At 30.1% G+C, this 128,780-nt stretch overlaps 2 protein-coding genes and 9 long non-coding RNA genes across 14 annotated transcripts in view; 7 read left to right on the forward strand and 4 right to left on the reverse strand.

Moving 5' to 3' along the window:
- Window positions 1-36,596: 36,596 nt before the first annotated feature.
- Window positions 36,597-38,822, reverse strand: LOC130674783 (protein hairy-like). The gene is made up of 3 exons (XM_057480198.1): window positions 38,382-38,822; window positions 38,184-38,279; window positions 36,597-38,069 (listed from the first exon to the last, which is right to left on the reverse strand). Exons 1-3 carry the CDS (start codon window positions 38,526-38,528, stop codon window positions 37,215-37,217), a joined length of 1,098 nt encoding a protein of 365 aa, XP_057336181.1. The 5' UTR covers window positions 38,529-38,822; the 3' UTR covers window positions 36,597-37,214.
- Window positions 38,823-43,117: 4,295 nt separating this feature from the next.
- Window positions 43,118-48,187, forward strand: LOC130674829 (neprilysin-2-like). The gene is made up of 7 exons (XM_057480252.1): window positions 43,118-43,307; window positions 43,393-43,446; window positions 45,360-45,584; window positions 45,655-45,875; window positions 45,939-46,836; window positions 46,904-47,124; window positions 47,209-48,187. Exons 1-7 carry the CDS (start codon window positions 43,199-43,201, stop codon window positions 47,542-47,544), a joined length of 2,064 nt encoding a protein of 687 aa, XP_057336235.1. The 5' UTR covers window positions 43,118-43,198; the 3' UTR covers window positions 47,545-48,187.
- Window positions 48,188-52,929: 4,742 nt separating this feature from the next.
- LOC130674453 (uncharacterized) lies at window positions 52,930-56,753 on the forward strand. The gene is made up of 3 exons (XR_008991052.1): window positions 52,930-53,038; window positions 56,319-56,410; window positions 56,488-56,753. It is a non-coding gene; the product is annotated as an uncharacterized LOC130674453 (long non-coding RNA).
- Window positions 56,754-62,681: 5,928 nt separating this feature from the next.
- Window positions 62,682-63,593, forward strand: LOC130674561 (uncharacterized). The gene is made up of 3 exons (XR_008991071.1): window positions 62,682-62,841; window positions 62,943-63,084; window positions 63,269-63,593. It is a non-coding gene; the product is annotated as an uncharacterized LOC130674561 (long non-coding RNA).
- A 1,268-nt stretch (window positions 63,594-64,861) lies between these two features.
- On the reverse strand, window positions 64,862-65,923 carry LOC130674725 (uncharacterized). 2 transcript variants are annotated; one of them, XR_008991108.1, is made up of 3 exons: window positions 65,795-65,923; window positions 65,455-65,592; window positions 64,862-65,195 (listed from the first exon to the last, which is right to left on the reverse strand). It is a non-coding gene; the product is annotated as an uncharacterized LOC130674725 (long non-coding RNA). The 2 variants fall into 2 exon arrangements; XR_008991109.1 differs by having other exon boundaries at window positions 65,791-65,872.
- Window positions 65,924-70,357: 4,434 nt separating this feature from the next.
- On the reverse strand, window positions 70,358-73,536 carry LOC130674390 (uncharacterized). The gene is made up of 3 exons (XR_008991036.1): window positions 73,418-73,536; window positions 72,317-72,423; window positions 70,358-70,887 (listed from the first exon to the last, which is right to left on the reverse strand). It is a non-coding gene; the product is annotated as an uncharacterized LOC130674390 (long non-coding RNA).
- Window positions 73,537-76,520: 2,984 nt separating this feature from the next.
- LOC130674667 (uncharacterized) lies at window positions 76,521-77,441 on the forward strand. The gene is made up of 3 exons (XR_008991096.1): window positions 76,521-76,653; window positions 76,736-76,878; window positions 77,144-77,441. It is a non-coding gene; the product is annotated as an uncharacterized LOC130674667 (long non-coding RNA).
- Window positions 77,442-79,389: 1,948 nt separating this feature from the next.
- On the reverse strand, window positions 79,390-80,404 carry LOC130674581 (uncharacterized). The gene is made up of 3 exons (XR_008991075.1): window positions 80,269-80,404; window positions 80,025-80,164; window positions 79,390-79,726 (listed from the first exon to the last, which is right to left on the reverse strand). It is a non-coding gene; the product is annotated as an uncharacterized LOC130674581 (long non-coding RNA).
- Window positions 80,405-80,426: 22 nt separating this feature from the next.
- On the forward strand, window positions 80,427-92,282 carry LOC130674582 (uncharacterized). The gene is made up of 3 exons (XR_008991076.1): window positions 80,427-80,459; window positions 91,954-92,079; window positions 92,165-92,282. It is a non-coding gene; the product is annotated as an uncharacterized LOC130674582 (long non-coding RNA).
- A 32,962-nt stretch (window positions 92,283-125,244) lies between these two features.
- LOC130674663 (uncharacterized) lies at window positions 125,245-127,138 on the forward strand. 3 transcript variants are annotated; one of them, XR_008991094.1, is made up of 3 exons: window positions 125,245-125,259; window positions 126,644-126,820; window positions 126,886-127,138. It is a non-coding gene; the product is annotated as an uncharacterized LOC130674663 (long non-coding RNA). The 3 variants fall into 3 exon arrangements; XR_008991095.1 differs by lacking the exon at window positions 125,245-125,259 and adding an exon at window positions 126,277-126,291; XR_008991093.1 differs by lacking the exon at window positions 125,245-125,259 and having other exon boundaries at window positions 126,543-126,820.
- A 1,125-nt stretch (window positions 127,139-128,263) lies between these two features.
- The window catches only part of LOC130674392 (uncharacterized), a 3,211-nt gene continuing 2,694 nt past the window's right edge, over window positions 128,264-128,780 (forward strand). Inside the window, exon 1 of the long non-coding RNA XR_008991037.1 lies at window positions 128,264-128,426. This is a non-coding gene — a long non-coding RNA (uncharacterized LOC130674392). The remainder of the gene's footprint in view (window positions 128,427-128,780) is intronic.

Consider the following 128,780-nt stretch of genomic DNA (forward strand, 5'->3'; position numbering starts at 1 on the left):
CGCTGACCTACGCATGTGATCGCGTGAGTGTAAATAGTATATTCGTTATGATACCAAACAATAACTGATGAAGAAATAAAAAATCCGTGATGTTATGATTGACGTACTCTTCATATAAATATATTATTGTTCTGTACTTCTATTTTTTTTTATTTTGAAAGTTTTTTATTAAAATTTTTAAAAATAGCACCATAATTATTAATTATATTTATATCTAGTAAAATATTTAATTATTTGCTAGTTAAAGTTACTAGTGAAATTGTGAAATTCATAAATTAAGAAGTGAATAACAGTTTCACTTGTAGAAATTATGAAAATATCGGTAGTTCAGTAGTGAAAATCACTAATTTGCTAGTGAAAATTTTAGTACTAAATTTATTATTGAGAATTCACTAATTTGTTATTTAAATACACTGATTATGAAGTGAATACTGCTTCACTAACGTAATTAATGAAATTTCCACTAATTCATGTTTAGAGAGTAGTTCTATACAAGATTTCATGTATTGTCACATATATATTTATATCTGTAATATATATTTTTTAATATATCTTTACCATACATGATATTTTCATGTCGGTGTTCAAACGGGCCTCGGTTAGAAAAAATTCGAACCCATTAACTCGGGGGTGGGGGGTCTTAAAAGTCTTGATATTTCTACAGAAATAATTGAATACAGGCAGTCATTTCATTGAGAACTTGAATTATTTCTGATAGGATTAAAATCTGTTTTCATTTAAATTCATCAGTAGCATAAATATGTCTGTAGTATACCAAGTTATTTATTTAAATAAATAAATGGCTTCATTCTAAGAAGCAGTCTGATAAATTGCCCGTTACGTGGATTAGTTTCTTTATATTATTATTATTATTATTATGTATTATACTGCATTAGCCATCGTATTCATTGATACTGTACGTATGCAGTCAAAGCTTTCATTCATTAAAAAAAACTCCCCTTTATTTATATTTTAATACGTTTTTAATTTTTTATCCGATTTTATGATCACCAGACGACATTGTGATGTCATTTATCACCGTGTTTTATTTTTGTCGTCTACTAAGACTGCATTAATAAACGCTACTGGATCAGATCGGGATCTACGGCTGATAAAAAATATATAAGGCATTAAAAATATTTATTATCTATTTTTTTTTAATAAACATTTTTTTTTTTTCTTCAAGACTTGAATTTAAAAACCGGTCGGTAAATTTGTATTAACGAAAGACCGATGTGTCGATATTGGCTGTCCTTTTTTTAAGATGAAAGAGCTCGTTTTTGTGCTTGGGACCTTTGTCGGTATCTGATACAAAGAAATATTAGCGGCCATTACTTGTTTACAATTTAAAGCACAGCCATCAGGAACAATTGACAAAGAGACACTTTTAAAAGTTTTCAGAGCTCGAACGGTTTCGTTACGTTCTGTTCAAACCATAGAAATATCACTACACTGAAAATTAATTCAACGAGTAGTTTTAAGTCCGAGTGAATCCTGATGACGTTTGCTTGTTGTATAATTTAACCATTTACTAACCGGTTGTACTTGCATTTATATTTACCATTTTGTGTCTTTTTTTTTTTTTTTTTTTTAAATTTTTTTTATTATTTCTACAATTATTTTTAAGTGTTTGGAGTAAAATTGATTTTAACTTCAGTTATTTTAAAGTTAACAAGATAAATAATTGCATGTTAAATTCCTTGGGTAAATATACATATATATTTTTATATATTTTGTTTCGTCTTAATGTACTAATAAAATTTCAATGGCATATTATTTTTCTACAGCCAATTGCGCTCCGTTAAAATTATTGTACATGATTTTTTGAAAAGTCATTTGAATGCATTGAGTTTCTGGTTTTTTTACACAGAAAATATTTCTGTCTAGAAAAGAAAAAATTTAGAAAAAAAAATTGGAATTTTGATTATTATTTGAATTTTCGAATTTTTTCAGCGGCCGCAATTTTCAGATGAGGCTCGAAAAAAAAAAAAGGGTTTTTTCGGGTCATGCTAATATATATAATATATATGTATACAGGATGTTCTAGAAAAAGTGTAACAGAAGTATATCATTGTAGAAAAAAATATCTAGAATTGAGTTCCTGAGGCATTTCTGCAAAATCGCTGTAGAATTCAAATTATGACAAAAAATTGACCCATGAAAAAATTTGTAATTGGCGCCAGGGTCAAAGACTAGGGGGTCTAAGTCGATGAATTGACGTAGGGAATTTGGTTTATTTTTCTTAAGTAAAATAACACGCGCCGCAGGATGATCAAAGTTCACTTTTCGATACAATCGCGTTTTTTGGAAATATCTCATGAAATATGCAGATTAAAGGAAAAAATCATAAGAACAATTTTGTAGGAAATTAAATTTTTGACAAAAAAGGTCTTATTCATTTTTTTTATAAAATGTGTATTTATGAAGATATTTTGAAAAAACTTTTTTTAGATCTTATGAATTGAGCGTTTTAAGAATTACAAATTTACAAATTTTGAAAATAACATTTTTCGAAGTATGTAGAAACTACAACAAGCATTAAAGATTGATATGTTACGAGTTACGAAGTTGTCTATATTTAAGAAAAAACGTTATTTTGACATTCGTTATCCTTAAAATGCTCAATTGATGATCTAAAAAAGTTTTTTCAAAATATCTTCATAAATACACATTTTATAAAAAAAATGAATAAGACCTTTTTTGTCAAGAATTTAATTTTCTACAAAATTGTTCCTATAATTTTTTCCTTTAATCCGCATATTTCATGAGATATTTAAAAAAAACATTTGTAATCCTTAAATTGCTTAATTGATAAGATCTAAAAAAGTTTTTTCAAAATATCTTCATAAATACACATTATATAAAAAAAATGAACATGACCTTTTTTGTCAAAAATTTAATTTCCTACAAAATTGTTCCTAAAAGTTTTTCCTTTAATCTGCATATTTTATGAGATATTTCCAAAAAACGCGATTGCATCGAAAAATGATCTTTGATCGTCCAGCGGCACGTATTCTTTTTACTTAAAAAAAAAAAATACAAAATTCCCCAGGTGTTTTTTCACTAAAAAGAAGCTTTTTATAAAGCGTCTGAGAAAATTCAATTTTTAATGACCACTCTATTATATATTTGTATGAATAAAAAATCAGAATTAATTAAAATATTTTCCAACCTCCAGACAAGGCCGTTAATTAAATAATGCTATTTATTAATTAATTAAAAATATAAATAAAAATCCATAGACTAGCTTGGACTGAAAAAGAACAAGGTAGACTAATTGACAGGTCGATTGGCTTAATTAAGTTAGCGCGGTGGTCGCTACGGGGCGACATAGATTCCGATCCTCTATTCCCTTACAAGAAAAATTAACGATCTGTTTCATTTATTTATTATTTTTTTTTTTCCCCCCCCCCATCTTCTCCCCATCCAATTTATTCGTCAGATCCCCGGTTACAATAAAAAAGCCACTCAATAAATAATTTCGGAAAATTATCTGCTGACAAACTCCCAGTATCCAAACCATGGAAATTTTTTCATACATATATATGTCAGTAATAAAAGGTGATATTATATATATTTCAGTGTGTGGGTGTTCAGTGGCCGCCCATGTCGATTGGCGTGCGGTCTGCCTCAAGTAACAATTTAATTACAATCCCTCGATTACTATATTCAACACACACACACACACACACACTTGCACACATGCGCTTTAAAATTATGATGTGTATATTTATTTATTTATAACAAAAGTGTCTTGCTGAAATGTATACGTACATATATATAGCAGCCACCCACGGTAAATTAATTTTGCTACGGTATTAAAATTCGGACGGTGAGCAATTTATACGGAATGGCGTTTCGTACCCGGCAGCGTTGCACAGTAGTCGTATAGGTACCACTGCAAGGGTGGGATTGCAATTAAGAGTTGGTAACAGCAATTTAAATGAATCCTTGGGCTAAAAGAATAATAGATAAAAAACAACAGTATTTTGTTCTATTTAGTTTTTTTTCGGCGATGGGAATGTCCCGAGGCGTACCCGGGAACGCGTTGCGTGTTTAGTGGGAACAATAAAGTCATTAGAATTGTACAAGAGAACATTTGGGAAACATCTATATTGTCGGGCAGGCTCGGAATAAAATTAGAGTATTTATGAATTCCATAGGCGAGATAAACTCTCTAAATATGAATTAGTGATTTTTCACTAATTTTAAGTGAATATTCACTAATTGTCGATGCTACAATCGTACCACGCAGAATTAGTGAATATTCACTAAATGAATATGTGAATATTGGAATTCACTGATTTGATAAGTGAATATGAGAATCCACTAAATTGAAAAGTGAATATGGGAATCCACTGATTTCATCGGTCAAAAAAAATATTATATTGCGAAAAAAAATACACGGAAAGAAAATTATGGCAGCGGTTCCCATAATTTTGTGAAATTTTTTCCTATACCATAATAGGAATTACGACCATAAATTATGGGAGCGGTTCCTATAATTATAGGAATGTTTCCCATAATTATAGGAATAGTTCCAATAATTATGGGAATGATACCCATAACACTATAGGAATGGTTCCTATAATTATAGGAATGGTTCCAATAATTTATAGGAATACTTTCTATAATATTATGGGAATCATTCCTATAATTTATAGGCATGGTTCCTATAATTTATAGGAACCATTCCCATAAATTATAGGAACCATTCCAATAATATTATGGGAATGGTTCCTATAATAGTATGGGAACTATTCCCATAATATTATGGGAATGATTCCCATAATGCAATTGGAATGATTCCTATACCATTATGGGAATCATTCCCATAATATTATGGGAATGGTTCCCATATTATCATGAAAAAATTAATTTAAAGAAGTGCGGTAATCACTTCTACAATACACAGAAATATTATTAAACATAAAAACAAAAATTCAAACATTGAAAAAAAAAATCGTATTTGGCAAAAAAACATTAAAATTTTTAACAAGAATTTTTTGTCAGCACAAAACATTCAAGAAAATTCAAATTTTGGGAAATTTCTACACTATTGTGCAAAAAAAAATTTAATGATATTATAGGGATGGTTCCCATAACATTATGGGAATAGTTCCCATAATATTATAGGAATAGTTCCTATACCAATATGGGAACCATTCCCATAATAGTATGGGAATGACTCCCATAATAGTATGGGAATGGTTCTCATAATGGTATAGGAACCATTCCCATATCATTATGGGAACCATTTTCATAATGGTATGGGAACTATTCTCATACTATTATGGGGATGGTTCCCATAATATATGGGAACCATCCCTATAGTAGTATAGGTACTATTCCCATACCATTATGGGAACCATTCCCATAATGCATAGGAAAACTTCCCATAATTTTCTTTCCGTGTATAAGACACTTGTAATTAGATCCGAAATGTGATTAATGTATTAGAATCATTACTTAGAGGAAGTATACATGATTTTGATTGATGAAAAAATCCCGGTGCATGCTGGGCTCGAACCTGCATCCTTCCGATTCAAAGTCTTTGATACTATCCACTGCGCTGACCTACGCATGTGATCGCGTGAGTGTAAATAGTATATTCGTTATGATACCAAACAATAACTGATGAAGAAATATAAAATCCGTGATGTTATGATTGTCGTACTCTTCATATAAATATATTATTGTTCTGTACTTCTATTTTTTTTTATTTTGAAAGTTTTTTATTAAAATTTTTAAAAATAGCACCATAATTATTAATTATATTTATATCTAGTAAAATATTTAATTATTTGCTAGTTAAAGTTACTAGTGAAATTGCGAAATTCATAAATTAAGAAGTGATAACAGTTTCACTTGTAGAAATTATGAAAATATCGCTAGTTCAGTAGTGAAAATCACTAATTTGCTAGTGAAAATTATAGTACTAAATTTATTAGTGAGAATTCACTACTTTGTTATTTAAATTCACTGATTATGAAGTAAATCCTGCTTCACTGACGTAATTAATAAAATTTCCACTAATTCATGTTTAGAGAGAATATTCAAATTGAGCCTCGGGAACCGGGCGCTTTCTGACAACGGGAGTAGCAGTTTCTTTTATTGGGGATTGAGACTGAGACGGCTTAGGTGTAATCTAGGAAAGTAAGAGGATATCTGCTTGGGTTTAAATCTGCGCTTTGGATGTAGAGAAATCGGGTTTATCCTTTTCTATGAGTAACGCGAGGACTTGGGAGTCTTAGAGGATCCGGAGCTGGGTTGGATATTGTGCTGCGTGATTTCGTTACCAACTTCTTAGAGCTTGAGGGAACGTCTTTTGCCAGAGAGAGAGTGCAGAGATCGTATCGCCAGAAAATTAAGATAATGCTTGAAATATCGTTTAGTTTGGAATGCCGGTATTCTGAAGAGAGTATTGTGTCTACTCGCTCGGGTAAATATTTATCCTTCGTTATGGGTCTTGAACGATTTCGTTAATTCGTTACAGATTTAAGGCAAATCCTATTTTTTACCAAGCAGATGTTTGGGTGACGCATATTTTTGAGGGATAATTGATTTTTTTTAATTGTTTGCTGCTTTGTGGATTTTTTCTTTGGGTTCATTGGAGGCTACACTGAACGTGTGTTATGTGGAATTCAATATTCAGATGAGAAATAATTTTTGTTTATGAAAAAACACGAAAATTCATTTTTTGAGTTTTCGTGACTTTTACGAAATTTTTCGAACTTTTTATTAATTATGCCATCAAAAAATGTAATTGTAACTCTACTTTTACTGCTTTCAAAGAATAATTTTAAAAATGACACTTTTTCGAACATGAAAAAAGTAAAAAACTAGAAAAAATTCCTAATTTTCAATGATTTCCAATTTTTCCTATTTTTCGGAATTTTCATCAGTTATGTCATCAGAAAATGTAATTGTAACTCTACATTTACTGCTTTCAAAGAAAAATTTTAGAGATGACACTTTTTCGAACATGAAAAAGGTGAAAAACTCGAAAAAATTCCTAATTTTCAATGATTTCCGATTTTTTCAAACTTTTCGGACTTTCCATCAGTTATGTTATGGAAAAATGTAATTGCAACTCTTCATTTACTGTTTTGATAAGAAAATATTTGAAATGACACTTTTTCGAACATGAAAAAGGTAAAAAACTCGAAAAAATTCCTAATTTCAATGATTTCGGATTTTTTCAAATTTTTCGGACTTTTCATCAATTATGTTATCGGAAAATGTAATTGTAACTCTACATTTACTGTTTTCTTAGAAAAATCTTAGAAATTACACTTTTCCGAACATGAAAAAGGTAAAAAACTCAAAAGAATTCCTAATTTTCAATGATTTCCGATTATTTCCCATTTTTCGGACTTTCCATCAATTATATCATCGGAAAATGTAATTGCAACTCTACATTTACTGTTTTGGTAGAAAAATCTTTGAAATAACGATTTTCCGAACATGAAAAAGGTAAAAAACTAGAAAAAATTCCTAATTTTCAATGATTTCGGATTTTTTCCAATTTTTTGGACTTTTTATCAGTTATGTCATCAGAAAATATAATTGCAACTCTACATTTACTGTTTTCATAGAAAAATCTTTGAAATACCAATTTTCCGAACATGAAAAAGGTAAAAAACTGGAAAAAAATTCCAAATTTTCGATGATTTCAGATGTTTTCTACTTTTTCGGCGCGAAAATGAATTTTTTCAAATTCTCGTATTTTTTAATGGCAAAAAAATTTTATAATGATCAATAGTTAGCTTTCAAAGTAAGCCGGCCATAAAAACAGTAGCAATTATAAACTTACTGAGCTAAAAAAAAATTTTTAATAATATTTTTAATAACTCATCATAAAAAATGCCCGATTAATAACTCTTGCACGTAATTTCCTTATGAAAAGCCCCTGTAACTAAAATAACGTCAACGAAATTAAGTAAACCATTAATTCGTCCAACATCAGGAGCCGACAAATTTTTTTCCGTCTCCATAAAACACATTTCTTAATGACTACCTCCTGCAACCACTTAAATGACCCGACAATTCGGTTTTAACACAAAATTAAGTAATTACTTTTTGTACATATGCATCGTCACCCTCCTAAAAAAACATAAAAAATTTATTTTTTTCATTTTTCGATGACTTTTAATCAACAGCACATCCCCAGCATCACGCGACTACTCACAAATATGTAACCTATAGATAGGCGCCTATATGAACATGTGTGAGTGTTAGCATATGAACATGTGTGCTTGCAACTCGTTAGTAATTATCTTTTCTCCGTAGCTCTGTAGCTGTTCGCAGATGATACGCCGATAAAGGACTTCATACTCAAACCGGTATATTATTTTTTCTGCCACCGATTTCGCACTAATTTCTCAATTTCCGCATTGTTAAGTAATGTTTAGTTTTTTTTTACTAGAGTTATAGATTGTAATTCTAGTTAATATATACATTCATATATTTACTGCTACCAGAGACATGAAAAATCCATTTAGTCAATTTTTTACGCTTCCTTCCGGATACCTGGCGCCCATTCTGGTCACTAAATAGCAGATTTTTTACGATAAGCCGAGACTGGGGTTAAATAGAATACTTTTAAAATTTATTTTATCTATCCGTCTAGTTTACGGATACAAGCTCAGGCGCCATACAAAGTACGGGGCAAGATGGTCATAGAAATTTTTCAAAAAAAGTGAAATTAATTTCCGTAAAAATTTTTTTTCGGCTGTTATGAATTTTTTGGTTAAAATTATAGTGTATGGGGTAAAATGAGACAGATAAAAAAATATGAAAATTAATTAGTCACTTAATTCGGTCGTATCTGGAATTTTTTTACGATGGCGCCCAATGACTTTCGGAAAGTGAAAAAAAAATTTATTTACTATTCTAGAATTTTTTTAGCGAAAACTGGAATCATTATACGAATGGAAGCTTTGATAATAAATTTTAATGACACAAATATATGCATATATATATATATATATATTGTTTATTTATTTATTTAAATAAAAACAAGGAGAGAATAAAATATGAGTTAAGAAGATGATTGTCGAGTTTAGTACGTCATGCGGATTTACAAAAGTGTCTTGAAACACTTGCCGATGTGTGCTGCGGCGTCTTATTTCCATTAAATGACAACTAAAACTCGACGGACTAGGTTTTACGATGATTTAAATGTAAACTAAAAAATTTCTAAACATTTAAATAATTACCGGGATAATAAACAACTGGACTTTTAATACCCAATTTATTTTTCGCTAAACTTGTTTCGTATTATAATACTAGGGAAAGTATTACTTATACTTAAATCCCGAATTTCTGGGATTTAAGCCGTGAGCGCAATTTTTAAAAACAGCTTTCGGTACTTTTCCCGCGATCGAGGCCGTAAAAATATGGATCTCAATTAAAAGGGTTATTTACATATTCAATGCGATGCATTAAGTATCATAATGTAGTTATTTGATTGCATATTACTGTTATAATTAAATATACTTTTTATAATAGTTTATCTCTTGTTAAATTACTGCAATTAGCGTTGGATTTTTTTTTAAACAGACTTTTGAATAATAAAATATTATTTTTAGCTTAGGAAATTTTATTTAAATTTATATAGTAATTATTATTTGGTATTGAAGTAGGGGTAAAATGGGCCAGCCTAGAAAAAAATTTTGGCGGGAAAAATGGGTCTAGTTTAAAATTTTAAAAACTATACTTCTTTTTGGGTGGAAAAATCGGAATTTTTTTTTCGAATCTGCTCCGAAAATTTTTGAAAAAAATTTGGAAATGTGATTTTTTCAACATTTGAATTTTTTCATCAATCCGCCAGTAATAGAAAAATTTTAAAATAAAACTAATTTTTATTTTTTGGATTAAAAATTAATTGAAACCGTACTTGCATAATTACCTTGCTCTCTAAACATGAATTAGTGGAAATTTCATTGATTACGTTAGTGAAGCAGTATTCACTTCATAATCAGTGTATTTAAATAACAAATTAGTGAATTCTCGCTAATAAATTTAGTACTATAATTTTCACTAGCAAATTAGTGATTTTCACTACTGAACTACCGATATTTTCATAATTTCTACAAGTGAAACTGTTATTCACTTCTTAATTTATGAATTTCACAATTTCACTAGTAACTTTAACTAGCAAATAATTAAATATTTTTTTAGATATACCCGTGTAAAAAAAATTCGTTCCGAAAAGGTTCCAAAAAAGTTCTGCATGTGGAACTTCTAAACATGAGACAGATTAGAACTTCGAATGGAACTTTTTTGGAACGTTAGTAATTTTGATGGTAAAAAAAAGTTTTTATGAGGAAATTTAGAGTCAAAAACGGACGTTCTTGGAACTTTTTTTGAATTTTATACAGACATTCCAAAGTAGTTCCAGAATCACCACCTTTGACTTTTTTATGGCCTAAAAAAGGCATTCCAAAACATTCCAAAATCACTACTTGTGCATCTTTTGGAGACTAAAGACGTTCCAAAAACATGCTAAAATAGTTCAAAAATCACTACTTTTGAATTTTTTATACAACAAAAATTAACATCCATAAAAAATTTCAACAAAAATTCCAAGAACGTCCTTTTTTGACTCTAAATTTGCTCATAAAAACTTTTTTTTTACCATCAAAATTACTAACGTTCCAAAAAAGTTCCATTCGAAGTTCTAATCTGTCTCAAGTTTAGAAGTTCCACATGCGGAACTTTTTTGGAATCTTTTTGGAACGAATTTTTTTTACACGGGTAAATATAATTAATAATTATGGTGCTATTTTTAAAAATTTTAATAAAAAACTTTCAAAATAAAAAAAAATAGAAGTACAGAACAATAATATATTTTAATTAATAATGACCACAAATAAATTTTTGACCCAAATTACAAACTAGTCCTCGTAGATAACAATTTCAAAAACAAAAATTTTTTACACATCTCCAAGCATTGAATACCAGCAGTAAAATCCTTTCACCTCCAAATATGCAGATATTTGTAAGTATTTAAGTAAAAAAAAAAAAAAAGCCAATAAATAAAAAGTTACAACTTTTGCAAAGAATTTACCACCCAAGTAGAAGTATCTCAAAGTAATCAAAAATTAATTAGCATTTAATTTAAACTATCCAGCTAATTACTCCGTCAATTTCCCCAGCAATTTATTAATACACTAATAAAATAAATAAACTCAATAAAAATATCTCTCGATTCTGAAACCCGGGGTCTCAACACGGACATCAAAGTCGTAACAAACAAATTAAAGATATTACATTTCTTAGAGTACCATCAAGATCAAAGCAGCCTTGCTCTCCCTCTCACTTATAAAGTTAATTTATCAACTCGTAGAATTTCCTTTATCGCTCTCGTTACAAATAATAAAATACAAAAATTTATAATCGATGGATTTGCGTATTTGTCCTCTCGTAATCCGGTTTTTGTGCAAGACCGCCCAAGTCGATGACACTCAAAATTTATATATAATATATATAAGACTAGCATTATATTAATACTGAATACTATCACAAGAATTTTATCTCGAGCAGTCTTAACTCTCAACTCCGTGGCCAAATGAACTTTTTAATCACTAATTGCATCCGCTCTGCTTAAGAATAACCATCTGTTATTTTTTATTCTTATTCTTTGCCCATATCAACCTGCGTACAATTTCAGTACGAGATATGCAATCGAAGATACCAAAAGTCGAGATCACATTCTCGATTTCTCTTAAGGACCAGACTGGAGACGAATATCCTGTCGACGAAAACTTGCCGTCAACTAAAAATCCCTGGCATGTATGACTAGTATTCCTACTCATTTTGGGACTTATTTAGTCCCAAGCATTTTTCCACTCGAGTCTGTGTGTGTCTGTGTCACTGTCTCGGTCTGGGTCTAGGTCTGGGTTCGGGTCTGGACCTGGGAGGCGCATAGTAGAGGAGACTGTAGACTTTAGATTGTAGATCAACAAGTATCGGGACTAAGTAAACATATCCTACAAGTCACAATCTTCATGGAGGTCTGATAGCTATCGTCTGTTTAACTTTTTGTCTATGGAAGTTTTTTAAATTAATGATGGACTGGAAAATGGAAAACAGTCGGTCTAATAGTTGGATAATGAGTCGGAATGCTGATTTATTTTTTTTTAATATTTCGACCAAACCATTTATTGAGTTGAATTATTACTTTTTAATTATAGCTCCCAGTTTGTTTATTTATTTATTTATTTTTTTTTTTTAATTAATTAATTAGATGGATGGATTTTTTGGATGCTGAGTTTTTGACCTTTCGAATTTTTTAAATGATTAATTGATGCGGGAGAAAATTAAGAAAGAGCAATTTGGGTAAAACGGAACATCAATTTTTGTAAAAAAAATTTTTACAATCGAAATTTTGAATTTTTCTGTTTTTACTTCAATGAATCAAAAATCAAAATAATTATTGCAAATAATTTTGATTTCAAATTATTTTAAATAAAATTTTTTGCTGTGAAATTTTAATCTACTGGGACTAGTTTGTAATTGGGGTCAAAAATTTATTTTTGGTCATTATTAATTTAAATACAAGGAGACCAAAATTTTGAATTTTTTTTATTTTAGCTCAATGACTCAAAAATCAAAATAATTTTGACCTCAAATTATTTTGAATAAAATTTTTTGTCAATTTTTTGCTGTGAAATTTTTATCTACGGGGACTAGTTTGTAATTAGGGTCAAAAATTAATTTTTGGTCATTATGAATTGAAATGCAAGGAGACGAAAATTTCAAATTAATTTCTTTTGACTTCAATGACTCAAAAATCAGAATAATTTTGATCTCAAATCACCGAATGAAATTTTTTTGTTAATTTTTGAAATTTTTATCCACCGGGACTAGTTCGTCATTAGGGTCAAAAAATTATTTTTGGTCATTATCAATTTAAATGCAAAAAGTCAAAAATTTCAAATTTTCTGGTTTTTACTTCAATGCCTGAAAACTCAAAATAATTATCCAAATTAATTTTAGCCCCAAATTACTCTAAAAAAAATGTATTCGGCTCCAAAATGAGAAACTGGAGACTTTACCTTCGAATTATTTATATTTATATATATAATTAAATAATAAAACGTAAAATAACTTGTATTGCTTCCAATAGCTCGCAATTATTTTTATTAGAACTTAAAAAAATTTCTGTGCCAACAATTTGAAAGAGCAACTTCAATTACTTCAGTACATATAAGTAAAGGCCTTCAATTTAACAATTATTATCGACAATAACAATCTCGTCGGCTCTGGTGTCTATTAATTAAACCCGCGTAAATATATTTAAGATCAAGCCAAAAGAAATGAGAGCAAAACCAGGCAGAAATTCGTCAGAAAAATATACTATTCCAGCAAAAGAAAAAAGTAATTTAGCTCGTTTAGCATCCTTGATACGTAATTGGATACTTAAACCCAAAGCTATCTGCATGTGGATTTTTTCCGGATAGTGGGCAACAAAAAAGCCGACCCAGAGGAAAGATTGCGGAAGAGGCGGCGCAAGTAGACAAAAAATCCAGGCTTGCGAAATGTTCAGTTCTGGAGCATGTGTTTGAAACTGGGACAAAGCGATCCTCAGTTTAGAACAGTGGCAACCACGTGTGGTCTATTTCGATATAGAAAAAATTGAAGCTGACACTTGCCCAGGGCTTTTAAAACCCGAGCCGACAAAGCCGCCATTAGCGATTCAAGTCCATGGAAAATTTGTCTGTTCTCTCTAAAACTAAATTAGTGAAAAACCACTAATTACTTGTGAATATTCACTAATCTAAATTGTCCAAAGTATACGACTATGAATTAGTGACTATTGACTTTTTGAATTAGTAAAAAAAACAACATATAGAATTAGTGAAAATTTCACTGATTGAATTAGTCAAAAATGTACTAATTCACTTGTTAACGAGGATTTATTTGGAAAAATATTGTATCGTTGCTAATAATATTGTATCAAAATATTATTATTATTATGATTATTATTTGTGATTGATTATAAAATTTTTTTAGCAACTTGATCGACTAAATTAACAATTAAAATTACTTTCATATGGTAACTATTTATATCATAATTATAACTCATAACCTGAATCTATTGTCAATGATGGTTTTGATTCAGGTTCGGTAAAAAAAGTTGGAGTAAAAATATAAAGCTATTAAAAAATAACAAGATGTATTATTTAGCAACTAAATTAGGTTTTATCTAATTAACTTACTTTAATTAATACTGTTCAGTTGTATTTAAAAATTATCGTAATTAATTTTGCCCTGAATTTGATAATTCAATGATAGAATAAAAAGTCCTTAAGCGAAGCGCCACTAGTAATCATTGTAGAATCCAGGGAATCACTAATGAATTAGTGAATCTAATTCAAAATCACTAATTTTGTAGTGAATTTTAAGATCACTATTTCAATTAGTGAAATTTTCACTTATTTAGTTTTAGAGAGTTCCGAGTCTCAAAATCCCGCGTTGAATTAGAGCATGAGAATCCGGCTTAGAATTATGTATGCTGCGTAATTAGCCTCACTTAATTAGTAAATTACGATAATTTGAGGTAAACACAGGTAATAAAGTGGACAATGCGTAGGGCTGGGTTCAAGAGTTCCAGCTGATGATTCGCCACGGGTTTATGGTCGGGGCTTAGACTCTCGTACAATGCGAGTCATCGAAAAGTTGGTGGCTGGAAGCGTGCCATCTTGGGAGGTCGCGAGATACTTTAACAGTGAAGAGATGTCTGGCCATCCTAAATATGTTATTAGTTTGGTCGTATAACTGCTTCATTTTGAGTGGATTGCCTGAAGGCGATCATCTGCCTTCTTCAGCTAAGACTTGAGCTCGTACGTTTTTAGTGGAGGCTGTCTTCCCTCCCTCTTTTGTTGTTTCGTATTTTTTTTATATTTATAATTTTATCTTTTACTTTTTAATGATTTTATTTGAGTAGACTTTTCGCATAGAGCGAACGTGAATCTGCCGGAATCTGGCCCTCCCAGGAGATTCTACTGGGAGGCCTAGGATTTGTTTCAATGTTTAATCGTCATCTTCGGCTAATCAATGGCTCTGTACCCTGCAATTTTGTTGGGGAATCGCCGCATCACGACATTCGATGTCAATAAAAGGGTGGCTTCGGCTTCTGACGCAGCCCCTGGTGCTTCTGCATCCAACGTCTCAATTTCACCTCCGCGGGTCTTCTTATTCTGATACACATATGATGATGACTCCATACATTTACGCAAATCGACATTTCGTGGTTTTTTAACTCCATGTAATGCATTTCGTCATGCATCATGCTCGGGTTTACATCTGAGCCCCACATGTAAATTGAGTCATAAAAACACCCGGGTAATAACTGACTTCTGCATCCAGGCTTCGAAAACACGGATAAAGTCAGTGAAAAAAATTTTTTTATCTTCAAATACCAGAGGGACGTCATTCCGAATGGATCCCACCATCTTCAGAGACTGCTCTCTAAACATGAATTAGTGGAAATTTTATTAATTACGTCAGTGAAGTAGTATTCACTTCATAATCAGTGTATTTAAATAACAAATTAGTGAATTCTAACTAATAAATTTAGTACTATAATTTTCACTAGCAAATTAGTGATTTTCACTACTGAACTAGCGATATTTTCATAATTTCTACAAGTAAAACTGTTATTCACTTCTTAATTTATGAATTTCACAATTTCACTAGTAACTTTAACTAGCAAATAATTAAATATTTTACTAGATATAAATATAATTAATAATTATGGTGCTATTTTTAAAAATTTTAATAAAAAACTTTCAAAATAAAAAAAAATAGAAGTACAGAACAATAATATATTTATATGAAGAGTACGTCAATCATAACATCACGGATTTTTTATTTTTTCATCAGTTATTGTTTGGTATCATAACGAATATACTATTTACACTCACGCGATCACATGCGTAGGTCAGCGCAGTGGATAGTATCAAAGACTTTGAATTGGAAGGATGCAGGTTCGAGCCCAGCAGTCACCGGGATTTTTTCATCAATCAAAATCATGTATACTTCCTCTAAGTAATGATTCTAATACATTAGTCACATTTCGGATCTTATTACAAGTGTCTTATATTTTTTTTCGCAATATAATATTTTTTTTCACCGATGAAATCAGTGGATTCCCATATTCACTTTTCAATTTAGTGGATTCTCATATTCACTTATCAAATCAGTGAATTCCAATATTCACATATTCATTTAGTGAATACTCACTAATTCTGCGTGGTACGATTGTAGCATTGACAATTAGTGAATATTCACTTAAAATTAGTGAAAAATCACTAATTCATATTTAGAGAGTGCGACCCTGAGCAAAATGTCATTTCCAGCCGTTCTTTTACTGCCGCTTCCGAAAAATTTTTAAGGGCAAAATCTCGAAAAATTGGAAATTGCTTTTTACTAAAAGTTTTTGTTAATTAAGACGCAATATTGAATATTAGTAAAGTCATGCATGCGTAACAATTGGCAGGTGCAGCCGCACAAGAAGATAATTAATGACTTTAGTGTACATTACATTGACTCAGTTTAAAAAAAAATGACAACTCCCCTCATTTTTCTTTATGTCTTTGGTTTTCGGTCTTGATTCAAACTTTTTTTTGCTCGTTGTTTTTGAGATGAGGTGGGTAATTAGGTACGGTGTTTCATTAGCATAATAACTCTTTTACGGTTCGAAAATACATGAGTGGTAATCTGGTTGCATCTACCTGGGAGCTTTGCGCTGAGGAGATCTCAAAAAACTTCTTCCCCTGGCTCTGGTTCGACGAGGGTCCGAGGAACGAAGCAAGGGAAGGGGGGTGGTTGCAAAAGGCTGCTGAAAAAGTTAAGAAACTCAAGTGAACTGGGAACTGTTTTGAAAATAACGCTGACGGCAAAGGGGAGGTGTCGAATAAATTGAGGTCGCGTGGGGCGGACGTTTTGTTGATTCCGAGACCACACTGATATTCTACTTGATGCGCTAGTTTTTTTTTTTCACAAGGATTATTGCCTTTTTATTATTTTATTTTAAATACTGGAGGATGCAAATTTAAAAACTTCAGGAAATATATAGTTAATTTGTTATTATTGTGGGCGGGTTACTCCTTTTTAAAGTGGTTATGTTTAAATGTATGTATTTATAAAGATTTTTTTTAATGACGATTTCAAGATATGAGTTTTGATGGTCATTTTAATTTTATGCTGAAGAAGGGTTCATTAAAATATTTTTTATTTGAATATACTTCGAAGCTGTTTGTTTGACAGTCCAAGAAAAATTTTATGTAAAATTTAAAAAAAAATCCTGACGTCATTTCATATGAAAGAATGGAAAAAATTTTCAAAAATTCGGGAAGTTATTGGTTTCGGTCCGATTTGCAAAGACCGAATTTTTATCAGATTTTAAGTTTTGAGGCTGGCCCGCAGGGTCAACCGATAGACCAATTTTTTTTTTGGAAACTCAGAAAAAATTTGGTTTTCATTCTATGGAAATTTTTATGAATTTTGTGAAAAAATGTATGATATAGAAATTTTCCAAAAATTTCACTTCCATAATTTTAATTAGTACACGGAAAGAATTTTTTGATAAAAATTACTCTGTAATTTCGAGTAATCCTGGGCCGTTGCAAAAAATTGGTATTTTTTGTTTTAAATTTAATATTTTTTGTTTAAATATTAACGTTGCTAGACCATGTTTTACTCTACTACTGAGTAATTTTTTAAAAGTCTTATATTTAATCGATTATTGTGAATATCTCATCTTAATCTATTCATTTTTACTCCATGCGATTAATTTTTACTCCCCAATATACCATTCTTTTAAACCCATTAACTTTTTGATGAAAAACTGCTTATAACTCAAATAAATTTTCTTATCTATGGAAGTAATTTTTACTCTAAACTGCAGAGTAATATTTCAGTAGTCTCCGTTAATCTTCGGTTAATATCGGCTTCAATTAAATGTCTTTTATTTTGCTCGCGACAACTTACATGTTACGCACACAAACGTAGGCTTGGAAAAAAAGACGATCTCTGTATCTCTCTATAACTTAATATTTATTTTAAAATTAAAAAAAAATTTGTATCTTTTCTTTTTCAACACAATAAGAGTAATTTTTTTTTTATTCTTTTTCAAAATATTTATTTTAAGTCATATTCTAAAGCAATTAGATGATTTTTAGATTTTTTATGAAAATTTCAGCCTATTAATTGTAATTTTTATTGTAATTCAATATAAATTTTATAAATTGAATCATCAACTTTTTATCATAACCTACGAGTAAAAATTGAATTAGAGATAATTTATTTAGACAGCCGCTAGGTGTAATTTTCACTCGTAATTGTGAGTAAAAATTAATCTGATTGATTTTTCTCACTGAAAGAGTAAAATTTCGTAATTCGAAAGTAAAAAGTCGTAATGGCCCAAGATTACTCGATTTTGAGTAATTTTTCGAATAAATAACATGGCAATATTCATACGATAATTCTTTCCGTGTAGATATATAAAAACTTATCAAGAAGTAAGAAGTCTCAAAAATTATTATAGTGAAGATTTCGTATACGGAAACTTATAAAAATTTATTCGAAACATCCGAAAAATATAAATAACCCAACTTTGTTGTAAAAGTTCTTGAAATAATTTTTTTCTGACAGCTTTCTATAAAAAATTTCATGAAGACATTAAGACGCATCAACAGTTTTTTTTAAGAGTTAAAAAAACACATGATCACAAACGTTAGTTTATTTAAAATAAATTATCATTACAGCCTATAAAAAACAAAAAAAAAACCGGGAAAAGTACACCCGGATGCAACACATGGTCCATAAAAGCTGAATCTTACATCTTCAGAGTAAATGTTATATCCAAAGTTTAACGTTTTCCTCATTTCCAATTCTAGCTCGAGATATATATTTATATATAAAACATAATTTACTCAGCTTTTTTCTATCTACATATTTATGTTTTTCTAAATGACACTATCTCCCGGACGGGTCCCAAGACCCGAGCCAGTCTCACATAAAGAATGACACATTACTTTTTGGTATAAAGATAGAGATCTCAGGGTGGGCGTTAACTTGACTTTAAAATTAAACAAAAGGGGCTGGTCAGCTTCGAAACACACGGCATTAGAACCTACATGTCAATCACATCGGAGACACAAGTCAAGTCACTATTTCCAACAGTCGGACTAAAACTGAACCAACTGTCCTGTCCTAAAACATAAATTACTTAAATTTTGACCAAATGACCAATCCCGTACGAAAACAACTTAAACTAATTAACTAATTGTTGGCTATTCAATAATTGCCTAAATCACGTTGGACGTCATGCTGTTTAATAGGCTCCAGACTTTAGACTCCAGACTCGAGACCCAGACCCCGACCCATATTGAGATTGAAATTCAGACCCACTGTAGAATTTCCCCTTCATCTTGATTCCCTCTGCAGGTATCATTTTCATTCACCTGTCTATTGTCATAATCGATGTCCTTGAAGAGACGCCGGGATCTAGATGCACTGTATGTGCCCTCCATTAAAGAAAGTATTGGTGCCTATACTTATTAGAATAAAGAATCTGATGAAATCATCTGGGATCTGGGACAGGCATTGAGTGTCAATCAGAGAAAGTGATTGTAAATAAAAGGAAATCCTCGTTTTTGTTATGAAGAACCCTACCTCGGTTCACCTAATAGTGATCTATTATTATGCATACTCTTGTTATATATTATGCTATGGATTATAAAACCAATTTCCGTCCGTTAAATTTTTTATCGGGATTAAAACACCTTCAGGGCCACGCATCATGTTTACAATATAGTGAGTTGAGCGGATGCTCAGTAAGTGTCTGTTCCAAGTACAAATGCAAATAAAAGTTGTCCTTAAGCCTAATCGATTTAGTTTTTTCAACAATAACTTGTCGATACACTGAGCGGGTTCCAGTTTCAAACCAAGGCCACGGTCATGATCGATCGTTCCATGTAATGGAGGTTCATTTGATGCATGTCGTTGATTAAATTAACGTGTGCACCTGAAACCAATCGGTACTTTTCGTGGTTGGATTAAAAATAGTAGACTAAAAAAAGGAATCTGGCAGGTGTAAATGGGTCTGCGGTTTCGGATGGAAAAATATTGGTATAGATCATGATAAGGAATTTTTTATTGGCTCTATAATATTCTCACCTTTAAGTTGTTTTGGCTGGGTGGATAGTTGGTTGGTTGGTTTATTAAAGCTAAGGATAGTGGTGGCAATAGGCCAATCTAACAAAAGGTATAATCATACTCGCGTGAAACCGCTGACTATGTGCTATGAAATAAGCTAGACGAAATAGCGTCTGAAAAATTTAAATTGCTGGAGATTACCTTTCCAGTCTCGCAGCAAAAGTATACTAAAGTTATTTTTATTTAAAACTTCAATAGTACCCTGTTATTTTTTTTTTGCCTCTAGAAATGTAATTGGTTCTAAATAATACATTGATTTCTTATTTTTTAAATTTTCGCTTAAACTTTTAGTTCATAGATGACATCACATTTTCAATAATTAGTTAAACTAAATTTATTATAAAGTCTATGCTATAAAATGTAACATTTTTCTAATAAGGACCTAAATTGGAATTTGTTTGGCATTCCATGTTTCAATTTTCCTTATGAGGACAAAAAAGGGTTCGAAATAAGCTTTGCATGATTTTGGAAAACTATATTCAGCTCAAATTGGTTTTTCGCCCTGTATCATTAGAATTCCTCATTGAATGACAGCAAAAATCACTATTTTTCCCAGTATTAATTTTTTTCTACCTCAAAAATGTGCCTGAGCCAGAACATGCCACTAAATTTCCTAATAACAACCGAAATTTGAATTTTTCGCCTTCCATGTTTCAGTTTTCCTAATGAGGACAAAAAAAGGTTCGAAATAGGCTTTGCATGATTTTGGAAAACTATATTCAGCTAAAATTGGTTTTTTGGCATGTCTCATTAGAATTCCTCGTTGAATGACAGCAAAAATGAGCATTAATTTTTTTCTGCCTCAAAAATGTGCCTAAGCTAGATTATGTCACTAAATTTTCTAATAACAACCTAAATTGGAATTTTTTTCATTCCATGTTTCAGTTTTCTTTATAAGGACAAAACAGGGTTCGAAATAGGCTTTGCATGATTTTGGAAAACTATATTCAGCTCAAATTTTTTTCACTATATCTCATTAGAATTCCTTGTTGAATGACAGGAAAAATGAGTACCAATTTTTTTCTGCCTCAAAAATGTGCCTAGGCCAGACTATGCCAATAAATTTCTTAACAACAACCAAAATTGGAATTTTTTTTCATTCCATGCTTCAGTTTTTCTTATGACGACAAAACAGGGTTCGAAATAGACTTTGCATGATTTTGGAAAACTATATTCAGCTCAAATTTTGTTATCGCTATGTCTCATTAGAATTCCTCTTTGAATAACAGGAAATATAAGTATTCTTGCCAGTATTTATTTTCTTCCGCTAGTGTCGTAGGTTTCGGGTCTTCTCCAATAAAACCGCGTACTATATCGTGACGTTGTATTAGTACAGCATTTGCGTATATATTTTTCATGTTGCGTAGGCGCTTAGAAAATGGGTAATGTAATGTAATATAATGTCGTCGGTTGTCGTGGTTTTATTTAGGCCAGGCCAGACGTCGCGCCACAGAATTTAGCATTGCATGAAATAAAAACACGGTATTATATTGAAATCTACATTTCATGTACATCTACATCAACATCTAGCGTACAAAGATCACATAGCTGACAATGAGTGTGAGTGTACGTGTACGTCCGAGAAGGAGGGAAGTGGGAACGGACGAAGGAGCGAGTAAGAAGAAACGAAGAATCAGTGAGTAGAGCTCTAGAGTCCCACGTGTCGGCTCGTGCCTCCTCGTGGCTGACGCGCGTCTCTTGCATCCACTACCTTATTTATTTATTTTTTTTAGCTACTTGTTTCTCAAGTGAATTAATCTGTTACTATTTCAGCTTTATTATTATTTCGCTCGGTCAATTTAAATACTTTTTCATCGTTATTTTTACAATATTCATACGATGGATTTATTTATTTATTAAATTATAAGTGTGCTCGAGTGAACAATGGAGTTTAAATAAATATTTAAATATCGCCTCAGACGATTCGCTTTATATTATAACTTGCAGTTATATCCCTCGCTTATAACGTCATAAACAAGGCGTTGCTCTGCTAACAAATACTTACTGATTTATTATCCAGCCTATTCAATACTGATTGTTAATATGAAATCATTATTTATCATTATATTCTTGCCTATAAGAATTTACTTTATCATTATTATCAATAAGATATACATATATAGAGACGAGAGAATAATTGGTTGTTAAGTTAAAGTTTAATTATTATGATAATAAATAAAATAATGACGTCATAAAATCGTTATCTGAATGACGCGGGTGGAAAAATTTTATCTGATTTTAGTCCAACGAAACTGTACTTGGACTAATTAGTCTGTATTCGAATTAGTTGATCTGTTTTTTGAAATTTTATAAAAATTTTGATTCGGATGAAAACAAAGAAGGCAAAATATTATGAGAAAAAAGTGTGATTTTGATCTAGAGGCGGCCAAAATCAGGCTAAAAATTATTGAAAGAAATGATTTTTGATAAAACTGTTTAAAAAAAAATTCAAATTTGAATCATTCGTAATAGGCGATTTTAAAAAGAATGATTATCGATAGAGATGCCAATAAGAATAAATCGAGTAAAAATTTAAATAGTCATTATTCTGTTTTGGATGAGTATAAAACAATGGAAATCGGCATGGGTCAATGGTGGCTGGTCGTTCATCTGTCATTGCCATTTGTGGAAAAGCCACGCAATTATCTGTCGGCAAATCTGAGCGCGGCAGCTGCGTTTGTGTACTCCAAATTTGGTGGTGACGCCACATAAAACCCAGAGCGAGTGAAAGAACGAGCGAGAAGGAACGAGTGAGCTATAGCTGAAAGGAAAGGCTGAATAAAGCTGAAGTAAAACAAAACAAAATAAAGTTAAGGCTCAAAGACAAAAACAAAGAATACATAAAAGACACACTGAGTTTATAAAACACGATGCATTTTTCAAAATGCGTGTGGTTCTCTCACGGGTGACAGAAATACGTCTCTCATTTATATTTATATATATAAATGTATATACATATACATTATACATTCAATATCTACAAACCGTTTGGAGTTAACATTTAAGGAATTTGATGTCTTAATTGGCCGGCTCGTTTACTTTAAACGAGCAATCAACGAAAAATATAAAATCTTTTTTCCCTTCTCTCTCTGGACTTGTTTGAGCCCTATCGCGTACCCAAGCAATTTTGATCATGTTTCCCCAGATATTATCACTTCTGCTGGTGTAATTTTGTAATTAATAATCACGTGTACTTAAACACGAGAAATAATGTGCGTAAGTGCATGTAACCATTTGAGAATCCAGATACTCTCTAAAACTAAATAAGTGAAAATTTCACTAATTGAAATAGTGATCTTAAAATTCACTACAAAATTAGTGATTTTGAATTAGATTCACTAATTCATTAGTGATTTCCTGGATTCTACAATGATTACTAGTGGCGCTTCGCTTAAGGACTTTTTATTCTATCATTGAATTATCAAATTCAGGGCAAAATTAATTACGATAATTTTTAAATACAACTGAACAGTATTAATTAAAGTAAGTTAATTAGATAAAACCTAATTTAGTTGCTAAATAATACATCTTGTTATTTTTTAATAGCTTTATATTTTTACTCCAACTTTTTTTACCGAACCTTAATCAAAACCATCATTGACAATAGATTCAGGTTATGAGTTATAATTATGATATAAATATTTACCATATGAAAGTAATTTTAATTGTTAATTTAGTCGATCAAGTTGCTAAAAAAATTTTATAATCAATCACAAATAATAATCATAATAATAATAATATTTTGATACAATATTATTAGCAACGAAACAATATTTTTCCAAATAAATCCTCGTCAACAAGTGAATTAGTACATTTTTGACTAATTCAATCAGTGAAATTTTCACTAATTCTATATTTTGTTTTTTTTACTAATTCAAAAAGTTAATAGTCACTAATTCATAGTCGTATACTTTGGACAATTTAGATTAGTGAATATTCACAAGTAATTAGTGGTTTTTCACTAATTTAGTTTTAGAGAGTAGGATTTCGTGCAGATGCAAGTGAATGACCTGGTAATAATCTGGGCACCCGCATTATTAATAAAACTAATTGTTAGTACGAGCGTAAACTGACGATAAAAATGATAAATTAGAAATCCATTGGGACTGGGATTAAGACTGGGACTGCAAAGGTTTATTTGGTTTAATTTGTTGGATGAAGATCGAGTGGTGGAGCGAGTTGTGAATGCGTGTGCGGGTGTTCGGCGATCGAGAACGTGGGAGAGTGCGTGGGATATATAGGGGATATGTTTGAGTGTTTCTGGTCGTTATGGAGATAGCAGTTGGAAACGAAAATGTCTGAGAGCTCTTTCTAGTGATTGCAGTCTTGATAGAGTCACTCTTACTCTGTAATCCAAGAGTCCGTTTGGAGAGTCCGAGATGATGGGACGAAACAAAATTAAAAGAAAGGGCTATTTTTAATAGAACTTTAGACTCCAAGCGCTCAGTAAAACCGGTATTTTTTCGATGAATCATTGTGTCATTGGACTTTGGGTCACATTGGATTTGATGCAGGTTTGATCTAGGGTCTAGCTAAAAGGAACCTTTTAGTCGAAATAAATCATGCCTTCACCTTTTTAGTTAACGACCAACACATCAATTCTAATTACTTGAATTTATTCCTTTCATGACCGACCCAATTCGATAAAAAATAAAATTATTATTGAGACGCCTCAATTAGTGGGATCTTGTGAAAACGAACCGCGAGACTAAAACAGAACTGTCATTGCCATTTTCGATGTCACTAATAGAGCTGAAGATAAAAATGGTCATGAACGAATTGACGATCGTTTAACACCTCCATGGAGTAATTTAAAGAACATACAATCACATCCTACGAGTATTTGCAGAGATTGCAACGCAAACCAAATGCAGATCCATGAAATAAAACAGCAAACACGTTTTGATTATCATTTAAACAAACTAAGGTGTAAAAGTGGTTTATTAAATTACAAGATCCGAGAATTAAGCATTTACTTATGTGGCACTTAATCATCCCACCATGGTTGATCTGAACGACAGAAAAGACAGCCGTCTAAATAAGTGAGTCGTGTGGGTTCGCCCTCTTGAGCGATCGCAGACGTGACGCTTGTTAACGTATTTGGTGATATGTGTCTTGGCAGCCAGCATGCGTGTGGGTACAAGTGTGTGCTTTGTGGGTTTACAGCTAAACACACAAGCGTTGGCTGCTGAAAAAATTAGCTAATGTAAGTCTGTATACACTGCGATGCTAAAAAATGAGGTTAACATTTTTTACAACTTAAGTTATGAGCCAAATGTGCTCGGTTGCGTAACTACCGTCATTATACGCGTAGACTTTATGAGACAGAATGTGCAAAACACCTGTTTACATGTCTAATGATTCATAGACTCAAGACTGATGACTTCAGTCAGTGTTTCTGTTAACAATTATGCCGACCTATTAATGGGTTTCTGGTAATGGGGATTTTTTGGCGAATTTGTTTATTTTAGTCTAGGCGAGTGCGTTTAGTGGAACGCACCCGAGTCGAAAAATAATTCCGGTTTTAGACCTCAAATGAAAGATTTTGAGGTTTGCCTCAGTTTGTCCTCACCATTTAAAATTCATATAAATCTGAGATGAGGTAAGTCTCATTTTGTGCGACTTTTGTACCATTTAGGCGTAAATGAGGTTAGCCTCATGTATATATTTCTTATCGATGAGACCAATATGAGGTTTATCTCACGTAGGGGAGGGTGGGGCAGAGCGGCCCCCCTAAGCCAATTATTATTTTTTGTGGCTTTCAACCATAAGATCACTTTACTTTTGTCCTATTTCGAACAAATTTATGGACATTTTGCCAAAATTCTGAAAAAAAAATTTTTTTTTTTGTGGGGCAGAGCGGCCCCCCTCCAAAAAGTGATAAAAAATTTTTTTTTTTCGTTTTTTTTTTTTTTAAATTGTTTTCATCATTAAGAATGTATTTCTTTCTCTTGACAACTATTTTTGGTTTTAAATTACTCGAAAAAAATTTTTTAAAGTGTAATAAATCGTTCACTCGCGATTACCTTAATTACTAATTGTTATTTAATAAAAAAAAAATCAATTCTATAGTTTTACGTTACTTCAAAAATTTATCAACTAAAAAAAAAAATTTTATTTTTATAAATTTTTAGTGACCAAATTTGCCTCTTACATAGAGAAACGGCCGAAAAATATGAAAAAAAAATTTTTTTGGAACTTTCGGCTGGTCCATTTTGCCCCAGGTGTTATGCGTAGGGCTAGAAATGTGGAATTATAATCATTTTTTTTTAATTTGACGATAAAAATATGAAAAAATCACTTTTTCAAAATTTCGGGCTTGTCCATTTTGCCCCAAATGTCATGCGTAGGGATAAAAATGCGCAAACATATCGGATTTATAGTAATTAGTCGAAAAAAAAAAAATTTTTTTTTTTGATCAAAATTTCAAGGGGGCCGCTCTGCCCCACCCTCCCCTATATATTTCTGATGGGTGAGACCCAGATGAGGTTAACTTCACGTATATATTTCTAATGGTTGAGACTGAGGTTTGTCTTCAGTATATTTTTTTCTTAAGATTTAAATAAATTAATTCATTTTTAAATTACTCATCATTTATTTGAACTGAAGTAGATGTACATTGTAAATATTAATATATATTTTAACCATTAATTATTATTATATTTGATAAAAGATATACTTTTCTAAATTACAATAGCTATTTATTATGCGTCGAAAATAAGTGAATGATAGCAGTATCAAAAATAATAAACTAATCTTTTTGATATATCTTTTATTTTGTTCGCAATCATGCGAATTTGAATGCGGGTTAGAAAGAGTTTTGGTTATTCAGCTGAAAAAGGCGAGCAGCTGTTACTTGCTGGTGCGATTGATATGGATTAAATGTAGCAAAGTATCAACAAATGGATATCGAATTGGATTTTGTTGTCGGACTTTGATGACTGGTCCCACCGTGATGCCGTATAAAGGCTCCTAGCTGATCAAACCCGACGTGGAACAAAAATGCAGCTCTCATCGGCACATTCCTTACATAAAAGCTGGATTTTTTGCGACCATATTCAGGCTGTAGTGGAGTGGCGAGCAGACCAGACCAGAGATCGTCATCTTAAATCCGCGGCAATCGGCAAATGCAATCTAAATTTTAAGGCATTTGAAATCGGCTGGGCTAAGCTTGTTTTTTAATGGCAAAACATGTTTGGTAAGAAAAACCAAAAAAAGACCGCGATGACGACCAGTCCTTATAGGTACTTGGACACTTGCTAACCCACGGCACGGCCACGCGTTCTCTTGTTCTTGTAATAAGAAAGAAGGGGAACCCAACGTTTTACCAACCAAGTCATCATCAATTCGTACAGTTTTATTACCCACCGAAATGGAAATACTGAAAATCCTTCATCAAAGTCTCGAGTTCTTAAGAATATCAAAGGTATCAAATTATGAATATGTCAAATTAGCGCCCAATTTAATAAGAGACCAAAAAATTTCCGAGAACTGAAGCCGAGGGTGTCAAAAAAGACAGCAATGATTGACACTAAATGTTATGAAACATCTCCGATCATATCGGGCCTTAAAAATCCGTCAGATATTAAACATCAAACGGATTAACGCCGTTGGAACCGAAAGACATCATTGTCAAGTACGGCGTTATTTATTGACGGCGATTGCATACTAATGTAATTGATCCTTGTCAAAGTATCGATGATGATTACAAGGAGCTTCGTTGCCGTGGAATAATCGCGATGTATTTCATGGTGGCAAAGAGGAGTTAAGTCGTAACATACGCTTTAAATATTGTAAAATACCCATCCTCCGAAAGATAAGGAGCCCGCCCTTGCCGCGGATGCTTATAAATAAGACAACTTGAGAAAAATGATGACCGAAAATGCTCCTACGCGGTGGCATCCCAGTTTTTAAGTGATCGGTGTTGCAACAGCGTGCGGACAATATATGATGATTACAGACATGATGCCCGGGGACTTAAATCGCCGAGTGTCACCTCCTGTAATTTAGCGGGATCCCATCATCATAATCATGACAACAGTCCGCGACAGGTTGCGAGCGTTAATGGACGCCAGCAGTGAATCTCAAATTCATTTTCGATTTTTGAATGCGCCTGGGAGATGGTAGCAGTGCGGTCTCAAAATATTTTCAACGGCAATTTAGCCGCGCTAATCAATCCCTAAATGCTTATACACTCTTCTTTATACCTGGCTCATGCGTGGGCTAGATCTGAATATATTGAAGGTTAAATTTAGTCAAAGACTTGCCATTAGCGTATGTAAATATCAGGATTGCTTTGAGAGAACTGGGCAGCCTTCACGATGAGATGAAAATCAATTACTTGAAACCGAGGGCCCAGATCCTCTTCATTCAACATTCTCATGCATAACAATGAGCTATTTAGACTCGCTCTTCGTCGATCATACGCCAGTGATTAGGACTTAATTATCCTTCGCGTATATTTTTTTTCCAAAAATACATTCGGACGCTACCTGCCCAATTATCTACTCTCTAAATATGAATTAGTGATTTTTCACTAATTTTAAGTGAATATTCACTAATTGTCAATGCTACAATCGTACCACGCAGAATTAGTGAATATTCACGAAATGAATATGTGAATATTGGAATTCACTGATTTGATAAGTGAATATTCACTAATTGTCAATGCTACAATCGTACCACGCAGAATTAGTGAATATTCACTAAATGAATATGTGAATATTGGAATTCACTGATTTGATAAGTGAATATTCACTAATTGTCAATGCTACAATCGTACCACGCAGAATTAGTGAATATTCACTAAATGAATATGTGAATATTGGAATTCACTGATTTGATAAGTGAATATTCACTAATTGTCAATGCTACAATCGTACCACGCAAAATTAGTGAATATTCACTAAATGAATATGTGAATATTGGAATTCACTGATTTGATAAGTGAATATTCACTAATTGTCAATGCTACAATCGTACCACGCAGAATTAGTGAATATTCACGAAATGAATATGTGAATATTGGAATTCACTGATTTGATAAGTGAATATTCACTAATTGTCAATGCTACAATCGTACCACGCAAAATTAGTGAATATTCACTAAATGAATATGTGAATATTGGAATTCACTGATTTGATAAGTGAATATTCACTAATTGTCAATGCTACAATCGTACCACGCAGAATTAGTGAATATTCACGAAATGAATATGTGAATATTGGAATTCACTGATTTGATAAGTGAATATTCACTAATTGTCAATGCTACAATCGTACCACGCAGAATTAGTGAATATTCACTAAATGAATATGTGAATATTGGAATTCACTGATTTGATAAGTGAATATGAGAATCCACTAAATTGAAAAGTGAATATGGGAATCCACTGATTTCATCGGTGAAAAAAAAATATTATATTGCGAAAAAAAATATAAGACACTTGTAATTAGATCCGAAATGTGATTAATGTATTAGAATCATTACTTAGAGGAAGTATACATGATTTTGATTGATGAAAAAATCCCGGCGACTGCTGGGCTCGAACCTGCATCCTTCCGATTCAAAGTCTTTGATACTATCCACTGTGCTGACCTACGCATGTGATCGCGTGAGTGTAAATAGTATATTCGTTATGATACCAAACAATAACTGATGAAGAAATAAAAAATCCGTGATGTTATGATTGACGTACTCTTCACATAAATATATTATTGTTCTGTACTTCTATTTTTTTTTATTTTGAAAGTTTTTTATTAAAATTTTTAAAAATAGCACCATAATTATTAATTATATTTATATCTAGTAAAATATTTAATTATTTGCTAGTTAAAGTTACTAGTGAAATTGTGAAATTCATAAATTAAGAAGTGAATAACAGTTTCACTTGTAGAAATTATGAAAATATCGCTAGTTCAGTAGTGAAAATTATAGTACTAAATTTATTAGTGAGAATTAACTAATTTGTTATTTAAATACACTGATTATGAAGTGAATACTGCTTCACTGACGTAATTATCGAAATTTCCACTAATTCATGTTTAGAGAGTACAGACCAATAGCGGGCACTTTGCTCAGCTCGAAATTTTATTTATTTTTCCAACTCCAAGACACCTGGGCTCAACGTGATTGGATCCCTGCCAGCTCACATATTTTACCATGCGATATTGTCACAAATGCTGCCAGCAATGTCGGCAATCGAAATACGGGGTCAGACGGAAATTATACATTCTACCCAAGGTTTACGACCCGTCAACATATTTTTAGCTTTATTTATATTCTATGTTATGCTATTTGGTCGGTTATCGCGACCCCTTGTGATGAATCTTCGGCGACCCCTGCTGATAGCGGATGAAAAGAGTTCGCGATCTCGTCGGCTGTGTGGAAATCACAGACGGAAAATTACAACCGTTGTTTATCATATTGAGTTTACTTAGACTCAACTTAGTAAATGCTGATATCGTATTGTGAAATGTCTCTCCAATGCGGATAAACGGAGACAGCGAGTAAATTATCAATTCCGTGGCATAATGAATTTAAATAGTTGGGTCAAGTGAGTTCGTGAGAAGGCATTGCATAATATTCCGTTTGTAATAATAATAATAATAATAATAATAATAATGCTAACAAACAACAGAAGCTGCTTGTGAGTACGAGTCTGGTTGATGGGTGACACGTGTCGTGGTTTTGAAATGTCGCTTTGGCTTTACTTTGACTTTGGCTTAATAAAATAAGACCATCAGATAAGACGTCACTGTAACTGAATAACTAACGTGTTTCATAATGTTTCTGTTGGATGGAATTTTATTTGTCAAACTCTTTGTTCTGAAGCCACGACGGGAATATATATTTATTCAAATTAACATATTGTATCGGATGTTGTGCTGTTGAATTAAAAAGCTTATGAATGAATGGTTATCTAGCGGGTTATGACGTCGCTAAACGGTTAAAACATAAATTGCGGTATCAGTTGCAAACTCGTTATCAATAGTTGTTTGTCGCTAAACGGGTTTTTCAGCTTTAATACATGTAGCTTTTATATTTATGGGTTTTTTATTATTTTGTTTTAATAGTTCACTCAGACTCAGTATTTACATTAGGGGAGATAACAACCGTGTCCAAGGCCAAAGTTTTTGAATTTTTTAAACTGATGAACCGAATCCGAAATACGTATTCGAGCCGTTTTCAAACTATTGGTCTAGAAGCTTCGGTTTTATATTTGTCAGCATTTTTAAAATGGGATTTTTGCAAATGCATGATGATTTTTCTCAGGATTGGAAAAGTCTCCATGGATTTTCATGGATTTCGCCATTTTGATCTCCAATCCATGCAGCAAACATGGATTCGAACTCAAATCCATAGAATTTTATGACTTGTTTCGTAAATTTTCATGGATTTCGTCATTTTGATCCCCGTATGAAAAAACAATATATGGTTAAAATATATAAAATCATATATGTTTGCAACAAAAAAATATATGATATATTATATTGTGTATTATAAAAAATCGTATAGAGATTTTGGTCGATTTAATATAAAATTATATACAGTAGTAAATATATGTATTCCATATATGTCTTATATGTTTTCATATTAAGCTATATATACATTTACATTTACCTTATAATATATTGTATTGATATATTTCCTTTTATATTAAAAAAATATAAAATTTTTATATGAAATGAAATATATGGTAGCATATAATTTATATTATATGTGGCACCATACATTTTCTTTGTTATATTTAAGCATATATTTAATTCGGTGTATGTATATGTATATGGGTATATATTCGCATCAAATTAACTAATTTTGAAAATTTTAACTGCAATTTAAAGAGTAAATTAAAATTTAGATCTAATTTTATTGGAGTTGGTCATACGAATAAGAAACTTTTTTTTTCCATACACAATATAAATATGTGTTTTTATATATGATCAGAATATTTTTTTCGTATATGATAGAAATATATATTTTTATGTATGATAAAAATATAGTTTTCGTATATGACAAGAATATATATTTTCATATATGATAAAAATATATTTTTCGTATATGATTGACATATATGTTTTATATATGCTAAACATATACGGACTCGTATATGATGAATATTATATTTTTTAATATAAAAAAAAATATATCAGAAAATATAGTTAAATTAGCCACATATATTTTCTGATATTTATCATATATTTTTACATATATTTTGACCATATCTGTTATTTTCATACGGGTATGAAAATATAGTTTCCATATATGATAAGAATATATATTTTCATATATGACAAAAATTATATTTTTTAATATAAAAAAAAATATATCAGAACACATAGTTAAATTAGCCACATATATTTTCTGATATTTATCATATATTTTTACATATATTTTGACCATACATGTTATTTTCATACAGGTATGAAAATATAGTTTCCATATATGACAAGAATATATATTTTCATATATGACAAAAATATATTTTTTGTATATGATTGACATATATATTTTATATATGCTAAACATATACGAACTCATATATGATGAATATTATATTTTTTAATATGAAAAAAAATATATCAGAACACATAGTTAAATTGGCCCCATATATTTTCTGATATTTATCATATATTTTTACATATATTTTGACCATATATGTTATTTTCATACAGGTATGAAAATATAGTTTCCATATATGACAAGAATATATATTTTCATATATGACAAAAATATATTTTTTGTATATGATTGACATATATATTTTATATATGCTAAACATATACGAACTCATATATGATGAATATTATATTTTTTAATATGAAAAAAAATATATCAGAACACATAGTTAAATTGGCCCCATATATTTTCTGATATTTATCATATATTTTTACATATATTTTGACCATATATGTTATTTTCATACAGGTATGAAAATATAGTTTCCATATATGACAAGAATATATATTTTCATATATGACAAAAATATATTTTTTGTATATGATTGACATATATATTTTATATATGCTAAACATATACGGACTCGTTTATGATGAATATTATATTTTTTAATATAAAAAAAAAATATATCGGAAAATTTAGTTAAATTGGCCACATATATTTTCTAATATTTATCATATATTTTTACATATATATTATTTTCATACAGGTCCTCAATTCATGCCGCCATTACTCGAATCGAAATCTTGTTGAAATCCAAGATTTCATGACTTCCATGGATTCTTTTAATGAAACTTAACCCTACATAACATAAGAACTAAGAAAAGAATTTCATCAGGCAGGGGAAATAACTCGATAGCTCCTATGTCTTATCAGATACCACCGGGTTCATCGCTCTGTAAATCTTGAGACATAATTAACAAGTGTTTCTAATCAAACATTTGCCTTCTTCAGAACCTTAATCACCAGCAAATACGCTTATCATTAGTATCTTATTATCTTAATTAATATTGATAATGCAAATCCGTCTGACTCGGGACTTAGACCAGAGTCTACGCTAATTTTAAAAAATAGTTAAAACATTAAGTATAAATACTGTTCCCTCTCTATTGAGACCTAGCATTGAGCATTGTATCGAGCGTACTCGGGAAACCGGACGCACCGTGACACGAGTAGGCACGTGTTAAGCCATACGACAGGGACCGCAACGGCGTGGCAGTCCACGGTTAAGCACTACTACTGCTGCTGCTACGAGTGAGAGAGACCCCCCACTATCATTGCAACCGAGTCGCGGCGCGTGTCAACCTTGCCTTGTCCTTGAAACCACGCGACCGCGACTCTATATAATACATACGTAGATATTACTAATGTAGTATAATAATAATAGTAACAATAAATGAATAAGCGTGGCCAGGATGTAGCTTTTGCGAAATGTCCCGTCATAAATGCCTTTGTCGTGATTGTTTTTCCTCCGGATCTTTATTGTTTATAAATTTTAAACGAAAACAGTTCAAAGTTTATGGAACATTCTAGCAGACGGGTGGAAACTCAAAAAAATATTCAACACGCAAATGACGATTTGTTATCAGTTGCAACACGTTATCTATTTTATCCGGGTGTTTATTTCAAAGTTCGAGTGTAGATTCCAAGCTCCAATTAACTGCTAGTGTGTTTTGTAATTTTATTTGAGAGCTAATGAGTTATCAGAGATTAATTTCGTTATCTGGCTGATTAAGTGGCCTTGGAATTTTTTTTCTTACACGTGGGACCATTTGATTAAAAGGTTTTGGTAGTTTTTGTTGGGCGAAGTGCGGTGTACCTTAATTGCGAAGGGTCTGGGGTTGGGATGAGCGCTGGTAGGTGGCAGCAAGTGGCTGATGCCCAAAACTCGGCGGGAGACTGGTCATTGTGGTGTCTGACGGACCCCTGGGTCTCGAGGCCCCTGTTTCAAGCCAGTGGGGGCCAGACCGGTTTAGGGGCTTGGGAACTTGGTCCATTTGTCGCAGGGTGGCGGCACTTTACCGAAAATCTTATAAGCGAATATATTTTAACTTAAATCTTAGAGAGTGTCGTTACGAGGATGATGTCTGGCTTTGAGACTTTGGATTTTCTGAGTCTGTAGATACGTTATCTCAGTTTGTAAATATGGACAGCAGTTGATTTTTTTATGAAAACTACAGGTTTTTAAATTTTCATATTTTTTGGGCTTCGTATTTCAGACATGAAAAATATTTCACCTGAGGTCTAAATTATATACTTTAGATATTTTAACATATGAGTATTCATTAAAAAAAATTTTCTGATAGAAAACAATCCGGATCTGCGGAGTTCGAAATTTTGCAATCTGAGACCCAGATCTAATAATTTTGTTATTTAGATCTGCGCGAACTCACCCGCATAAAAGTCCATATATGAAAAAAATCTATAGAACATATGTGACATTTATTTTTTCTCCACGTAATTTCATATTTGCATATACGATTATATATATTGACGTGTCCGTCGATATTTGTTAAGAAAATACCTGCATATTTTTTTTACGCATCTGGACGTATATATGTCATACTTATTTACATGTATTTACGTGCGGGAAAGCTGCAGAAGGCATAGTATTAAGCTGTACACTGAGAGAAAAAATAACTTTTAGAAGTCATGGATTTGTTTCTTGTTCAAAATTATGCTATTGGAAATTTTTAACTTGATATATTGTCAGTACAAAAATTTGAGGATTTCATTGAAAATCTTCTTGTTAATCGAAGAAAATTCGCTCAGATCAAAATATGCGGGTCTGTTTTTTTTTTCAAAATTGTGTAAATAACTTTCGATTTTTTTCTGTCAGTAAAATGAGTATTCTAACCGGATATGAAATTAATGATCTTATAATTTTTTGTGATTTACTACTCAAAAAAAATTTGCTTCTACAAATGTTAATTTTTTTTTCAGTCTAAATTTTAAAATTTAATTTTCAAAAATTCAATTTTAATTTTATTAGATCGAGTCAAATTTCGTATGTACCTGAAGATCAGAACGTTTGTCGCGAACGAAAATAAGAAAAAATATATGAAAAGTAATAAATCTACTGGATCTAGATTTCGGAAATGTTTCGCACGTCACCCAAAATTACAGGCCACCCCTAACTACCTTTGAAGTCGCCTTTAGACACAAATTTCATTAATTATTTTCATTTTCGTTGCGTGAAAAATGTTCCGATCTTCAGGTACATAATTTCGTCACGTAATAAAATTAATATATTTCTATAAATAAATATACAAAAAAAAAAAATTTCTTATCGAAAGAAACATTTTTCAGTTGAAGAAAAAAATTTTCTTACGACTGAAAAAAATTTCTTGTTGCAAGAATTTTTTTTTCGCTTCAAAAAATTTTTTTTTGCTCTAAGAAATTTTTTCTCGCCCCAAGAAAATTTTTATTTTCAATTTATAATGTAAAAATTTTTTTTAGACGAGTAAAAATTTTTTTGCACCAAGAAATCCTTTTTTTTGCACAGAAAATAAAGATTTCTTACTGCGAGAAATTTTGATTTGTCCCAAAAAATTTTTACTTGCCTCAAGAAATTTTTCGAATTTTGAATTGAAAACTTGAAATTTCTTGGAGCGAGAATAAATTTTTTTAGAGCAAGAAAAAATTTTCTGAAACAAGAAATTTTTTCTTGTCTGAAGAAAAATTTTGTTTTCAATTTATGACACAAAAAATTTTTTTCGCCAAGAAATCCTTTTTTTCTGTATATATATATATATATTTTTTTTGTAATTTTAAAATTCACTTACCTTCTGCTCAGCTCCATTTCAACCCACAGTAAATAAACCAACTTAATTATAATCTTAAAACTAATTATTGTAAATGAAGGTGTCAAAAATAAATTAAAAAAATGTCAATTTTTTTTAATAAAGAGATCAATATTTATTTGATCCTAGTGTAATAAGCGTGATTTTTTCTATTTGTCAATAGAAATTATTAATAATTAATATTCAATAATATCAATAATAATAATAATAAATCATAATAATAATAGTCAATAATAAACATCAATCTTTGCACTCATAAATTATAAATACACTCTGTCTCTGGTTTTATATCACGTTCATACAATAAATCTCCCGTACATTAAGCAAAAATATACAACTTAAACATAATGAATAGACGTAATAAAAAAAATGCTCATATATTCATATACATAAATATATTTTCTGGCGTGGTTTTTAACTTACAACAAAATTGGAAGACCTGTGATTCTTGTTGCGTAAGGCACTTAAAATAATAAACTAATAGTAGTAATAATATACATATTTATTTACAATAAAGCGGCTAATTTCAAAAAAACAATTTTCATAATTATTTATCATGACCATCGAGTCGTTATTTACAAGTCCAAGGCACTGCTCATAAGGCACAGCCTCATTGGCTCACAAAAAATAAATTTGTGCCTCTGACAAAACACTATCTTACAATATAATCACTTTTCTCAACTAAAACTAATTAATTACGCGCGAAAAATTTTTTTTTTCTACCACGGCCTCCAGGGTTTGCCTTCGATTTCCGGGACAACGCTTTTGCGCATCACCAGAGCCAGAGGTTTTTGTAAGGGCGGACTGTAGACACGGGGATCAAACTCGGGATCACTTGTGTACCCGTTCGCGGGTGAGGTCGCGACATCGCGGTGACTCGTAGAAGAGGTCGCGAAGGTGGTGGTCGTCTGTTCCCGGAAAGCTGCTGGCGGTGGAGCCTCGAAGGCTACGGGACTGGCAGCGGAGGTAGAAGTTGAGCTGGTTGACGAAGTTGATGAAGAAGCGGATGCTGTACTGGCCGTTCTTTGGGGGATGGGTATCAGAGTCGGCAGCGGCGATGAAGGGGCTGGTGAAGACACTGGGGAAACTGGGGTTGCTTTTGCATTCGCAGGAAGCACTAGCGCGATGTCACCGTTCGGTAATCGCGTTGGAACCAACTGCAACCCCGTGCCGTTTGCGTTCGTGAAGAAGATCCCGTTGGACTGCTGGACTTGGATTCGCGGGGACGAAACATCCACTTGGGGAAGAATATGGACTTGGAGTTGCGTCGTAGGCGCGGGCTGGACCGGCTGAGTTTGTCCCGTGACTCCGGTGGATCCATTTGTTGAGGTTGCGTTTTCTACTGGTCCTAGGCAGGATGCCAAGTGGGACATCAGGCGACGTTTAACGGAGGCATCCAGTCCGGGAAATCTGCCAACTTCACCAGCACACTCGGTAAATCCAGCGCGAAATTTATTTAGCACACTTGGATCTGTCGCTGCTGCTAGAGCTACCTGTTGACGCTGCAGTGTCTCTAGATGTTTTACTGTCATCTCCAGGATGTCCGCTTTTTCTAACTTTGAATGTCTAGCCGGCTGTAATCATAAAAATTGAAAAATTTGTTAGATTTCATATAAAATTTCAATACCGCGAAAGTTGCGATTTTTAAATTTTCAAATTTACGCGCCAATTTTTAAAAAAATACTTACGTCTTTTTTCATCGCATCCAATATCAAAGTCTTGAGATCATTAAGACAATTGTTGATCCTCGCTCGTCTTCTTTTTTCCATGATCGGTTTGTTGCTCTGTAATCATAAATAAAAATAAAATTAAGAATTTAAATTCCAGGGGATGAAAAATTTTTTAAAATTTTTTCCGATGAAAGTGATGGATAAATAGACACTAACCCGTCGATTTTCACCAGTTCGTCTTGTGGTGGTGGTCGTAATTTGCGCAGGTGGTTGACCAGCCTCCTGGGGCACGTGTGCAGCCGGGGGAGTTGCTCCCACAGTGACACCACCCGCTGGCATTGTGGCGCCCACTCCAGTAACCATTTTAATAAATATCCTTATTTAATATTTAATCACAATTAACATTAATAATCACAACACAGCACGTAATCCAAGTGAACATCCACAATTACATCCACAAAAATACAAATTATCGTTCGACTTAATTAAAAAAAGTGCTCGGAAATTTAAGCTATCAAGTAGCGTCGAGATTCGACCTCTCGGTAAGAGCGCCCAAGATCGACTGGCTCACTGATTTTCGGCTCTCTAGCGCCAAGGTTTGAGTAGCAAGTGGTGCCCGAGTCTCGGAATGCTCACCGGGATGGAGAAGGAGAAAAATATTTAAGAGGGGATGAATAGCGCGTGACGCTTGATCTCCACGTACTTAATGCCAAGAAAAGTACCTATAGCCACTACACTATTCCCCCTCCCTTCCCCCTTCCCTTCCCCTGCTCAATAGACTAAAATTCCGACACTCGTACGGCACTCGCATGCCCTCGAGCCCTCCCACTACTTCTTACCCCCCCTTCTAGATCCTCGAACCCTTTATCGTTACGGCCCCCACTCCTGCCTACTCACACTCGGAACTTAGACCAAGATAACCGCGGATGGGATGTCGATCCTACACTCGGATGCAATACAAGACCCCCGTCGCGTTTTACTGCGGCTCGATTGCGTGTCAACTATTAATTCAACTCGTACTTTTAATGTCTTAAATATAATTCCATATGGAAATTATTATTATTATATTGTTTAATAATTTATGTAACACGTAATATATATATGTATATTTATTTATTAATGACAGGTAATTTATAAATTTTATAAATAATTGTGAGCATAAAAAATACATTTTTTCATTACATGTCACTTTTTTTTTCTATGGGAGGGGGTAATTGTAGACGGCAGGTAAAGAGAGAGATTTGGAGGTATAAGAGGCTTAGGATGAGGCTGAAAGGGAAACAAACACAATTGAAGAGAGTACACGAGCAGGTAGTGAGATAGAGAGAGACACTAGAGTCGCGCCGTCGAGATTCGATGGAGGGGGGATCGAATTGAGGCGCGCGACAGAGCCCTCGCTATTGGTGCGTCCGGTACTCCCACTATTGAACCGCATAAGTTAAGAGCGTGCCGCCGCGCGCGATGCACTCGACCGAGATGTCTATTGAGTAGGGGGTAAGTCATGCGACTCATCGCTTCTCTAACGTCTGGAGCTCTCTGGAAATTATACTACGTGCATATGTATGACATAAGAATGTGGGAATTTACGGTAGAGAAATCTTGATAGCGTGGGATGTATCCTGTACTCATGTTTAACAGAAATGAGGAAGGACATGTGACACTAATTTTTTTTTAATTATAAATAATTACTGTAATTTTTTTTATTTATTTATATATTTTTTCCGAGATGTTTTTAGTCGGAGTGGGGGTAAAATTTGATTTATCGTAATAGAAATAGAAATTTCGTATTTTTTTGAGATAAGAAGTCGGTTTGGGGGCGAACGGGTTAAGGACTGAGACCGCCATCTGTAGGACGAGGAATGAAACTTTTTTTCTACATATGATAACGTAATTCGCTGCTGGCTGTTGGCTATGTAACGAATTTTTAGTAGAATAATTTATTGACAAATAATATGGAGACAAGAATATTTTTTTTATCTTATCTATGAATAGGGGAAATTTGTCGTAATTTATTTAGTAGTTGATAAAAATTTGGAATTTTTTAATTTTTACCTCATTATTAAAATATACACAGAAAAAAAATTTCTTACGAATTTTTTTTCGCGCACCAAGAAAATTTTCTTTTCAATGCATAGTATGAAATATTTCTTAGGGCAAATGAAAATTGGGGGGTGGGCAGCATGAAAAAAATTTATAAAAAAAATATATGTTAAAATATATTTTTCATATAAAAAAAATACATAAAAAATATATAAATATATATAGAATATGTATAAAAAATATATTTTAAATAGCTAACTTTTGGCTGATTTTCGTACATATTTTAAATATATGACAAATATATCTCAGAGTACATAAAAAATATAATTATGGAAATATAAAAAACATATATAAAAAATATATTTTTTATCTAAATTTTATATATTTTTTTCCTAGGTTGTTAGTTAAGATAAAAATACATTTTTTATATATATAAAATATATTGCGAATATATTTTTTTAATGTTTTTATACATGTATTTTTTATATGTTCTAAGATATATTTTTAATATACTTAAAATATATAAAATATATACGAAAATCGGCCAAAAGTTATCTATCTAAAATATATTTTTTATCCATATTTTATATATATTTATATATTTTTTTAATATCAAAAATACATTTTTTTTATATTTCAACATATATTTTTTTGATAAATTTTTTTCGTGGAGGACACACTTGAATAATTATAATTATGATTTGACAGACAATAAAGTGTTAGTCTGACAGACAAAATTATCAGAATGATAATAAAACAGAATTTAAGTTTGAAGCTCTAACTTATGCTTGGTGCTGAAAGGTTTTGGCTCAACTGAAAAACAGAAAAGTATTAGTTATAACCCAGTACTCTAGGTACTCGGTACGCTTCCACTTATTACATATTTTAAGGGTCAAGGAGTAGTGGGAAGGGTCATTGTCATTGTCAGGTATACGAAAATATGACAGTACGATGTATTTTTCTAAATAAAACTAAATATTGTTCCAACAAAATGCAATCAACATTTACCTCCGAAAATAATGACTGGTTGAAAAATCCGATTCACTTCAATAGGATTTGATCGGAATTTTCCTATTGGAATGAATCGGAAATTTTTGAAAAATATATTATTTTTCGATTGAAACCTATTGGATCACATTTAAAATTTTTATCGGAATGAATCGGTTCCAATCGGAAAATAATAACGAAATAAAAATATTATTTTCCGATTGAAACCGATTCATTCCGATTAAACTCAATCGGATCCTAATCGGACTCAATCGGAATTCTTAACCAGGGACATTTTTACATAAAAAAAAGATTTCTTGACGCAAGAAATTTTTAATCGCCCCGAGAAAATATTTTTTGCATCAAGACATCTTTTATTTCTGTGTAATTTCTAGGATAATTTTTTTTTTTTATAATTGGAATGGATAAAAATTATATTTATGGTAATTGTAAATAAATAATTGCATGGAAAGTTTGTATTTTTTTACATAATATTACGTAGCTTCAAAATAAGCGAGCTGATAAAAATTTTTTGAACAATTAACTTAAATTTATTGCTACTACGTTTCCATTTAAATAAAAATTTATGTTATGTAGTCCAAATAATTACCGATTCCTGGCAATTATACTGAATACGATGTATTTATTTGCACAACAACTTAATTGCCAAGTATTTAAACATTTATCTAATGTACGTAAGCAAACTAAAGGCAAGCGGCTAATTTTTCAAGCTGTCACTGATATCATGTTATTTATTTCTACAAAAATTAAGTCGACTTTAATTTTTGTATTTTTCCACATGCGTTTGAATATTTTTTCAGCAATAAAAAAATTATGAAAAATAATTGCGACAATTGTCCTCCAATAAAACATTTAACAGTCAAATATTATAAATTATAGGGGAAGGAGGGGCAAAAGGGGGTAGGGTAGGCATAACGGGGTACCCCCAAAATTTGATAAAAAAAAATTTTATATTTTAAATGGTTTTTAAACATTCAAAAATCACTTCTGTATACTCTCTAAAACTAAATTAGTGAAAAACCACTAATTACTTGTGAATATTCACTAATCTAAATTGTCCAAAGTATACGACTATGAATTAGTGACTATTCACTTTTTGAATTAGTAAAAAAAATAACATATAAAATTAGTGAAAATTTCACTGATTGAATTAGTCAAAAATGTACTAATTCACTTGTTAACGAGGATTTATTTGGAAAAATATTGTATCGTTGCTAATAATATTGTATCAAAATATTATTATTATTATGATTATTATTTGTGATTGATTATAAAATTTTTTTAGCAACTTGATCGACTAAATTAACAATTAAAATTACTTTCATATGGTAAATATTTATATCATAATTATAACTCATAACCTGAATCTATTGTCAATGAAGGTTTTGATTAAGGTTCGGTAAAAAAAGTTGGAGTAAAAATATAAAGCTATTAAAAAATAACAAGATGTATTATTTAGCAACTAAGTTAGGTTTTATCTAATTAACTTACTTTAATTAATACTGTTCAGTTGTATTTAAAAATTATCGTAATTAATTTTGCCCTGAATTTGATAATTCAATGATAGAATAAAAAGTCCTTAAGCGAGGCGCCACTAGTAATCATTGTAGAATCCGGGGAATCACTAATGAATTAGTGAATCTAATTCAAAATCACTAATTTTGTAGTGAATTTTAAGATCACTATTTCAATTAGTGAAATTTTCACTTATTTAGTTTCAGAGAGTATATGTATGTTTTTTATTTTTTTATTTTAAAAGCATAGCTTTGTACCATGGGTTAAAAAGTACCGATTTTTTGCTTGCAAATGAAGCGAATAAAAATAATGATAAGAATGACATTGACCTTTACCCTCTCGATTACATCTGTATTTATTTTTCCCAAGATAAGATTCCTCAATAGCTCTTAAAATAGTTAAGACGTTCAATACTCGTCAGTAGAAACTGTTCATAAATAATCTAGCTGTGACAAAAAATCTATTTTGCAATGAGGATATGGCAGATGTCGTTAGTAAGAGGGTTGTTTCTAATTACAGGCATTGGATTTGTTTGTCTTATTGTTCCAATTAAAGCCTCAAGTATTGACTCTTCAAAGAGTAAGTTATTTTAGCTCTTAACTTGATAATAAATAGAACATATTGATTGCACATGACCTCTACATATGTATTTTTCATGACGCAGTTGCTACGAACCAATGTACAACGCACGAGTGTAGTATGAAACGTATAAAATGGGGTAAGTTGTATTTATTGACCCGGGTCGGAAAATTTGATCTGTTTTGAAACTTTAAATCTTTACATCAAAAACAGCTTGAACTTTTAAAGGCAGGTCAACGAGTTCAAATACAGACAAATTTGTCCAAACAGTCTAATAAGACTAAGATCATACTCTCTTAAATTTGAAATAGTAAAAATAGTGACTATTCACTGTTTACTAGTGAAAAGTATGTCACTAATTCAAATAGTTGTATACTTTTAACTGGTAATTAGTGACTATTTACTGCCAAATAATTTTGGTCACGTGATTTTCACTAATTCATTTTTAGAGAGGACTGTTATCTATTCGTGGTGGTGACAGACCTAATAAACTTTGAAAATTGAACTTTACCAATTTGAACTTTCGCAATTTGAACTTCGGTAAGTTTGAACTTTCTCTCTAAACATGAATTAGTGGAAATTTCATTAATTACGTTAGTGAAGCAGTATTCACTTCATAATCAGTGTATTTAAATAACAAATTAGTGAATTCTCACTAATAAATTTAGTACTATAATTTTCACTAGCAAATTAGTGATTTTCACTACTGAACTAGCGATATTTTCATAATTTCTACAAGTGAAACTGTTATTCACTTCTTAATTTATGAATTCCACAATTTCACTAGTAACTTTAACTAGCAAATAATTAAATATTTTACTAGATATTAATATAATTAATAATTATGGTGCTATTTTAAAAAATTTTAATAAAAAACTTTCAAAATAAAAAAAAATAGAAGTACAGAACAATAATATATTTATATGAAGAGTACGTCAATCATAACATCACGGATTTTTTATTTCTTCATCAGTTATTGTTTGGTATCATAACGAATATACTATTTACACTCACGCGATCACATGCGTAGGTCAGCGCAGTGGATAGCATCAAAGACTTTGAATCGGAAGGATGCAGGTTCGAGCCCAGCAGTCACCGGGATTTTTTCATCAATAAAAATCATGTATACTTCCTCTAAGTAATGATTCTAATACATTAATCACATTTCGGATCTAATTACAAGTGTCTTATATTTTTTTCGCAATATAATATTTTTTTTCACCGATGAAATCAGTGAATTCCCATATTCACTTTTCAATTTAGTGGATTCTCATATTCACTTATTAAATCAGTGAATTCCAATATTCACATATTCATTTAGTGAATATTCACTACTTCTGCGTGGTACGATTGTCGCATTGACAATTAGTGAATATTCATTTGAAATTAGTGAAAAATCACTAATTCATATTTAGAGAGTTGGTAAATTTGAACTTTTATGTTTTTGATGTTAATGATGATTATGATGATGATGAAAAATAAATTATTTTTGATGATAGAAATACTAAATTATTTAAAGTTCAAATTTACAAAAGTTCAAATTGTCAAAGTTCAAATTTTCAAGTTCAAAGTGTAAAAGTTCAAATTTTCGAAGTTTATTAGGTATGGAATAAATCGTGGTCATGTGGTATAACAAAATAATGTTTTTTATCAACCACCTTGTAGAACAGTATCTTATGAGAAATCATTTCTACTATCGGTTATTAAATTATGGAATCAATCACCAACGGAAATATTAGCTGCTTTAAATAACTATGCTGAGTTTAGATCATCGTATTATACAGTAGGACCTCATTATAAGACTATTAGTTTCTCTCTATATATGGGGTGTAAATTATAAATTACGTATTTTGATCTCTCTTTTATATATCTTTTTCGTTGAGTCGATGAATGAACTTACATATAATGATTATTGATATTATACTATACTAGAATTTCACGTATCTTTTATGTATTATGGCCTTTAGGGAGCCGGGTATACATATTTGATTGCATTAAATTATTTATCACATAATGATATTTGGTTTTTTTTTCTTTGATTGCGCATGGCAGCTGCAGAAATTACTAAACATCGTGATATGAATATTAATCCCTGTGAAAATTTTCACCGATTTGTCTGTGGTAACTACGAAAAAATTGATCGCCCAAATGACGAATTTGAGGATGATATTATGAAAAAACTTCATGCAGACAATTTGATTGGAGATGAAAGCTTAGCAAGTGAATTCAAACCCTACAAACTTGTTCAAGATTTGCACAAAACATGCATGGATCAAAGTTAGTACATTTTATTAGTTAGGTATATTAATCTGAGACATCAATTTATGATAAAATGTAAAATTGATAGATGCCGTTGGACAACAGACCCTGGATCTAATGAAAAATATTATGAAAAGTCTGGGAAATTGGCCTGTTTTGGAGGCTGACAAATGGAACGAATCTGGTTTTAATTGGATTGATTTTACGGGCGAAGCTAAAAAATTTGGTTACAATTTGAATTATTTCTTGGACTGGCAGCCAGAATCTAAATCCGTTGGTCCAAATAAAACCCTGATATATCTCCTCGAAGTATGTTCCGATACTCAGGCTGTGTAACTAGATAATTTGTAACTGATTTTTCTATTTCATCAGATAGCTCCAGTTCACGTTGACGTTTCCACTGACGAACTACCAGCCTACAAAAAATATATGAAAGAAGTGGCACAACTTCTTGGCGCGAGCAGTGATTCTGTCCAGGAATTGGATCAAGTCATTGATTTTGAAGTAAAACTTAAAGAAATAGCTGAGAAAGTAAATCCAGATGAAACTAAAGAGTTGAGTGTCGAAAAGCTACAAGACTTAGAGCCGAGTATAAATTGGGAACAATTTATATCGAAAACTCTGATGCCTTTCGTGGATGCCGATGAAAAGCCAGTTCTGTCGGTTTGGAATCCGACCGCCCTAACGGAACTTTTAAGCCTCATGGAAAAGACTCCGAAACGCGTGCAAGCCAACTACGCGATGTGGAGAATAGTCCAATACTCGATTCCCTATTTGACTGCCGAGTTTCGGGATAAATATCTCCGGTTCCTGGAATTAACAGGCGCCGTTGATGTTCCACGACAAGTGATTTGTGACGAAATGGTTAAAACGTACTTCGAAAACGCCATCACTAATTACTACTTGGACCAGTTCAAGGACAGCCAGGAGGCTGTTAGAAATGTCGTCTTTTATATTAAAAGTGCGATGGTCAACATGATCAGACGATCCAAGACACTGAATGATGATGAAAAAGACGAAGGCGTCAGAGAAATTTTCGGGATGCCCGTCACTATCGGTCCGTCAGAAACGCTGTCTGTTCCTGAAGAATTGAATAAATTCTATGCAGATGATTACGTTGTGATGAACAATTTCCTGCAAACGATTTTGAATATGAATATATTCACGATGGTGAAGCGATTTAGTAATAAAATATACACGGAAATGTTTCAGTATGATGCGAACCAACATGGAGATCAAGGAATGCCAGAAAATTATGCTAATCATTTATGTGAGACTTAACGCTGAATTATTTGTATACAAGCGAAGATAATGTTTTAAAAGACCAAATTTTTCAGACATACCCGCGAAAATGCTGGCGAGCCCATTGTTCGACAATAAGCGACCGATGTACATGAACTTCGGGGCAAGTGGTTCGAACATGGCCTCCGAAATGTACCAGACAGTAGCACACATTGGTAGAAAGTGGGCTGAGGATGGCACAGAATTACCCAATGAACAAGTCGAATGCTTTAGTCATTTAATGGACAATGTAACAGACCCCCTCATCAGAGATTCGGTAACTATTCCATTGTTTTAAAATACTAAGACTCTTTCTTTTATCTGAATTACGTGATTACTTGGTACTTTTAAAACCCTTTAGAGAATTGGTCGTCTTGCAGAAAGCATAATTGCCCAATACATCGGACTTCGTGTTTCTTACGCCGCGTACAAGGATTTCGCAGATCAATCCGGTCTAGAAATGAATTTGCCCGAATTGTCTTACACTTCTGGACAATTATTCTGGATTTCATACATGGAATCTCTTTGTTCCGCGAATGATGATCAAGACCAACCACAGACTGCTGATAGTAACAATTTTACATTTCTTGAAAATTTGATAATGAAAATTCTTTCAAATGTACCAGAAATTTCGGCTGATTTCCAGTGTCCCGTTGGGTCAAACATCAACCCTGAAGATAAATGTACCTGGTGGTAAATTATATTCTTTACGAGCAAAAGTTTACTATTGTTGAATATTTTCTTGTACGATCAAAAAAATAATGAAATACATTTCTGTTCATTACACTGTAACACAACCTGATTACACAGAAGAAAAAATTTCAGAGGGCTAGGAAATTTACCTTCTTTTTAAATAATCCTTTCATATAAATTGTGGCGCTGTGATGCCTATGTTGACATCGGGACAGCACTGTAGTCAATGTAAGGAATTTTTTTATGTAATATAGGGAGGGTGGGGCAGAGCGGCCTCCCTGAAATTTTGATCAAAAAAAAAAAATTTTTTGTTTTTCGACTAATTACTATAAATCCGATATGTTTGCGCATTTTTACCCCTACGCATGACATTTAGGGCAAAATGGACAAGCCCAAAATTTTGAAAAAGTGATTTTTTCATATTTCTATCGTCTAATTAAAAATAAATTATTATAATTACACATTTCTAGCCCTACGCATAACACCTGGGGCAAAATGGACCAGCCGAAACTTCCGCCAAATTATTTTTTCATATTTTTCGGCCGTTTCTCTGTGTAAGAGGTAAATTTGGTCACTAAAAATTAATAAAAATTAAATTTTTTGTTTAGTTGATAAGTTTTTGAAATAAAGTAAAACTATAGAATTGATTTTTTTTTTTATTAAATAACAATTAGTTATTAAGGTAATCGAGAGTAAACGATTTATTACACTTTAAAACATTTTTTTCGAGTAATATAAAACCAAAAATAGTTGTCAAGAGAAAGAAATACATTTTTAATAATGAAAACAATTTAAAAAAAAAAAAAAACGAAAAAAACAATTTTTTTATTACTTTTTGGAGGGAGGCCGCTCTGCCCCACAAAAAAAAAATTTTTTTTCAGAATTTCGGCGAAATGTCCATAAATTTGTTCGAAATAGGACAAAAGCAAAGTGATCTTATGGTTGAAAGCCACAAAAAGTAATAATTGGCTTAGGGGGGCCGCTTTGCCCCACCCTCCCCTAAGAGAAATGCCTATAAAGTAGAGGTATTTTTCTTATTTTTACATGTGAAATGTTCCTTTTTTAGATTTTAATTATGCAAGGAGAGAAATTTTAAGTAAATATTTTTATGCAGCATAGTACTAATTACACTACCCTATAGTTTGTGTCACGCCGCTCTTATGTGACTGCTTATACAAACTATAGAGTAATGTAATTATTACTATGCTCCATAGGCATATTTGCTTGACATTTATCTCCGTGGCAACACAGGAATTTCCCCTTTGTAAACATAGTGTTTTTCCTCGGTACAGCTAAAATTATGAAATATACTTATTTTATTACACTGATAATAAAGCCCGATTAAATATAAGATCAATTGCAAAATCTAGTGAGATTAAAGCCTCAATATCATTCAACATTTGTCACCCTCAGACCTATAGGTCAATGTCGATTATAAGTATTTTATCGACTGTTATGCGCAAAATCAGTAATCAACCGCGTGAGTAAAAATATCGAGCCTAATTAAAATGGCAACGTTTATTGGTTTAAAACTTATGAAAAAATAAGAACTCCAGTGGTATATAAGGTTCGATTACTGGCAAATGATCAAAATTGCCTGCAACTGCGTTATTGAAACTACGATTGCTCCGTAAGTATATTATTAATATCTATATATTGAGTAACTTGGAACAGCCACCATGAAGACAATTCATAAAAAAAATATATGTTAAAGTATAAAAAAAATATATTAGTAATATATTTTAAATCTATGAAAAATATAATTATGAAAATATAAAAAAATTATGTGAAAAATCTATTTTTAATTCAACCAACAATCTAGGTAACGAAAATATAAAAAGTATATATAAAAAATATATTTTTTATATAATTTTTTTATATTTTCGTTACCTAGATTGTTGGTTGAATTAAAAATATATTTATTATATAATTTTTTTATATTTTTATAATTAGATTTTTATAGATTTAAAATATATTTCTACTATATTTTTTTTTTTTTATTTTTATACATGTATTTTTTATATGTTCTAAGATATTTTTTTAATATATTAAAAATATACCCGGGTCAAAAATAAAACTTGATTTAGGCTCACTTCGCCTTATTTTCTTTTGAAGTTATCGATTTGCCGACGATTTTTTGATAAGATGTCGACTTTTTTGACTTAAATTTAAGTTTTTTCAACTTTTTTCATCTTAGTTTCAACTTATTCGTCTTTACTTTGAGCACGATAGTCATTCACATTACTTTTGACTTGCTAAACCAAGTCGAAAAAAAAGTCATTTATTCGCCTTACTTTCGCCTTAATATATGAAAATTATTTCACTTTAGTTCTGACTTTTTCGACTTATAATTTAAGTCGAATAAGTCTACATCAAGTCAATTTCGACTTGATTTAGACTTTTTCGCCTTACATTTTAAGTCGAATAAGTCTAAACCAAGTGAATTTCGACTTGATTTAAACTTTTTCGTCTTAAATCGTGACTAAGTAAGCCAGTTAAGTCTAAACCAAGGCGAAAACTCGATATATTTCAAGCCTCCATAAAAAAAGTCGAGTTTGCCTTGTAAAAAACGGTTCCAAATTTCGACTTGGTAAACCAAGTCTGAATCAAGTTTTATTTTTGACCCGGGTATAAAATTTATACGAAAATTGGCCAAAAGTTAGCTATTTAAAATATATTTTTTATACATATTTTATATATTTTTTATGTATTTTTAATATATTTCTTATATATGAAAAATATATTTTTTTTATATTTTAACATATATTTTTTTTATAAAATTTTTTCATGGGGAAGATCACTTTTGCAGAACATACTTTTAAATTGTTGAATAATATGAAATATCAATTAAGACAGTAAATATTATACTTTTATTACACAAAATTAAAATTTAAGGAAATTTTGATCTGTTTCAAATAAAATAACAATTTTAAGTTATTTTTATTAAATTTGACTTGACTTGTTTTCAATAATTTTCAGTCTGATTTTGTTCGCTTCTAGATCAGAATCACACTTTTTGACCAAAATATTTTGTCGTCTTTATTTTTATCCAAACCAAAATCAAATTTTTTCTATTTATTATTTTTAATCTGTTTTTGATCGTCTTTAGATAAAAAACGGCTCAAAATTTTTGTAAATTTGAAAACAGATTGAATAGTTAATAGACAGACCGAATGCAGACTAGTTAGACTAAAATGAGATCAAATTTTTTGACCCGGGCATACTTTTGACAGTTTCTTTTAACAGCCACTGAGTATATGAGTGAATTCAGATTTAAATGAAATCCGTAATTACTTCAAATTCACTGCCGATTTTTTAGTTTTTCGAAAAATTTCTAATAATGACATAAATACAGAATTGCAGCATAATTAAAAATGTCGAAGATCTTGATGATCATTTTATTGATTGGGCTGATCAGTGCTGGGATCGATGCTTGTATACAGCGTAGTCTATATGTACGTATAAATATATATACATATGTATGTTGTTTCTTTAGAATAGGTCATAAAAACTGTATTAAGTTGTATTTTAAAATTTTCTAGTGTCACCCATCAGCCGGTTTGGTTTGCTGTGGGTGGGACAAATGCTCAGGACAAACTATATTCCATTCAGGAGTATGCGAAGATATTGGGATCTCTTACAGCGGCTAAAATTATTCCTACATCAAATAAAAACCTTAAAAAATTATTTCGGTTTTAAAATCTGTCTTATTATTAGCGAATGTTAGCTTCAATTTAAATTTTGTCATTGAAATATTCTGTTAACTAATTCAATGTCTGTCTAATAAAATTATTCAAAAAAATTTTTAATGCTTATTTGAGTATTTATGTTTTATTGAACGACTACTATAAGAAAGCTGTATATTAGGCTGATTCAAAAAAATGGACTATTTTTTTTTTTGATATCACCTGTGAAATATATTCAGAGAGGCAAGAAAAAACGCCTGTAAAAATCACAGCTCTTAATATTAATATTTAGAGGTCGCGCATCGCAAATTTCTATTTCCTATTTAAATAACATAGGAAAAATTATTTTTCAATTTCATAATTTTATATCTTAAGAACTAATGGACAAATTTCAATCACTGAAGCATATTTTTGTAGGAAATTTAACGCTCTACAAAAAAGGTTTCTCATCATTTTCTGATAAATCCATCTGTTTCAAAGTTATCAGAGCTCGAAGTAAAGTTAGAGATCGTTTTACTTTTCCGGTGAAACAATCAGACTTATCACAAAATTTTGTGGGGTCTTTTTTGTTGACAATTTTATTTTCTACAAATTATTATCAGTAAAATTTTTTCAAATTCTGCATTGTTTTCTAGTTATTTTCATTTCAATGTCGAGCTCTTGAAATCGATCGGAACCACTTTTTTCAGAGCTTGAAATTAAAATGAAAATAACTAGAAAACAATGCGGAACTTGAAAAAACTTTACTGACAATAATTTGTAGAGAATAAAATTGGCAACATAAAAAACTTTATGACATTTTGTGATAAGTCTGATAGTTTCACCGGAAAAGTAAAACGATCTCTAACTTTACTTCGAGCTCTGATAACTTTGAAACAGATGGATTTATCGAAAAATAATAGGAGACCTTTTTTGTAGATCGTTAAATTTCCTACAAAAATATGCTTCAGTAATTGAAATTTGTCCATTAGTTCTTAAGATATAAATTATGAAATTGAAAAATAATTTTTCCTATGTTATTTAAATAGGAAATAGAAATTTGCGATGCGCGACCTATAAATATTAATATTAAGAGCTCTGATTTTTACAGGCGTTTTTTCTTGTCTCTCTGAATATATTTCACAGGGGATATCAAAAAAAAAAAAAAGTCCATTTTTTTGAATCAGCCTACTGCATATTGTTAAAAATTTATGTTGAGTAAGTAATAATAGTATATTTTACACCTCGGGCAGTAAAGTAAGAAATGTCTCAGATCTCATGTAATTGTTGGCCGAGGCGAAGCCGAGGTCAACAAACATGTGATCTGAGGCTTTCTTATTTACTGCCCAAGGTGTAAATACTATTTTTCGCCTCGACGGAGGCGGAAAGCGGAAACTTCGTTTCGCACAGCGGGAGAAAAGTTGACGCTTTTCGCCCGGAGGGGCGAAAATATATTAAGTTATTTCTATTAGTAAGTGGTTTGATCATAGCTTATTTCGAAATGTATTTTACAATAACACACATTGGCAGGAAGGAAGCTAAGGTCAAGTATAAAATTTCAAACGATAATCTTATAACGTGTAGCCATCGAACACCGGAAAAATAAATAAAACTTATCGTAGATAATTGTTTTCGTTTTGTTATATAACAAGGGCACCAATGCGCACTACACTGGTAATACTTTCCAATGCGGATGTCATAATTTATTGGTTTAAAACTGATAAAAAAAAATATGAAAAAACGCGAAACGAAGGTGGTATATAAAAGGTCCGTTTACTGACGAATGGTCAAAATCGTCTTCAACTGCATTATTATTCAATCTACGATTGCTCTGTGAGTATTCTTAATCACTATATATTAGATAACCTGCAATAAATAATTTTTGCAGTACATATTTTCAAATTGTTAAAGAATATGAAATATAAATAAAGACGATAAATATTATATTTTTTTTACATAAAATTAAACATTAAAAGCAAAATACTGAATGAAAAATTCAGGTGATATATTTTAGTAAAGAAATATATATGAAAATTGAACAATTATAATTTTTCAAATTTTAATTGTTGCATTAGAATGTTTACTCCAGCAATGGATAGTAAATATTAAAAAATGTTGGAAAATCCAAAAGTGCACACCTCAATCGCTCATTTTATTTTTAATCACTACTTTTATTATATAATATTAATGTATTTTTTTTTATTATGAACTTTTATTCAACTTACAAATCATCAATTTGTTTTTTTTATTTCTTATTTTCAGTTTAATATTTTTTTACTAACATTTTTTTTTAAATATCCCGCTTTTTGTCTTAAATATCGCTTTTTTTCAAACATCTTGATACGCTAGTGCTACCACCAGTAGTTGATAGAGAGAAACAATGAAAAAAATAATAACAACAGTAAAAAAATAGCAGCTAAATTTTTCACGAATAATCAGTTTTATGTCGTTAATTAATTACAATTAAACTAAAAGGATTCAGATAGTAATTTTTATAAGGGTTCTTGTGATAAAAAATACAAAGACAATAAAAAAAAATCGGTATGTCAGTTGACCCTGCGGGCCAGCCTCAAAACTTCCCGCTGTTTTCGAGCTCATCGAAAATACTTTTGTATGCTGTTGTTTTCGAAAAAAACCATTTTTCACCATTTTTTCTCCAACGATATCTCTCAAACTAATAAACCGATTGAGACTATTGAGGTGGCAATCGACGCGTTTTATCAAATTCTAAAGCTGATCAAATTTTGAATTCGATTTCTCGAGTCGTTTTTGAGATATTTCAGAAAAAATAAAAAATTTTTTTTTTTTAATTCTTTCGACAACGGTTTCTCTTGAACGAATGAACCGATTTTGATGGTTGGGGTGGCATTCGACGCGGCTTATAAAGCTCTAGAGCCTAGTCCATTTTGGAATCGATCCATCGAGCACATTAAAAGTTATCCGAAAAAAACACTTTTAAAAAAATTTTATTTTTGGAATATCTCTGAACGAGCCGTACCGATCAAGCTCAATTTTCTTACAGCTTCAAGATATTGACAAGCCGCGTCGAATGACACCTTAAAGTTCAAAATCGGTTCATCCGTTGAAAAGATACAGGTATTTACATACGTACATACACTCGGACATCATCGTGAAATTAGTCAGAATAGCTTCCTAGGACCTCAAAACGTCGACATCCGATGAAAATTCGATTTTCGTAAATCGGACCGAAACCAATAACTTCCCGAATTTTTGAAAATTTACAATTTTCTCAGCGGGAAGTTAAAAAGTTAGGCCGATTAATGGTGTCTATCGAAAGTTATCGTGTTTACGAAGTTTCATACGTAACAATTGACAGCACTAGTTTCTTGAGTTAAAATAATTTATTTTAAACGAATAAAATGATGAATCGACTTAATATTGGGTTTAAATTGTTTCTTAATAAATTCTCTATATGCTAGTATACAATTTTACTTATTTTGGTGAAATAAAAATAGTGTAGAAAGATTTTTATATGAGTAAAATAGTCGAATAAAAAAACCCGTTCATAAAGCACATCTGCGCTTTCGCGCTTGAGGTGTGCAATATCTATCATGGAAACAAAAAACATTTATATATATATTTAGTAGACTGATTCAAAAAAATCGACTAATTTTTTTTTTCTTCATTATATCGAAAATATTTTTGGAAATGACGAAAAAAAAATACTGTAAAAGTTTGAGCTCTTAATATTAATATTAACTGCTGCCGCATCGCAATTTTCTATTTCCTGTTTAAATAACATGGGGAAATTTATTTTTTAAGCTTTGGAATTTTGTAGCTCACAGTGGGACCAATACTTTCAAATGTTCATGATTAATTCTAATGGAAAATTTGACGCTCTATAAAAAAGGTCTCTTATAATTTTTCGATATTTTTATTTCTTCAAAAGTTATTCGAAGTTAAAGTTAGATTGACGATAAATTTTTACATTTTCTGAATTTTTTGACGCAACCATCTACTTTATCGGAAAATTTTATAGGACATTTTTTGTAGAGCATTTCATTTCCTATAACTTATTTTAAAGAAAATTTTTGATATTTCTCACAAGTTGTAAGTTATTTGCCATTAACTGAAAATTTTCTTAAATAATCTAAATTTTGTTGCTTAAAATTAATTATATTAAATTTTCAGTTAATTGAAAATAACTTTCGACTTGTGAAAAATATCGAAAATTTTCTCTAAGATAAGTTATAGGAAATGAAATGCTCTACAAACAATGTCCTATAAAATTTTCCGATAAAGTTGATGGTTGCGTCAAAAAATTCAAAAAATGTAAAAATTTATCGCCAATCTAACTTTAACTTCGAATAACTTTTGAAAAAATAAAAATATCGAAAAATTATAAGAGACCTTTTTTGTAGAGCGTCAATCTTTCCATTAGAATTAATCATGAACATTTGAAAGTATTGGTCCCACCGTGAGCTACAAAATTCCAAAGCTTAAAAAATAAATTTTCCCATGTTATTTAAACGGGAAATAGAGAATTGCGATGCGGCAGCTGTTCATATTAATATTAAGAGCTCAAACTTTCACCGTATTTTTAATTCATCATTTCCAACAATATTTTCAATATAACGGAGAAAAAAAAAATTAGTCGGTTTTTTTGAATCAGTCTAATATTTAGACTATTTTCCGACGTTGTCAATAATTTTTTAGTCTGGTTTTAATCGTCTTTAGATCAGAATCAGCTTAAAATTTTTATAAAAATTGAAAAACGGATTAAATATTTTGAATGCAGACTAATTGTAGTCCAGTTGGACTAAAATCAGATCGAATTTTTTTACCCAGTCATACTTTTGAAGATTTCATTTAACAGCAACTATAGTCAGTGATTCGATAAAAGATTTAATTTGAACCTTATCATTAAATTCAATTGTTATCGAAATAAAATTCAAATCACTCTGAAATCACTCTGCTGTAGAGACAAACTCCCTATTAACTCCAAATAAGGAGTGATTTGTTTTTAAACTCCGGAAATCCAAGTGACGTAGTGGATTCAAATTCAAATAGAATTTTTAATCGCGCCAAATTCACGCCCGATTTTTAAGTTTTGCGAAAAGTTTCTAATAATGATATAAATACATAATTGCAGTGAAATTGAAAATGTCGAAGCTCTTAATGATCATTTTATTGGTTGGACTGATCAGTGTTGGGATCGATGCTTGTATTCAGCGTGATCTATATGTACGCATAAATGTATATATATTATTCCTTTAAAAATTGATAAAAATTGTGTTAAATTGTATTTTAAAATTTTTTAGTGTCATCCATCAGCCGGTTTAGTTTGCTGTGGGTGGGACAAATGCTCAGGACAAACTGCATTCCAATCAGGAGTATGCGAAGATACTGGGATCTCTTACAGTGGCTAAAATTATCTCTTCATCAAGTAGATACCTTTGAAAATTATTTTGGTTTTACAATCTGTTTTATCATTTTCAAATATTGGTTTCATTTTAAATTTGTTTTTCGAAATATTTTGTTAACTAATTCGATGTCTGTTTAATAAAATTATTCAAAAAATTCTTAATACCTATTTGAGTACTTATTTAATATCGAACAACCCACATGAAAAAGCTCTATATTGTTAAAAATGTACACGGAGAGAAATTTATGGTAACCGTTCCTTGTACGTTTATAAAATATCATCCCATACCGTTATGGTAATGATTACTTGGAATTATGGGATATAGGCCAATATTTTCTGGAAAAAGTTCCCATAAGTATGGGAATAATTCCTATAATTATGGTAACAGGTCCCATATCGCTTATGAAAGAATCATGGTAATGGTTACCATATATTATGGTAATGGTTACCATATATCATGTTAATGGTTACCATAATATTATGGTAACGATTACTATAATATTATAGTAATGATAACTACAATATATGGGTGCTGTTCCTATAATCAACATTTCAAAAAAACCGGTTACCATGCATTATGGGAACCATTCCCATAATATATTGTAATTGTTACCATAAATTTCTCACCGTCTATAGTGAGTAAGTCATAAATATATCAAGTTATATTTGATGAAAGTCTAGGGCTTTGGCGGGATTTTAGTAAGATTACAAAATCGTAATTAAAAAATTATATTATTTGCATCATAGTGTCATCCAATCACTGGCTATACCTGCTGTGGCTCATTGGAATGCAATCAAGGCTGGTTCAAACCAGGAGCTACAAAGCTAATGATCCGTTTTACAGTTACGGAAAATAATAAACGAATTCAAATGAAATAATAAACCTTAAGAAAAAATTTCGGAAAATGATTTTAAAACACTCGAAATTTTATTACAATGATGATAACAATCGTAAATGACAATTTAAAATTTTGAAAAATATAATTCTAACAAATTCTTGGGTTGGGCCAATTTTCCCACCCAGTCTTCTTCTTTCAGCCTTTCCACTTTTACTATGTATTACGTGCAATAAATTAAAATAGTCATATATTTAAATAAAGCAAAATATATCACAGAAACTGTGATCGCCAAAATAGTAATTACAGTGGGTTTAAAGTGAAATACTTTTGTTGATTATTTTACCTGAAAAGGGTTATGCGCATTATTATTATAATTATAACCCTATTTAGCAGTCAATAGAACTGTAAGGTGAGACCTGGCTTTGAAAACACTTGTAACCTTTTCGGAAGGGGTTAGACACGTGCCGGTTTCAAAATTCATTATTTTTTCCTACTGACCGATTTCACAAAATACCAAAAATTCATCAAATTAACTTCTGACATTCGAATAAAAATTTTTAATTTTTTCAACCTAGAAATTTAATAATTTTCAGTTTTAGATGAAAATTAAAAAACTTCATACTTTCTAATAAATCGAATTTTCCAAAAAAAGCAAAAACACGGAATAATTTTTCGGGTCAAAAATTTATACTTTTTTTGGTTTATATTAAAAAAAATCATGAGTAGGCCCACAGTAGTCTTACAAACTCTATAATTTATTTAAAAATAAAAATTTTACAATAAAAGCCTAATTTCGAATTTGCGGAAATTATTTAAATTTTACGGAAACAAGTTTGATATGGATTTAAGTTACATTGAAAATAGAAAACGACATAAGCTGCTGAGAATATTACACTAGTTTGCTCGCTAGTTTATATTCCATGGGTGGGAAGAGGGCAGGGGTAGAGAAATAAGCCCCGAAGTTTGTAACATATAGACTTTCCACAGTATCGGGATGTGACTAAATGACTGGTTAGTGTTGGGCAAACTTTTACCATGACTAACGTCGGTTAGTGCCAGTATTATAAATTGCAGGACGAGGGTTATGAAGGAAAGGTATATAGATATATCTTAACTGTAAGGCCTAAAGGCTACGGCTTACCTCTTCAATTGGGGTTAACTCATAAAATTAAAGGCAAGGGACAAGTTGTCCTTGATGAAATTTTACTCCAGCACTTGTGTTTTCTTGTGTCGTGTCTATCCAGGTAAAAGTATGCAAATGCTCATAAATCTGATGACCATGGGCATCTTATAGATAATTTTAGTGAGTCGGTTTAAGAATAACTCGTCAAAATTCTCAGACATTATGAACTATTTTGGAAGGATTCAACTATTGCGGAAGACATTTGTCATGTGTTATTGTTGTGCCTGAAGGATTTAGAGCATTTCGAACAATTTGTAAAGAGTAAGACGCAATATTGGTGCAAAATATCGAGGCCAATGTGTATTGTGTGACAGGAAAGTAAGTTAATGGATTACTTTAAGAGTTATGGCGGCGGCGACTGCGCACTTTTCACTTCTCATTTCTAGGTACTGTTTTTGGAAAAGCATGGAAGCATGCAGAGAAAAAAGGATTTTTCTGCGCAAGGAATATTTTTCTCTATGAATTGAAAACAAAATTTTTTTTTTGGGGTTAGAAAAAATTTCTTGATGCAGGAAAATTTTTTTTTACCCTAAAAAATTTTTTTTTTATATAATTTATAGTGCAAAAATTTTATTGGGGCAAATTTCTCGATGCAGAAAAATTTTGTTTTGCCGTAAAAAATGTTTTTTTTTTATATAATTTTAAATGCAAAAATTTTATGGGAACAAATTTCTCGATACAGGAAAATTTTTTTTTACCCTAAAAATTTTTTTTTTTATATAATTTATAATGCAAAAAATTTATTGGGGCATGTAAATAAATTTTTGTGTGCGACTACTGAGAAAATTATGAAAACTCAATTTTTTCTCCAAAAGTTCAATTTTTTAATAAAAAATTTTTCTTCAGAACATAGAAAAATAATTTATTTTTTTGAATCCACTGAGTCGAAGCTACCGAGTTAAGTAAAATATATATAGAGAATTTTAGGGTTCAATAAAATATATTTCGTGAAAAACTACCACAGATATTCATTGCCAAGGTAAACTTTTTACCTGACGGCATTTCTCTTTCTAACGAAATTTTTTTCCGTAAACGCGCGGCAATCGGGCAATAAAGTAATAAAAAATATATATAAGAAAGGTAAGGATTATAAAAAGGGTGTAACAATGAACGTACCGACACGAGAGTTTAGAGTTATGGAAACGTGAATGTGAAGAAAAGAGGAAAGTAAAATTTTAAAAAAAGTTTTAAAGGGGTCATAAACCCTTGCCGCTTAACGGGGGCTCATTTTTTGAAGGATTTTTCGTTACTTTATTACTCTTTTTTTCCTCTTTGAGTAATAACTCTTAAAGGGCTGCAATTCAACGTCGTAAAAATTCAATGACTTTCTCTTTAACAATTTAATATTTTTCTAAAAATACACAGTAAGAAGAATTTACTAACAATAGAGTGACAGCCTTTCCTTGGCGAGTCTCAGCCCCAAACGGGTTGCGGTGAAAACTCTTTGGGAAAGTGGTAAAAGTTTCCATGACGTTGTGGGCGGGTTAGAAAAGGCTTATGGTTTTTTCTTTGTGTCCACTGACGTCCGAGATTTTTATTATTTTTTACTGCTCATCAGTAGCCTTTTTTAACCGGTTGCTGTTTTACTATATTTACAAACCCCTTTTGTTGTGGCATATCACTCGTCATAGGATTTTATTTACTTTCTTTCCTTAAAAAAGGGGTTGACATGGTCATTATACTGCCGTAAAAAAGTATCCGGTAACCCGAACAAAATTTAACAGCTAAACAGAAAATACCGACACGCGACCGATGCTACTGTTTTAGGCCACGCGACATTTTTATTTTTATCCAATAAATAAAATTTTGAAATATATGATTTAATAATTAATTATAAATATTGATTAATAATATTATATTGGTATTTATTAATTTATATTCATAAATTATATCAAAAGCATAAATGACTAAAGTCATAATTCATAAACATCGAACGAGGGTTTTCATAATTTTTTTACTGATAAATAAACGAGCGACTATAGATAAAGATAATTGTCATGTATGACTTCGTTAAGTGTTGATTATCGGTCCTTGGTTCATTACCTGAAAAAAAAAAAAAAAACAAAGATATTTCGCAATAGGCGAAAGTTTAGTAATACCGGGTCGAAAAATTTGATCCGATTTTAGTCTATTTAATGCCCTAAGATGGACGGTGGAGTTGAATTTAATATTTGCTACTTGCTACTTGCTATTAGCAATTAGCAATTTCAAAAATTTCGATATCGAAAAATAATCATGGAAATGGATATGAAATTCTATGATTATTCTCTTCTATCCATTTCATTCTTAGCAATAGTAAATAATCTAATTCATTGTTTTAAAATATTAATTTTTTTTTTTTTACTATATTTACTATATTTTAATCTAACTAAACGGAAAAAAATGAACGTATAAATTGAGAATGACAAGTAATATAATGATAAAGTGATAAGTAAATACCATCATTCTAAATAGTAATTTTTTCATTTATGATTGAAACGTGAATAATTACAGCATAAGTATGAAAATTTATTGTCTATGTAAGAAAAATTGATATTTGAACTTTAAAAATCGTAACTGATACTTAGAAAATAGATAACACGTATTATAAAATTTACTATTTGAATGTTAAAATTCCCCATATTGACAACCGGGTTTCGGGTTATAAAGTCAAATAGTAATTTGTAAAGTTTATTTTTTTCCGAGTAGACTCTATTTTAATACGTTTTCATTAATTAAAATAAAGTATTAAATGTCCAAAAATGGAGCAGTCACCACAAATGGTACTTCTACCCTACACTAAGAAAAAAAAATGATAGGAATTATCATCTAGTGATGGTAAAATTTTTACTATTAATCCGACAGTAGTGAATATTATCTAGATGATTGCATAAATCATCTAAATCGTACACGGAAAAAACAGTTCTGTAAAAGTTACAGAAAAATCTGTAAAATTGACAGATGTTTCTCTGTCAATTAAATTATGTAATTTTTACAGAACCAAAAATGTAATTTTTACATTGTGAGTTCTGTAAACCTAAATCTGTAATTTTTACATTTTGAGGCTGTAAAAGTTACATAGTGAAGTTGTAGAATTCACAGAAGTATTTATGTAAAAAATACAGAGCAAAATACATGCGCACACTTACCCCCCATACACCCGCACACATGCGCACACTTACCCATACGCCTGCACACATGCGCACACTTACCCGCACACCTGCACACATGCACACACTTACCCGCACACACAAATGCGCACACTCGCCCGCGAACATGCACACACACACATGCACACGGGTGCGCATACACCCGCGCGACCACATGTAAACACACGCGCACACATATATCCTCGCACGTACACATGCACACACACGCGCATAAGTAAATATTACATAAAGTAGTAATGTATAATCTACAGAAAAAATATGTAATTTTTGCAGAATATTATCTGCTAGTATTACATTATGTTATTTATAAAAATAACATTTATGAATTTGTAGAAATAACATATTTTATCTGTAAATGTTACAAATAATATCATCAGTAAATTTTACAGATTTTTTTCTGTAACTTTTACAGAACTGTTTTTTTCGTGTAATAATATCAATTACAATCCCTGATAGTAACTGTTATCATTCTGATGGTAATTTTTACCATCCTGATAATAACCGTTACCATCCTGATATTATTATCTCTATTAAAAAAAATTATAACACTATCTTTGCATTTAAAAACTTTAAAATCATTCTAGATGATTGGAATTAAAAATTTAGGATAATAAACACAATTACTTAATTTTCTGAGTGTCTACCAAACAGACAATAACGGAGAATTTCCTGATAACATTCAAGTTTGGAAAAATTTAAGTATGTCGAATTTCGGTTTCCCCCATATACGGACGGAACTGTATACGAATTCGACTTGCCGTAGTTCGGAAATCCTCATTCGCGGCCCGAATCGGTGATTCGGCATATGCCGCACTGGAATTCCAGTTGGGACGATAATATTGTCTGCCATAAGCTTTTGAATGTAATTATTCGATATTCTTAATTACTTTGAATATCTACCACAAGGTCGTCACGTGACAATATATAGATACCACGTATACATTGAAATAATTTTATAATAATAACGATAAATACGTAGCCTATAGATAGGAAAGACAGCAATTATTAGTCGAGTTTAAAAACAGCCATTATTTACTAGCTATCACAACTTTTGCGTCGACTGTCTTCTAACGAGCTTCGTAAGTAAAAACACATGTGAAAATAAATAAATAGATTGGCTGTTACTTTATTAATTATTGAATACATTAACAATTAAATGTTTTTTTATTTATTTTCACAGTAACTGCAATAAGTAAATCAAAATTTACTAAATAATGTCCAAGTTCGCTATTTTTATAATATGTATGGCTGCATTGTTTGTCATTGGAGATTGTGAACCCAATCTTAAAGGTTGTCCCCGTTGTGGAAATGAAGGAGAGAGCGTAGGTTTATTTGCATTTAATTAAATATAGGGGTGGGAGAGGCAAAGCGGAAAAGGGGGCCAAATTGAGTGCCCCTAAAATTTTAGCCCATAAGCCTGACCCTTTTCTAGATAATATATGAGCATTTTTATTTTATTCAATTACTAAATATACAACTAAGTGTTTTATTTACACTCAATTTCAGTGTACAGATGCTGACTGCTGTGACGGTTGGGTTTGCGAGCATAATCAGCATTACCAAAGAAGATGTGCTAGTCCAGTAAAAAAATATAGTTTCCAAGTTGGACGTAAACCAGGTGACAGCAAGCGAGGTTAATATTTCGCTGAGGCAAACGCGAAACCGTCAATTAAATACATGAATTTCCCTCTTAACAAATAAAAATTATAAAGTAAATGACCTAGTACCGGCAATAACGAGACCCAATACTGGAACGATTTGATAATAATTATTTAATATTTAATCTTGTATCCGATTAAAGTTAATAAAATTTTCTTTATTTGCGCCTTAATTATTTTATTTACTTAATAAATGATAAATTCGACTGTAGAATAGATCCGAAGTATGAATCCGATGAAAAAAAATTTTATACAATTATATATAGACTATATATAGTTGGATAGAAAAAATGGCCCGATCCAATTCCATACAATTTGTATAGAAATTGTATACAATTCTATACAAATTATATACAATTCTATATAATTATATACAATTCTATATATTGTAATTATATAGAATTGTATATAATTTGTATAAAATTGTATATAATTATATAGAATTGCATATAATTTGTATAAAATTGTATATAATTATATAGAATTGCATATAATTTGTATAAAATTGTATATAATTATATAGAATTGCATATAATTTGTATAAAATTGTATATAATTATATAGAATTGCATATAATTTGTATAAAATTGTATATAATTATATAGAATTGCATATAATTTGTGTAAAATTGTATATAATTATATAGAATTGCATATAATTTGTATAAAATTGTATATAATTATATATAATTGTATACATTTTGTATAGAATTCTATACAATTTTTATACAATTGGATCGGGCCATTTTTTGTATATAATTTTATACAATTGTATAAAATCTTTTTTCATCGAGAAAGAAAAAACAAATGTTAATTATTGCGATAGTCTCAGGTGCATGACGTATTCATGTCTGCTCATGGTTTTGATAAGAAGTCAGTCTATGATCTTAAGCTTACAGAAAATGTATAAAACTACTTTTCAATTATTTTTTTTCTATTTGGATGTATCTAGAATTATATGAAATTGAGAAAATATATTAACAGTATTAACAAAATTTTATTATTATTTTAATTATACATAAAATTTGCCCCAATAATTTTTTTGCTTTATGAATTAAAAAGAAAAATTTTATTGGGGCGAGTAAAAATTTTTTGCACCAAGTAATCATTTTTTTTCTGAATATACTGCTTGTCTATCTGTACATAAAATAAATCCTTACTCAGTACCGGAAGTCGACCTTGATAATTTTATTGTAGACATTCACGATGACTTTTATTGACCTTTTATAACCTCAAATAATTTGATTTGTTTTTATTCTGCTGTTCAAAATATTTATTTTCCATTAAATGAGCATTGAAAGTTTAAGTTCCCGAGAAAATTTTATGAGAAAGTGTTAAAAATTAAGCACTTAAATTTAAACATGCGCTTTTTTTACCCTTTGTAAAATTATTTTTCCCTGTGTAAAATAAATTTTTAAATAAATAAAATAGTAAAATTCATTAAATGATTTTTATTGTGTGCTCGAAAAATTACAATGATTTTACATATAATTTATCAATATATAGGATAGGGGATTATAGTTTTTATTTATTCGAATAAAAATTTCTGTATTTTTAAATGGTTTAAAGTTCGTCTCGATGAAGTAGTAATTTTTATTTTAAAAGACAAAAAAGTCATCAGAATTTTTTTTAGTCTGTTAGAACTAGACTTTCACTTTTCCATCTAGTTCCTCCTGGGCTGCCCTGTTTATGATGAGCATCGTTATCTGAACATTTTAGATCGCCAAAAGTATTCTCCTTGCAAGTAAAACCCCGGCAGCATAAATCGGTTTCACACTGAAATTAATTATAAATAAAACATTTAGTTGTATACTTAATATTTAAATAAAAAAAAAAAGATACTATCTAGAGAAGGATCAGACTAATGGGTTACTCAAAATTTCACGTAAAAGAATGAGACTTTAAAATTTATGTCGGATATTTTTTACTACTATTTTATATAAAACTTTAAAATTATAATTCAAAATCAAAGAAAGTTTTTTTCAACGATTATATAAATATATGTATGTATGTAATTAAATGTATATTAGCTTACATTTTCGCCATGACCTACACAACCTGGACAACCATCGAGTACTTCACAATCTCCAATAGCAAACAATGCAGCCATGCATATTAAAAAAACAGTAAACTTTGACATTTTCAGTAAATTTCGATTTATTTATCGCAATTACTGTAAAAATTAATTAAAAAATTGTATTAAATATTTAATTGTTAATTTATTTAATAATTAATACAGCAACAGCAGACAGAAACGTATAGATTTGAACATCTTATTTCTTATAAATTTATTTAGTCGGAAAGCTGTATAATATTATTTTTTTTGAATATTAAATATTATCTATTTATTTTTTATCATATGTGTTCTTACTTACGAAGCTCGTTAGAAGACAGTTGGCGCAATAGTTATGATAGCCAGTAAATAATTACCTGTGTTTATACTTAAAATGATAATTATGATTACTGACTTTGTTATCTATCGATTACTTATTACCTCGTTTCGGGTCGAAAAATTTGTTTTTGTTTCAAAATAAATCGTGTTACAGATGCCATAAGGGCGTATAAAAAATTTTATTTTTCGGAAATCGACGTAATTATGTTCTAAAAGTATGAGACTAAAAGAAAAAAATTTTTTCAAAATTTCATTCTTTTTCATACTTAGAAAAAAACATTTTTTTTTTTAAATTAAAATTTTTTTCAACTAACGAAAAAATTTTTCCTAAGTTCGAACGTTTTTTATCATTTTTATACTTTAAGGTCACAATCACGTTGGTTCTGGAAATTAAATTTTTTTCGTCTCTATTATACTTATAGAACATAATTACGTCAATTTCTAAAAAACAAAAATTTTTATACGCCCTTATGGCTTTTCAGCGGTATATTTTGCAGGTGTATGCCCTTATGGCATCTGTAACGCGATGTATAAAAGCTCTTGTCTATCCTAAAAAAGTTGGTGTTATGTCACCGCTTATGATCGTCATGACAACAGTTGCTATGGAGACTGTTGTCATGGTAACGGTTGCTATGGAGACTGTTGTCATGGCAACGGTTGCTATGGGAGACTGTTGTGATGGCAACGGTTGCTATGGAGACTGTTGTGATGGCAACGGTTGCTATGGGAGACTGTTGTGATGGCAATGGTTGCTATGGAGACTGTTGTCATGGCAACGGTTGCTATGGGGATGTTTGGTCATGTTTGCGGCTAATAGAGACAATAGGCATCCATGATAAATATTTTTAATAACGACTTTTTCATAAGGGGAGCGTGGAAGGAAGTTATCAAAACTTTGCAAAACGTATAAAAAAAATGAGCACGCGTCACCGCGCAAAAGCCTTCTAGTATAGAAAAAAAAGTAGAAAACCGATTTTTTAATAGTTTTAAAATAGGATATCCTCTCATTTTACTTTCATTGCAAAATTTACCGATCATATTATATATTTCTAAAAACAACAAAGAATCGGAATGTTGGTTCGAGTGATTATTTTGGATTATCTATCGATATAAACAAGTAAAAATTGTCCGGTAGGCTCATGTAGGCTCAATATTCTGACTCGGGTGACTACGGCGGGCATTGTATAAATAGGTATTTAATTACCAAGAAAAATTGATAAAAAGTAACTATGAATTCTTAAAAAAAATATATTATTCTAAATATTTAAATTTAAAATATCCAAAACAAACTACTTAGCAAACTTATGCGGTAGATTGCTAGTCGTTTTTTTTAATTATTTCGATAAGATATTGTTGAAGACCTCCTTGAAAATAATTATAATAATTACATTTGCGCATTAGGCATATATACATATATATATGTAAATATATTATACATGTTAGGCATATATGTATATATACAATATTAGGCATATATATAATATATATAAAGATTTTCTTTATTCGAACAGAACTCTGGACGTTTTTTAAATATTATTTACTCGTAAATAATTTAAGTATTTAACAATTCTGTATATAAGTTATAGAATTTTTTTTTTCATATTTATAAATATATAAATATATAAAAACAATTCAGTTAAAATCATATAAAACTCTGTTGGAAAAGAAAATTTAGGTTAAAAAAAAATTTTAATTTTAAATTTAATATTTTACATCGATTTAGGATATAAATTTATCGTTAAACTTTAACTCAATTTTCTCTCATTCAAATCATATTTTTTTTATAACTTCAACTACAGTTTTAATTTTTCACACAAGTGATAGAAAAAAAATTATTTTAAAAATTTGAAGAGTCGTTCGATTTTTAAAAAATTTCTAATAGAAAAATTATGCTGTCATTTTTATTGTTAATTGGCCTGCTGGCTTTCGCAACTGACGTCGCATACGGGTGCAAGGGAAAATGGGTAAGTGACAAAAATAATATTTAATTTTAAACTGCATTAATTTTTAAATATTTTTATTTTCAGTGTAATTATTTTGGTTTGCACCATTGTTGTCACGGTTACGTATGTGATTCCTGGGGAAACGGACACTGTAAACTTAATGGCACTTAATGATTTAACTTTACTAGAGTTAATTATTCTAGTCATTTTTAATCTTTCATCAATTATTATTATTATTAGTTTAATAACGTAATTTTTTGTTGCAAAGAATTTAAAAATGCACCAATAAAAGATATTTAAAAATCATTTTTGTCATTAAATTATTTTAAAATAGTTGATCTGTCTTTAACTTTTTATAAAAATTTTAAGCTGTTTTTTATGTAAAGACAATCAAAAACAGACTAAAAATAATAGACAGGGGGAGTAAAAAAAAGTAATACAAGTAAAAAAAACTGAGGATTTGAAAATTTTTTTCTTAAGGGGCCCATTTTGCCCCCCCCCCCTTCCCCTATAGTGCAATAAACTTGATATATATTTCCATATATTTTGACTCATAATTAGTGGTATATGGTCTCTATATAATTGATTATATATGAAAGAATTTATATGTTTAAATATATGGTTCGCGCTATATTGGAATTATATTTTTCCCATATATGTATATTAAAACTTATATTTTTCATTGACCTTACATTTACTGAATAACTAATGCAATAACCTAAGAAAAGTAAAAAAAGTGCCATATATTTTACAATATACTGGAAAACATATTTAACCCTTTCCCGGTTGACCTTGAGTCCCTACTCTCAATTTGAATCGTACGTCTTCGTCTTAAAGCGAGAGAGCGCTAGCCTGTTGAGAAGAGAAGGGGCAGAAAAAATAGTAGAAGAGGGCGCATGCATGCACTACTCTTTAAATATGAATTAGTGATTTTTCACTAATTTAAAGTGAATATTCACTAATTGTCAATGCTACAATCGTACCACGCAGAATTAGTGAATATTCACTAAATGAATATGTGAATATTGGAATTCACTGATTTGATAAGTGAATATGAGAATCCACTAAATTGAAAAGTGAATATGGGAATCCACTGATTTCATCGGTGAAAAAAAATATTATATTGCGAAAAAAAATATAAGACACTTGTAATTAGATCCGAAATGTGATTAATGTATTAGAATCATTACTTAGAGGAAGTATACATGATTTTGATTGATGAAAAAATCCCGGTGACTGCTGGGCTCGAACCTGCATCCTTCCGATTCAAAGTCTTTGATGCTATCCACTGCGCTGACCTACGCATGTGATCGCGTGAGTGTAAATAGTATATTCGTTATGATACCAAACAATAACTGATGAAGAAATAAAAAATCCGTGATGTTATGATTGACATACTCTTCATATAAATATATTATTGTTCTGTACTTCTATTTTTTTTTATTTTGAAAGTTTTTTATTAAAATTTTTAAAAAGAGCACCATAATTATTAATTATATTTATATCTAGTAAAATATTTAATTATTTGCTAGTTAACGTTACTAGTGAAATTGTGAAATTCATAAATTAAGAAGTGAATAACAGTTTCTCTTGTAGAAATTATGAAAATATTGCTAGTTCAGTAGTAAAAATCACTAATTTGCTAGTGAAAATTATAATACTAAATTTATTAGCGAGAATTCACTAATTTGTTATTTAAATACACTGATTATGAAGTGAATACTGCTTCACTAACGTAATTAATGAAATTTCCACAAATTCGTGTTTAGAGAGTACTTACACACATACACACACTTAGACATCATCTGAAAATTAGTCAGGATAGCTTCCTAGAACCTCAAAACGTCAAGATCTGATAGAAATTCGATTTTCAAAAATCGGACCGAAACCAATAACTTCCCGAATTTTTGAAAATTTTCAATTTTCTCAGCGGAAAGTTAAAAAATGTATAGCTATATATAGATTATATTATATTAATATTTTATTCTGCCAAGGCACAGGCCAAATGGCAAATTTTAAGTACAAGATACAGGAATACAATATTTTTAAAGTAAATACTAAGTGAAAGTGAGAGTACATAATAATGAACATAATTGTAAAGTATAGAATAAAATAGAATAAAATATACGACAGATTCAACTCAAATATTTACTTTGATACAATTCCTCGATAAATTAAGAATACTATAATTAACAGAATTTCTAGGCACTTTTGTAATAGAAAGCAATAATAACATGATAAATTTAATAATCTTAATGATCTTGACGATCTCAAACTGAGCACCATTAGGAAATTTATATTAATAACCCAAGCTTAGCAAATAATCGAAAACCTTATTTTTAAACAATTCCAAACTGCTTGAATTTACAATTTCACTTGGTAATTCTTCCCACATCTTTATGGCTGAAACCAGGAATGATTTCTCTGAGTAAGTAGTTGTATAATTCAGTAATTTGAAGCATGTATGTTTTTTAGCTGAAAGTCTCTCAGACCGTCTGACATCAGTGTCTTCAATGAACAGATCACGTAGATATATAGGGTAGGGAAGGGGGGTATAGAAATAACTTAAAAATTAATTTTCGTTTTATTAAAAACGAACCAAATTTTTCAACCAAAATAATTTTTATTGACCTATAGATACATAGATAATTTTAATAATAATTTTTTTCAATAATAAAATTTTGAATAATAATTATTTGAATTTTTTAACATGATAAATGACCAATAAATTGTTTGCATTCGAATAACGGCGATGTTTTGAAAATAATAATTTTTTGCCAATGACAGGGTAGGTGTCAGAAGGTTTGTTTATTTGAATTCGTTTATTATTTTCCTTTCTACACTCTCTAAAATTGATTTGTGAAATTCTCGCGAATCATTGGATAGTCACTATTTCTGCAGCTATAAGTATACCACTCATTTAATCAATGGTATCCTTGTAGCTGGTTCCCAGTGAATATTCACTAATTTGAAGTGATTTTCACTGATTAATTTTTAGAGAGCATATATTACAAATTACACAACATCATTAACCAGTATACCGCATTTTTACATTAACGCAAACTCCTTCCGAGAACCAGCCTGGAGTGCACCTCAGTGGGTCACAGCACGTATAACCAGCGATCGGATGGCACTATGATGCAAAAATTAAAATTTTATAATTATAATAACTTTTTTTAATAACTGAGTACATACACTGCTCTCTTAAGTATGAAATAGTGAAATTAGTGACTAATTCACTATTCGACAGTGAAAAGTATATCACTAATTCAAATAGTGGTATACTTTACACTAACAATAAGTGACTATTCATTGCCAAATAGTGATTTTCACTAATTCGTTTTTAGAGCCCGTATGAAAATAACATATATGGTCAAAATATATATAAAAATATATGGTAAATATCAGAAAATATATGTGGCCAATTTAACTATATTTTTTTTTATATTACAAAATATAATATTCATCATATACGAGTCCTTATATGTTTAGCATATATAAAATATATATGTCAATCATATACAATAAATATATTTTTATCATATATGAAAATATATATTCTTGTCATATACGAAAACTATATTTTTATCATACATAAAAATATATATTTCTATCATATTCGAAATATATATTTTGATCATATATAAATCATACACGGAAAAAACAGTTCTGTTAAAGTTACAGAAAAAAATCTGTAAAATTTACTGATGATATTATTTGTAACATTTACAGATAAAATATGTTATTTTTACAAATTCATAAATGTTTTTTTTATAAATAACATAATGTGATACTAGCAGATAATATTCTGCATAAATTACATATTTTTTCTGTAGATTATACATTATTACTTTATGTAATATTTACTTATGCGCGTGTGTGTGCATGTATACGTGCGAGGATATATGTGTGCGCGTGTGCTTACATATGGTCGTGCGGGTGTGTGCGCACCCGTGTGCATGTGTGTGTGCATGTATGCGGGTAAGTGTGCGCATGTGTGCAGGTGTGTGCGCATGTGTGCAGGTGTATGGGGGTAAGTGTGCGCATGTGTATGGGGGTAAATACTCAAAACAATTTTACCAAATAAATAAACGCGGATTTATAACCTGCCATTTATAGGCCTAGTGCCTAAATGTAGTTAATTTCAAATATCTGTCACAAAAACTAATGTATTTATCTAGTACAATCGAGTCTAAGACGCTCGTGTGTTGGTACCCTCGCCTTCGGCTCGGATCGCACTCGATAGATAAACTACTATTACTTCAATCTGAATTTACCTGTGATACTAAAGTCAGCCGACGTCAACTAAAATTCCGGCGTTTTTAAAAAAAAAATCTGTCTATCGGTTGACCCTGCGGGCCAGCCCCAAAACTTCCCGCTGTTTTCGAGCTCCTTGAGCCCGAAAACATTATTGTAAATACATTAGTGAAATTCAATCCAAGGGATTAAATAAATAAAAAATCATCCACTTCAAGTTCGCAGCAGATTCATTCTTCATACGTCGAATGTCCAGTCCGAAAATTTTTTACAGTGTATTGAAAAAGTTGTAATTCGATACTTACCCATCTGTGCGGTTCTTCTTGACAGCACATAGTTCCAACAATTAATGATCCAATCATTAAAAACAACAAGACACTCTTCATCATGGTTCAGCTGAATCGGAAAGAAACTGTAACAGAAAATGAAATAAGCAATCAACTGGTGGACAAAATAATTTTTATTTATTGCGGTTGCAAATTAAAATTATCGTGACGTCGTATCTGAACTAAAACGTTCATTTAAACTAACATTAGAGCAAAACGTACCTGTTTTTTCGACGAATAGTAAAATTGTAAAGTAAAATGGAAATATTTCCTCCTTATAGGGGAGGGAGGGGCAAAAGGGGGTACTTAAGGAAATACCAAGTTTTCGAGGACTCAAATACGCTAAATCTTTTTTTTTTAATGATATTCAAAGTAAATAGACGAAATTTTCAGTTACCGTTGAAAAAAAAAATTTTCATTTCTGCGGGCAAAGTAAGGTACCCCGTAAAAAAGGTGAAAAAAAAATTTCTGGATTTTAAACGAATTTGATTAAGTTGAATTTTTTTGTAAGTAATTTACATGAAGAAAAATTATATTTTACATATTTATTGGATACAAAAGAAGAAGAAATATTTTTAATAGTTTTTATCATAAAACAAACGTCATTAATATTTTTCAACTGACAATTGATTTTTGAAAAAGTTTACCAAAAAATATTCAAAGTAACGCTTAATTACATTCATACACTCAAACATCATCTGAAAATTAGTCAGGATAGCTTCCTAGAACCTCAAAACGTCAAAATCTGATAGAAATTCGGTTTTTGCAAATCGGACCGAAACCAATAACTTCCCGAATTTTTGAAAATTTTCAATTTTCTTAGCGGGAAGTTAAAAATTTGGACATTTTTCCAAAAAGTATGTTATTACGAAGTATGATTAGATCACAGCTTTAAGACTATTTCATTACTTCTATCTGATTAGATCTAAGACATTATATTTACCCTTAAAAGAAAAAAATTCAGGCATGGAGATGTCTATGAATATATGGTCAGATGTAAACAAGTATGAACATATCCACATGGTTTAGAAAAAATAAGATTATAGCAAATGACATGAAATAAAATATCTTTTTACTTACCGTCAACGTATAATAGCAAACTTGATTAAAGGTGTTTGTTGTATAGTTTTCTGAAGTCTTTGTTGTTTCATCGCGTATTTATACGCCTCGACTATCGACTTAATTTAATTAATTATTCATTTTTCTTCTTATTGTTAATTAAAATACTGGTATGTTGAATAGTTAAACATTAATTACTCAATAAATAACTCATCGAATCCCATAAATTATAATCATGGCTAGGAAATAATTATTTTACGCAATTTATTGCAAATGGATAACGATTGTTTGGAAATAAACCAATAATATAATTTTTATACTAAATTAAACGGAAGATTTGATATTTTTTTAGTGTTATCAAAATTCAACTAATGTGAAATGATTAAGAGTATGATTGTTTTAATCGAGCTCAAAATTCTAGCAATTAAGATATTAATTACTTTTTTATAACTGCTGCCCGACTAGAATTTCTTCCTGATTTGCCTGAAGTACCATAAGGACCTTATCAGGTTAATATAAGGTTTGCCTTATTAGGGCAAACCTGACAAGTTCCTGATCAGGATCTCGTCAGGATATCCTTATTCAAAAAAAAGTTATTTGCCACCAGGTCAACCTGACGAGTTCCTGATCAGGACCTTATCTGGATATCCTTATTAAAAAAAAAGTTATCCCATCTCTTTAAATATTTCATTTACAGGCTAAAAATTAAAAAAAGTACAAAAGAATATCATATAAAAATCACGTCAATCATTGTAGCACAGATTTTTTACTTCTTCATCAGTTATTCTTTGACATCACAATGAATATTATATTTACACTGCCAAGATCACTTGTGTATGTTAGCCCAGTGGATAGCATCGAGGACTTTGAATCGAAAGGACGCAGGTTCGAGCCCAGCAGTCACCGGGATTTTTTCATCAATAAAAAATATGTTTACTTCCTCTAATTAATGCTTTCAATACAATAGATAACATTCTCGATCGAATTAAAATTCTCTTATTTTTTTTTTTGCAATATAATATTTTTTTTAAAATAATTACTAATAAGGTAATCCTGATAAGGTTGATGAGGATATCCTGGTAAGGTCCTGATAAAGCAATCCCGATAAGGACCTCATGGGTCTTAAGCGTTACATCGATATCAGGATCCTCGTCAGGATAGCCTGATCGGGACCTTATTTGAAATAAGGTTAACCCGATAAGGACTTCGTCGGGCCCTTATGAAAAATTCTGGTCGGGGTAAACTTAATGGCACTTAATGATTTAAGTTTACTAAAGTTAATTATTCCAGTCATTTTTAATCTTTTATCAATTATTATTATTACTAGTTTAATAACATAATTTTTTGTTGCAAAGAATTTAAAAATGCACCAATTAAAAATATTTAAAAATCATTTTTGTCATTAAATTATTTTAAAATAGTTTATCTGTCTTTAACTTTTTATAAAAATTTTAAGCTGTTTTTTGCATAAAGATGATCAGAAACAGACTAAAAATAATAGACAGAAAAAGCATAATTTTGGTCTGGATAAAAACAAAAGACGATGTGCCAAAGACGCGAGTAAACTCGTGCGTTGAATTTGTTCGGATTTTCTGCGCAGTGTTGCCAGTTACCACCAGCGACTAATTTCCAGCTCATTTAATTCATCTCTTTCTTTAATATTATTATTTAACACAAAATTTTTATTCTATTAAAAAATTTAAAAAAATTTTAGTCGTATAGGCTTGTGAGGTTTTCATTTTTTGAAATCATAGTTATGATACTTGGCAACACCGCAATATTAATTACATGGCGGCGGAAGGTCGCGGCGCGACGATCGGAGAGTTAATGAACACATGTAACTGGTTAAAAAAAAAAAACATTGAGCCGATAACTGCTCCGAACATTCTGATAAGGATAGTAGCGATTTCGTTAGAAAAAAATGTATAGGTATATAGGGCCAGGGGGGGGGATAGAAATAATTTAAAAATTAATTTTTGTTTGATTGAAAACAGATCAATTTTTTCGACCGAAATAATTTTTATTGACTAATAGATACATAGATAATTTTAATAATAATTTTTTTCAATAACAAAATTTTGAATTTTCTAACATAATAAATAAATGACCGATGAATTGTTTGCATTAGAATAACGGCGATGTTTTGAAAATAATAATTTTTTGCGAATGATAGGGTAGCTGTCAAAAAATTTGTTTATTTAAATTCGTTTATTATTTTCCGTTGTAAAACGGATCTTCATCAGGGATGCAAGTTCCTTGACTGAACGAGCCATTACTGCATGCCAGTGGGTCAAGCTATAAAATGCTTTTTTTAAAATCTCGATACGATTATTTTTCACTAAGTTACAGCCTTCCAAAAATCACTAAAAAATTTATAAAATTTTTCTGCTCCTTTAATTTTTTGCATTAGTGTATAATTATTTTATATTTTTAATATCATGGTATAGGGGAGCCTGGGGCACGAAGGCCCCCCTCAAAAATTAGGTAAAGAATTTTTTTTTTATCTTCCAAGTTATGACCTCTATAATGTTTTTATTATATTTAAGGCCAATATGTGATATGTGGGGCAAAATGGACCACTCGAAAAAAAAAATTTACGAAAAAATGAGTTTTTTTTTTATTTTCCGTCAAGTTCATTTTTTCTTTATAATTTTTTTTTTTAGTGGTCCATTTTACCCCACATATCACAAATTGGTCTAAAATATGATAAAAACATTGTAAAGGTCATAATTTGACGAAAAATGAAAAAAAAAATTTTTTTTTCGATTTTTTGAAAAATTTCGACAGATTCTTCCGAAATAGACGGAAAATAAATGAATTTGATGGTCAAAAGCCACAAAAAGAAAAACCCGGCTTAAGAGGGCCTTTGTGCCCCAGGCTCCCCTATATCTACTGATAAATTTTTCGCTTCCCTTATTAACTCAATTGCGAATTTATTCTTCAAGTTTATAATTTAAATAAAAAGCAGTCTTACAGTTTGTTGAAAACCGATAATATTATTGGCAGTAAGCACGTAAATGTAATTATTTGATATTTATAATTACTTTAAATATCTACCACAAGGTCGTCACGTGTCAATATATAGATATTACGTATTCATTTAAAATATTTTGATAACAATAACGATAAATACGTAGCCTATAGATAGGAAAGACAGCAATTATTAGTCGAGTTTAAAAACGGGCCATTATTTACTGGCTATTATAACTTTTGCGTCGACCGACTTGCGAGCTCCGTACGTAAAAACACAAATAATAGTAAATGTCGCTGTTAATATATTTATTATTGAATACTATAACAATTAAAGATTTATTATAATTTTTCTACGAATTTTCACAGTAACTGCTCTAAGTAAATCAAAATTCACTAACAAAATGTCCAAGTTCATTTTCATTTTTATATGTATAGCTGCGATGTTTGCTATTGGTCATAGTGAACCTAACCTCAAAGGTTGCAAACGCTGTGGAAATCTCGGAGAGAGTGTATGTTAATTTTTATCTAATTATACATAATATAAATATATTTGTATTCAATTTGAAATTAAAATCGTTCAATTAGAAATTATAGTCAATTTTCGGGCTATCAGATTTGAATTCAAAAATTCCTGACTACGGAATAAATTTTTAGTCTCGTTTTTTCACTTTAAATTATGACCAACCGAAAAGTCTGACTCTTCTTTAAATTATATATTGTTTTTTCTATTCAATTATTAAGTATACTACATGTTTTATTTGCACTTAACTTCAGTGTATAATAGCTGAATGCTGTAGCGGTTTGGAATGCAAGTCCAATGAAAAGTCCCAAAAAAGATGTGATGATCCAGAAATAATATGGAGTTTCCAAAGGGGACCCAAACCAGGTGAAATGAATAACAGGGGTTACAGGCGATTTTAACATTTCCCTTTTCATAAATAAAAATTATAAAGTAAATGACCCAGTACTTGCAATAACGAGACCCAATACTGGAACGATTTGATAATAATTATTTAATATTTAATCTTGTATCCGATTAAAGTTAATAAAATTTTCTTTATTTGCGCGTTAATTATTTTATTTACTTAATAAATGATAAATTTTACTGTAGAATAGATCCGAAGTATGAAAGAAAAAACAAATGTTAATTATTGCGATAGTCTCAGGTGCATGACGTATTCATGTCTGCTAATGGTTTTGATAAGAAGTCAGTCTATGATCTTAAGCTTACAAAAAATGTATAAAACTACTTTTCAATTATTTTTTTTTCTATTTGGGTGTATCTAGAATTATATAAAATTTAAGAAAATATATTAACAGTATTAACAAAATTTTATTATTATTTTAATTATACACGGAAAGAAAATTATGGGAAGTTTTGCTATGCATTATGGGAATAGTACCTATACTACTATAGGGATGGTTCCCATATATTATGGGAACCATTCCCATAATAGTATGAGAATAGTTCCCATACCATTATGGGAATAGTTCCCATAATGATATGGGAATGGTTCCCATGCCATTATGGGAATGATTCCCATAATATTATGGGAACCATTCCCATAATGGTATGGGAATCATTACCATACTATTATGGGAATAGTTCCCATATTGGTATAGGAACTATTCCTATAATATTATGGGAACTATTCCCATAATGTTATGGGAACCATCCCTATAATATCATAAAATTTTTTTTTTTGCACAATAGTGTAGAAATTTCCCAAAATTTGAATTTTCTTGAATGTTTTGTGCTGACAAAAAATTCTTGTTAAAAATTTTAATGTTTTTTTGCCAAATACGATTTTTTTTTTCAATGTTTGAATTTTTGTTTTTATGTTTAATAATATTTCTGTGTATTGTAGAAGTGATTACCACACTTCTTTAAAATAATTTTTTCATGATAATATGGGAACCATTCCCATAATATTATAGAAATGGTTCCTATAATAGTATGGGAACTATTCCCATAATATTATGGGAATGATTCCCATAATGGTATAGAAACCATTCCAATTGCATTATGGGAATCATTCTCATATTGGTATAGGAACTATTCCTATAATATTATGGGAACTATTCCCATAATGTTATGGGAACCATCCCTATAATATCATAAAATTTTTTTTTTTGCACAATAGTGTAGAAATTTCCCAAAATTTGAATTTTCTTGAATGTTTTGTGCTGACAAAAAATTCTTGTTAAAAATTTTAATGTTTTTTTGCCAAATACGATTTTTTTTTTCAATGTTTGAATTTTTGTTTTTATGTTTAATAATATTTCTGTGTATTGTAGAAGTGATTACCACACTTCTTTAAAATAATTTTTTCATGATAATATGGGAACCATTCCCATAATATTATAGAAATGGTTCCTATAATAGTATGGGAACTATTCCCATAATATTATGGGAATGATTCCCATAATGGTATAGAAACCATTCCAATTGCATTATGGGAATCATTCCCATAATATTATGGGAATAGTTCCCATACTATTATAGGAACCATTCCCATAATTTATGGTCGTAATTCCTATGTTGGTAAAGGAAAAAATTTCACAAAATTATGGGAACCGCTGCCATAATTTTCTTTCCGTGTACATAAAATTTTCCCAATTATTTTTTTGCTGTACGAATTGAAAACATAAATTTTATTGGGGCGAGTAAAAATTTTTTGCACCAAGAAATCATTTTTTTCTGAATACTGCTTGTCTATCTGTACATAAAATAAATCCTTACCCAGTACCGGAAGTCGGCCTTGTTATTAATTTTATTGTAGACATTCACGGTGTCTTTTTTTGACCATTTATAACCTCAAATAATTTGATTTGTTTTTATTCTGCAGTTCAAAATATTTATTTTTCATTAAATGAGCAATGAAAGTTCAAGTTCCAGAGATAATTTAATGAAAAAGTGTTAAAAATTAAGCACTTAAATTTAAACATGGGCTTTTTTACACTTAGTCAAGTTATTTTTTCCTGTGTAAAATAAATTTTTAAATAATTAAAATAGTAAAGTTCATCAAATGCTTTTTATTATGTACTCAAAAAATTACAATGATTTTACTTATAATTTATTTATATATAGGATAGGGGATTATAGTTTTCATTTATTAGAAAAAATTTCTGTATTTTTAAATGGTTTGAAGTTTGTCTCAATGAAGTAGAAATTTTCATTTAAAACGACAAAAAAGTCAAGAATTTTTTTTATTCTGTTAGACCTATAGAGGTGTCTTTCCATTTACGTCCACCGCCTGCACCCAGTCTATCTTTAGCTGTGTTACTTGAACATCTATCGTCGCCAAACTCATCTGTCTTGCAATAAAAACCGAGGCAGCATGCCTCGTCTACACACTGAAATTAATTATAAATAAAACATTTAGTTGTATACTCAATATTCAAATATAGAGAAGGACCAGACTAATAGGCTACTCAAAATTTAAAATATAAAAACGAGGTTTTAAAATTTATCAGTCGGATATTTTTATCTACTAATTTCGAACCAGGGTTATAATTTATCAAAAAACGCTAGATTTATATGAAACTTTACATCATTAAAAAAAAGATTTGACGTATTTGAGTCCCTAAATTTCCTCGGGTACTTTTTACCCCCTCCCCTCCCCCATGCGATAACTAAATGTATGCAGCTTACACTTTCACCATGACCTACACAACCTGGACACCCTTGAAGATCAGCACAATCTCCAATAGCAAACATCGCAGCTATACATATAAAAATGAAAATGAACTTGGACATTTTTTTAGTGAATTTTGATTTACTTAGAGCAGTAACTGTGAAAATTCATAGAAAAATTACAATAAATCTTTAATTGTTATAGTATTCAATAATAAATATATTAACAGCGACATTTACTATTATTTGTGTTTTTACTTACGGAGCTTGCAAGTCGGTCGACGCAAAAGTTATAATAGCTAGTAAATAATGGCCCGTTTTTAAACTCGACTAATAATTGCTGTCTTTCCTATCTATAGGCTACGTATTTATCGTTATTGTTATCAAAATATTTTAAATGAATACGTAATATCTATATATTGACACGTGACGACCTTGTGGTAGATATTTAAAGTAATTATAAATATCAAATAATTACATTTACGTGCTTACTGCCAACAATATTATCGGTTTTCGACAAACTGTAAGACTGCTTTTTATTTAAATTATAAACTTGAAGAATAAATTCGCAATTGAGTTAATAAGGGAAGCGAAAAATTTATCAGTAGATATAGGGGAGCCTGGGGCACAAAGGCTCTCTTAAGCCGGGTTTTTCTTTTTGTGGCTTTTGACCATCAAATTCATTTATTTTCTGTTTATTTCGGAAGAATCTGTCGAAATTTTTCAAAAAATCGAAAAAAAATTCTTTTTTCATTTTTCGTCGAATTATGACCTTTACAATGTTTTTATCATATTTTAGACTAATTTGTGATATGTCGGGTAAAATGGACCACTAAAAAAAAAAATTATAACGAAAAAATGAACTTGACGGAAAATAAAAAAAAACTCATTTTTTCGTAAATTTTTTTTTTCGGGTGGTCCATTTTGCCCCACATATCACATATTGACCTAAAATATAATTAAAACATTATAGAGGTCATAACTTGGAAGATAAAAAAAAAATTCTTTACCTAATTTTTGGGGGGGGCCTTCGTGCCCCAGGCTCCCCTATACCATGATATCAAAAATATAAAATAATTATATATAAGTAGTTATCGCAGTTAACGATTTTTTTGTACCAAATAATAAGGCTACTTATTTCTATTGCAGACCAAAAATGCGAAAGCACCGAGGGCGCTTATTATCGATCTATTATTTTTCAGAATACCTGCGCCGAAAGTTTAAATTCCTGTCATGTTCAGAGGGAAGAAAGCCGTTCTTTCCTCTTACGAGAAAACAAATGATAAAAATTAGCGCATGCGCCAGATGAAATTTTTAAACCCGCAGAATAGTCGTCTTTGCCTAGCGCTGAGTCCCGGGCTTGAACCCTCGACCGGCTCATTTTCCCCAGCTTTTTTTTTTAAAGGCAGAGCTGGCATGCGGGAAAATGACACGAGCCGAGGACAGCCAGATATATGCTAGGTCACACGACCATCGGTTATTTTTATTTATTTTATTGCCGGGTTTATATTTCGGACAATACTAAAATATTTTCATACCTGGCTCAATAGCTGTTTGTTTACCTAGGGATTTAAAAGTACTGAGTAACTTTTATTAGTTTGTACTGCAGCTGTCGAGTGCTCGAATTGTTCTACAGTACATACTGTAAGTAATTACCTGAATTGTTGGAGTAATAATTTCATTTAAAATAAATTTTCCGTCCAGAAATCGGGACTCGGCCACTTGGAAAAAAATTTTACCCGCCCTAATTTTCCCTCCGTAAATATAAATATTAATATTTGTTTATAAATTAGTAATTAATATAGGGGAGGGTGGGGCAGAGCGGCCCCCCTGAAATTTTGACCAAAAAAAAAATTTTTTTTTTTTCGACTAATTACTATAAATCCGATATGTTTGCGCATTTTTACCCCTACGCATGACATTTGGGGCAAAATGGACAAGCCCAAAATTTTGAAAAAGTGATTTTTTCGTATTTTTATCGTCAAATAAAAAAAAAATAATTATAATTACACATTTCTAGCCCTACGCATGACACCTGGGGCAAAATGGACCAGCCGAAACTTCCGAAAAAATTATTTTTTCATATTTTTCGGCCGTTTCTCGATGTAAGAGGCAAATTTGGTCACTAAAAGTTTATAAAAATAAAATTTTTTCTTTTAGTTGATAAATTTTTGAAATAAAGTAAAACTATAGAATTGATTTTTTTTTTCATTAAATAACAATTAGTAATTAAGGTAATCGAGAGTGAACGATTTATTACACTTTAAAAAATTTTCTTCGAGTAATATAAAACCAAAAATAGTTGTCAAGAGAAAGAAATACATTCTTAATGATGAAAACAATTTAAAAAAAAAAAAAACGAAAAAAAAAATTTTTTATCACTTTTTGAAAGGGGGCTGCTCTGCCCCACAAAAAAAAATTTTTTTTTTCAGAATTTCGGCAAAATTTCCATAAATTGGTTCGAAATAGGACAAAAGTAAAGTGATCTTATGGTTGAAAGCCACAAAAAATAATAATTGGCTTAGGGGGGCCGCTCTGCCCCACCCTCCCCTATATATATAGAGAGAGTTTGTAATTAAAAATTAATAACTCGAAGGCTTAAAAAAATTTGTTCTCACATAAGTGTCCCCCATTTTGCCGCGGGCTCTCAGGTATTTAAAATTTGTCATCACTTTATTTAAGAGTATTTTATTTAAAAATGTTATTTAGCGTAGGCGTAGATGTAAAAGTATTGTTTGAGTGTGTAAGTACCTTTATAATTATCAGAGCTTGGCTATTGCTTGGGTCGTGTATCCAATAGCAGCCCAAGTCGTGTATACGCTCGTACTTGAGGATTCCCATGGCCGGTTTGCCATCGACACGACGATTAGACACGAGTGTAGTCTTCTCTGCAGGGGGGACACCACTTTAATGATTTTTTTTACACAATAAATATACGTATGCATATATATGTATATATATATTTATATGTCGTTGTAGAAAAGAGCTCAGACCCACACATTCCGAGGTGTAAAAACCTCTAGATGATTACAAGAACGCACGTGGTCGCGTGGGCGTAAATTACTGACGATCTACAGACATTCTTTTGTAAAAAAAAAAATTACTGAGACAGAAGGAATTAATTAATAAATTACTGCAACTCGATACTTGAAGAAAATTTTAATATTTTTCTTGACTCAGACGTTAAAAAAAAAAAAAATTTATGGGCATTTTAGAATCGAATTTGATGACAGGGGTGGGATTTTTAGAGCTCGAGAAATTTGAAATTTGAAATTATGCGAAGTGTGAAACTCAAACAAAGTCGCCCAGCTTCGAAATTTTTGCATAGATCGGCCGATGCCTGGTTTGCAATGATTGGCCAATAAATGGCTAACTATACTGGCCCGTGCATGGCGAATCATTGGCAGACGTCTTTTTGCTTATAAAAATGGCGCACAATAAACAGCCGTTTGTTGGCCAACGGTTTGATCGAGTGCTCTTTGCGCAAGCGCTACTTGCTCTATATCAGCTGATTCTCTGTCCGTTATTTATTTTCTCAACTTATATATATGTTTATATCTTTCAGGTCGGGAACTTTATGTACTTGTACACGAGAGTCGCACTGTCGAGAGCTGGGGTTCGATCCCAACTCTTATCAATCCGATATTTCATTATTTTACTCGATTCTACATAAAATTTCCTTTAATTTGATATAATTACGAGAAAAACTTATTGAGCCACATCATCCATCGTACGTTAATACACCATTTAAATATAGTGGAAACCTACCCTGATTAAACAACTGAATTCGATCGAATTAAACAGAATTAAATTTTTAATTCTATTTAATTCAGATAAATTCTGTTAATTCGGTACCTAACTTAAAAATGAACTCTGTCTAATTCGGCAGGAAAACCAGAATTTGTCCAAATTAAAACGAATTTAAATAATTCTATTCGGTTTAATTCTGTTTAATTCGAAAATAATTCTCCAATTTCCGGTTCTGAATCCGAATTAAACTGAATTAAAACGAATTTGAAATTTTTAAATCGGTTTTATTCTGTTTAATTCAAATTCAAATTTTCAATTCAGTTGAATTCTGTTTAGAAGAATTCGACAAAATATAAAAGAATTAAAATTTTTAATTCGGTCGAATTCAGTTGTTTAATCAGGGTAATCATATATATCATTATATATATAAATCATTTCAAATTTGATTAAAGAACAAATCTTACATTTCAATTTTATTCACCATGTCAGAGGTTCATATCAACGCGTAGAAACGCGAATTCATTTTTATTTAGTATAGTCGTTATTAAATAATTGAGATAAATTAAGCTTTGGCTGATGATTGATTGCCACGATTTGCCAATGCTTGCAACTGCCGTTATCATCCGATATTTAGCCGATCGTCAGCCGATGCTTGAAAATTGGCAGCCATTCACGACCCAGTAATGGGCCGATTCTTTTTTTTTGTGTGGGTAATTAAAATTTTGTAGGATATTTTTATATTTTTATAAACAATTGTTTAGTTTATTATTTTCGAAATAGTAGTGGGTAATTTCGAACCTGCAGTATATTTAAGTGTCTCATAAAACAGTCGTAAAGCTCTCAAAACCATAAAAACATTATTTACACGTAAATATATGTACATATTTATGTGCGATATGTCCGAGTGAAAATAATAGCACCCGATTAAATAGTCATCTAGCAGCTTCTATATCAGCATGTTAAGAAAAAAATAACGAGTTATCGATTTATATATGTACGCTTTATGCTAATTTTCATCCTGTTTACAAGATGCTGGAACATAAAAATTTATCACCAGTCTAGTCTTTTATTTTTTTTTTTTTGAATCGATATACTGCGGGCATGAAAAAAAAATATTTATATAAGCAGTCAAAATAATACAGGTGTAGAAAAATATTATTTTTATTTCACTTTAAAATATTATTTGGTATTCAAATTAGCGGGCTGACTAACTTACCCCGGCCCTGTATTTACTTTTGTCCCAACCCAGAAAAGTTGGATTTATTTTTTACCAAAAATTTTTTTTGTATTTCGATGTTTGGGCTGCAGTAAAATATATGTAAATTACATATTTTAATAAATGATTTGGAAAAAAAAAATTTGCATGAGAAATAAAATGAGGAGGAAAAAAAATGGAGTAAAAAGTTAACGAGAATAGAGCCGAAGACGAGGGTTTCGGTTGGTTTATTTTTGAGCTGGTGTTAATAGTTAGTCTAGCTATTATACACTTGCACACTGGGTGTGTGATAGCGATATGATAATTTGCACAACCAGAGTTTTATTTTTTTGAAGACAAGACAAGGGCGTCACGCTTTGAATTCTACCTCGAGAAGTTTAATATATCAAGTGAATGTTTGTTCAGATTTTTTATATTCTTATGTTACGGACTCTAATTGACATTAAAAAAAAAATTTTAATAAAATCAGTCGTTAAATTGCTAATTAGTACCATAGAAAAATCATTCAAATGGTTTTTGCTCAAATGTCGGGTACCGAAAATAGCAGAAAAAAATTTTGTAGAAAAAAAATTTTAGAACCGTCGGCGGGATTCGAACCGCGTACTTCAGAGTCGCGGGCGCGTCTAGTATTGGGAGTAATTTTTATACTATGATTTAAATTGATTTTTTTTTTTGAGGAATACACTGAAAAAAAAATCAGTAGCTGCTACCGATTTTTCTTCAGTAGCTGTTACAGATTTCAATCGGTAGCGGCTACAGATTTTTATCGGTAGCTGTTAGCGATTGAAATCGTGTGTGTGTGTGTGTGTGTGTGTGTACGTAACTGATACCAAAAAAATCGAGAATAGCTACCGAATTAATCGATAACCGCTTCTGAAAAATAATCGGTAGCTGCTACCGATTTTTTCGGTAACAGCTACCGATAATTTCGGTAGCAGTTACCGAGTTTTCTTCGGTAGCTGCTACAGATTTTAATCGGTAGTGGCTACAGATTTTAATCGGTAGCGGCTACTGAATCAATCGATAGCTGTTAGCAAAATAATCGGTAGCTATTCCCGATTTTTTTGGTATCAGTTACGTATACACACACACACACACACACGATTTCAATCGACAACAGCTACCGATTATTTTGGTAGCCATTACCGATTAAAATCGGTAGCTGTTACCAAAAAATAATCAGTAGAGGCTACCGATTATTTTTTTCAGTGTACAAAAAAAAAATGCCACATGTGCTCATTATTATAAGATTTTTATTATCAATTGACGGTTATTATAAATCTGAGTATGGATTTTCCCATAGATATGTTATTTAAAAAATAAGGATCGACATGACAGTTTTCATGTTTATGATACATCATCGTGTGAAACATACGTGAGATTTTTTTGATTGCATTCACGTTGTATATACATGTATAGATATGAATCATCTAACGGAAGGGTTAAAAATCAAAGTTCGAGATCCTGCTTATTGTACATCAGGAAAAAAATTTTTTATACATCATAATTATTATTATTATTGTAGTTTATCTATGGATCTATCACCTAAAAGGTCATAACCTCAAAAAAAAATTTTTAAATGGAAGCCGTCCTTAGGCTTTGGGTCATTAGTTGACAGACAGAACTCGCAGGGCCAGGGTTCGAAACCCGGTTAAGGCAAAAAAGAAATTTTTTTAATTAAATAAAAAAAAATGGTTCACTTTAACGGAAACTTTATTTTCTTACGGTGAAAGGTGAAGTAATAAAATATAACATATATATACAGCCGCAGTAACTTATACTTAAAAGCAGATAAAATTTAACGTTCCAGAAAATATAAAATTAAAATCAATTAATTAGTAAAAAAATATATGTATATATAAGACAGAAAAAATTCATGCGATCTGGGTGGTCACCATAAATATATATATTTTTTCTGGTCCAACGAATTATGCTAATACGTGGAATTACCAAGTGTATAATTGATATTTATAACCGCGGGTCCACTCAACGCCGTTGGGTGAATCGAATCAGGTCTATTACGTCCTCTGTCGTCCATTTCACTTTCTTCTCATCTATTATATCCTATACACGTCCTTTTGTGACGGACCTACAGCTTGCGGAGCTATAATATAAATATATATACCAGCAATTTAATTATTAATCCATGCGCTCGCTTGTTTTCGGCAGCTCCCGAACTGCCAATTTTGTAAAAACAACCGCTACCGTGACGAAATTATAACTATGCTATACGAAAATTCATAAATAAATATTGAAATTTAATATTAATTATATTTATTGCTATTCTTTGTAAAGAGAGTATAGAACTTAGGCATAAAAAATGTTCCTTTTGGCCCTTCATCGACTTGAATAACTCTCTACTTAAAATAATCTTCACCAAAAAATTTATCTTCATAAAATTTTTTTACAGACCGAGATGAAGATCCTGTGAATTTTTTTTTTTTTTTTTCATTAAAAAAAAATAAACTTACAAGCAATAATTTTATTTTTTGTTTTTGCGTTGACGTAAATGACTTTCTGGTAAAAATAATCGTAAAAAAAATATTTTCGCCATAAAATTATACTCTGAGACCGAAAAAAAGGCCTCGAAAAATTTCTAATGGGATAAAAAAATTTTTCAATCAAAAGAATGGAACTCGCGGAATCCGCGGGGTTTTAAAATAAAAATAAAAAATGAGTAAAAATTTTTTTATTAAATTCAATGGATAGTAAAAAATAATTTCAGGGAATTACTAAAAATCTCATGAAATTTTCAGCAGAAAAAATTGTCTGAAATATTAACAAGAGGAATTATTTAATTTCTGTATTTAAAATTCGGTAAAAAAAGGTCACGCTTAGTGTGGGAACTGTGTTCATTTTTTATGATGACGGTTTGTGCGACAGTCGGTATTAAAAGTACCGATGACTCGAGACATACACAAGACGTTAAAATAAAAATGACTCATTTTGTTCCGGCTGCACTGCGTACTCTAACAAAAGCCACTAATTTACTCTTAAAATAACTCACGATGCACGAGAGGTCGCCGACTCTACTAAACTCTGGCGCTTTTAATTCTTCGGATAGACAACTAATTAACTCTTCAGGTCACAGGTCATTTTTTTATTTCAAATTCTCTTTGAAATAAAAATTCCCGCGTTACTTATTCATGAAATTTTTTTCTCACGTAAAAAGCCAGGGGTAAAATGGTCTCAATTTTTTTTTTTCAACTTCAGGGTCATATTGTCATGAGGGGGTAATATGGACCACCCAAGATTTGTCCCAAATTTTTTGTCCATGGCGATTTTGTCCCAGGTTTTTTTTTAACACTACACGGAAAGAAAATTATGGCAGCGGTTCCCATAATTTTGTGAAATTTTTTCCTATACCATCATAGGAATTACGACCATAAATTATGGGAGCGGTTCCTATAATTATAGGAATGTTTCCCATAATTATAGGAATAGTTCCTATAATTATGGGAATGATACCCATAACACTATAGGAATGATTCCTATAATTATAGGAATGGTTCCTATAATTTATAGGAATACTTTCTATAATATTATGGGAATCATTCCTATAATTTATGGGAATGGTTCCTATAATTTATAGGAACCATTCCCATAAATTATAGGAACCATTCCCATAATATTATGGGAATGGTTCCTATAATAGTATGGGAACTATTCCCATAATATTATGGGAATGATTCCCATAATGGAATTGGAATGGTTCCTATACCATTATGGGAATCATTCCCATAATATTATGGGAATAGTTCCCATACTATTATGGGAACCATTCCTATAATATTATGGGAATGGTTCCCATATTATCATGAAAAAATTATTTTAAAGAAGTGTGATAATCACTTCTACAATACACAGAAATATTATTAAACATAAAAACAAAAATTCAAACATTGAAAAAAAAAATCGTATTTGGCAAAAAAACATTAAAATTTTTAACAAGAATTTTTTGTCAGCACAAAACATTCAAGAAAATTCAAATTTTGGGAAATTTCTACACTATTGTGCAAACAGAAATTTTTATGATATTATAGGGATGGTTCCCATAACATTATGGGAATAGTTCCCATAATATTATAGGAATAGTTCCTATACCAATATGGGAACCATTCCCATAATAGTATGGGAATGATTCCCATACCATTATGGGAATGGTTCCCATAATGATATGGGAATGGTTCCCATAATGATATGGGAATGGTTCCCATAATATTATGGGGATGGTTCCCATAATATATGGGAACCATTCCTATAGTAGTATAGGTACCATTCCTATACCATTATGGGAACCATTCCCATAATGCATAGCAATACTTCCCATAATTTTCTTTCCGTGTAATTATTATTTTATATTTATATAAATATATGAAAAAAATGTTTTTTTACATGAATGGGAAACATTGAAAAGGTTGAGGCAAAAAAAAATGATAATAGTAATTGTAGTAAAAGTATCATGTGTGAGGTCTCAGGAGCGTGTGTGGCCGCTAACAAAACGTCAAGAAGCATATTCAAAATTAAATGTACGATTGCATAGTGTAGTATGTATATTGTATATCGTACAGATGACTCAGGCTCGATACAAAGTGTCTTGTCTCTTGTTGTGCTGTGACAGTGACTTAGTACATTTTACCTTTTACCTTTTAATAGTCTCATATTTTTATTTTACCCACAAAAATTTTTTTTCGATTATTTAATTAACAAAATATATATATATATATATTAGACTGGGCCAAAAAAATCGACTATTTTTTTTTTTTAACGATACTGTGTAAATATTATTTGGGATGACAAAAAAAAATTATTGTGAAAATTTGAGCCCTTAATTTTGATATTAAGAGGTGTATCATCGCAATTTTCGATTTTTTTTAAATGAACGGGTTTTTGTCTCATAACTCTCAAACCATCGAGATAAACGAAATCGACTTAGATACATTGTTTGAAGGAAATTTTATGCTCTACAAAAAAGATCTGATTGAAATTTTTCGTCAGATGAACCGTTTCCTTATAATCATGCTTTGAACATTGGTATGATTTTAAAATTTGATTGTTCAACTTTGGAATTTTGTAATTCATGTAAAAATAAGTTTCCGGAAAAAGACAATGAATATTTTTGAAGGAAATTGAATGCTCTACAAAAAAAGTCTCTTAACAATTTTCGCTAAATTCACTCCTTCAAAAGTTATTCAAGATTATTGAAGTCGTTTTACATAACTTCAACCTTGAATAACTTTTGAAGGAGTGAATTTAGCGAAAAATTTTTAAGAGACTTTTTTTGTAGAGCATTCAATTTCCTTCAAGAATATTCATTGTTTTTTTCCGGAAACTTATTTTTACATGAATTACAAAATTCCAAAGTTGAACAATCAAATTTTAAAATCATACCAATGTTCAAAGCATGATTATAAGGAAACGGTTCATCTGACGAAAAATTTTAATCAGATCTTTTTTGTAGAGCATTAAATTTCCTTCAAAAAATGTATCTTAGTCGATTTCGTTTATCTCGATGGTTTGAGAGTTATGAGACAAAAACGCGCTCATTTAAAAAAAATTAAAATTGCGATGATACACCTCTTAATATCAAAATTAAGGGCTCAAATTTTCACAATAATTTTTTTTTGTCATCCCAAATAATATTTCCACAGTATCGTTAAAAAAAAAATAGTCGATTTTTTTGGCCCAGTCTAATATATATGTATATAATTAAATGCCTTATTAATTTTGTATAGAAAAATAATTTTCATATATGATTAAAATATATTTTTTGTATATAATTGACATATATATTTTATATATGCTAAACATATACGGACATATATGATGAATATTATATTTTTTAATATAAAAAAAAATATAGTTAAATTGGCCACATATATTTTCTGATATTTATCATATATTTTGAGCATATATGTTATTTTTCTACAGGCGAGCAGGTAGAAATTTGGGGCATTGAAAAATAAAAGGGAGCAAATTTACAACTAGAAGTCGTAATTTAAATATTCTCGACAGAAGACTCGAGAGAAAAATTAACAAATGACTGCAATATATTTTGTGCAAGGGTAGATTTTTAACCCGACCTAAAATTACGTAGTGTTGCACAAATAACCAAAGAGAAATGTCGCACTGAATAATGAGGGACAATGTCCCGGCGTGTGCTCCAGTTCCATAAACTAATAAACGGAGGGATTTTATCACCAAGGTTACATAGAAACCTCCTGTAAATTCAATGGACTCAACACTTTTAAGCTGGTCAAAGCCTAAAGTAATTTTGGATGACAAACTTGTTACACTTTCACGTCATCTCTTTTCTTTTGAAGTCTCATGTCAAGTCTTTTGTAGTTTATCCTTTCAGAAATTTGTTTTCGGTTTAACTTGCCCTAATATATTAGATATATATCTTAGAAATTTACTTTTCCACAGTAACCTCAACTACAAACTCAAAATTTTTTTTTTTAGATTAAAATTTTTATTTTTTTGAAAAAATAAATTAAAGTTACTGCTGCTACTAAAATAAAATTTTTTATATACGTGTCTATTTTACCCCGGTCTAATCTCCAGTAAAAAATTTTGGCGCGAAAAAAAAAAATTTTAAATCAAATGAGATCTACATGACTCTAGATCTCATTATTTAAATTTTTTTTTAAGAAATTTCTCATAACTGGGTTAGGTGAGGAAAAATGAACCAATAGATAAAAAAATTCCAATCAATTAAAAAAATAATTAACAGCAATTATGAAATTTTAATTAAATTATTCAGACAAAATTTTCAAATTTTTTATAAAAAAAATTAGTCTGCTCCAAATTACCTCTCTTTGGTCACGCGACCTCAGGTCAGTTTTTAAAAAAATCTAGGGGTCTATTTAACCCTTCAATTTTTTGTGGGCACATTTTAGGCCACAGAAATTACCCCTTCCCCCACCCCTTATTTTTTGTACTTTTTTTTAAATTAAGAGTTAAAATTTTTTTTTGCTCCAGTCTGAAAAGTTCAAGTACGAAGGCTGTAACTACGTCACAGTCACTAACATGGGGGATGTCCATTGAAAAAATGTGGGAGTGAAACCCTAGAGGGCCGTTGGAATTAAAGTTTAACAAACATAGCGAGTAAGTTGTAAAGAAGGAGAAAGAAAAAGCATAAAAATAAAAATAGTTAGTTTGGAAAAAGTTTATGAGTTTACGACTTGGACAGGACGGAATGGAGCAGAAGCCTTTCGGGATAAGGACACACTCGAATATGAGTGTAACCCTTCAAACGACAGCTCCAACTTCTATTGGTACAGGGACAAACTTTTATAACTGTAACTGAGGTAAAGAGTTTGTTTTTTTATTCGTGTTTTTAAAATAAAATATTTAACGGCGTTGGGTATTTAGCCGACTTGACCCGTGTACTTTTAAATCCTTTCCTTTCTCAAGGAAAAAAATCCTTTCCTTTATAAATTTAAATTGACTGCAATAAATTTTCTAACTCTTCCGGTAAAGGTTTAAGAGTTAAGGGTTAGAAATTATTATTGCCCATCATAAAAATTATTCTTTTTTTTTTTATTACTTTCTTTTACTCAGATTTTTAGAAAAAAATTATAAAAGGGTAAAAAAAAATTTATTTCTTTGTAAAAAAAATTTAAAAGGGTAAAAAAAATTTATTTATTTGTGAAAAAAAGTATAAAAGGGTAAAAAAAATTTATTTCCTTGAAAAATAAAAAATAAAAGGGTAAAAAAAAATAAATTCGAGTACTGAGTCCTTGAAGATTTTTTCAAAATTTTTATTATGATATATAATGTTATAAATTTTTTTTTTACTCAAAGGGTAAGTCCTTAGAAAGGATTTAGATAAAAAAAAGTATTAAATATATATTCTTGTCATATACAAAAACTATATTTTTATCATACATAAAAATAAATATTTCTATCATATTCGAAAAATATATTCTGATCATATATAAAAACATATATTTATATTATGTATGGAAAAAAAAAGTTTCGTATTCGTACGTCATATATATATGGTCAAAATATATGTAAAAGAATATTATAAATATCAGACAAGATATGTGGCCAATTGAACTAAATTTTCTGATATATTTTTTTTATATTAAAAAATATAATATTCATCATATACGAGCCCGTATATGTTTAGCATATATAAAATATATGTCAATCATATACAAAAAATATATTTTTATCATATATGAAAATATATATTCTTGTCATATACGAAAACTATATTTTTATCATACATAAAAATAAATATTTCTATCATATTCGAAAAATATATTCTGATCATATATAAAAACATATATTTATATTATGTATGGAAAAAAAAAGTTTCGTATTCGTACGTCATATATATATGGTCAAAATATATGTAAAAGAATATTATAAATATCAGACAAGATATGTGGCCAATTGAACTAAATTTTCTGATATATTTTTTTTATATTAAAAAATATAATATTCATCATATACGAGCCCGTATATGTTTAGCATATATAAAATATATGTCAATCATATACAAAAAATATATTTTTATCATATATGAAAATATATATTCTTGTCATATACGAAAGCTATATTTTTATCATACATAAAAATATATATTTCTATCATATACGAAAAATATATTCTGATCATATATAAAAACATATATTTATATTGCGTATGGAAAAAAAAAATTTCGTATTCGTATGACGTCATATATATATGGTCAAAATATATGTAAAAGAATATTATAAATATAAGACAATATATGTGGCCAATTTAACTATATTTTCTGATATATTTTTTTTTATATTAAAAAATATAATATTCATCATATATGAGTCCTTATATGTTTAGCATATATAAAATATATGTCAATCATATACAAAAAATATATTTTTATCATATATGAAAGTATATATTCTTGTCATATACGAAAACTATATTTTTATCATACATAAAAATATATATTTCTATCATATTCGAAAAATATATTCTGATCATATATAAAAACATATATTTATATTATGTATGGAAAAAAAAAGTTTCGTATTCGTACGTCATATATATATGGTCAAAATATATGTAAAAGAATATTATAAATATCAGACAAGATATGTGGCCAATTGAACTAAATTTTCTGATATATTTTTTTTATATTAAAAAATATAATATTCATCATATACGAGCCCGTATATGTTTAGCATATATAAAATATATGTCAATCATATACAAAAAATATATTTTTATCATATATGAAAATATATATTCTTGTCATATACGAAAGCTATATTTTTATCATACATAAAAATATATATTTCTATCATATACGAAAAATATATTCTGATCATATATAAAAACATATATTTATATTGCGTATGGAAAAAAAAAATTTCGTATTCGTATGACGTCATATATATATGGTCAAAATATATGTAAAAGAATATTATAAATATAAGACAATATATGTGGCCAATTTAACTATATTTTCTGATATATTTTTTTTTATATTAAAAAATATAATATTCATCATATATGAGTCCTTATATGTTTAGCATATATAAAATATATGTCAATCATATACAAAAAATATATTTTTATCATATATGAAAGTATATATTCTTGTCATATACGAAAACTATATTTTTATCATACATAAAAATATATATTTCTATCATATACGAAAATATATTCTGATCGTATATAAAAACATATATTTATATTGCGTATGGAAAAAAAAAATTTCGTATTCGTATGACGTCATATATATATGGTCAAAATATATGTAAAAGAATATTATAAATATCAGACAATATATGTGGCCAATTTAGCTAAATTTTCTGATATTTTTTTTTTATATTAAAAAATATAATATTCATCATATATGAGTCCGTATATGTTTAGCATATATAACATATATATGTCAATCATATACAATTAATATATTTTTATCATATATGAAAATATATATTCTTGTCATATACGAAAGCTATATTTTTATCATACATAAAAATATATATTTCTATCATATACGAAAAATATATTCTGACCATATATAAAAACATATATTTATATTGTGAATAGAAAAAAAAAGTTTCTTATTCGTATGACCAACTCCAATTAAATCAGATCTAAATTTTAATATACTTTTTAAATTGCAGTTAAAATTTTCAAAATTAGTTAATTTGATGCGAATATATATAACCATATACATTTACATACACCGAATAAAATATATGCGTAAATATAACAAAGAAAATATATGATGCCATATATAATATAAATTATATGCTACCATATATTTCATTTCATATAAAAATTTTATATTTTTTGAATATAAAAGGAAATATATCAATACAATATATTATAAGGTAAATGTAAATGTATATATAGCTTAATATAAAAAACATATAAGACATATATGGAATACATATATTTACTACTGTATATAATTTTATATTGAATCGGCCAAAATCTCTATATGATTTTTTATAATATACAATATAATATATCATATATTTTTTTGTTGCAAACATATATGATTTTATATATTTTAACCATATATTGTTTTTTCATACGACCGGAAACTCGTTCAGAAAATTTACTCCTGCTAATTTATCTGATATAAATATATAACTATTTTTAATATAAAAATAAATAATTCTATTATAACAAATTTCTAAAAAATGAAAAATTTTTCCTGACCTTGCGGACTTATTTTTCGTGACCTGAACTGTTAAAATATTTACACAAAGGTAAGTACAATAAACCAGAGTAATAATTACACAAAAACAGGTCGCCGAAATATTATTCACACTAACGGTAAAATTTTTCCTGAATTATAAAATCTAGTCTTGTAAAAATAAAAAAAAAATTGCTACGGAAACATTTTTACAAGACCATAAAAACTATTGTGTAAAATAGTCTGGTCTAAATTTTAGGCATGCGTTTTAAAAAAAAATTTCGTGCCATAAAAATTTTTAAAAAACTTTTTGTTGTCGTCGGTACACTTTTTGTGTTATTACGGTCACCCAAATACCCCAAATAAAAATGTTGTTTTTTTCGCTGAAACATTTAGATTTATATATATATTGCAGGCAAGTTTGCCATCAAGGTTTTGTGGAGGATAAAAAAAAAATGAGGAGAAAATAGAAAATAGATGAACGGCGGAGAATTTTTTAAGCCGCATTATTTTTTTATCATTTGTTAATGGTCTGGCTACTCTAGTTTTTTGTAATATTAGAGCGTTTTTTTATTTTTTTATGGACAGCTAATGGTAGAACACGTGCTCTGGTTTTTTGCCACGTGCCCTCTTGCCGCAACAATGAAATTGTTTTTTTTTTTCATTTTTCCTACTTTTCTTTTTTTTATTACATAATTAAAAAATAATTAGTACTAACATTTGAAGACAATAAAATTTTAATAAAAAGGGTTAAATATGACAGCTAGAAATTTTTTTTATCGTTTCCCATTTTGCTCAATTTTTTTTTTTTTTTTTTTTTTTTTTTAATGCAGAAAAAAATTAATATTTGAATTAAAAAAATTTGATATTCTAATTATTAATTATCTATAATTATGAGTAAAAAAAAATTGTAACCATAAATTTTGAAATCTTATTACAAAATTATTTTTAAAAATTATAAAATAATGACAATAATTTATCTATGACAATTGTATACTATTATACATCTCAATCAGCATCAGGCCGTTATTTTTTACACTCATCATAACTTACAAGCCTCATGAGACCTTTACTCTTTTATTTCTCAGTACGTGACGGGTCGAGAAATGACCCCGAGTTCATCATTACCTCCAACAATTTTTTTATCCTCTTCCTTTCCTTATTAATTCTATTTTATTGCCCTCAATATCTACGTCTTTTATTCCCGCCATTTCACAAAACGAAGCTTTCAAAATGACTTCGTCACCTCACGTTTTTAATCTGCGTTCACATTAGTTTCATACACAATAAAAAATATATTTATTTTTTTCTGTCTACAAAACATGTGAATTTGACCAAAAATTCTTAAATTTTGACAAAGAAAAAATTTTTCTTTTAGTAAAAGTCATAATAAAATTTTTCAAAATATTGAGGTTAGAAATTTTTAATTTTTTAATCGAAAATGTTTTGAGAATTTTTACTTTTGTATATATATATTTATACATATATATAAAAATCTCTATTTTTTTTTACACTAATTATAGGGTAAAAAAAAAATTTAACACTAAAAGTAAAAATTAGTACAAAAATCGAGTAAATATTTTTTGTGACGTCAATTAGTGGGTATAATTTTAGTATACATAAAATACCGTTTAATATATCTATATATATATAACATGAAGCAGAAAAGTGTAGAGCTGTAACCCGCAGTAGCCTTAAAAAGGCGGTGAGTTAAAAAGTTTTCCTTTAAAGGAGTGGCCTTTGTACATTTTGTCGGCACTTGAAAAAAAAAATGTTGAGAAAAAATTTTCAATACTCAACACTTTGATTTAATCCCAGATATTTTAATCTTTTTTATTATTTCTCTAACGGTTTTTTTTTAGTAGCAGGTGTAAAAAGCTACTGCACATATTCAATAAAACCCGCATTAAAAATTACGTTTTTTTATTTATTATATTTAATGGTACATATATATATATATATATATATATAGATATACTTTGCATGGTAACGACTAAAAAAATTTTTATCACCATAATTATCCTGTATATGATAATTCAAATTTTTTCCATAGAAATTTTCCGGATTTGTTAATTTTTTTTTTTTAGATTGAATTTTTTTTTTTTGACATAAAAGTTACGGAAACTTCCAGAGTATAGTTAACAATATTGTTCGGGATTACGAGTTACGGAGGAGGAGCTGAGGTCCTTTATCTAGAGAACAGAGCTCGTATGTGTATATAGTGGATAGAAAATTAAATTCAAGTTTGAATTGATGGAAAAACACGACCGGACTTTGTGTTGAAGTTAACAAAGGCCGAATTTAAAAATAAAATTTTCTGGCACTGGGTGTTTTATTATGAAGGCCAGCGCGAAAAGGCGGAGCTCAAATCAACTCAAAAATTTATTAAATTTAAATGAATTTTATCTGAATTTATTTGGGGAATTAATTTTCTGTTAATTTGAGAAGTAAAGCGTGGGGTGAAAAAATAGCTACGGAGGTTAAGTGTGTGGGTGAAAAATTTAAACGCTACTTAAAAGGCTGTCGTATGTCACGGCGACGCGCGAGCTGTGAAAAAAAATAAACTCGAAAAAGTTAACACTGAAAACGCTGTCGCCGCATCGAATTGTCGATTTCACGGAGACCGATGCGGCTTTTGCGGGCATCTCCGCCCACAGACTCCTCCACGTTCTCCATTATACATTGTACAATGTGTACCTTCGTTGGAATTACAACAGCTGCTTCTAAGTAACGTCAAAGACATCTTGGGATTTTTTTCCATAAATAAATTAGCAAGTTTTCGAATTTAAATTTACAACCGACTTCTGATACTTGAAATTTTTTTTTTTTACTTTGATTTTTCATAGAATTTACTTTGAATTACAATAAATATGACGACTACTTGATTCCATTCAAAAATCTCCTTTTCGACAGGAAAAATTCTCGAAATTTTGCTACCGAAAAATAAATTCTGTCATTCATAAGTTTAATTAATAATTTTGCAGTGTAGTTTTTTGCAAATTTTACGCACTATAGAAAATGTATCAAAAAACGTAAAAAAAAGAACCTCTAATCTGCTGCAAAAATGGAAATAATGAAATTTTGATATTTGATACGAAACAAAATGTTTTTCTTCAAATTTTTTTAAAAATTTTGATCAGGTGTCTTTTTTGACATGATTTTCAAACTAGAAAAAAATAAAACCTACATTTTTCTGAAGCAGAATCGCAATAAATGCATGTATTCATTTTTCGAAATTTTTCTACCGAAAATCAAATTCTGTTATTCATAAGCTTAATTAATAATTTTACTGCGTAGTTTCTTCTAAATTTTGCACACTATCGGAAATGTATCAGAGAACATAAAAATAAGAAATTCTAATCTGCTGCAAAAATGTGAATAATGAAATTTTGATAATTGATACGAAAAAAATTGTTTTTCTTCAAATTTCTTTAAAAATTTTGATCACGTGTCTTTTTTGACATGATTTTCGAACTAGAAAAAAATAAAACCTACATTTTTCTGAAGCAGAATCGCAATAATTGCATGTATTCATTTTTCGAAATTTTGATACCGAAAATTAAATTCTGTCATTCATAAGTTTAATTAATAATTTTGCAGTGTAGTTTTTTGCAAATTTTATACACTATAGAAAATGTATCAGAGAACATAAAAAAAATAACCTCTAATCTGCTGCAAAAATGGAAATAATGCATTTTTGATATTTGATACGGAAAAAAATGTTTTTCTTCAAATGTCTTTAAAAATTTTGATCACGTGTCTTTTTTTACATGATTTTCGAACTAGAAAAAAATAAAACCTACATTTTTCGGAAGCAGAATCGCAATAAATGCATGTATTGATTTTTCGAAATTTTGCTACCAAAAATTAAATTCTGTCATTTATAAGTTTAATTAATACTTTTGCAGCGTAGTTTCTTGTAGATTTTACGCACTATAGAAAATGTATCAAAAAACATAAAAAAAAAAAACCTTTAATCTGCTGCAAAAATGTAAATAATTAATTTTTGATATTTGATACGAAAAAAAATGTTTTTCTTCAAATTTCTTTAAAAATTTTGATCAGGTGTCTTTTTTTACATGATTTTCAAACTAGAAAAAAATAAAACCTACGTTTTTCTGAAGCAGAATCGCAATGAATGCATGTATTCATTTTTCGAAATTTTGATACCGAAAGTTAAATTCTGTCATTCATAAGTTTAATGAATAATCTTGCTGCGTAGTTTTTTGTAAATTTTACACACAATGAGAAATGTATCAAAGAACGTGAAAAAAAAGAAACTCTAATCTGCTGCAAAAATGGAAATAATTAATTTTTGATATTTGATACGAAAAAAAATGTTTTTCTTCAAATTTCTTTAAAAATTTTGATCACGTCTCTTTTTTGACATGATTTTCGAACTAGAAAAAAATAAAACCTACATTTTTCTGAAGCAGAATCGCTAAAAACGCATGTATCCAAAAATGGACAAATTCGTTTTCCGAAAATAACGCCTTTATATATATATGTTATAAAATTCTTTAACAAGATCTTGTTATAGAATTATTTCCAGGTGGAAAACCGTTGGTCGATTTGATTCGGTTATAGAATTGAAAGAGCCGTAACGATGTGCGGGACCGTCACGGTTTTTCGATCACTATTGACTCGATTTCCGCGCACCTTTTGGAACGCTTATTTCAAGTGTACAGCAAACATCAATCCAGCATGAATCCACATACACCTACACACATAAACCTTTTACAAAAAAAGCTGCATTAAAAATGGTGAATTCAAAAATTCAACAAAAAAGCAGATGCGGTCATTGAAATCAAAAAAATTATCCACGGTCAGATTTAAGATTTTTCCTCTCGAATTTCGTGATCAATGACCACAGCTCTACATAAATCCGTCAACTGGACCGTAGTCTTAAATAAAAAATACCAAGTAACCCCACAATATGAGAAGTTGCCTTGAAAAGTGAAATTGCGCCTCAAGTCGTAACTCAGCAAAAAACAATCTCTTGTAGAAAATCAAAAACACAAAATATTTAAAGTTACGTTTTTTTTTTTTTCATGCGCGGCATAAAAAAAAGTCAATGTTTACGGACCTCCTAACGTTTTCTGGCCATAAATACACGACTAGTGGCCAGAATATGACAACCGCTCCCTGGATACCTTGTCGTTGTCTTTTTACTTGCACCCAAACGATATTGCACGTCATGTTTTTACCCAGGGGACGTTAGACATTAAAGCGAAGGTGTACCAATGCATAAGTAAAGCGGTAGTCCATTGAAAATGTTCTGCTTGTCCTTGGAACGTGAATCAGTCGTTGCGGTAGGCCCTTCGGGGGGCATTAGCATCCTCGGCTACACTTTTCTCATCCGGTTTCCCTTCACGGTGATTTCCAGTTTAAAAAACCACTCTGTGGTCTACTTGCCCTGGGAGGCTGCCTCACATTTTCATTAGAAATCTTGAGAAAAAAAATCCATAAAAATCTAAATATTCAAAAATCGATTCCGCGTAAAAAATTCAAGTTTTTTTAGTTTTTACAGCCGGATTCCAATGCGACCGCAAAAAGTAAAGATTCCGACCACAGACGATAATTGAGTGCTGGTTAGATTGGAACTCGTATCATTTTTTTCCGATTCACTTAAACTTACATTCTATCAATAATTTAAAACATCAAATTGAACCGCAGATTGAGTATTTTTACTTCTTATTCTTCACTTTTATTGACCAATAGATGCTCGTGTAGTCAAGATTACGCGACCCGGAGCTTGGGATCTCGGATCTCGGTCTGGATTAAATATTTACTCCAAAATTAAATTTTTAATTTACGAGCTTTCAGTAAAAGGGTTGAGTCTATCGCAAGTGTAAGGGATCCTCTGAGACCCCAAGTACCGAAGGGAGAGATTGTAAACACAACACTAGACCGAAAACTCAATCCATTATTTACCGATCGGCATATAATGGCTCGTAAATATTTTTCCTGCTGGCTAATCCCATTAGATAGATCCCTGGACCGGACGAACCCTTTCCCATTTCAGAATAATGACAGAATAGACAACTCAACCCTGTAATGATTTTATGAAAGAACAGTAGCCAGAGTTGACGAGTTTTCGTTAACGAGATTGTCAGCTGGTTGTCAAAATTCACTCCAAACAATTCTTTTAGATTTTTGACTCCGCCTACAAATATTTATTTTGGAAAATATATGACTTTTTCTGAAAGGGTTTATTTATATATAAGTTTTGGATAATTTTCTTTTTTTGAATTTTGTAAGAATATTTTAGTGCTTGGGCGGGAAAATATCGAAATTCAAATTTTGAAAATTTTGTCTTTATGGTTTCCGTTATCATCAGGGCGTCAAAATTTTTTTCCATTCTAAGACTTTTTAAAAATTTTGAAAAAAAATTTTTTAATTTTAACTCAATGGATTTAAATAATAAATGAATTCATATTTTGAATTTTTTTGGCTTTCATAGTTCCCGGAATAGACACCGGAAGCCACAAAGACAAAAAATCAAAATTTGTTTTTCTAATTTTTAAACGTCAAAATAAAAACTCCAGTTACCAAAAAAAATTTTTCCCGGGCTGTTATGTCCTTAGATTTTTGATGCAACATTTACTCGATCAAAATACTGAGTTGAATTTGAAACACGAATTTTTTTTTCTGGCTCGTAGGGTTTACTTGCTGCCGATATGTATATTTATGAAAGAGAATTCTCGAGCGGATTGAATTGGCGCGCGACACACTCGAGAATTGGTTAATTTGAAATTGAAATTACGACACGATCCCAACGCACGGTAGCTTTTTTAGTCTTTCTTTCATACGCATATTTGGCTCCTTTGAATTCGATTTCACTTTTACCTTTTTTTATTCTTACACACACACACACACACACACACATGTGGATATTGGTTAGATATAAGCGCCCATTGTTCTTCGTAACATTGGGAAACAAATGATACTCACCCATAAATATCTATAGCAGAAAAAAATGTCTTCCGAGTTCGTTAAAACTAATATATGTCACCATTTATTTAAATATATTGCTAGGAATTGCTCGCAAAAAGTTTACAAGAGAGTACAGTCCAAGTTAAAATGGCGTAATAATTATTATTAACTGCAAATAAGGTTGCAAAGTAAACTTGGGTACAGTAGAATTGGGGTTTTCATGTAAAAAAATTTATGAAAAATAAAAATAAAATTATAGAATAGGTAATAATATAATACTCGTATGAATGAGTATAAAAAGAAGAGCGAGGATTCAATTAATCCACGGGCGTGCACACGACGAGTGGCTGGACAGGTTCGAAAATCCATGGGCGTCATCAGCAGACAATTGTAAAAAAATTAAAAAAATTAGGAGGCAAGATCGGGTATAAATAAAAATAATAAAATAACCTTCCGAGATTCGATTTGTGCATGTACGCTTATGATACAAGTAATTATATGCCGTATTACCACTAATTGACACGCTAATTATCGATTCGCTGAGGTTACGTTAAATAAAATCTTACTGAGCACACGTTGCTGGCAATCAATTTTATCTTGCACGTGACGTAAATTCGAACTCTTACTTTATAACGAAAAATTTTTTATTTTATTAATATGGGTTGGGATTTTTTTACACGCAAGTTATAGTTTTCTGGACAGCTAAAAATTTTTTTATGGGAACGACTAATTTAATTATGATAAGAAATTTATTTGGGATCTTCTTTGGCTCGATGAGAGTTGGGGCCTGAAAAAGTCCAAAAGTGTCGGAATTTGGGTCCAATTCCATCAGAATATTGAGAAATTCTGTAGACTTTCCATCGAATTTCCATAGACTTTTCATTGATTTTTTAAAGGCTTTTCATAGACTTTCCACAGACTTTCCCTTGACTTTCCATCGATTTTCCATAGACTTCAATGATTTTTTACAGACTTTTCATAGACTTTCCATTGACTTTCCATCGATTTTCCGTAGACTTTTCATTGATTTTTTACAGACTTTTCATAGACTTTCCACAGTCTTTCCTTTGATTTTTTACAGACTTTTCATAGACTTTCCATTGACTTTCCATCGATTTTCCGTAGACTTTTCATTGATTTTTTACAGACTTTTCATCGACTTTCCACAGACTTTCCATTAACTTTTCATTGATTTTTTACAGACTTTTCATAGACTTTCCACAGACTTTCCATTGACTTTCCATCGATTTTCCATAGACTTTTCAATGATTTTTTACAGTCTTTTCATAGACTTTCCACAGACTTTCCATTGACTTTCCATCGATTTTCCGTAGACTTTTCATCGATTTTTTACAGACTTTTCATAGACTTTTGATCGACTAGTCACAGACTTTCCATAAATTTTCCATAGACTCTTCCTTGAAATTTCGCAGACTTTTCATAGACTTTCCACTGACTTTTCACAGACTTTCCACGGGCTTTTCCGTAGACTTTTCATAGACTTTCCACAGCCGTTCCACTGACTTTTCACAGACTTTCCATAAATTTTCTAAAGATTTTCCACAGCCTTTTAGACCCAGAACCAGAATTGAAAATCATTCACCCGAAATTATCCCCCTCCCCCCACAAATTTTTACATCTCCCAAATAATTAAAATAATGGCGCCCAATTCTCTTTTCGAAAGTGTGTTATTTTCGCTTGTCTTAAAATCGGGTTTCTTTCGAGCTCAGTTACACGTCATCTAAGATTACACCCTCTTATTTTCCGGTCTTATTATTTTAGTCCATCAGCAACAGCACCAGCAGCGTCCTGGCATTCCGAGTATCCTTGATTATCGGCGTCTGTAGAGCATGATCATGTATAGCATATTAATTTACGCTTCTTGGTGATACATAGTTAGGATGAGACACGATCGGTCAACCTTAACGAACCTTGTAGAGTCTTGTATCACCTCAATATATCTTATTTTGTCTGCTAAGTACATAAGAGAGGATAAAAGTGCACATGTAGGCCAGTACTATAACATCAGACTGATTTCAATGGGTTCTGCTCGACGTGGATACACTCGAGTGCTTTCAGTAGAGGGCTGGTTAGTCAGCCTCTTCCTCAGTTTCAGTCTCTATACATACTTTTGAAGATAGCCGCGACGAACACGCACATTTTTTATGCTGTCAGGACCACCAATCGATAACATTTTTTATTGCTCCCTGCTACGTCAATGACACCTTTCTATCAGGATAAATGTATCATGTCCATGTCTTTTAACCTGTTTCTGTCACGCGGACAACTATTTAAGACACATCAGTCGTGTTAATTAGTAGCGTAGGTTTTATGATTTTTTTTTAACAACGACCTGTTCAATTCCATCTTAAATTTATTTTTACTCAAACTTTTTTTATGGTTTTATATTTTTTGTTGGGAGTTTAAAACTTTTTTGCTAAAAGGCACGAGGGATTGATCCTCGAGTTGATTTATTCCTGAATCCTTATTCGCGTGAAACCGCAAGATTCAATGATAGTGTAGAACTCGCGTAGCAGCTGTTACCGTGATAGTGCAAGTAAGTATTATATTTTATGTATGTACATATATATGTATATATATATATATAGAAGGAAGAGGCTGTGCAAGTGCGATTGCGGATTATGATGATGAGCAGTATGAGGTGGTAAGGGTTTTAATGTTTACCTCCGAGCTATAAAATTTATATAAATATATATATGTATAAATATGCACATCCAATATGTACACAGTTATATATCACGAGCTTGTGTGTGTATTTATGCGCATGAGTAACTACTGAGGTTATTACTTCATACGACATATGGCGATATTTTTTATTTTTATTAAATATTTGTTGGCATAAAAAAAGTTTTATTAATTTCGCATTTATTATTAAAATAAATAAATATTTTGTGAATGTCAATATTTAGATTTAGATTCATCTTACGGCAAGCAATATAATTTTGTATGCAAATTTTTTTTTAACACATGAGTTTTTGATTTTTTACGAATTTTAGAATCCATCTTACAGCAATTATTTAAGTTTTTATAGTAATTTCAATATTTTTCGATAATTTAGCGGTAGCTTTTGAAGCAGGCGAGGTTTTGCTTCCATCTTACGGCAAAATTAGGAACTAAAAATCTCAATTAATTATTAATTAAATTTTTCTCAAACAAAACGGGAATCCGCCTATATAGGGAAATCCATCTTACGGCGATGATTTAATTAAACTTCCATCTTACGGCAAAAATGATAATTTGAAAAAATTCAATTACTAGTAGTTTTCTTACAAAAAATTGGGAATTTTTGCTTCCATCTTACGGCAAAATTAGGAACTAAAAATCTCAATTAATTATTAATTAAATTTTTCTCAAACAAAACGGGAATCCGCCTATATAGGGAAATCCATCTTACGGCGATGATTTAATTAAACTTCCATCTTACGGCAAAAATGATAATTTGAAAAAATTCAATTACTAGTAGTTTTCTTACAAAAAATTGGGAATTTTTGCTTCCATCTTACGGCAAAATTTAGGAACTAAAAATCTCAATTAATTGAATTTTTTCTCACAAGAACCGGGAATGTGTCTAAATAGGGAAATCCATCTTACGGCGATAATTTAATTGACCTTCCATCTTACGGCAAAGAATAATAATTTGGAAAAATTCAATTACTAGTATTTTTCTTACAAAAAATCGGGAATTTTTGCTTCCATCTTACGGCAAAATTTAGGAACTAAAAATCTCAATTAATTTAATTTTTCTTACAAAAAACCGGGAATTTGTCGATATGGGGAAATCCATCTTACAGCGATAATTTAATTAAACTTCCATCTTACGGCAAAAAATAATAATTTCAAAAAATTTAGTTGTTTGCATTTTTCTTACAAAAAATTAGGAATTTTTGCTTCCATCTTACGGCAAAGTTTAGGAACTAAAAATCTCACTTTTTCTGCCAAAAAACCGGGAATTTGTCTATATGGGGAAATCCATCTTACAGGGATAATTTAATTAACCTTCCATCTTACGGCAAAAATTAATAATTAAAAAAATTCAATTACTTCTATTTTTCTTACAAAAAATTAGGAATCGTTCATATTTTAGAATCCATCTTACAGCAATAACTCAATCGTTCTCATTAATTTCGATATTTTTTCAAAAATTTAGCTGTAGCTTTTGAAGCCGTTTAAAATTTCTTCCTTCCATCTTACGGCATAATATAGTAACTAAAAATCTCAATTAGTTTTATTTTCGTTACGCAAAATAATTGTGAATTTTTACACATGTTACGTCCATCTTACAGCGACACCAATGACTTAAAAATAATGTTGCCGCCCATCTTACAGCAACTTTAAATAACTAATAACCAAAAAAATGATCATAAGGTTTTCAACGTCATCATAGAGCATTAATCTTATTAACGGATGTTAATCATGTCTTAAATGGCGAGTCTACGCGACCACCTTGGTGTTCATTGTTAATCCTGGGACCCGATACGATACGACTTATAGAATAACCAGAATAAGGCTACGGTACTCAAGACTAAACGCAACGGAATCGTCGTGCGTTGTTAATTCTGCGAACCCACCCCTCGCCATTCCTTCCATCCCAGAGCCTCAGCTATCGTTTGTAATAAGATACCACTCGCCATCTTGGTATGTAAATGCCGGCCATTCATTACACGTTCTCGGGGCCAAGCTGAATGATTGGGCCCTTTGTGAAATCTTCTAAGCGACAAAGACCGTATCTATATTCCCAACTCTCCACTCTCCATTATGCCCCTTCTTTAAAATCCACAACAAAAATTAAATAAATAAACGTATTTACTAATTAATTAATTGATTAAATAAAATAACCAATCAACAATTGGCATCAGATTTAAAAGATTTAACCCATTGAATTAAAGGCAAGTGTTAAGTCCTTAAGTTACTGCCCTCTGGGTGGTCGCTCACTCACTGGATTAATCACTGACGTCTTAAGAGACGTAATAAATTGACTGCCAGCGCTATCTTACTAGAGCGTCTCGAACTCATGGGAACTCTTATTGCGGTTAAGGAAAAATAAATAAATGTCACAAGTCACTTAGCTGACTCTTATTTATTTAATGAGACCAAGTGACTAAGGGGTGAATTTTTACAGCTGAGGTAAAATGGTCATGGTATTTAAATAAAAATCTATTGAGTGGAATAATTTTTCGCGGACGGGAGAAATGTTTAATTGTGACGGGCCAACTAAAGGACATGATCTTGCATGTGTGCACATGTCTAACAAATGACGCGACTTGTGTGGTCTCACCTGAACGCGTGGGTGATGTTTTTTTACGTTACTTTCTTGTTTAAGTAACCTCTACATTTTCTGATACCGATACTCCTGTATTGTATTTTTTTTTATGGAAAAGTTTCAGGGATTTGTTTATCAGTGAAATTTTTTTGCAGATAATTTTTTTAGTCTAGACGTTTTTAAGTTTTACTAGGCCTCGGGCCTTCAGTGTCTTTGACGTTATCAATTACGTCGTTGATGCCAAGCCCAGAAGTTTTGAGATCAAAGGAAATTTAGAAAATAATTTTTTTTTGATATTCAATATATAAATTAGGGTGATCTCGGAAACAGGTTCAAAAGTTTCATTTAGATAAAAAAAAACGCCTGTGAAAATGAGAGCTCTTAATATTAACATTAAGAGGTTTCTCATCGCACTTTTCTATTTTCCATAAGAATAACATGGAAAAAATTTTTTTTACGTCTTCTGATTTTTATAAGTATCTAACGATGCGTCGAAGGAATGATTGGCAGGCATGTTTTTGTAGGGAATTGAATGCTCTACAAAAAAAGATTCCTATCATTTTTTGAGGAATCTATTTGTTCAAAAGTTATTTGAGGTTGAAGTCGAATTCATATTAAATTTTGAGATTTTCTTACTTTTCCGGCGAAACTATCAGACCTATTACAAAATATCATTGGACCTTTTTTGTAGACAATTTTATTCCCTAGAAGTTATTTCGAATAAAGTTTTTTCGAATTCCGCATTGTTTTCTAGTTATTTTTATTTTAACGTCATGCTCATAATAAAAATAGTCTTCTGATCGATTTTAAGAGCTTGACATTAAAATTAAAATAACTAAAAAACAATGCGGAATTCGAAAAAACTTTATTCAAAATAATTTCTAGGGAATAAAATTGTCTACAAAAAAGGTCCAATGATATTTTGTAATAGGTCTGATAGTTTCGCCGGAAAAGTAAGAAAATCTCAAAATTTAATATGAATTCGACTTCAACCTCAAATAACTTTTGAACAAATAGATTCCTCAAAAAATGATAAGAATCTTTTTTTGTAGAGCATTCAATTCCCTACAAAAACATGCCTGCCAATTATTCCTATGACGCATCGTTAGCTACTTATAAAAATCAGAAGACGTAAAAAAAAATTTTTCCATGTTATTCTTATGGGAAATAGAAAAGTGCAATGAGGAACCTCTCAATGTAAATATTAAGAGCTTTAATTTTCACAGGCGTCTTTTTTTATCTAAATGAAACTTTTGAACCTGTTTTTGAAAAAAAAAAAAATTTGTTATTTTTTGTATTACCCTATTATAAATATATGAAAATTTATGATAAATGTTTATATATTAGAAGGAAGAACACGAATTTAGTGAGTGATAAATAAATTATTATTTAAATAATGAATAATTCTGTTGGTATGAACAAAAAAAAGAAATTGATGTTTATAAATAATTTCTAATGAATGATGATCTGCAACAATATATATAATAATAAGAACAAGGTAAGGTGGAATGTAAAGTTTACGTTTTGCGGTGCGAAATTGCCCGCCGCCGAAAACCAATAATTGCGTACGGAGATTGCCCGGGGCAAGCGCTGAGCATTTGGCGCCCAACGGCAAGCCGGCAAAAAACACCGGGGGTTTAAAAAATAAATTGTAAAGAAAAAAGTTAAATAAAATAAGGTAGAGGGAGAGGGAGAGGACGGGGTAGAGGTAGAGGTAGAGGTAGAGGCTTTAAAACAGTTGATTTCTTGATGCCGAGTAGTATAAATATATATATAGAAGAGTGGCGGATGGGTTTGAGCAAAGGGCAATTTGCGGTATGCCGGTGAATGTTTCATTACTGCGAGGCGCTCTTTGGAGCTACCGAATTTCGAATGAGCTTCTGGCCTTCTTCAGCAACTGGCTTACTTTCAGATGGTTCTTCCATACTACCCCTTGTCAGTCCCTGAATACTTATAATTGAAATTCGCTGGTGTCTGCCTCAACAAGTTTAACTTCAACTGAACCACAAATTGTTGATACTCTGGAGTCTGGTAATACTTTTTTAGATTACACGTTTAAATAAACATTTTTTCGTGGATAAAGAAGTTAATTCGCTGGCCCTTCAGACTTCGAGGACATTAGTTTATAATTCAGAATTAAAATTATGATCGATCTTGATAGGGGAACCGAAATTCTCAAAATAGTTTCCAAGTTATCCAGCATGAGTTGATCGGAATCAATGTACTCGGAAATAAAATGTCTTTTAATTTAGTGAGCCCGAAAGGGTACGTGACTGCATGGGTGCCTTGGATCCTGGATCGTGCGCCGTGTGTTTTATCAGCAGATGGAGAGATAGCGGATTTAATTGTTTATTTTTTTGCTCGGGTACACTCTTAAACAAGACAAGCATTTGAAAAAGAATCCGTGGACTAAAGACCACCAATGCACGCGATTCCTCGGTAAAAAAGGTACAATCGGAATAACTTTTTTTTTAGGAACATACGTCGAGGCTTTTTCCGTCGGGCCACACAAATATTAAGCTCTGTGGCCCTTGGCTCTTGTTTCTTGGAGTCTGCCGGCAATTAGCCAAACTGAGAGGACATATAAGTTAATTGTGAATTTAAACTTGATGCGAATTAATCGGACCACCCGTCATATGAAGGAAATACGTCAACATACGTTAAATTATTGACAAATGAATTTAATTGATGTACTATTTTTTTTAGTATATTTTGATGCCTGTCATCTGTTTATAAATTTTTTAAATTGAGGAAACAAAAATTTTATCGAAATTTAAAGACTATCATTTTTGGTGACATTTTCAAAATGCTGTAACTTAGTGAAAAAAAATCGTATTTTAAAAATAAAAAAAGGAATTTGACGCTCTTGATATGTAGTTTGTAAATATGAAATTCAAAAATTTTTTTGAATCTCTGTTAATTAAAATTTTTACAAAAAACAATAAATTATGAAAATCCAAATTCTGATTTTTTTTTCAAATTGATGTCAAGTTATGAAAAAATTTTTTTTGACAAAAAAGTAGTATGCCATCTTCAAGCTGACACTTTAAGCTTTTCAGAACACACCCTCAATTTTCTGTGAGACATTTAGATCGCGAGTTATCAGCAGTGAAAGTATAAATGCCACTTTTTCTTCAATCAGCCATAACTTTGCAAGAAATGGTCTCACAGAGCTCTTGAGGTGGTCAAATTAAAGCTAGAAGCCCAATCTAGCAGTACCTAAAGCAAGATTTGATGAAAAAAATTTACCTTTCCTCAGAGATGCGGTATCAAAATTTGAAAATATTTTTGGTGACTTTTTTTGTAATTTTGGCTTCAATTACTCGTTAACGGAAGTGAAAAAAAATTATCACAGCTTCGAAATGACTTTTGTTTCATATATACAGTTATTTTAGACCGAAATACAAAATTTTAAAAATTAACCACAGAGATGAGAGATCTCAAAAGTGAATTACTCAGTACACTACTAATTACAAGATGATTTAAAGTTATCCAGGTCCGCCCCTCTGCTCTCTGTTCTCATTCAACTTTACCATTGCATAAAAAAATTATGTATCATAAATTATTTTCTTTATATATTAAACATTGATATATTCCACGAATCCATCACAACAGATTAAAAATTATGAGTTTTTGATTTGGACCAGTGGTTTCGATTTAAATATGATCGTGATTGACAAAATAGCATTCATATATATGTCTATGTATATGTATATATATATATATTGAATTTATGAGACATGAGTTGGCAGTGTCTGAGGCGTGCGAAAGTGATGAACAAAGAGGAGTAGATGATTCAAACATTATGAGAGTGTGCGAAGGGCGTTGGGTCGGCGCGTGGGCGGCCGCGGGCACGACGCACGTCTCGTATACTCAAGAGGTATCGAACGCGAGTGAGACAGATGGAGATGATGATGAAGAGGGAGAAATGTTTTAGGTATAAAAATAATAAAAATAATAAGGATGAGTATAAGTAAAATAAAAAGAGGATGAAGAAGAAGAAGTAGAAGAAGAAGAAGAAGAAGATGAAGAAGAAGTAGAGGAATAGGAAGAAAAAGAATACGCGGCTGAGATGGGAAAAGAGATCTGAGAGAATGTGGCAGAGGGGAAAAAAGATTGTGAAGTGGGTAGAGATCTAAAGAAACGTGGGTTTACGTGTGGGAAAGGATGTTCTGTCCGATCTCTCAACTCTCATATACACTTATGTATATATATATTTGTACCTTTGCTACAAAGCGAAATAAAAATATAATAAAATGATTTTTATTGCAGGTTTTACGTCTGAAATTGGACTAGCTGATTAAATATGCTACTTAATATTTTTTTAATTACTTGTTATTAGCTTTCATTACTTCATATCAATTACTAGAAATATTTACGGAAATAATTTTAGCAACACTGCAATCATATCACTAATTACAGAGTTCAAAGCTAAGTTTTATTTTTATAAGAAAGGCGGAAATTAAATCCTGGTTTTAATTACAAGAATAAAACTTTATTTCAAAGCTGGTTCTCTATTTGATCTCAAAATCTGCTGACAAGAAAAGACAAAATTTTGACCCATTTTCGGTGCACGATATTTTGACCAAAAATAGACAGTATCGAAATTTGGCTATTCTTTACAAAATCTAGATTAAAAACTTAAAGTCCGGAGCGACTTAATCCTTATCTACAAATCCTTTATTACTGGCTTTGTGTTCACCCTAATCAGCTTTGGACCAAAGGATCCCCGGAGATAGAGCCGGAATAATATCTAGCACAGGAATTAGTGCTTGAGCAGATACTCGGGTCTATCTCGATCTGTTGCAGTCAAGTGTTGGCTGCCCAGTTGGAGAGTGTTCTCTGGAGGCCAAAGGCGTTTCACAATGAGATCCGGCTTCATGAACCATATCTATATCAGCCGTCTCACGGTTAAACGCGCTCTCCATACTCTAAGCAGTCGCAGCTGTGCATTCGCCAGATCATAACCAAACCAAACTAAACTAAACTCATATATATATATATAGCCACTAACCCGGTACCAACACATTATATAGATCACGATCACCAGATTACCCAGTCGAAGCTCCCCATCAGCGATCCCTATTATCACCCAATGGCCAACATCTGATACCAATCCAATCAATGGCTTTCTGAAACCCTCGTTTCCGAAGAAAATCAATGACCATTACTGGACGAAATCATCAGCAATCATCAATTAGATTGATCCGTTCCAGTTAATTATATAAATAATTCTATATACTTTTTTTTTTAAACAACAAGCGGACGCTTATTCGCGGCGAGCTGATAATTTTCAGCGCATCAGAAATATTTATGAGGATGATTTCATCAGGATTTCTTTAGCAGGGCCAATGTAGGTGTGATAAATGCAATTATTTACGGCCGATTAAGAGCACCAGCATCTCACGTCTGGTAAATAATAATAATATGAACAGGAAAAGATACTTGAAGGGCCTCTGGCAGTGGCGAAGTGCGCAAACGACGCCGCCATCTCCAATACCGATCGGTGCTAAGAATATTGTTCACCGTCGGACGTTGGAAAAAGAAAAAATATATATATATAAATATGAACGAGCATTTTAAAGCTGATTATCAGACTCAGACACACATTCGCTGTAATTCGATTTAAATTCTGTTCATTGCGAAATTAATGCGTCTCATAAAAAAATGGTGTACCCGGGAAAAAAAATTTGGATCTGTTCTGGTCAAATTAGATCAGCTCAGATCAAATTTAATCATAATTTATACTGAACCCAGATCAGAGTAGATCTGATTTGATCTATTCAGATCAAACTAGATCTGATCAGATATGACATTTTTCTTTGGGGAAAAATAGTTCAGATCTACTCTGATCAAATCTAATCAAGTCAGATCAACCTAGATCTAGTCAGATCAAAATAAATCAACATTGATTAAACGATCAATTTATGAAGTAAATACAAATAGATCGAAATTTGACACATTCACCTAAATTTTGATAATTCTAAAAAGTCTATCGTATAATTGAAATAAATGGCTTCAATCCTATATATTTTTTATTACTGTGATATATTTAATATATTTTTAATCAGACATATCAATTTTTATTAGGATAGAGATAAAAAAACAGATCGATGTAGATCTAGCGAATTAGATCAAATTTGATCTGAGCAGATCTAAGAGTGTTTTTTATTTACCTTAATCTGTTTATAGATCCAAGCAGATCTATTTTGATCAGAGTAGATCTAATTTGATCTAATTAGATCTGGCTAAAATGCAGATCTGTTCAGATCTGAAACGATAGATCTAATTTGATCTAAACAGATCTGGCCAAAATGCAAATCTGTTCAGATCTGAAACATCAGATCTAATTTGATATGAATAGATCTAAGAGTGTTTTTTATTTACCTTAATCTGTTTATAGATCCAAGCAGATCTATTTTGATCAGAGTAGATCTAATTTGATCTAAACAGATCTGGCCAAAACGCAAATCTGTTCAGATCTGAAACATCAGATCTAATTTGATATGAATAGATCTAAGAGTGTTTTTTATTTACCTTAATCTGTTTATAGATCCAAGCAGATCTATTATGATCAGAGTAGATCTAATCAGATCTGGCCAAAATGCAGATCTGTTCAGATCTGAAATATCAGATTTAATTTGATCTGAATAGATCTAAATTTTGTTTCCCGGGTAGTAGGTCACCGATTTTTTGAGGCAAATGTTTATTTTTTTGCTTGTGTTCGTGAGAAGAAAAATACCCCGGGTAAAAAAATTTGATCTGTTTTGAACAGAAAAATTTCAAGCCTCTAGACTGAAATCATTTTTTTTTGTGTTCTATGAACTCCCACGCCTGAGTAACTTGATATTGGAATTAATCTGACACTGACCGTCTGCGGCAGCACCTGCACACGTATTTTCAAATGAGTTACGATTGATAAGTAAAAATTTCCAGCTTCCTATTGGAATTTTCTGAATAGAAAATTTTAATTAACATAAAAAAAAAAAAAATGACAGTTGCTGATTAATATTTAATAATTTTTTTTTTATTGCATACATTAGCCAGCATGTAAACATTCAATATTCATTGGAAAAATTGATATTTAAAAATAATTATCGATAATTAGATGTTCAATGTCGCTCTCTTCCCTCTTTGTTGACGAAAATAATTACTTTAGTGATAATGTAAAAGAAATGACCAATAAAATTTAAGTGCATGTTGATAAATTTAATTTCGAGGGTAATTATTTTGCAAGGACGGCTTGCAATTTTCTTGCATAATTATTTTAAATAAAAAAAAAACTAAATTTTGTAATTTTAAGACGTGATAATTTCTATACCCCAATGCTCGATATTTAAATATTTAAAATCATTTAATTACATATATATATATATATATATATATATATTAGGGTGGCCCAAAAAAACCGACTATTTTTTATTTCGAGTCTCTAATGAAAATTTGTTAGTTTAAGATGTTTTGAGAAGCCTCTCCAAAAATCAGCTCGATACAAAATTTTCAAGAGATAGACATAGACTTTTTCGTTGGAAATAAAATATTCGAATTTAAGTGCCATTAATATTTAGATAGATAGCTGATTAAATGTTTAAGAGAATCTTAGACGGTAATGAAATTTGTTGATGAATTTAATAGTAATAAATGTTGCAATAAAGTGTCTCAGGTCGATCGAAAAATACTATTTTACATTTTTTTTATTTTTATTTTTATAAAGATCCATTCGTCGGATAAAAATGTGACAAATAAAATTCAGTTTTTTATAATTATTTTTAATTGTTTGAATAAAAAACAAATATTTCATTACTTTATTTTTTTTACCCATAAAATAAATATGAAAAATACAAAACCCATAAAATTATTAAAAATTTCGAATTAAAAAAATTGCTAATGCGTATTTTTTTATGAAAAAAATAAACAGGGGTAAAATGGACCATAGGCAGCCCAAAAGTAAAAAAAAATTTTCTATGGGCCGATCTTGCCCCACATTAGTTTTTTTTTCAAAACTGCATCATACTGACCACAAATACCCGAAGGTAAAAAAATTTAACTAAAGAAAAAAAACGCAAATTAAAAATTTTTTTCAGACGACCCATGTTACCCCGTCAGTGTAAAATTTTGCTTTGAACATATTTTCATACGCAGGTCATATCCCTCATGAAAAAAATTTATAAAAAAAATATATGTTAATATAAAAAAAAAATATATTTTTCATATAAAAAAAATGTATTAAAAATACATAAAAAATATATAAATATGTATAAAATATGTATAAAAAATATATTTTAAATAGCTAACTTTTGGCCGATTTTCATGTATTTTAAATATATTAAAGTATAAAAAAAATATATTAGTAATATATTTTAAATCTATAAAAAATATAAAAAAATTATATAAAAAATATATTATTAAGTTAATTAATTAACAACATAGAAAAAGAAATATGAAAAGTTTATAAAAAAAATATATTTTTTGTATATTTTTTTACATGTAGTTTTTATATATTCTAAGATTTATTTTTAATATATTTAAAATATATTAAAAATAAATATAAAATATAACTATAAATGTATATAAAAAATATACATTATAATAAATATATAAAAAATGACACACGCGCGCTTGCGTGTAAAATATTGCGCTAGTGTAAAAAAATTTCCATTAATTTTCATCAAAATCTGATGCATTTATTTAATTACAAAAAAAAATGGACCGAAACCAATGACTTCCCTTTTTTAGAAAATTTGAAATTTTCATGGCGGAAAGTAACAATTATAAACAATAAAATGAAAGAGTTGGTCCTGTAAGGACATAAGTGTCCACATTTTTTTTTCGTTCTGTTTTTTCAAAAAAGCAAAATTTTCTGATTTCAAAATGACATTCAGTTAAAAAAATTTTTTTCTATTCCTCATCATGATTCAGTTCCTACCCCGGAAATAATAATTGATGAGTAGTAGTAGGAATAAATAAGGAAAATAATTATTTGCGTAATTAGTAAATAAAAGTAAATAAAGAATTTGAAATTTTCTGAACATATTTATTTTATTTAAATTTCCATAATAATTTTTTCGTGCGGATAAAATAAAATTTTATACCAAAATTGCATTTTATTTTCCATTGTTAAGTAGACAGTGATTATGAAGACAAATATAAAGATTATTATCATTAACCACTGATATATACAGTACTTTGTCTTTTACAGACTCCTTCGGAGAACGAACCATTGCTACAAAACCAAAGAGCGTCGCAACATTTGTAGTTGGCCATTGGATGACACTACAAATTAAAAATTTTTAATTTTATAATGATAATAATAATAATAATTATAATAATAAATTTACCCATTTTCCTTTAGCAGCACAGGCTTCAGTAGTGACGGCTAAAAATCCGATTAAAAAAACCAATAGAATTAATTTCGACATTTTGTTGTCAGAGAAAATACAAATCGTCTTTAACAACAATTGCAATCGACTGAATTATTAACAGTTGCAGAGAGAGATAGAAATCTTTGTGGGTGCTATTGCTTTATGCGAATACGTTCTTACGTTTGGATGTCTATATAAATATGAATACGCTGGAAAAATAAACGGTGCTCTTTGTTGACGAAAATAATTACTTTAGTGATAATGTGAAGGAAATGACCAATAAAATTCAATTGCATGTTGATAAATTTAATTTCGAGGGTAATTATTTTGCAAGGACGGCTTGCAATTTTCTTGCATAATTATTTTAAATAAAAAAAAAAAAACTAAGTTTTGTAATTTTAAAACGTGATAATTTCTATACCCCAATGCTCGATATTTAAATATTTGAATTCATTTAATTACATATATATATATATATATTAGGGTGGCCCAAAAAAACTGACTATTTTTTTTTTCGAGTCTCTAATGAAAATTTTTTAGTTTAAGATGTTTTAAGAAGCCTCTTCAAAAATCAGCTCGATAAAAAATTTTCAAGAGGTCGCTCACGAATTTTGAAAATATCAAAAATGATTGGAATTAGGATTTTTTGTATCTGAATTTTTTCTTCCTCGTGGCAGCAATATTTTATATCTGTAAAATTATTACTATGCTGAAAATTTCAGCCCAATATTCAAATATTTAAACGGCGCTCAAAAATTTTTAATATTAACTGATAATATGTAACTAATACTTTAAATTAGTTTTTGTATGTTTTTATAACTCAATTATTGTCATTTTACTTAAATATAACTTTTGCATAACCGAAAATATACAGAACAGTCTTAAACAATAAAATTGGGTAAGTTTTGAATAAGCAAAAAAACCTAAAAATTGAATTAAAAAATTAAAAAGTATGTAAATAACTTATTATTTCTATTTCTTGGGTTGTATTTTTATTCATTATGATACAAATTTATGGTAAAAAAATTTAGAAGGTTTATTATTAATATTCAAGGGTCTCTCAAAAACGTCCAAGAGACAGCATTCGGAAACATTCAAAATTCTTGAGTGACGTTTAAATATTTTAATTTTGAACTGAAATTTTCAGGGTAGTCATGATTTTATAAATATAAACTATAGCTGTCACGAGAAAAAAGAAATTTAGAACAAAAAAATCCAAATTTCGATCATTTTTGATATTTTCAAAATTCGTGAGCGACCTCTTGAAAATTTTTTATCGAGCTGATTTTTGGAGAAGCTTCTTAAAACATCTTGAACTAACAAATTTTCATTAGAGACTCGAAAAAAAAAAATAGTCGGTTTTTTTGGGCCACCCTAATATATATTATATATATATTATAATATATTATATATATATATATATATATATATATGTCAGTAGAAAAAAAATATAGAAATTAAAGAAATATCGAGGAAAATGTAATAATTTTTTTGCCGTTAATGAGCTGATAATTTACGATAACTGGAATTTAACAAAGTCTACAAGGTCTTAATAATTATTCGTACTCTCTAAATATGAATTAGTGATTTTTCACTAATTTCAAGTGAATATTCACTAATTGTCAATGCCACAATCGTATCACGCAAAATTAGTGAATATTCACTAAATGAATATGTGAATATTAGAATTCACTGATTTGATAAGTGAATATGAGAATACACTAAATTAAAAAGTGAATATGGGAATCCACTGATTTCGTCGGTGAAAAAAAATATTATATTGCGGAAAAAAATATAAGACACTTGCAATTAGATCCAAAATGTGATTAATGAATTAGAATCATTACTTAGAGGAAGTATACATGATTTTGATTGATGAAAAAATCCCGGTGACTGCTGGGCTCGAACCTGCATCCTTTCGATTCAAAGTCTTTGATGCTATCCACTGCGCTGACCTACGCATGTGATCGCGTGAGTGTAAATAGTATATTCGTTATGATACCAAACAATAACTGATGAAGAAATATAAAATCCGTGATGTTATGATTGACGTACTCTTCATATAAATATATTATTGTTCTGTACTTCTATTTTTTTTTTTATTTTGAAAGTTTTTTATTAAAATTTTTAAAAATAGCACCATAATTATTAATTATATTTATATCTAGTAAAATATTTAATTATTTGCTAGTTAAAGTTACTAGTGAAATTGTGAAATTCATAAATTAAGAAGTGAATAACAGTTTTACTTGTAGAAATTATGAAAATATCGCTAGTTCAGTAGTGAAAATCACTAATTTGCTAGTGAAAATTATAGTACTAAATTTATTAGTGAGAATTCACTAATTTGTAATTTAAATACACTGATTATGAAGTAAATACTGCATCACTAACGTAATTAATGAAATTTCCACTAATTCATGTTTAGAGAGTACCAATCGGCGTTCTTATATTTTTATCAATAAGAAATGAATAAAAGTATAGCGGCGGCTATTGAAAATTATTAATTATTACCTGAACTTTGTTAACTTTTGATCGTAAGTCTATGATTAAATATGAATAATTATTTATTATGCCATAAAAAAAGTTTGTTTTATAATTGTTATGTCCCAGTAAATTTAGAAATGTCGAAATATTTTATTACAATATAAAAGTGGCTGAGGCAGCCGTTCGGCACGCGCGTGGCTCGGGCGATCACCGACGTTAAGTAGCATCGAGCATGGTCACTACTTGGCTGGGTGACCTTTTAGCCAGACGTCGGGTTCAAACGAAGGTCTCTGACCATTAGGCGCGGGATGAAGATCCAGTGATCGGTAAAATGGGAATTTTATTTACGGTCATACTGAAAATTAATTGTTGGGAATTTGAATTTAATTTCATTCTAGAATAATTTTTTTTAAACAAAATTTTTGTTGATAATATAAATTCTTATTCAGAATTTAAATACTATATTTGATATTTAAAAAAAATTCCTGCTCACAGAATTTCATAAAAAAAAAAAAATTTTTAATTGCGAATTAATCGATCTGTTAATTGACCAGTACTTTAATAATTAATATTAATTAATAGTGACAATTTTCAAGAAATAAACGAGTCAGCATTTTTCTAAAACTTGATATTTAAAATTTATGTAATAATTTCATTGCCATTAATTTACAAGACATAATTAATTGTAATTTATTTTATTATTGAAATTTATGACCGGGAAAAATTTTTTTCACGTTCGTAACTTCATTTGTTAACTTGATAAGCTGGTAAGTTGACAATAACAGACAAATTTATTGGCCGATAGGAAGCTTGTGTGCGAAGAAAAAAAAAATCAAATTATAGCTTCAGTTAATGTCTACAAGCTGCTGATAATTTGAACGCGTGTGTTCGATTATTTGTGTAATTTTTCTCCTCTAATTGGAAAAATTAAATCTATAATTATAATTGCAGAAAAATGTTTAGAGGGTTAATTATTTTATCAATTTTCTTAATTATCAAAATTGCTGGAGTTTGCGCTGATTGCATTGAAGGGAACAAATCTGTGAGTATTTCGATGAAATTGAAATTTAATTGGGTCACACATAGAGATTTTTTTGAAAAAATTTACCCTACAATTCTGAAATACAAGAGTAATTATTTGTCTGGCCCAAATTTACTCACGATTGCAGGGTAAAATTTGTTATATATTTTTTTCCATGTATTTAAAAATATGGATTTTCTATTTAGTGCCAAACAAACGAGGAATGTTGCAGTGATTGGTGTGTACCACTATTGGATGAAAAAGTTTGTTATAAAATAATATGGCTATCGGGAAAATAAAGTGACGTCAAAATAATAATATTATTATTTAATTAAATTTATTTTTGATTAAATTAATATTGTATTGAATGATTTATTTGAAAATTCTATGGAAATACTAAATAAATGGATTAATTAGTAGATATTTATAAAATATATGCATTCATATAATATGAAGTTTGTATAAAATAAAACTACATAAATATTTTTCATTCTTTGCACAAGGGATCAGGACGGCGGTAAACCGACAAGATGATACCGGCTAAGTGGATTAAAATTTTCTCAATTCTACGAACGAAAATCCGCTTTAAGCTTTCTAGATACTTATGACATGGGATTCATCCTTTTTTATATATTTTTTTTATTTTTATTTTACTCAATTTTTTTATTAGTTTATAAAACCTAAATCAAGAGGTTTTTGTATAATTTCTCATACAGATTATACTCTTAATCCAGTATAAATATATGAATATATACGGGTTTGGTTCAGTTTTTTCAAGTAGAATTCCCCGATCTATTTTTTATTCTTTTGGTCCTTCGAGCCGGATGTAAATATAAGAAATTACTAGTTTCTTTGGATCGAAACATCAAAAAACTTCAGGGGAAGTATATACGGGGTAAAAAGGATCCTTAGAGTCAGGCAAATTCTTCAGAAATTTTTAAATAAATCTAAAGGATCAAAATCGTTATTTTAGAATTTTTTTAAAAAATTGCTGCAAGAAAAAAAGAGGGGGGGGGGGGCACAAGGCTGCAATCAAACTCAAGTAAGTTGTGAAATGATATATAAAAAAAACATTTACTGTGTAGGGCTCATTTTACCCCATATTAATTTCTTTTGGTCCTTCGAGCCAGATAAAAATATGGAAAATTAATCGTTTTTTTAAGTAAAAAAAATTCGAAAATTTAGGGGAAGGATTCAAGAGGTAAAATGGGTCCCTAGAGTCAAGTAGATCCTTCGGAAATTTTTTTAAACAACATTCAGAAGATCAAAATGGTTATAATAATTATTGAATTTCATATTTAATTAATAATTATGTCATTTACGGTAAATAATTATCCACATTAACAAACTATATATTGTCTGATGGTGAAATCCTTATAAGGCTCGTCTGCTCTTTCTTCATGACTGTCAAAGAGCATTATTGTCAACGACAGATGGCCACAGATTTTTGTACTCATTTGGTATTTTTTTTTATCGTTAAATAAAAAGTATGACACATTGGACATTAAATAATATTGAATAACCAGCCAGCAAAAAATCAACATTTAATCCAACTTGAAAAATAATTCAATCGTTATTTTTTTTGATGCAGTCACTTAAAATTTACACTTGAGACTTGAGGCCCTATCAAATTTTTTCATCTTTTTTTCATTTATTATGGGAATAAAAAATCGTCTGCTTAACATACAAATAGACTTTTTCGTCGGAAATAAAATATTCGAATTTAAGTGCCATTAATATTTAGATAAATAGCTAATTAAATGTCTAAGAGAATCTTAGACGGTAATGAAATTTGTTGATGATTTTAACAGTAATAAATGTTGCAATAAAGTGTCTCAGGTCGATCGTAAAAATCCTATTTTACATTTTTTTTTATTTTTATTTTTATAAAGATCCATTCGTCAGATAAAAATGTGACAAAAAAAATTCAGTTTTTTATAATTATTTTTAATTGTTTGAATAAAAAACAAATATTTCATTACTTTATTCTTTTTACCCATAAAATAAATATGAAAAATACAAACCCATAAAATTATTAAAAATTTCGAATTAAAAAAATTGCTAATGCGTATTTTTTTATAAAAAAAATAAACAGGGGTAAAATAGACCATAGGCAGCCCAAAAGTAAAAAAAAATTTCTATGGGTTTATCTTGCCCCACATTAGTTTTTTTTTCAAAACTGCATCATATTGACCACAAATACCCGAAGGTAAAAAAATTTAACTAAAGAAAAAAAACGCAAATTGAAAATTTTTTTCAGGCAGCCCATGTTACCCCGTCAGTGTAAAATTTTGCTTCGAACATATTTATGTACGCAGATCATATCCCCCATGAAAAAAATTTATAAAAAAAATATATGTTAAAATATAAAAAAATTATATTTTTCATATAAAAAAAATGTATTAAAAATACATAAAAAATATATAAATATATATAAAATATGTATAAAAAATATATTTTAAATAGCTAACTTTTGGCCGATTTTCGTATATATTTTATATATTTTAAATATATTAAAAATATATAAAAAATACATGTATAAAAATATATGAAAAATATATTTTTCTTATATTTAAAAATATAAAAAAAATATATTTTTTGTATATTTTTTTTTACATGTAGTTTTTATATATTCTAAGATTTATTTTTAATATATTTAAAATATATAAAAAATAAATATAAATTATAAATATAAATATAAATAGAAAATATATAAAAAATGACACACGCAAGCTTGCGTGTAAAATATTACGCTAGTGTAAAAAAATTTCCATTAATTTTCATCAAAATCTGATGCATTTATTTGATTACAAAAAAAAAATGGACCGAAACCAATGACTTCCCTTTTTTAGAAAATTTGAAATTTTCATGGCGGAAAGTAAAAATTATAAACAATAAAATGAAAGGGTTGGTCCTGGAAGGACATCAGTCATTACACAGTTTATTTTTACAGCGTATTCGTATATATATAGACATGCAAACGTGGGAACGTATTCGCATAAAGCAGTAGCACCCACAAAGATTTCTATCTCTCTCTGCAGTTTGTCCTTATCATACGTGGAATAATCAGCGTCTGCTTCTACTTCTACCTTTAAAGTGCATCAGAAGCAGTACAAGCGCCCTATCCCAGGACTATTCACCAGGTAGCCGGTTCGTGAGTAGCATTCATAGCCTACGAAAGCATCCCAACCAATTCGCAATACTCTTACTACAGCAGTTGAATTCACATTTTCCCCTATTACGTGTGTCCGTAAAGGATTACAAGCCGCTTATATTCCGTCTACCTGCAGACCCAGCGATTGTGCACATCTTCTATGGATCCTAGCTATTAAATTATCTTAACAATCTACACAATTATCAGTTCCTACATACATCAAGTAGGGCTATAAGTAAAATAAACCGATAAACAATTCTATTATTTTTTTTTTAGTCCCCATATGAATATTCAGTGTCAATACGACCCAATTTCACAAAAAAATACAATGTGGGGCACTTTGAACATGTCACTTCTTCCCATTTACCAAAAGAAAAGAAAATTGGCGCCCAATGCCCCTTTCGGAATTTTGTTTTTTGACAAATTTAGTGGGTTCCGTTTTATCTCGGGGGTCCATTTAGCCCCAGCTGATTTTTGTACCTTCTAAATATACTTAGACAGCATAATAAATATTAAAATGAGCTAGAGTTATAAATTAAACCGCAAAGTATGATGATAAACCAGAAATTACACACATAACTCTTGGCGATGTTATTTTGAGTTTGACATTCAATTAACGCTTAGCCTCAAGTGACTCCACTGTCTACATAACTTTTGCTCGCTTCAGTTCCATTTGTTTAACATATGAGTTTGCCAACAGATTTTACGAGTTTAGCTCGTTCAATTTCCGCGGATATACTTTTAGTCCCGTTAAAAAAATAATTTACCCGAGACTTTAAATAATTTCTACCAATGGTTCGTCGGCTGACCGCAAAATAAATTTTACTATTTATTTATCAAGTTGACCATAAGTTTATTATATAAATATATTGATAGATGTATTGATAAATATTTATAATAGTGACAATTGCGTGTCACGCGTCACGATCGAAAACAAGTTCCGCCTGGTTATATTGTCCGCTTGTGTCATTTCCGGTAGATATTAGCAGTTCCGCATTCGTTATTTTATTTGTCATCAGCTCACTTGTTTGTCTTCATCCACTTGCTATTATTTATTCATACAAATAAACTTCCTATTGAGCACCAGCCGTTTGCGGATACAGCGTACGCGTATGAAAATGGTCATGGTTAAAATAAAAAATAAATAAATTTTGTATTTAAATGGCTGATTGTCTGTTCAGTAGACTCTAAGACTTGCAAGTGTTGGCCAGTGTAACTGTTTATTATTTTTTTATGATATTTTATTGAGGTGTAAGAAGCACAATATTCCACGTGGTTATATAGTATACTGCTGAAAGTGATGCTGGTACGATAACGCGTTTATTGCCGCGTGAGATGTCAGAGTGAGATCTGCGGCATGATAAATTTACTGGCACATCACTACAGGTGGTGTACAAACTTGTAAAACCCGATAATAACAAAATATTTATTGTAAAAATTAAAATAATATTAATTTTTATTTTTTCAATTATTTTCACATTTTTTTTGTTCCTTAATTTGTGTAATCGTTATCAAAATGGAAAAATCAATTTTTTTCGGATTTTCTTTTATTTTTGCGTTAGGTATTCAGTAAATGTAAGGTAAAGAGAAAAAAAAAAAAATTTTCCAAAAAACGAAAAAATAAAAAAAAAACTGAATAAAACGTAAAAGGAAAAAAAGTAAAAAAATTCTTGTTTTATCTCGTTTTTCAAAAAAAATTTTAACGTCATGCTCATAAAAAAAAATAGTCTTCTGATCGATTTTAAGAGCTTGACATTAAAATACAAATAACTAGAAAACAATGCGGATTTCGAAAAAACTTTATCGAAAATAACTTCTAGGAAATTTAATTATCTACAAAAAAGGTCTAATAATATTTTGTAATAGGTCTGATAGTTTCGCCGGAAAAGTAAGAAAATCTCAAAATTTAATATGAATTCGACTTCAACCTCCAATAACCTCTGAAAAAATAGATTTATCAAAAAATGATAAGAATATTTTTTTGTAGAGCATTCAATTCCCTACAAAAATACGCCTGCCAATTATTCCTATGATGCATCGTTAGCTACTTATAAAAATCAGGAGACGTAAAAAAAATTTTTTCCATGTTATTCTTGTGGGAAATAGAAAAGTACATGCGGACAATGTTAATATTAATATTAAGAGCTCTAATTTTCGCAGGCGTCTTTTTTTATCTAAACGAAACTTTTGAACCTGTTCGAAAGAGAAAAAAAAATTTGTCTGTTTTTTGTATCACCCTAACATATATATGAATACGCTGTAAAAATAAACTGTGTAAGGCCACGCTGGCTTGGTGTTGAGGTCACCAGTGTCAAATTTAACCCCGAAAACGGTGTAAAATAACACCGGTGGTGTTAAAACTTTTCCTGGAACTCGATTAGAGTTAATTTACACCGGTCGTATCACCCCTACATCAATGTAAGTTGAGTTCAACACCACATAGTGTTAAAATGATCACTTTAACACCAATTTTTTTACGTATCGAATAAATGAAAATTTTTTATTATTTAAAATAATTATGTAATAAAATTGAATTTTAAATAAACAAAATTTTAATTTACGAAAGAAATATTTATCTAATCGATTTTTATGCATCTGATGAAAATAAAAATTCGATTGTCAAAGTTCATGTTCACGTATTTTTCTATTCAATCTAAAAATCCTAAGGTCAATGTTAGCCGAAATTACAAAATACTGTTTACTCAAGCATAATAATACTCGAATAGATGGAAAAACACGGGATTTAATTTTTATATTATTGTTCTGATAGAAGAGTATAAATATCCGCATCTCGAGCTGCATCTGTTAATAATCCAGTGGATTGCAATTACTGTTAAAGACGATTTGTATTTTCTCTGACAACAAAATGTCGAAATTAATTCTATTGGTTTTTTTAATCGGATTTCTAGCCGTCACTACTGAAGCCTGTGCTGCTAAAAATGCATGGGTAAATTTATTATTATAATTATTATTATTATTATCATTATAAAATTAATTATTTTTAATTTTTAGTGTCACCCAGTCGCCGGCTACAAATGTTGCGACGATGGTTGGTTTTGTGACAACGGTTCGTTCTCCCAAGGACTCTGTAAAACATCAAACGTTACAATTATCTATGGTTAATGATAATAATCTTCATGTTTGTCTTCATAATCCAGGTCTATTCAACGATGGAAAATGAAATGCAATTTTGGTATAAAATATTATTTTATCCGCACGAAAAAATTATCATGGAAATTTAAATAAAAAAAATATATTCAGAAAATTTCAAATTCTTTATTTATTTTTATTCACTAATTACGCAAATAATTACTCCCCTTATTTATTCCTACTACTGCTTATCAATTATTATTTTCGGCGTAAGAACTGAATCACGATAAGGAGACAAAAAAAAATTTTTTAACTGAATGTGATTTTATAGTCGGAAAATTTTTCTTTTTTGAAAAAACAGATTGAAAAGAAAATGTTGTCACTTATGCCCTTTCAGGCCCAACTCTTACATTTTATTATTTATAATTTTTACTTTCCCGCCATGAAAATTTCAAATTTTCAAAAAAAGGGGAGTCATTGGTTTCGGTCCATTTTTTTTTTGTAATCAAACAAATGCATCAGATTTTGATGAAAATTAATGGAAATTTTTTTACACTAGCGTAATATTTTGCACGCAAGCGCGCGTGTCATTTTTCATATATTTATTTTAATGTATATTTTCGTGCCGTTTGTAAAATTTTTTTTGGCTTTTGCCTAATCACGTTAAGAATAGTTTGGCTTCACATATATTTCATCAATATTTTATTATAGGATTCGTTATTAATTTTACAACATATTTCGTTTATTGAAAGACTTCATTGTCAATTGAATTCATCGAGATTAAAAATCAATCGCAAGTGGAAAAAAACTAAATTTTTTTGTACAATTTTCCAGAGAAAAATTATTATCATTTTAGATTTGACAATAATTTCAAAATTTCCGATCAAAAATTCGCACTGGAATTTCACTGATTGCCTCAAGTTCGTTTAAATTTAAAAAAAAATATCCTACTAAAATAATTAAATTTTTAATTATTACTAAACTTATTTTTAAATTTATTTCTAATAAATATGAAAGATCAATATTGAAGTCAACTTAATTTATTTAAATAATAAATTATAAAAAAAATTTGTATTTTCAAATCAGAGGTCGCTCTATCGTCGGATATTTCCTATCTTCGCTTATCGTTGCTACACATATGAAGTTTATCAGATTATATAATACTTATGTTACTTAAAACATCAGCACATTATTCGTGTGTAGTTAAATATGTCAGTAAATAAATAAACTGACGAATGGAAATTTATCGAATTTTTATATCAATATAGCAGATATAAATTATGCTGAAAATTGAAGCATATTCCAGTTGACAATTTTTAACCGCACATATTTAGAACTTGAATAATTAATTGTACAACTTATTGTTCATTTCTGAACTTGCGATGTCGAAAATAATTTTATTTATTTTTATTGTTGGATTTTTCGCAGTAGCAACTGATGCTTGTGCTGCTGAAAACGCATGGGTAGGTTTATTATTATTATTATTATTATTATTATTATTATTATTATTATTATTATTATTATTATTATTATTATTATTATTATTATTATTATTATTATTATTATTATTATTATTATGATTATTATTATTATTATGATTATTATTATGATTATTATTATTATTATTATTATTATTATTATGATTATGATTATTATTATTATTATTATTATTATTATTATGATTATTATTATGATTATTATTATTATTATTATTATTATTATTATGATTATATTATTATTATTATTATTATTATTATTATTATTATTATTATTATATTATTATTATTATTATTATTATTATTATTATTATTAATAAT

Source organism: Microplitis mediator, chromosome 9 (assembly GCF_029852145.1).
Source record: "Microplitis mediator isolate UGA2020A chromosome 9, iyMicMedi2.1, whole genome shotgun sequence".
Lineage (NCBI taxonomy): Eukaryota > Metazoa > Arthropoda > Insecta > Hymenoptera > Braconidae > Microplitis > Microplitis mediator.

Excerpts from the sequence above, each read along its gene's own strand:
- LOC130674829 (XM_057480252.1), top strand. The coding sequence starts at position 43,199 with ATGAGGATATGGCAGATGTCGTTAGTAAGAGGGTTGTTTCTAATTACA. Across the intron at positions 43,447-45,359 it reads TATGAAACGTATAAAATGGG|CTGCAGAAATTACTAAACAT; the intron begins GTAAGTTGTATT and ends TGCGCATGGCAG. Across the intron at positions 46,837-46,903 it reads AAATTATGCTAATCATTTAT|ACATACCCGCGAAAATGCTG; the intron begins GTGAGACTTAAC and ends CAAATTTTTCAG.
- LOC130674783 (XM_057480198.1), bottom strand. The coding sequence starts at position 38,528 with ATGGTTACTGGAGTGGGCGCCACAATGCCAGCGGGTGGTGTCACTGTG. Across the intron at positions 38,280-38,381 it reads GAACTGGTGAAAATCGACGG|AGCAACAAACCGATCATGGA; the intron begins GTTAGTGTCTAT and ends TTATGATTACAG. Across the intron at positions 38,070-38,183 it reads TGGATGCGATGAAAAAAGAC|CCGGCTAGACATTCAAAGTT; the intron begins GTAAGTATTTTT and ends TTATGATTACAG.